Raw genomic sequence first — 135,841 nt, forward strand, 5'->3', positions numbered from 1 at the left:
TGTCTTCCCAGATGCACAAGGAACTCTCCCGCATGCGTGAGTGGGGACAAGTGATCTCCTATGGCTTAGTGTCTGCTGGGAGCCTGGCTGCATCACTGGGAGAGCTTTCTGTGGGATTTCATTTCTTCTCAGTGGAAATGTTTTCTGACCTTGCTCCAGCTGGCTTTGGCGTCTCGTTGAAATCCAGGCTGCAACACCAGGGCTTTTCTTTCTTTCTGCTTGGTTACTGTATATCAAAGGAAGTGTAAACACTTGGCGCTCCAGAGCCTGAGCAAAGCCATTTTACTGAGGAGTTTGGTTTTTGGACACTCGCTTTCTGGGTTGCCAGACTGAGGGATTTGCTGATGTCTCAGGGCGGCTTCATCCATGGGGGCTTGTGGCAGGGCCAGTTTTGCAAACTCATTACTGAGCCTGTTAATGGGAAATTAATGGAAATCCTCATGATAGCATACACTAAAGCAGGGATTGGCAACCTTTGGCCCGCGGCCCGCCAGGGTAAGCCCCGTGGCGGGCCGGGACGGTTTGTTTACCTGCCGTGTCTGCAGGTTCGGCCGATCGCGGCTCCCACTGGCTGCGGTTCACTGTTCCAGGCCAATGGGGGCTGCGGGAAGCGGCAGCCAGCACATCCCACGACCTGCGCCACTTCCCGCAGCCCCCATTGACCTGGCATGGCGAACCGCAGCCAGTGGGAGCCGTGATCGGTCGAACCTGCAGACGCGGCAGGTACACAAACCGTCCCGGCCCGCCAGGGGGCTTACCCTGGCGGGCCACGGGCCAGAAGTTGCCGATCCCTGCACTAAGGGCTGATTCTGCCCCCTCTGCTCATGGTGAGTAGTGCCATACTCTGCCTAGAGCCAGCAGAATTCAGCCAGGGTGGGTTTGCACAATTACACCCTGTCAAGGTTCCTCCCCCACTCTGAACTCTAGGGTACAGATGTGGGGACCTGTATGAAAAACCTCCTAAGCTTATCTTTACCAGCTTAGGTCAAAACTTCCCCAAGGTACAAAATATTACACCCGTTATCCTTGGACTGGCCGCTACCACCACCAAACTAATACTGGTTACTGGGGAAGAGCTGTTTGGATGCGTCCTTCCCCCCAAAATACTTCCCAAAACCTTGCACCCCACTTCCTGGACAAGGTTTGGTAAAAAGCCTCACCAATTTGCCTAGGTGACTACAGACCCAGACCCTTGGATCTTAAGAACAATGAACAATCCTCCCAACACTTGCACCCCCCCTTTCCTGGGAAATGTTGGATAAAAAGCCTCACCAATTTGCATAGGTGACCACAGACCCAAACCCTTGGATTTGAGAGCAATGAAAAAGCATTCAGTGTTTTACAAGAAGACTTTTAATAAAAAATAGAAGTAAATAGAAATAAAGAAATCCCCCCGTAAAATCAGGATGGTAGATATCTTACAGGGTAATTAGATTCAAAAACATAGAGAACCCCTCTAGGCAAAACCTTAAGTTACAAAGAAGATACACAGACAGAAATAGTTATTTTATTCAGCACAATTCTTTTCTCAGCCATTTAAAGAAATCATAATCTAACACATACCTAGCTAGATTACTTACTAAAAGTTCTAAGACTCCATTCCTGTTCTGTCCCTGGCCAAGACGACTACAGACAGACACAGACCCTTTGTTTCTCTCCCTCCTCCCAGCTTTTGAAAGTATCTTGTCTCCTCATTGGTCATTTTGGTCAGGTGCCAGCGAGGTTACCTTTAGCTTCTTAACCCTTTACAGGTGAGAGGAGCTTTCCCCTGGCCAGGAGGGATTTCAAAGGGGTTTACCCTTCCCTTTATATTTATGACACACCCAAAGAAGGATCTCGTCATGCTTCAGCTGAGTAGTCACATGCACCTAGGGGACAGCATATCTGAAAGGGCACTGCCAGCCTTTTCGGCCCCGTCCCATTATGCAGCTTCATTAAAGGATGACATTGCGGTGATGCTACAGCCAAGGTGGGGGTAGCGACTGCATTCTACCCTGCAATCGCAGGGTGAGAGAGCAGCTGGAATAGACATGTCGCTAGACTATGGGAGTAGTGAAGCCGCGGCAACGTGAGCTGTACAAGCCTGCCAGGAATCCTGGCTAATTACTTGCAGGGCTAGCCTGTGCTGAAGCACATGCTGCCTGCCACAGCTTGGCTGCTCTGCTGCCTGCCACAGCTCGAATAAAGCTAGCTTGGGTGTGACCACTCAAACTGCAGTCGCATGGAGTGATTGTAATGTAGACATACCCTATGCACAGCTGGCTCTGGGTCAAGCTCTTGGAACCAAACTCCCCCATTTGAATTTAGAGCGATCTGGATTATATGTATTGTAGCACCTAAGAGCCCCTGTCGTGCAGCAGGACCCCATTGTGCTAGGTGTTGTACCAACACAAAGCAAAAAAGACAGGCCGTATATCTTGAGCTGATGTATATTTAGTTCATTCTAAATGCCTAGTTTTGGCTGGAAGATTTCCCAGCTGCATGTAACAAACTTGGAGGAGAGGGGGTTGGAATTACGGGTTGTGCACAAAATGTTTTGTCTGTTCCTGGCATTAATTGTTGTCAGTTGAAACCTATTAATCTAGAGGGGGTTATATCTTTGGTACATGCAGCTAGAGATCGCAATGGGCACATGTTATAAACTGGACAAATAAATAAGCTCCCTGCTGATCATCTTCCTATTTTGTCTCAGCATTGATTTTCTCCCACTGAAAATCTAAATGCAGCGTGCCTTCCAGCCTAACAAAAGGTACATTGGATCCCAAAATCACCAGGCCAGCCACTCTGACAGTTTCCACGGTATGCATCCGATGAAGTGAGCTGTAGCTCACGAAAGCTCATGCTCAAATAAATTGGTTAGTCTCTAAGGTGCCACAAGTCCTCCTTTCCTTTTTGCGAATACAGACTAACACGGCTGTTACTCTGAAACCTGTCATAAAGGGACATTGTCACACTACAAATCATGGGTCTGATTTTCATAGGTTGGCCCTACCCAACTTTAGTGGAGCTTGGAGGTGCTCATCACTTCTGAAACAGAGTTAGATATTCTCCTAAATTCCTTTTTTGTGATTGCTGCTACTGACTTTTATTATTCATAATAATGGCACCTGCCACCTTTGCATCCAATCACTTCTGTAAGGGAAGGGCCGGGAGTTCATAGCCAAGGCCTATAGCTCTTACCCTGGTGCTGATCCACACAAAAACACTTGCGCCACTGAGAGGTGATTGATTTCTCTTTGGCCATGAGAGGGCGCTGCCATTCAAAGTCACAAAGCAGATCTGTTACAAACGCAGCTCTCTAGAGAATAGCTTGGGATGCAGGAGGACGAGAGCTCGCAACATTGCTTGCACGGGTATTGATACCACCCCACTCCTGTGAACAGATGGGAGCTGAGGAAGACAGGCGGTAGCCAACACGTAACTTGTATGCAGGATGATATGCCTACCTAACACCTGCAGCCAGTGTATGTTGCACATTGTAGGGAGAATGGTCACTTTGGATAAGCTATTACCAGCAGGAGAGTGAGTTTGTGTGTGTATGTTTGGGGGGGGGGGGAGAGAGAACCTGGATTTGTGCTGGAAATGGCCCACCTTGATTATCATACACATTGTAAAGAGAGGTTTCAGAGTAACAGCCGTGTTAGTCTGTATTCGCAAAAAGAAAAGGAGGACTTGTGGCACCTTAGAGACTGGCCAATTTGTTTGGGCATGGGCTTTCGTGAGCTGCAGCTCACTTCATCCGATGAGGTGAGCAGTGGCTCACGAGGGCTTGTGCTCGGGTGGATTGGTTGGTCTCTAGGGTGCCACAAGTCCTCCTTTTCCTGTAAAGAGAGTGGTCACTTTGGATGGGCTATTACCAGCAGGAGAGTGAGTTTGTGTGGGGAGCTGGCGGGGGTGAGAAAACCTGGATTTATGCTGGAAATGGCCCAACTTGACTATCATACACATTGTAAGGAGAGTGATCACTTTAGATAAGCTATTACCAGCAGGAGAGTGGGGTGGGAGGAGGTAGTGTTTCCTGGTCTCTGTGTATATAGTGTCTTCTGCAGTTTCCACAGTATGCATCCAATGAAGTGAGCTGTAGCTCATGAAAGCTTATGCTCTAATAAATTGGTTAGTCTCTAAGGTGCCACAAGTCCTCCTTTTCTTTTTGTGTGTTGTAACTTCACCTTTGGAACCCAGCACTGGTGTCATGGTTGTGATGAAGTTCTATGTACGAATTGGATTCTAGTGCTAGGATCCAACTCCTCCACGTGTGAGTGTCCCCAGGTGCCCTTAAGGAAGTGGATGTCTCCCATCTTACTGCCGTTTATTATGGATTTTTTGCCATTTTAAAAATCCTGGTGCTCCTACTGTTCGTAAATCCAAGTACTAGACTCTTGCCTAGGGATTTCGCCGTTGATGCGCATCTGTTTAGACTTATCCAATCATTGAGCGCTCTGCTGGGGCTTCCAACAAGGAGACAATACAGACCCAAAACTTACACACTGGCAAACAGTGCTATATAAATGACAAATCCTCAGCTGGTGCCAATCAGCATAACCCCAGCTGGCCTGTCGTTTTTTAAAAAAACAACTTCGCTATAAGTAGCGGATTCCTAGAAACAGGATTTGCATTCCAGTTCAGTTAAACAATGCAGCACTTTCATTCTACACCAGTCTAACCAGTAAAGCAGGGGTTGATGGGGCCCCTCACCCCAAAAAGGAAGGGGTGGGAGTGAGGAACTAGTTGATGTTTTTCTGTAGCCATGTAGCTTTGATGAAAAATGAATTTTTTCACAGAATTTTTTCAGTTTGCCAGTGAATGCTTTTACAGGTTTTGAAAAGCAGGTTTCAAAAATCAGCATGTTTTACAGGTTTGACTTTTATCAACCAAAAAATGTTCAATGTGAAAACAAAAAAGCTGCAATTTTTTTCAGTATTTCCCAGGAAAAAATAATTGGTGTTTTTCAGCTAGCTCTGTCGTTCCTGGTTTTCTGAATGCTCCCAAAGTCTGGGCAAGTTCAGAGCTGGGGTTTTGACCTGGGCCCACCTCTAGTTAGAACGGAGTGTCCCCATGTCCGAGTTCGCTCTAAGCAGCTTCCACTCCACCTCCAGGAGGTTACGTGTCCAAAGGACAGGCCTGGATTGTCTTGCATTTCTGAATATCTCTGAGTCTATGATTCATGCTCATTTGCCCCCTGCTATCCCTTCCCTGGCTCTGTAACAGAGAGCATAACTGAGCCCCCTGGTCTATCGGCGGCAGTTTCATTCCACTTTTTTTTTAAAAATGCCTAACGTTTTTGGCCGTTGGAAAGAAAACCAATTGGAACGGCTTTTCTTTTAAAAAGCAAACTCTGCCCAGTTCCATATAGGGTCTGGCTGACACGCCATAGCCCAGGAATGCTGACTCGAACACAGTGCAGCTGATTCGCCAGCTGACTCCCCTGTGAGCTCTTTCCGCCCACTCCAGTTCCCAGCTGGAGACTGAAAGCAAAACACCCCCAGCCACAGCCCCTGAATATAGACCTGATTCTGTGAAACAAGCCCAAGTGGAGGCATCTCCGCTCCAGTAAGGATCATGACCCTGGGTGTTGATCTTTCTCTCCCTTATTCATGGATTTAGATGGAGTCAATCTTGTTCTGAACTGGTGTCAGTGATTAGAAAATCAGTTCCTCCATCTAGGTGCCTCTGGCTTCCCTGTGGATCCTCTTCCACCTAACGATTAGGTGATCTGGTGGGTCTGACTGGCTGTTCTCAGATGGACAAGAGAAGAACATAAGAGCTGCATTATTGGGTCAGACTAATGGTCTATCTAGCCCAGGTCTATCTGTACCAAACAGAGCAATATTGGAAAGATCCACCTCGTCTTCCCCTCCTATCTTCTGGTAGTCAGAGGTTGAGGTTCAGCCCAAGCATGGGGTTACATCCCTGATTATCTTGGCTCATAGCCATTGATGGACCTGTCTTCCATGAACTTATCTAGTTCTTCTTTGAACCCATTTATACTTTTGGCTAGCACAACATCCCATGGCTATGAGTTCCACAGGTTAATTGTGTGTTGCGTGAAAAAGTATTCCCTCTTGTTTCCCCAGCTCCAGGTTTTGTACAGGTTTTCCTGATACTCAGTCTAAACACCCCACTTTGTTAGTTTCACCCCCATTACAATCCCTAGGTATTGACCCAGCAGTTCCTCCCCACCCTTGGTGGTGGCACCCTTCAAATTAGACTGTTCTCAAGCCCTTCCTTTAGCAGTCACTTAGACAAGCTATTTTATCTTTTAATCTTTCCTCCTACATTGGTCCCTCCAGCCCTGTGCTCATTTTTCTTGCTCTTTTCCAAGCAATGTCCAATTTCTCAGTATCTTTGGCAAAGGAACTGCATCTCCTTAGGTGTTTGGACAGCACCTAACACAGTGGGGACTGCAATCCTGAGTAGGGCTCCTGGGCACTAACACAGCACAGGCAATCCATAGTGACATGGAATAAAACAGGGGCTCAGGTGTGGCCATGTCAGAGCTGATCAGGGAGGGACCATCGTCTGCCTGCTCCAGGATGTGATGCTTGCCAGCGCATAACTGCAAATCCAGGGATCTTTTACTGTATGGCACATCTAGTTCACTGCTATTCAACTACGGTACCTATGTGGGCCTCACTACAATAGTATCTGAGCACCTCACAGTCTCTAATGTAGAACACCTCTGAGAAATAGGGAACTGCTATTTTCCCCATTTAACAGATGTGGAACTGAGGCTCACGGAGACTAAGTGACTTGCCCAGGATCACACAGGAAGTCTGTGGCAGAGAAGAGACTTGAATACAGATCACCCAAATCCTAGGCTAGTTCCCAGGACCACACCTCCTCACAATCTCCCTTTGTTTGGTCTCCCTCAACATCTGTGCTTCCCTAGTTTCTCCTTCCCACTGAGTCAAGGCTTATCACCCTTTTTTCTCCTGTCTGACCAGTGTTCCCGGAGCTCAGTCCTTTGTTACTAAGTTATATATCAGGGGTTAGCCCTTGATCCATTGACTTCAGTGGGCTTTGGATCCGACTCTTAGGATCAGGCTCTGAGCATTGTTTTAGCTATACTGCTGTGATGTAGACATGCACAGTGACAGAAGGGGTTTTTTCATCACAATCCACCCTCTCGAGAGACAGTAGCTAGGCTGACAGAAGAATTCTTCCGTCGACCTAGCTGAGTCTACACTAGGGGCTAGGTCGACCTAACAATGTTGTGTAGGACGTGAAATTTACACTGAGCAGTGTAGCTACATTGACCTAAATTTTAGGTGTAGAACCGGCCTTAGTGAAAGAAGCCTTGAGTTTCTCAGTTGCTTATTCTAAACAACATTGTGTGGGTTTTATGGAGAGAAAAGCACAGGCATTTGCACCAGTTAATCAGGACCTATCTAATAGGGATCTCTGCTTCCGTAGAGCATGTAAGGCCAGGAATCTATTCCCTATGCTGTATTTGGCTGGAGGGGACACTCGGTGCTCTAAGTGTCCAGTTTGAAACAGCGCAGCCCCTTCAAACCAGCTGGAGCAGTCAGTCCTTCATGCTTCTTCTAACTCTCCCAGGACAGAATGGGCCAGATCCTTAGCTGGTGTCAATCAGCATTGTTCCACTGAAGCCAAGGGAGCTATGCTGGCTTACACCAGCTGAGGAGCTGACCCAGCGTGTTTACTGTGTAGGTCTTTGAGATGACATCTTAAAAACAAAGTGTCTGTTTCCAGTTTTTCTAAGCTACTTGCCGTCACCTCTGTCTTCTGTGGCCCTCTCCCATGCATGGCATGACCCCCAGCTCATCTGCAAAACCCTACCTGGTCCACACTTCAGTCCCTCTTAACGATCCACTTTTGCCTTGCCAGGCTATAGTGAACTGAGTTGACTTGTATGTAAATTGTCTATTGTTGATCCCTCTCCCCTTACCTTTGCTTGTCAGTCTGTCCTTAGGCTGTCAGCCCTTTAGACAGAGCCCACCCCTACTCCAGTGTTTGGAAAGTGCCTTGGACTTTGGGGTGCAGCCATCAATAAATAAGAATGGATATTAATGAGTCCAGGATACTCTGCGAAGTGTTCTGCTCTGGAGACCTTGGCCAACTTCTTCTTGTCCTCCAGATTATCCTCTTCCCGCCTGGCTGCTGCTCTCTACCCCAGAAGCAGCTGCATTCCAGTGCTGCTCTGTGTGTGTAACTTGTGAAGCACCTTGAATCCTGGAGTCTGAAAGGTGTTCAAAATGTGCTGCATTATTATTCAATAGGTGTCCCTGTGGATATTAAAAGGGGAGAAGCCTGGGATCAGATGATCGGGATGTGAACAGGAAGTCCGAGGCACCTGTGTGGGTTTAATGCCTCTGAAAATAAAGTCAGAGGGGCCCAGTCCTTACTCAGAGGCTTTAGGCAGGCTGCTCCCATGAATAATGCTCAGCGGGTAAAGGCTGTATGTTTCTAAGACTTCTGGAGTCCGAATAAAGTGGGTTTAGGAGGCAGCATCGCCTAGGGGCTAGCGCGCTGAGCGGCAACTCTGGCGACCTTGCGTCTGTTCCCAGCGCTACCCCTGGCCTGCTGGGGCGAGCCTGGGGAAGTCACCGTCCCGCTCCGTGCCTCAGTTTCCCCCTCTGACAATCGTGACACTGACCTACTAGGTCAGTGAAGGGTGGGGGGTTGGGCAGGGTGGAGGAAGGGGTGGGTTGAATGCCGGAGGGCAGGGAGCCGGGGGCGGAGCTGGGGGGCGGTGAGGAGCCGAGCCCGGCCGGCCGAGAGCCAGCCCCGCGGGCAGGGACGGGTTAAGCGGGCGGGGGCGGTCGGCGCAGGCGCGGGCCCGGCGCTGCCGAAGTTGTCCGGGCTCCGGGCCGGGCGAAGTTTGCGGCGCTGGGCGGAGGCAGCGGCGGGCGGCCGGGCTGCTCCGCTCCGCTCCGCTCCGGCCATGGCCTTCCGCCGGCGGGCCAAGAGCTACCCGCTCTTCAGCCAGGAGTTCCTGATCCACAACCACGCGGACATCGGCTTCTGCCTGGTGCTCTGCGTGCTCATCGCGCTCATGTTCGAGGTGAGAGCGGGGGGCCCCCCTGCACCCCCGGGGACCCCCCTGCACCCCCCCGGGGGCCCCCCTGATTGCTGACCCTGGGGACCCCCCTGCACCTCCCCCACGGGACCCCCTGCCCACTGACCCCGGGGGCCCCCCCTGCCCCCCTGATTGCTGACCCCGGGGGCCCCCTGCACCTCTCCTGGGGGACCCTCCTGCACCACTGACCCCGAGCACTCCCCTGCGCCTCGCCCGTGCCCCCCCGCACCCCTCTCCACTGACCCTGGGGACCCCCCCCGCACCCACCTTGAGAGACTCCTTGTGACCCTTCCCCAGGACTTTGCCCTGTGCACCCTGGGGGTGCTGCCCACTCCACTCTGGGACCCTGCTGTGCCCCTCCCTGCAGATCTGCCCCTTGCCCTCTCAGGATACTGCCTGCTGCACCCCCAAGGAACCCTACTGCACTCCTTTCTTGGGGGACCCCTCTGCAGCCCCCTACCATGGGACACTGTGGCCCTTCCTGGGGGTATTCTCTGTGCCTCTCCAAGGGACCCTGATGCAGTCCCTCCACCCAGGGCATCCTTCCTTGGGACCCCAATGCACTGCACACCCTGGGGGTGGATCCGAATGTAACTCCTTCCCAGGGGATCCTACTCCAGCAGATCCTCTCCTTGTCAGTAGAAGCAAATTCCAACCTCCCACGGTGCACCCCTGGAGAGTGCACCTTTGCAATGCACCCCTTTGACGTGTGGGGGAGAAGATGACCCCCCTGCACCCTGCCTGGGGAGGGAGCCCCAGTGAATCTGCCTTTCGGCACTACCCACATTGCGCCCATCAGGAGGAGCGCAATGCACTAAGCCCCCCAGTCCCACTAACCTCCTTTTCCCAGCCCCTTTGTGGGTTAGTTTCCCTCCCCTACACTGCACTTCCTTCCCCCTTTCGTTCGCCAGGGATCCTTCCCACTCTTCCTGTCCTTTCCCATCCCCATACGCCACCATCCACCCCCGGATAACTTCATTTCTCCTCTTCCATACCCCCAGCTGCTTCTCCACTCTGTCCACACCCACAACTTCGACCTCCCCAGCTTCCAGTCCCCCCAGTACATCCTTCCCCCTCCCCAGTGCCTCCTTCTCCTGCTCCAGTTTGCAGTCTCCCCTTCCCCCCCCCCAGCCCCTCTTAGGCCTGGACCAGTGCCCACCAGGAACAAGATTTCCCCCTGGCCTCTAGCTGCTGCCCTCCTTGAGTCTGGTTGAGTGTAGGTGGGGGTACTGGGGACACTGACTAGCTACTGCCAGGGATGGCCATGCTTGTGTGACCCCTGTCCATGGGGTCCATGAGATAGGCCGGGTAGCATCCTTCAGTCTCTGTGTTTGGGCATGGTGCAGGCGGCGTGTTGACCGTCTTGGGCCCCAACATTGTGGGGTGGAGGAAAAGGCTTTTGGGGTGAGGCTCTCCCTGTGCTAGAGCTCCGGGGATGGGGGACAGCTGGCTCTGGCCGGTGCTTTCCCCAGGGTTTGGGGATGAGCTGCCAGATGGCGTTGGTCTATGCCCCAGAAGTTGGGGGAGTTGATGAGTGAGGGGAAGTTGGGTGTGGCCTGAGTTGAAGTGGAGCAGCTTTAAGGCAGGGGATGTGTTGTGATGAGGTCACAACCTTTTGAGGTTTGGCGGGAACCCCTGCAGTGTGCTGTCATGCTGTGGTTAGCAGGAGAGGTGGCAGGGCCCACAGCCGGGCCACCAGATGCTGCCATCCTGACAGCTCTCTCGCTAAGCAGGGCAGGCTAGGTGAGGTCATTCCTTGGCTGGGAGACCTCTGAGCAGCCCGGAGGTGCTGCTGGGAGTGGGGATGGCAATTCAGTGGAAGGCTAATGCTCAGCCTGATGCAATGCCCCTGTGCTGCTGGATAGCCCCATCTTTCAGGTGCACTGTGGCCGTGGGTTTGGATTGTTGGGCTTTGTCAAAGGGGCGCTATCAGATTTTAAATCTTTTTTTTTTTTAATCCCTTGTCTAGGTTACTTACCACTGATACCTTTGATTACCAAAATCAAAAGAACTTTAAAAATCCAGCCCACTTTTCACCATTTGTGTAGCTTGCTCTGAGTTTCCCGCAGCTGTCGTTACTTCTGTGTTTGTTTATAACCCCTTTTTCGCGCTGGATTCTTATGTGCCAGCACCTGGTTGCAATGGTTGGGGTGCAAACTCTGCAGGGGAATATGCAAACCCAGATCAAACGGAAGATTTTTTTTTAAAGAAATGGAAACATTTCAGTAAATAGGGTTCATTTAAAGAAGAAAAATAGCTTTACCTGCGGAGGGGGAGAGGCAGTGTTGGTGGAGGACGTCTGCCCCTTCCCTTTCCCCGGGAGCAGCTGCCCCTTTCCTTTGCCCATAAGCTAGGGTTGCCATCTCTGAGCTACAAAAAACTGGGACATTCGGGATGATCCTGAGCGCGTTGCACACGACCAGCTGGCCAGTTTTTGGAGCACACTGACCGACGCCCAGGACAGCGATCTCAAACAGGGACAATCCTGGGAGAATCTGGCCAGGTGGCAACCCTACTATTGAGGTACTGGGGGTTAGGTGTCGGTGGGGGCAACTGGCCTACCATTTTCCACCACTTCCTTTTGTTCCCGCCTTCCCCAGCATTGCCCCTTCCCTGGAGGGAGTCGTGATCCTGACCTTAGAGAAATGTCCTTCTGGAGGAGTGCAGTGCCCCCTCCCAGGCCACACTGTCCCCAGTGCCCCTTTCCCCATGCTTGGGGCATCTTCCCCTCCACCAACCCCTGAGCTCGCCAGGAGCCTTGTTCTCCCTCTTTCCAGAGACATCCCACAAGCCAGAGGTGCTCTCCTGCCTCCCTTCAGCCAGCCCCCACCAGAGAGAACCCAATGAAACCTTTCCCCCTGTGGGAGGGGGAGTTATTTATCTGCCCCTCCCCAGTACATTTGATAGAAATGGAGCCCCTGGTAGGGGGAGAGGAGCAGACCCTTGGCCTCTCCCAAGCCTGGCATCAGGGCTCTTCCTCCCTGTCAGTCCATAGCCAGGAGAGCAGGCTCCTTGCAGCCCCAGTGCTTTGCACAGAAATGTCAGGAATGTGGAGCTTTCCCCCCCACCACCACCCCGCCCCTTCCCAGCTTTCTCCTCTCTTTCCTCTCCTCTTTCAGGGGAGGAGACAGGATAGGGAGGGGGCTGAGGATTCCTGCTGAACAACTCAGCCCTTCAGGCTTGCTCCATACGCGGAGTCTGGCCAGCCTGGCACCTCAGGGGCGTGCGTGCTTCTGCGGTCAGCATCTGAACCATGTATGTCTGCTAGGACCGTGTCTCTCCCAGCCCCCCAGCCGAGTGCCACGTTTCAGGGCAAAGGGAGACGAGATGGAAGAGGGGTGGGGGAGAACGCATCAGAGAAGGGGGAAACCCATTTCCTTAATTAAAAAAACAAAACAAAAAAAAAAGACAGTTTTTCCCTCCCTTTCATTGCAATGCACTGAATGAACAAGTAGTTTTCAGTACCTAGAAATCTTAATGTCTTTAAAGGAAACATCTAAATTAGAGCCAGAAAGGCCAGCTGGCTGGGGTATAAATTCCCAAACCGCATGCAAATGCCACAGAGTTGGACACACCGGCTGCAAGTTTCATAGTTGTACTTTGAAAACAAAACAAAACAAGCAGCGACTTTGAGCTGGAGGGGGTTTTGTCTCCCACTAACTCAGCAGGCCGAGGGTTTCCCCTTGGTTGTTGCTGGTGGTCACTTTACCAAACTTTCCTTCTCTAAGGCTGTGTCTACGCTGGCACTTTTGTCCGTATAACTTTGCCAGTGTGGACAGTGCTATGTCTGCGGGAGACCGTCTCCTGACGACATGGCTACTGCTGCTCGTTGGGGGTGGTTTAATTATGTCCACAGGAGAACTCTCCCCCGTCAGCATAGAGAGGCTACACAGGAGATCTTACAGCTGCATCGGTACATCTGTGTCGCTGTAAGCTGTCTAGTGTAGACGTGGCCTTAGCCTCAGGGCTGCGTGCGGAATAAGCTCGTCTGGGCTCTCTTTAGAAAAAGCTGATTGTGTTTTTGCACAGTTGGAAGATGTCGGCTTGACAGTCCTGGAGACAGGACTTGTCTGCATTGGTATTTTCATTAATCTCCCACCGTTGCAGCTGCACTAGTCAGAATCCTGGTGTAAACAGGGCATTGTTACCATCCAGACTTCAGAGGAAAATTGTTAGAAGAACCTAAATGATGCTTTTGAGAGAGAAGGGGGATGAGGTAATATCGGTCGTTGGACCAACTTCTGTTGGTGAGAGAGACAAGCTTTTGCACTACACACAGCTCTTCTCCAGGTCTGGGAAAGGCCCTCTGAGCATCGCAGCTAAATACAAGACGGAGCAGATTGTTTAGCATCAGTGGTTAGTGCACGTTCTGAGGAATCACTGTAGGTGAAGTAGCCCATTAATACATCTTCAGTCATAGGACAAAAAGCGGGGCTAGTGGGCTACAGAGTGTTATAATAAGCCCTAAATCCAGTGTCTCTGTCAGATCCATGATTTTCAGTGGCTAGCAGCGTTATGAATTTAAGCTCCCAGGCTTGTCTTTGGAAAGTGTTGTGCAGGTTTTGTTCAAGGATGCGGCCTGATAGGGCAGCTGTAGCGTGATCGCGCTGTGAAAAGTATTCACCACAGCTGCTGGCGTGTTTGTCTTTTCTCGTTTTCCTGTGTGAATTCATTCAACGTAGGTGCCTTTTGTAATTTTACTCCCTCATCTGGACCTGCACTGAGACAACACAGTAATAAAAACACCCGTGTCCTCTCTTCGGTGGAACTTCAACGGAGGAGAATGTTAGTGTAGGGACAGCCAAGGCAGAGTCAGTATTAGCCTAAATACTGTCCCTGCGAAGGGACAAAAATGTGTTTTGCTTTATTTTTTTTTTTCTTTTTGATGTACAGAGAGAATTTGAAGTGTGGTTTGTGCTGGAAATGCTGGTCTTGTGTCCCCTGCTTTCTCCCCCATCCCCTAGAAGGCTCTGTGGATGTCTGGCAAACTCGTAAGATTAGGACATGTGCCATACCGTGCAAATGAAACCTGCTTAAGTGGGAAGGGAAGAGAGGGTCACAACGCGCCTACTCTCCACCTTCGCCTGTCCCAGCGGCCTCACACCCTCCTGATCTCCTTTCACTTCTTCTCTTCAGCTTCTCCCCTCTTACTGCTGCCTTTCATAGTACAAATATACGGTGGTCCCCACGCCCTTGGGCTATGTCTATGCGTGTAGTATACAGGCACTACTTGTGTATCTACGTGTCGCAATGAAAGGCTCCAGCAACAGGGAGCTGCTGGGGCCTTTTCCCACAGCGGGAAAAGGCTCTGGCAGTGGGGCACGATCCTGAAAAGTAGCCGTGTAGACATGGGAGGCACTGCTTGGGCGTGTAGGTAGATACGCTGGAAGTTCAAACGTATAGGGCATGCTGCTTGCCTAAGCCGTGTCTCGCCCGCTACGCTGCTATTTATAGCCCTTCTAGCTGGGGGTGCAGCATCTGTACTCCACACGCCCCCGGAAGTGTAGACGTACTTTTAGAAAGTCATTTCTTGGCCCCAGCGGCCTCTTACTCTCACGTCCTCACCTTTGTAGCCTTTGCGCCTGAACCCACTGAGTGCGCCATGTACGGGCAGCACCTCGAGTTCCTGTCTTTCATTCTGGATCCCCTGGCTCGCCATGTCCCCCTGCAGCTGCTGTCACAGAGGTTTCTAACGGCCTCTTCCTGGCCAGGGGGTCCTCAGACTTGGTCCATCCTCCTAAACTGCTGCTTTTGGCTGCGTCAGTCATACTCCCCCCTCTTGATGTCTTTTCCTCCCTTGGCTTTTGTTGTGGCTCTGTCCTCTCTTGGTTCTCCTCCGACCGCTGGGTGCTTCTCCCCCCTTTCCACTCTGGTGAGATGCCTCAGGGCTCTGCCCTGGCCTCCCGCTCACTTTACAGCCTCTCCTTGTGAGATCTGATCCATGATCTTTGCTGGAATGACCTCTCTCTCCACTCCTGCCCTGCCTCCCTCACTCCTGCCCTGTGTCTCTGCCTATCTCTGACAATTCCAGCATGTTTTACCATCACTGTGCACTTAGCGTGGCTAAAGCTGAGCTGCTGATCTCTTTCCAAAACGTTCTTTATCCCTCCTCTCCTCCCCCTAGTCTTGATCATCATTGCTTGGACCCACATCCCAGGTATCCCCTTTTACTCCTTGTTTCCTTCCTCACCCCGCGCAGGCATGCTGTTTCCATGTCCTGCCACTTGCTGTTCCACGACACTTCTAAGATCCGCCCTGCGTCTGCTAGAGTTGGAGACTTTGCATGGTGGGTGAATCTTCACCAGGGATGGGTGAATGCAGTCCACAGGGGCTTTGAGCAGCCCGTTAGGCCTTCCTCAGGCTGGTGTGGCCTGTGGTGGAGATCAGAGAGCATCATCTGCAGAGCCCTTCTAGAGTGTAGTGGCCAGAGCTCAGATCAAAGCGGAGAGTCTCAAGCTCTCTCCTAGGCTGCAGCTCCCTCCTAACGTGGATAGACGCGAGACGCTGCCCTCAGCTGGTGAAAGGTTTGGCACTCCCGCTGACTGGCCATACAGACGTGGAGAGACTGAAGGAAATGGCAGAACCTGTCTCACAATAGACCATTTCCTGTAGGGAAGGATTTCTCTGGGCTCACAGGCACTCTCCCGCAGGCTGTGAATGTGTGACTGTGACTTAACCATTTCCTTCCAAATCTGCAGCTGGCACACTTCTGACCTAGACAGTCGCCATCGTGTGTTTGCGAGGGCCTGTGGCGTTGTCTGCTCACAGGTGGTGAGCTACTATCCAGCCACAGTCCTTGCTGCCCTAAAGCTTGCTGTGTAGCTCTGTGCTGCTTAGGCCTTAGCTGGAGTATTGTGTCCAGTCGTGGGCACCACATTCCAGGAAAGATGTGGACAAATTGAAGAAATGCCAGAGAACAGCAGCAAAAATTATTAAAGGTCTAGAAACTATGACCTATGATGGAAGATTGAAAACATTTAGTATGTTTAGCATGGAGAAGAGAAGACTGGGGGGGGGGTTACATAACAGGTTTCAAGTATGTAAAATGTGGTTACAAGGAGGAGGGAGAAAAATTGTTCTCCTTAACCTCTGAGAATAGGACTTGAAGCAAGGGAGGTTTAGGTTGGACATTAGGGAAAAACTGCCTAACCGTCCGGGTGACTAAGCACTGGAACAAATTGCCAACGGAGGTTGTGGAATCTCCATCATTGGCAGTTTTTAAGAGCAGGTTAGACCAGTGGTTCTCAACCCATTTACCATTGTGGGCCGCATATGCAGCTCTCTGTGTTACGTGGGCCACATCCACACAATATATATATATATATATATATATATATATATATATATACTACCTGTGTGGCCCTGAGGATATCACATGGGCCACTGCTGCGTACTGATTGGGCCACAAGCGGCCCACGCCTCAGGTTGAGAACCACTGGGTTAGACAAACATCTGTCAGGAATGGCCGAGTTAAAACGTCGTCCTGCCTTGAGTGCAGGGGACTGGACTAGATGGCCTCTAGTCTCGCCTTCCAGTCCTACACTACTATGATTCTGTGAACATGGTGGCTAGTACAAGTCTGAACAGCTGTACAGCATTTCACACCCAAAGTACTGTGAGTATCAACTTCTTAGGGCCTGACCCTGCAACCCCTCTTCATACACACAGCTTCTATTGACTTCAGTGGGAAATCCCTGTGCAGAGAGCGCTTTGTAACCAAGGCCTTGCCTTGGCCAGTCAGACTTGTGCCCTTTGTAGCCTGGTATCCTGTCATGGGCAGTGGGCAGTTGCCAAATGGCGAAGAAGGACAGTGCAGCGGTTAGAGCCCTAGCCCTAGGAGTCGGGAGACCTGAGTTCAAGTCAACGAGGTTTGTGTAACTCACTTAGCCTCTCTGTGCCTCTCATCCCCATTTTAGGTGTGAACCAAAGCACTTTCCCACCTCAAAGCGGTGTCGTGAGGATAAACACATTAAAGATTGAGGCACTCTGTGACAGGAGCCTTGTAAGTCCATGACTAGGTAGATGCCTTTGAAAGTGGCCTGGACACAGTGCTATACAATGTACTGTGGGTAGAGCCTTCCCAAATTCGCAGTCCACTTTGGTAAATTTCGTGTCATAGCATTTTAAAAATCTTGAATTTCATGGTTTCAGATATTTAAATCTTAAATTTCAGTGTTGTCACAAAGCATGAATATGTATTTAAAAATATAACCGCGTCAAGCCCTTAAGTCAGCATTTCTAAAACTGGGGGTCCCGACCCAAAAGGGGGCTCCGAGGCCATTGTGGCAGGGCTGCGGTATGGCCACCTTTACTTCTGCGGTACCTTCCGAGCTGGGCGGGCAGAGAGTGGCGGCTGCTGGCCGGGTGCCCAGCTCGGAAGGCAGAGCTGACCCAGCGGTGGTATAGAAGTAAGAATGCCATGGTGTGGTATTGCCACCCTTACTTCTGCGCTGTAGCCTGCAGCGATGTGGCCTTCTGAGGGGGGCGCCTGGCTAGCAGCTGCCACTTTCTGGCCGCCCAGTTGTGAAGGCGGCGCAGAAGTATGGGTTGGCAAGTATGAGTTGCCATATGGGCGGCGCAGAAGTATGGGTTGCCTGCCCCCCCTCCCAAAATCCGTATTACGTGGGAGAGACCAGTTTCATGGTCTGTGTCATGTTTTTCATGGCTGTGAATTCAGTAGGACCCTAACTATAGGGAACAGTCTTGTGTTGGCAGTGAGATGGCGCGTGTGATCTACTATAGGCTTCTCCATCTGTAGCTTCTAGGATGAAGGCTGATGTGATGAAAATATTTTTTTTGGATTGAACCCAGTTTCAGTCCCCTCTTAATTCAAGTTGGATCTGGTTCCTCTCCAGATCGATTGTGTGAAAGGTGTAGTTGGTGTGAGAGTGAGAAAGCAGTGCTGGATTTTCTACAGCTCCTGGCCTCTTTGGCAAGCAGTCTAAATAAGTTTCTACTCCTGACCTGTCCAGGGTCAGTGCAGGAAGCTACAGGATGGACCACGCTTTGAAAAGACATGCTTGCTCATTCTAAAAGTAAATCTAAGTGATGGCAAAGAATCACTTCCACTATTTTACTGATTAAAATTACCCCATATTTAAATTAAAATAAGTTCTTTTCACCCAAGCCCCAAATTGCTTTTACTTCACTGGCATATTTTAAACCATGTTCTAGCAACAAATGAAACTTGAAAAGGATTTGTAATGCCAGCGCTATGACATGGATGATGGCACCACCAGTTGCCCTTACCTAGCTGGTCAAGCTTTGACTAGGTTAACCTTAATACAAAATGCTTACGCAGTGTTTTTCATCCCTCAATCAACAAAGCACTTTACTAAGGAGGTCAGTATCATTATCCACATTTTACAGAAGGGGAAACTGAGGCACCGGAGATGATGTGACTTGCCCAAGGTCACCCAGCAGGCCAGTGGCAGAGCTGGGAATCAAACCCCAATCTCCCAAGTCCCAGTCCAGGGCCCTCTCTTCTGGCTTGCAGAGCTGTAGACATTTATGGTAATAAAATCTTGCTGACTCGTGTTAAATTCCTATTTGTCTCAAACAGTTCAGATAAGCTTGTTGCTAAAGCACACTTGTGACATGCAGCAATGCTCCTTTGTATAACGTGAACTCACTAAACTTGGAAACTTCCCCCCCTCCCCGTGCCTTGAAAGTAGGTGGTTTTAGTTAGTCAAAACCAAAAGCACATCTGGATTCTAGAGTCACCACACAGCTTGGTGGGAGGAAAAATTAATCTATTTTAGCTGGAGCCAATGAAGCTCAAGTTGTGATGCTTTCTCCTGTATTCTTGTTCCAAACAAGGATGGGAACATTCACTGCCATCATAGTCCTGAATCATGGTCTTCCAAATATGACCCTGCCAAAGGGAGGAGGCTCACAAATGAGCTCCTGTTTCCAGACTAATACTAAATATACTCTGTCCTATTATAGCACCCTTCACGAAAAGCTCTTAAAACACAGTACGAGCAGTAACGAACGAAGCCTCACAATAGCCCTTTGTGGTAGGGTAATGTCATCTGTGTCTGATGGACAGGGAAACCGGAGAACCCAGAGGTGAAGTGACCTGGCCAAGATTGCAGAGTTTGTGGCGGAGCTGGGATTAGAACCTAGATCTCCTAGTGCGGTGGGAATAAATAAAAGGGAAATGCATGGTAGACGAACTGTTGTATGTTAAAATAGACAGGTATATTTGGACAGTGTGTTGTGAATCAGATGCTAAAAAAAACCCCTCCTTTTTATCCTTGAGCCTCAGAGTCAAATTTGGGAGTCCAATTTACGTGCAGGTCCTATTCTGATGCATCTGGAATGTACTTTGGATTAACAGGTTTTTATTTGTGTTTCAATGGGCACTCGAGCCCTCAGAGCACAACAGTAGGAAGCAACGTATATTTTTTTAATTGTTTGACAAACCTGTAATATGAACAGAAATATTTTAAGGAGGCTGTGGAATCTCTGTCATTGGAGGTGTTTAAGAATGGGTTAGACAAACACCGGTCACAGACGGTCTAGACCAGTGGTCTCCAAAGTGGGGTGCACGCACTGCACGGGGTGCGCCAGAGGATCCCAGGGGGTGCCCTGCAGGAGGAGCACTCCGCCGGTTTTTTTTTATTCGGCGGCAGCTCGGCATGCCTGTGGCAGGTCTTCCCGTCTTCTTTCTTCTGCGGCACCGTGCAGGTTCGCGATCCAAAAACTTTGGAGACCACTGGTCTAGACAATACTTAGTCCTGTTTCAGTGCAGGGGACTGGACTAGATGACATCTGAAGGTTCCCTTACAGTCTTACATTTCAATGATTTATTTCTAATGACACTTCCCGGGCAGGGCGGGGCCAGGTTTATGCATTTAAAGGTGCTGTAAACCAAACCCAATAGCCTCCTTGTAGCTGCGGACAAGCCCTGGGCACACCTGAAAGTGAAACTAACCAGGATTTGACTAGAAACGTTTGTCAGTTTCACTTTTGATTTTGCTGCATGACCTGCAAAATGCCAACAGCTTGAACAATGAAGTAAATGGGGTCAGGATGTTAAGATGTCCATTTAAGACCTATTAGAGGGACCTGGTTTTCTGAGGGGGAGGGGATGCCCTTTAATAGGTCTGTTTGGGATGCTATCACCAGCAGGAGAGTGAATTTGTGTGGGGGGGTGGAGGGTGAGAAAACCTGGATTTGTGCTGGAAATGGCCCACCTGATGATCACTTTAGATAAGCTATTACCAGCAGGACAGTGGGGTGGGAGGAGGTATTTTTTCATATTCTCTGTGTATAAATAAAGTCTGCTGCAGTTTCCACGGCATGCATCTGATGAAGTGAGCTGTAGCTCACGAAAGCTCATGCTCAAATAAATTGGTTAGTCTCTAAGGTGCCACAAGTACTCCTCTTCTTTTTGCGAATACAGACTAACACGGCTGTTACTCTGAAACCTGTCTAAAAATCTTGACATTTTAAAATTCCAGCTTTAATAATCCAAGGTACATCAGTAACGGGGCCATGAATTATTGGTACATGGTGATGCATGTGCTCTAGGTTCTCTTCTAAAGGGGGGAAAGGGCACCCCAGCATTTATATGGGATAAGCAGCTCCCACACTAAGAATTATTTTGACTTCATTCACTCTCCAGTTATAAGTAAATAGGTGGGCTGTGGAGTGTGATTATGCGTCTTCAAATACTTCTCATAATAATTGAGTTGTGTTCCTTTGATTTTTGGTCCCCGCTATCCCATTCACTTTCCTGTGGCAAGCTGAGTGGCTCCCAATGTCATGCTACAGGGCTAAAAGTAGCAGTGTAGACGTTCCCGCTCAGGCTCTTAGATCCACCCACTCGCTAGGTTTCCATGCCTCAGCTCCAGTCTGAGCGGGAACATTATACTGCTATTTTTAGCCCCGTAGCACAAGCCCCATGAGTCTGAGTGTGTAGACCTAGGTTCTGAGGCTTACTGCTGCAGGCCTTTTTTGCAGTGTAGACATACTGAGTGGCTGTTGGATGTCAGCCTAGTGCCAGGATTGGGGTTTTAATGTCACCAGTTTAGGCTGTTATTGGATCAGGTGTCAGTATCGTATTCAGTGGAGCAGATTCCCTTCTGAGTGATGGGGAGATTAAAACCCATCTGGCTGGTAGCTGGAGTAGGGCAGAGGGCTGTAATTTGCACAGCATTCGGGAAGCTTAGTTTTGGCTAATGCCGTCCCTGACCCTTGCAAACAGTTCTGTGCAAACAGTAGCTCCTCTCCCACCCGCTTGCTCATTACTCATTCCCCTAATCTGACTGTTCTCCACGTCACCAGCTGGCATTGCACTCGATGGATTCCAAACTCCAGCTGGTGCCAGCGTGTTTACTTACGCAGGCAGCAGGAGAGCCTGGCAAACGGCCCATGGCCAAGTTGCTGCACAGCTTTGCAAAGAGAGCGCAAGGTAAAGGCATCTTGGAGATGAGACACCGGTTTATGTTCTCGCCCATAGTGCCTGTGAGGGAGGTGGGGCTGAGCTGCTGTTCCTGTACTAAAGGGAAGGTGGCTTGGCGTCTCTTTCTCAAGAAGAACGGGAGTACTTGTGGCACCTCTAAGATGCCAGAAGTACTCCTGTTCTTTTTGCGGATACAGACTAACACGGCTGCTACTCTGAAACCTATTTCTCAAGATGGTCCCAGGCTGAGGGTGGTGGTAACGGTTTAAGATCCTGGAGGCCAACCAGCTATGGTGGTCGGTGCTGCACGGACATACAGCACATGACAGACGCTGTCCTAAAGAGCTGACCACCAACGGGGGAGGTTTCCAAAGGAGTGTAAGCGACTTGGGGTACGTCCACACGGCAGCCAGGAGTGTCCTTTCCAGCTCAGGTAGATATGCTTGTGCTAGCTTTCGTCAGGCTGGTGCACTCCAAATAGTAGTGTGGCCAATGGCTCCATGGGCAGTGACACGGGGTAGCTGCCTGAGTACACGCCCTGTCGGGGAGGGGGGTGCAGCTCGCTTGTCCCATCACCCATGTAGCTGCAGCACCACTGCTATTTTTGGCTCATTTTATCTGGATCAAAGCTAGTGTGTGTACGTCTACCCAGGCCAGAAGGGACAGCCCCCCTGACTGCAGTGTCAGTGTACCCTTAAGAGCACAAGTTCCTGGGAGGGCTGTAACTTCCCCAAGTCCCTGGGGCTGAGGCTCCTAAATGACTTAGGGTGGTTTGATGAGCCCATTCCAAACCCTGTTGATATTCAGTGAGATGTACGTATCTCACTCCCTTAGTCTCTGAAAGTCTCAGTCTACAAGATGAGACATAACCGGTAAATGAGACAAGCAGGCTGAGGTGAGGGACTCTGGGTATAACACAAATCCTGGGATGTGCCTAGTTCTTGGCCAGCTGTGAGCTGTGGTTGCAACTTGCCACCTGCAGTCTGAACTTTCCCGCTCTGGTGCAGTCTTCCTCTTTGGATCCACCGGTACCTCCCAAGTGACTTACAAAGGGTTCTGGTTCTTTCTTTAATACTTCAAGAACTTAGAAAAAGTTGTCACCGGGGTCTCCAGGTTTTGCATGCCCGTCTTTGGACCAAATAGTTTTACAGTTGCTGTTTCTATTTTATAGATAGATCTTTTATTGGACACTAAATGCAGTTCATCCTAATGCTTTGCAAACACCAGTGCTTGCCATGCCCCTGTGAGTTTGGGAAGTCTTATCGCCATTTTACTGATGGGGGAAACTGGGGCACGGAGCAGTTATGTGACTTGCCCAGAGGCACAAAGCCAGGGCTAGAGCTCCTGAGTTCTTGTTTCACTGTCCTGTGTGTGAGCCAATAGATCGTGCCCCTCTGTCTGCACAATACCCTGGATTATGTTAAACAGCATATGGCCGTACGTTGGGTGTTTTAAATACTTGTTGCCAGTCCTGCTCCAAATGAAGTTATCCAGCCGCATCAGATCATACACAGTGGGTCTCCTGCTTTGAGCAGGGGGTTGGACTAGATGACCTCCTGAGGTCCCTTCCAACCCTGATATTCTATGATTCTATAAAATACTGGGATGACCTCACTGTGATGGGGAAACACTGGTATGACTGAGCAGAATTTGACACTCTAATTTACATGTGGCCAGCAAGGACATTACAGGTGTCCTGTTAAATGCCCCTCTTACCTGCCAATGGTGCATGTAGCCTGTCCACACAGCCATGTATTCATCTTGCTGGAGTCCTGATGGTCCCTCTGCTTGTTTGTTACGTGCATCTTGTTTCAGTTTAAATTGCAAGCACTTTGGGATCTGAGTGTGTTTGCACAACCCCCAAAATGATGGGGCTCTAATCTCAGGGCTTCTCTAAGCTTAAGATGCTACAGTGAGGCAGCTTCTCTAGTGTTTCAGTGTAGACGCTAGCTATGCTGACAGGAGGGGTTCTTCCATCGACGCTGGTAATCCACCTCCCTGAGAGGTGGTAGCTAGGTCAATGGAGGAATCTTTCTGCCGACCTAGCGCTGTCTACCTAGGACATAGGTTGGCTTAACGCTGCTGCTCAGGGGTGTGGATTATTCACACCACTGACCAACATAGTTAAACCGAGCTAACTTTGTGGTGTAGACTAGGTCTCAGTCTTTAGATCAAGACTGGATTCTAGAGAGAAATGCCCTAGTTCAGCCACACCATTTGGGGCTCTGGGCAGGAATCAGTGGGTGAAATTATGATGGCCTGTGTTCTGCAGGATGTCAGTCAAGATCAGGGATCGGCAACCTTTGGCACGTGGCCCACCAGGGAAAGCCGCTGGCAGGCAGGGACAGTTTGTTTACCTGCAGCGTCTTCAGGTTCGGCCAATCACAGCTCCCACTGGCCATGGTTCATCGTCCCAGGCCAATGGGGGCTGCAGGAAGGGCGGCCAGCACATCCCTTGGCCTGTGCCGCTTCCCGCAGCCCCCACTGGCCTGGAACGGCGAACCGTGCCCAGTGGGAGCTGCGATTGGCCGAACCTGCAGGTGCTGCAGGTAAACAAACGGGCCCGGCCCACAAGCAGATTTCCCTGGCGGGCCATGTGCCAAAGGTTGCCAGTCCCTTGTCTAGATGATCCGAGTGGGTTCTTCTGGCCTTAAAATTTTATCTGCCCTGAGAGGGCAAAGCTAATCTTGCCAACTAGGTTAAACAGTGGTTCCAATTGTCTTATTCTAGTGACTTCATTGTTATTAATCTGGGCGCTTCCGGGTGAGTGAGAGCAGAGTTTAGTTTTCATTCGTAACCACATCTGGAATGGTTTGAAGCCTTCGTGTGAAGTTAGTGCCAGTGGTGGTATCAGAATGAAAGCCCCAGAGGCTTCGGTCCTCTGTGCGTAGAGCAAGTACAGTAAAAGCAGCAGCAACGCAAGCTTCCTCCCCACTTGGGAGCAAGAAGCAGTACTCAGGGTAGGAACTTTGACCCTGCTAGTGTCCTCGAGGCAACACACTAAAGAAAACCTGAGTAACCCGGTGAATTGCTGTAGAAACACTGTGTGCCTCGACTTGGAATCTCCAGGCAGTCCGCTTTGCTGGACTTGCATAGCGGATACAGTCACCAGTGGGTGAAACTCACTAGGCCTACGAATCTCTGATCACGTGGTGCTCCTGGGTTTCTCCTTAGAGGGACAAGGAAGACACGGGTGTTATCGGTTGTAGCTGACACGGTATGGGAATAATTTCACACTTATAGAAATTCTGATTTAGCGTGAAGGAAAATTTCACAGTCCCCCTCATATCAGCCTCTTTAAAAGCTGCCCTTGTGCTTTGGTTCCACCTCACATGCAGACAGGAATGGGGGCAGGAGGTGGGATTGGGAAGAGAATCAGCTTCCAGATGCAGAGAATGAAAATAATTTGGTCCAAGTTCCATGACTAGACCTGCCGTAGTGTTAGACAGAAGGACCAGCAACAACACTTCTGTCACAAATCTCATGAGCCCTCAGGCCTGCAAAGCTGTTGCTGTATAGCCCAGGGAGGCTGGGATTATCAGTTCCCCACTGGCCAACCACATCTGTTTCCAAACCTGGCTGGTCATGAGACTTCAGATATTTAAAACTGAATCATGCTAATGACTAATTTGCTTTTGATTCCTTTCTGCTTCAGTTCAGACATAGATTTGAGTAGTTGCTATCTTGATTTGCCAAAGCTAGTAGAAAACAGTGTTTTGTGCCATCTGAAAGCTTGGAACCCCGCTTTGAAATAGCAGATATCATTAACTTTAGCCATTCATGAGATTGTCTACTAAAATCACATTGGAATTGACCAGAGCTTTGGGAGTAGAATGCTAAGGATGTTGTGGTATTAAGGTATGAAATCTTGCAACCAGCATGCCTGGAAGTCCTTTGGTGGGCAGTACAAGTGCTTTAGGACCAGAAAACTTTACAAAGCCCTGGTCCAGCGAATGGAAAGAAATACTTTTGTTCTTTGCTGTGTGTCCCTATTATGTAGCACAAGGTCTCTGAGCTATTCACTAAGGATTTGGATCACAGGTGGGCTGGAATGCAGGAAACCTGAATTCTGTTCCCCACTCTGCCACTGACTCACTGTCTGACCATGGGCAAGTACCTCAGTTCCCCATCTGTAAAACGGAAATGGTACAGGGCTCCTCTTTATAAATCTGAGACATACAGATTATAGTTCTGTGTATGGCATAAGATTACTAGCTGTCATTGCCTAGTTATCATGTAGGGCTTTTTAGAATACAACTAAAATGCAGCTACCTCTGGGGTGGAGGGTGGTTGCTGGGTAAACAATTGTCATGCTCACTAGTTGTGTGGGACAGAAGGGAATGTTTGGCCAAGACCGTGGGCACATCCCTTTCTTGTGTTCAGTGCTCTGAGACCTTTAATATCCCCACAGAGTCTTTGTTTTTTAAGGCCTTATCTGAAAGACACTGAGACAGATAGTTGCAGTGTTTCATAGATTGTGGTCTTCTAAATGGCAGTTGCTAACCTTTACTAAATGCAGCTTCTGTCTATTTGTGTTGAAGCTCACAGTGCACTAAGTCTGTCTTTTCTAAAGATCTGCACTTCCCTGCGTGGTATGGAATCTAGACGGCTCATGGGGGTGGGTGAAGAGAAATCCTGTGTTGCCACTTGCTTGGAAACATTAACGTGCCCAATGTTGCAGGTTTTAATTCTCTGATTTCAATACAGATGATTCAGCTTGTTATTACCAAGTCAAGTGTTGGCTGCTAACACTGCACTCTGCGATGAAGGGGGTCCTTGCAAACAGTGAATTCCACCTCCCCAGCAAGGTAGGGTAAATACTCCAATTTGGTAGCTGAGGAAACTGATACACAGATTAAGTGACTTGCCCAAATTTACTTTGTCAGTAGCAAAGTTTTGACAATAGAAACCAGGAGTCCTCATTCCTCATGTCCTACTTTTACTAGTCATAATAATAGCTAATAATACCTAGCTCTTATACGGTGCTCTTCATTAATAGATCCCAACTTGACTTACAAAGCAGGTCAGTATGATTATCCCCATTTTACAGATGGGGAAACTGAGGCACGGGCATGTTACTAGGCCAAAGTCACCCAGCAAGCCAGTGGCAGAGCTCCTTGGTATCCTGAGTCCCAGTTCTTTGCTCCATCAACTAGACAATACTGCCTTTACATTAAATGGCATCAGTGCTAGCTGATATTTATCATCTGAATTCTCTCATCACCTTTGTGTGTGTGTCTGTAATAACAATATATTTTACATTGTAAAAATTACTCTAAATATTTAATTACCTTCGTTGAGAAGGTTCCTGGCCTAGTGGATAGAGGGGAAGCTGTAGATATGATATATCTTGATTACAGTAACCCCTTTGACACATGACATTCTCATAAGCAAACTAGGGAAATGTAGTCTAGATGAAATTACCATAAATTGAGTATAAGTTTGGTTGAAAAACTATTCAAAGAGTAGGTTTCAGAGTAACAGCCGTGTTAGTCTGTATTCGCAAAAAGAAAAGGAGGACTTGTGGCACCTTAGAGACTAACCAATTTATTTGAGCATGAGCTTTCGTGAGCTACAGCTCACTTCATCGGATGCATACCGTGGAAACTGCAGCAGACTTTATATATACACAGAGAATATGAAACAATACCTCCTCCCACCCCACTGTCCTGCTGGTAATAGCTTATCTAAAGTGATCATCAGGTGGGCCATTTCCAGCACAAATCCAGGTTTTCTCACCCTCCACCCCCCCACACAAAGGCCCACCTGATGATCACTTTAGATAAGCTATTACCAGCAGGACAGTGGGGTGGGAGGAGGTATTGTTTCATATTCTCTGTGTATATATAAAGTCTGCTGCAGTTTCCACGGTATGCATCCGATGAAGTGAGCTGTAGCTCACGAAAGCTCATGCTCAAATAAATTGGTTAGTCTCTAAGGTGCCACAAGTACTCCTTTTCTTTTTACTCAAAGAGTAGTTATCAATGGTTCCCTGTCAAACTGGGAGGACATATCTAGTGGGGTCCTTCCAGGATCTGTCGTGGGTCTGCTACTATTCAGTATTAATGGCTTGGCGAATAGAGTGGAGAATAAGCTCACAAAATTTATGGATGACACCAAACTCGGAGGGGTTGCAAACACTTTGGAGGACAGGGTTAGAATGCAAAACATTGGATTCTTGATTCAGTCTTGATACATTGGAGAATTGGTCTGAAATCAGCAAGATGACATTCGGTCAAGATAAGTGCAATGTACTTCCCTTACGAAGGAAAAATCAAATGCATAGCCACAAAACAGGAAATAACTGGCTAGGTGGTAGTACTACTGAAAACGACCTGGGGGTTGTAATTAGGCTTGGCAGAGAACAATTTTTATTTATTTTTAAAATAAATTTGGTGGATAATATTGATGCTTATTTTTAAGCATTTTTTCTATTATTGATTTAAATTTTCACAGTTGCAGGGAATTATTGGGGGGTGTCAGATAATCATTTAATGACAATAGACATTAAGATTCAAAAAGTAAAAACCTTATAACCACTAAAACACAAACTGTCAGCATCATGTGTCAAAATACGGAAAGTAGATATCCTTAAATCAAGCTCTAATACAGTCTCAAACAGCATTTTTCTTACTCTGCCTTTATGTAAATTTCTGTTCTCATTGAAAGAAGTATTTTCCCATCTGTTTATGTAGTAAAATCAACATTTACTGAAACTTACTGGTAAAAATCCAACCCTTCCAAGCACCGGTATAGTGGATCACAAATTGAATGAATCAACAATGTGATGCAGTTGAGAAAAAGACTGATATTAACAGGGGTTTCATATGTAAGACATGGGACGTAATTGTCCCTTTCCACTTGGTACTGTGTCAAGTTCTGGGCACCACACTTTAGGGAATATGTAGACAAATTAGAGAGAGTCTAGAGGAGATCAACAAAAATGATAAAAAGGTTTAGAAAACCTCACCTATGAGGAAAGGTTAAACAAACTGGGCATGTTTAGTCTTGAGAAAAAAAAGTCCTGGGTGGGACCTGATAACAATCTTCAAATCTGTTAAGGGCTGTTCTCAAGAGGACAGTGATCAGTTGTTCTCCATGTCCCCCAAGGGTTGGACAAGAAGTAATGGGCTTAATCTGCAACAAGAGAGATTTAGGTTAGATATTAGGGAAAACTTTCTAACTCTAAGGATACTGAAGTATGGAATAGGCTTCCAAGAGAGGTTGTGGAATCGCCATCTTTGGAGGTTTTTAAGGACAGGTTAATCTTGTCCGGGATGGTCTAGGTCAGTGGTTCTAAAACTTTTCTTTTTGTGGATCACTTGAAAATTGCTGAGGGTTTCGACACGATCTTTCCAAATGTTTGTAGCTAACAATTGTAAAGCGCTTTGGATAAAAGCACTATAAAAAAAATTAACGCTTTTTTGTCCTACAATTAAAAGCACATAACTGCTATTTTAATATCAGTAGTCTTACCTTTCTAATGTGATGGATGTGCCCTCTCTCCCCTGCCGTGGCAACCCCCAAGCTGCGACTGGGAAGGAGGGGGTCTCTCTCCTGCCACAGCAGCCATGGAGCAGAGGCTGGGAAGAAGGGCCGTCTCTCCCTGGCAGCCGCAGCCCTGGAGCTGGGGAAAGTCGCCTCTTTCTCTGGCCGCCGCAGCTCTGCGTGTCCCAAATTCCCCCCACCCTCTCTTCTCACCCCACTGCCCCTCCCACCTACCCCCATTCCTCCCAAGGCCACCACCTCACCTTACATGTGCGTCTTCTCCAGAGTTCAGGCACTTAATTAGTGGAGCGGTGCCTGGGCGGACTCCACTAATTAGGTGGGTGGCCCTTCATTCTCTCACATGTGGCTGCCCAGGTGTGCACCTTAGAGCAGGAGCAGGCAAACTTTTTGGCTTGAGGGCCACATCGGGTTTCTGAAATTGTACAGAGGGCCAGTTAGGGGAGGCTGGGCCTCCCCAAACAGCCAGGCTGCCGGGCAGGGGGAACAGCAGAGGAGGGGCCAGGGGCTAGCCTCCCAGTCCAGGAGCTCAGGGGCTGGGCAGGAGGGTCCTGCGGGCCGGATGTGGCCCGTGGACTGTAGTTTGCCCACCTCTGCCTTAGAGGGAATTATCCGCAGACCACAATTTGAGAACCTCTGGTCTAGGTATACTTTGTCCTGCCTCAGTGCAAGGGACAGGTACAGTCCAGTATGGCCTCTTCAGGTCCTTTCCAGCCCTACATTTCTATGATTCTATATATAAAGTAGCCTCCCCAGAGACCACACAAATGCTCCCACACACTTGTATTTCCCTTCTTCTAAGCAACTTTGTGCTGTCGTTTTCTCTTGTTTGTTCTTAATTTAGGAATGCCTATATTGGATCAGACCCAGTCTGTCTAGGTCTGTATTCTGTCTCAGACAGTGTCCAGTACTAGGTGATTCAAAGAAAGGTAAAATAAACTGTGATTATGAGCTAGCCTGCCTCCCAAGGAAAATTTCTTCCTGACCTCTGTTAGTCATAGCTCAAAGTGTGAGGTTTTATATCCCTTTATATCCTCTTGGAAGAAAATGTAAAATCATCACTAATAAAATTTGCAGATGCTGCAGAAATTGAGGCTGTGGTATAGGATGAGGCTAGATCACTTGGTAACCTCGGTGCAAGCAAATAATGTCCATTGTAATACAGCAAAATATACCCCTACGAGCAAAGAATGTAGGCCATGCTTACGGGATGGGGACTCTGTCCTGGGAGGCAGTGACTCTGAGAGAGACTTGAGAGTCATGGTGGATAATCGGCTGAACATGAGCTCCCAGTGCAACACAGTAGCCCAAAGGGCTAATGTGATCAGGAGATGCGTAAACAGGTGAATCTTCAGTAGGAGAGGAGAAGTTATTTTACTCTGTATTTGGCACTGGTGGAACAGCTGCTGGAATATTGTGTCCAGTTCTGGTAGCCACAAGTCAAGAAGACCGCAGAATAAGGATGTTGATAAAATGGAGAGGGTTCAGAGAAGAGCCATGAGAATGATTAAAGGTTTAGAAAACATGTCTTATAATGACAGACTCAAGGAGCTCAATCTATTTAGTTTAACAAAGAGAAGGATTAGGCGTGACTTGATCACAGTCTATAAATACCTACATGGAGAACAAATATTTGACAATGGGCTCTTCAAGCTAGCAAAGAAAGGTACAACTCAGTCCAGTGGCTGGGTGTTGAAGCTAGATAAATTGAGACTGAAAAGATGTAAATTTTTGACAGTGAAAGGAATTAACCATTGGAACATCTTACCAAGGGTCATGGTGGATTCTCCATCACTGGCGATTTTTAAAAGGTTGTAAGCTCTTTGGGGTATGGTATTTATTTATCTGTATGGTATTTATGGTCATGCAGGGACTGGACTAGATGACCTCTCAAGGTCCCTTCCAGTTCCATGATTCTGTGCCTATCTATGGTATTATAATCATGTGTGTGGTTTGCAGTAACACTTTGTTACTCTTACCCTTTTATGTGCAGTGCATCCGATGAAGTGAGCTGTAGCTCATGAAAGCTTATGCTCAAATAAATTTGTTGGGCTCTAAGGTGCCACAAGTCCTCCTTTTCTTTTTGCTGATACAGACTAACACGGCTGCTACTCTGAAACCTGTCATTCTTCTCATTAGTAGCTCAGTCACCCAAGACTGAAATTCCTGCCTTAACCGCTCAGTGCCTCAGTTTCCCTACCTCCACAGAGGTGATGTGCAGCTTGAGTCTCTGAAGTAGTTAGAAACTCTCAGATGGAAGCTGGTAAATCAAGTGTATACTTCTAATCAAATCCACCTTCGAATGAGGCCTGTTGAATTGCCATGATCGCTGCCCAGGCAGCCTGCTTCCACCCCATTGCAGGCTTTACTGTCATCCATGCAATGCATGGAAGGCACAAAGCTCTTGAAGTGCTCAGTGTTGCTGTTAATTGGCTGGCCCTGGAGTCAGGATAGAGCCTGGGGTGTCAGCTCTGTCTCTGTCTTAGGTGCTGTTATTCTAGAGCTTGGGAATCGTTTGATTTAATGCTGCCTGCTCCCAGGCATGCCCACCTTTGGGGCTCAGTTGAGCGTTGGTGGCCCACGCTTGGCTATGGGAGCGTGCACTTCAGGACCTGCTCCCTTCCAACTCGCTCAGCGTCAGGTTTCTGGTATTGTTTCTGGCTCTGTTTCCTGGGGCACGACACAGGGAGTCCTGTCTCGCTCCGCGTCGCAGCTGCACCTCCCGCTTGGTCTGTCGTCCACTTGGACCCTGCTAGCCAGGGGGCAGATGGATCCATTTTGTGACCAAACGCCAATGAAAACGCAGCCTTGGCTTTTGGTTCCAGATGGCTTGGTTGCCTTGTTCCCGACCTTTCCCCAGCCCAGCAGCTGTCCTTCTGCGTCTGCCTCAGCAGCGTGGGCTGGAGTCCCAGAGAGCATGTCAGCGATCAGATCTCCTGCTCCTGCAATGAGGAACTGGAAACTAATACTTGCCTACTTCTCCTTCCTGCCCTTCCCCCCCCCCCCCCGGACTTCACACTCACCTCTACTGCCATGCTAACCCCTCCCCACCTGAGCTCCCAGTGCAAACCTCCTCTCTTCTGGTTCTGGGCCCAAGGATCAGATTGAGACCCAGTAGCAGCATGAAGTTCAGACCCAGGGATGTGGCTTCCCAATCCCAGCCTTCCAAAGTTCTGGCCTTTCTCCCCGCACTGGGCAGCCTTTGCTCATCCCCAGCCTCAGCAGCCTCCTGAACCCCAGAAGGCTCTTAGAGTAGCCAGCTCGCCAAGGACTGAACACACACTGGATTTCGAGGAGTAAAGAGACCATGCACAGATGCTGGATGGACACTTGGGCTTACCATGCACAATACAGACTCGTGATTTTGAAATTTTGAAAAATCGTAGCCCTAGTATCCTTGAGGTTTTGTGAGCAGGATAGAATTAACCCTGAGATGCTTTCCAGGCCCTCAGCCCAAACCACGGATTTTACAGGATGTATCTAGAGATGTGTGCCATCTGCAACAGCTTCAATTTGATTCCCAAAGCTGCTTTTCCTCCCCACCCAAGGAGTCTTAACAAGCATCTGCCACTCTCCTCCATGGTTCTGACCTGGCTAATCCCTGTGTCTGTCACCAGTGGGAGGGATTACTGTAAAGAACTGCTGGCTAAATGTGTTTACAACCTACAGTGCTTTGCACCCATCACAGGGCTGAGGTTATTCTGGGGAGCCGGGGCATTCGTTTGTGAGCCAAAGCCAGTTAATGTACTATGCTGATGTCCCTGCCTGGGACGCTAGGAGCCGCTTAAAACCAAATAGTTTTCAAAGTCAAACACTATAATGCTTTAGCCCTCTGTGGTTCCTCTCCTTTTTAAGAGCAAGAGGCTGGGTGAGTGAGGGCCTGTCCCTCAGCCTAATGTATTGCTCAGCCCTTTGGGGGATTTGTCACACTATGACTAGAAATCCTGGCTCTGCCTTACAAGGCTATATGTAAAGCATCCTTAGATTGAACTGATCTTGCGTGATCACAACGTGCAAGGATGGATGGAGCATGCCTCATCCTGAGGGACTTGGGAGCACTTCACAAACAGACAGACTGGGCACATCCGGGCTCAGGGCGTCATTCCGTCCTGATCACTAGTCATCACAACCTGTCTGTAAGTCTGTCCCCTCCCTGCGCTTTCCTATGGAGTGCTTTGTTTCTTGGTCAGGCTGTTGGCATGGCTGCTCCGTGGTTAAGTTTAAATCCAGTCTAACTTCCCTCCATGATATGACATTATGACTAGAACGTGGTCCTCTCTACCCCTTTGCTGTTTCCCTTTTAAGCTTCGTCTTTTGCAGCAAGGTGAAGGCCCCAAAGAAACAGCTGATGCTGCCTGTTTACCCCCAGAAGTGGTGCAGCGGGGCAGCATAATCTCCTCTCCCCAGGCTGCCCTGCTGGTCTGCTTCAACCCTGATTTTAAGGGATCTGCTCTAGGCGGTGAGCTGCGATGATTAACAGGGGAGCTAATAGTGGTAACGGACTTCACCTGCAAACTGGATTGGACTGAAAGTATCAGCCTTACCCAAGACACCAGCAAATTGTAGTCTCGACCCACCTAGTCTCATAAATCAGTTTAGACTGTTGGCTGAACAATGAGCAGAGGATCTGGACTTAACCAGCATGCACTGCAGTGCGATTGGGGATGGGACATGTGACCCAGGGGGAAAGACGTTGCGGACAAGACTGGACTTTGTGTCCTGCACAGAGTTCCTTGTGATTGGTTGCTGAACAGTCGGCTTTGTGGAGCAAAGGCAGCTGGCTTGGAAGAGGCAGAGGGATACAAACAGACGTAGCTGGCTCTAAACAGGGAACCCTTTGCCATGAGCCATGCAGAGCTGGGATTTCAGTGGGGGACGGTTCCTGCAGGGTGGATTGTTCTGGCTGGGATATGGGTGGTGGTGGGAATCTGTACCTGGTTCATTGAAAATACTATGATTCACTTTAACCAGGTGTGTGGGTTTTTTTGTCTTTAACAGGCGACAGCCAAGACTGCCTTCCTGTTCATCTTACCTCAGTATAACATTAGCGTGCCTACAGCAGGTAAGAGCATCCACACCAAAGCAGCAGCCCTGCATACAAATCCTCCACAGGATCTCAGCAGACTGTGCCACTCACCCTCATTGCTAAGCATCCCCAGCTGGATGGGTCTCACATTCCACAGCGTACATGACACGGGGGATTTTCTCATAGTAGAAAGCTACTTTAAAAAAAACTATGCTAGCAGTCAGGGAATAGCTCAGTTACTGTTTATCTGGGCTGTTAATCCTCATGCGTCAGGGCATAAACTTCCCACTAGCTGGGGTCAGGAAGAAAATTTCCTTAATGACACATAGTTATTGTAATGCTTCTTCCATCCCTCTCCCACAAAACCACTTGGCCAAACCAATCGGAGCACTTCACAGCGTAATCCTCCCAAATTGTCTTAACGTTCAGACAAAAAATAATATGCACAGGGTGTGTTTTTTGTCTGCTAAGGAGCATTTGGTTGAGACACTGTGTTGGACTGCATGGGCTATTGGCAATTCCTCCAGCTTTAAATTCTTGATGTAGTTAGTTGTTGGGAGGAAAGAAAAAGAAAGGGAACAAGATCACTGAAAACCAGGATTGTGTAAATGAAGTCAGATGTGGGTGCCCCAGTAAAATCAATGCAGCACGCTCGACCATGCTCTGTTCAGACATACAGTAAATGCCAGTCCTTTTCGCCAAAGAGCTTGCAGTTTGTATTCATCCTAGCCGCTGGAGATGGAAAAGATCTGTTAGGCTGTCTTGCTTGTCTCTTACACAGAGCTGTCCTACAGTATCTCTTCCAGTGTTCTGTCCAGTCTCGCTTTCATTGTCCTAAGTAATGACCCATCTGCTATGTTCTCTGGGAGACTAGGTTTAAGCGTTCGCTATATGTAGCTTGGTTAAGTGATGCCTGAGGGGATGAGTGTGTGGTGCGTGGCAATCTGCAGATATTTAAAGTGTGTAAATGCCAAGGAAGGAAAGGAGTCATTGGAATTAAGGGCTGGTCTGCACTGGAATGTTACGTCTGCATAGCTATCACTCTGGGGGCGGGGAGAATTTGAAAAACTCACCCTTCTAAGAGATTAAGTTAATTTAATCTAACACCCGTGTAGACAGCACTAGATCAGAGGAAGAGTTCTTCTACCAGTCTAGCTACCACCTCTCCAGGAGGTGGATTAACTAGAGCGATGGGCAAATCCCTCCCTGTCACTGTAGTTGGTGTCTACACTGAAGTGTTACAGCTGTGTTGCTGTAGCATTTGGAGTGAAGACATAGCCTAATAGTGTGGGGTACAACTAGGGCTAATGAGATGAAAGGGGAACGTTTCTGATCATAACATTAATGTTTAGGCTAGAAGGGACCACTCTGATCATCTAGTTTGACCCGTATAGCACAGGCCAGAGAATTCCACCCAGTGAATACTGCAGTGGAGTGAATTTTATGAACCTATGAAATAATCTCGCAAGGGAAGTGGTGGAAGCCCTGACATTTGGAACATGTTAAAACAGGACAAACCATTGGGTATAATAGGGAACAGCCCAGCACTGGCAACAGGGAGATGGAGTAGCTAGCCTAACAGGGACCCTTCCATTTCTGACCCAATTGTTCTGTAGTGCAGTAGAGTGCACTTGTAGGAAACTTCTGTTGCTAGCTTCAATTTTTCTTGGCTCAGCTTCACCTCCATCTCGAGGTGAATACACTGTCACACTAGCTGCTCATAAATCCAACATACCCTAATTAATTTACTCAGAGGTACCTTCTCCTGCAGTTAGCAAAAGAACAATTACAGGTAGAAAGGTCTGTGAAATACTTTAAAGAAAGGAGATGGGATGGTCCAACTATAGTGTCAAGTAATGAAACTGCTAAAAACCTCACAAACCCTGCAACATTTATTATAGGAACGTAGGAATTGCCAGACTGGTTCAGACCCAAGCTCCATGGAGCCCAGTATCCTGTCTCTGGCAGTGGCCAGCACCAGATTCCTCAGAGGAAGGTGTAAGAACCATGCAATGGGTAGATGTGGATTATTCCAGTTCACACACAGGCTTTGTCCCTGTCTCTGTGGGCTAATATCCTTTACAAAATGTTCGTTGTCTTTAATTAGAACTCTGGATATTCTTGTTATAAAGATAAATGTCAAGCACTTTGAGTCTTGCGAAGTTCTTGGCCTCAACGGTTTCCTGTGGCAATGAGTTCCACAGCTTAAGTTTTACATGAACTAAAAACTGTTGTTGTTTTTGAAATTGTCACCTTTCAGTTTCATTGCATGTCCCCTGATTCTTGTGTTATGAGGCAGGGAGAGTAGATGCTCCCAATCTACCTTCTTTAGACCAGTAATTATTTTATCTTTTTTATCACCTTACAGATGAATAAGTGATCAATCCCTTCCTAGGAGAGTTTTTCAAGGCTCTTGATCATTCTCATAACTCTTCTCTCAGCCCCCTTTAGTTCTTCGGTACTTATTTTAATAACTTTAAATGAGATCAGATACCATAAGTAGCTGGGATTATACATACTCCATATTTAAAATGTGACTCACGCTGTCTGGAGTTTGAGTAACAGCCATGTTAGTCTGTATTCACAAAAAGAAAAGAAGTACTTGTGGCACCTTAGAGACTAACCAATTTATTTGAGCATAAGCTTTCGTGAGCTACAGCTCACTTCATCGGATGCATACTGTGGAAAGTGTAGAAGATCTTTTTATATACACACAAAGCATGAAAAAATACCTCCTCCCACCCCACTCTCCTGCTGGTAATAGCTTATCTAAAGTGATCACTCTCCTTACAATGTGTATGATAATCAAGGTGGGCCATTTCCAGCACAAATCCAGGGTTTAACAAGAACGTCTGAGGAGGGGGGGGGTAGGAAAAAACAAGGGGAAATAGGTTACCTTGCATATTAACTTAGCCACTCCCAGTCTCTATTCAAGCCTAAGTTAATTGTATCCAATTTGCAAATGAATTCCAATTCAACAGTTGCTCGCTGGAGTCTGGATTTGAAGTTTTTTTGTTGTAATATAGCAACTTTCATGTCTGTAATCGCGTGACCAGAGAGATTGAAGTGTTCTCCGATTGGTTTATGAACGTTATAATTCTTGACATCTGATTTGTGTCCATTTATTCTTTTACGTAGAGACTGTCCAATTTGACCAATGTACATGGCAGAGGGGCATTGCTGGCACATGATGGCATATATCACATTGGTGGATGTGCAGGTGAACGAGCCTCTGATAGTGTGGCTGATGTTATTAGGCCCTGTGATGGTGTCCCCTGAACAGATATGTGGGCACAGTTGGCAACGGGCTTTGTTGCAAGGATAGGTTCCTGGGTTAGTGGTTCTGTTGTGTGGTATGTGGTTGCTGGTATTTGCTTCAGGTTGGGGGGCTGTCTGTAGGCAAGGACTGGCCTGTCTCCCAAGATTTGTGAGAGTGTTGGGTCATCCTTCAGGATAGGTTGTAGATCCTTAATAATGCGTTGGAGGGGTTTTAGTTGGGGGCTGAAGGTGACGGCTAGTGGCGTTCTGTTATTTTCTTTGTTAGGCCTGTCCTGTAGTAGGTGACTTCTGGGAACTCTTCCGGCTCTATCAATCCGTTTCTTCACTTCCGCAGGTGGGTATTATAGTTGTAAGAATGCTTGATAGAGCTCTTGTCGGTGTTTGTCTCTGTCTGAGGGGTTGGAGCAAATGCAGTTGTATCGCAGAGCTTGGCTGTAGATTGTAGAGTCTGGAGTAGCTCACAACTGTGAGTGCCAATCTGTGAGTGCCAGACAGGTCAGACTGTCAGAAAACAGGGTAGACACCCCAAACTGGTGGTATATTCTATAATTAGATTTTTACCAAGCCAGTAACAATTGTGAACTTCTGGATCACTATATTAGCCTTACCATGGCATCTCAAGCAGTTCCCTTAGGGTCTCCAGCCAATTTTGCCACTCAAACAAACTGGACTTTGTGTGATAATGGTCCCTTATACCAAATATCACTTCACATTATGTTACTCCCAACCTCAAAGGGTCAGTCACTTACCCCAGTCTGTATCTCACACCAAAGATCACTCTGGTAGCCAATTTTTCTAGTAAAGTAACTAAAGCTTTTTTTTAGCTAAGAAAGGCAATGAGAGTTACTTAGAGGTTAAAACAGGTAAAATACATTAACAGGTGAGTCAAAGTTTGTAAGTCCAAATGATAGCGGAGATGTAGTGATCTGCGCGTTTTCCATACCTCTCTCAGGATTACCCAAAATAACTTTGGGGATCTCTGTCTTGCTTCTGGAGTGCTCCCCTGTGAGTGTCCAAACAACCCAGAGCTACAGGCTCAATCCCTAGATCCATCTTTACAGCTGCTTTCTGTGGAAAGCAATCTGGCAAGTGTTTTCATCACAGCATGGGCTCTCTCTTTGTGGACTAAATACAAACTGAGCTTGTGACTTTCCATTGTCAAACACAACGAACCCGTGCTTTGATGTTAGCAGTCTTTTACATTTCCAAGGCTTCAATCTTGTGTGATGGTTAAACCTAACGTAAACACAATGTGATAGCCAGAAACAATCCTTCATTAGTTTTCATGAAGTTTACACATCCAGTACATTCACATTTTAACTAGTGCACACTTTAATCTAGGATTACCTAATTACCAGGTATACATAGTGTAAAGTGATAGTAGACGACAGGTTATAGGTAAGTGAAGACAATAATATTAACAGTTCTTTGATATTCACCCACAAGTGAACTAGTCCATGGCTTTGATCTGAGCTGGCCTGTCAGTGTCAAAGTGACCTTGTCCACTTTTATTAGGCCTCAAACACCAAATATGGCTTATTTAAAATGAGTCCTGCCTGTTTAAAAGATTAGGCCCCACTGTTTAAAAGTACTTAAGCGTTGCAGTTCTCAGCATCACAATGCCTATCTGGTTTAGGAGCCTAAATCTTATTTTCAGAAGGGATTTAGGCACTTGAGTCTAATCACATCAACTGCTTTCAAAATACCCATAGGTGCATATCTGCATCTTTAGGCACCTAAATCCCTTTGGAAAATTTCCCCTAAATGTTCATTAAAGATACACAGATTAAAGCTGACAGTACAAACTATTTTAGAACATAAAAACCTAAGAATGCCCATAATGGGTCAGACCAATGGTCCATCTAGCCCAGTATCCTGTCTTCCGACAGTGGCCAGTGCCAGGTGCTTCAAAAGGAAAGAAAAAAACAGGACAATTATCAACTGATCCAGTCCTGTCATCCAGTCCCAGTATCTGGCAGTCAGAGGCTTAGGGACACCAAGAGCCATGGGGTTCCATCCAGTGATGGGCTGCCAAAATCTTAACAACCAGTTCACTATAAAAAGTTCTGATTTAAGGGATGTGCCCCAGTATGTATTTTTTGTACCAACAGGGTTGCCATACGTCCGGACGGCGATTTAAGAACCAAAAAGCCTGACCTGTCCGGGAAAATACGGATGTGTGTTAACCCTGCCTAAAGTTCTTTTTTACAAAGATGATCCTGAACTAGAAACGAGCTCTGTTTCACATGTGTGGGTCCTCACCACTCCCTGGGCGTGTGCCCAGGCTTGGCATCCACCTTATTTAAAAAAAAACACTTCATCTCTGGGTGCCTTTAAAACCCAACCCCGGCCCCCCGCTTCGGCGTCGGAAAACAATGCCCTTTTGGCCTAGCCCCAACAGCTGCAGTGATGATATTCGTCTCTCTCTCTCCCCAGACGGCGAGCTAGTTCACTACCGTTACGGGCTAAAGGACTTGATCACCATCCTCTTCTATGTCTTCATAGCAATCATCCTGCATATGGTGTTGCAGGACTACGTCCTGGATGTAAGTTCTGCTTCTGTTCTGAGGTAAAATTCCTGGAGGGCCTCTTGTTAAAGAGCCCGCAGGCCTCTATGTTGACTCTTAGTGGCCACAGCTGGCCTCTGCATGCTGGCTGGCCTTTCTGTGCTGGTTGGTTTGATCGGGCCGGGGGGTCTCTCTAGCCTGACATGGTGGCAGGTGAGCTCTCACTTCAGGGGCAGGCGGGAGTGACTGGTGTTTGGGAGTGAGGAAGGTGAATTGCCGGCATTGTGGCTTATGCCCTCTTATTATTTTTCCTCTAGAAAATCAACAGGCGGCTCCATCTCTCCAAGGTCAAACACAGCAAGTTCAACGAATCGGGGCAGCTGGTGGCTTTCCATCTCACCTCCATGATCTGGTGCTTGTATGTAGTGGTCACGGTAAGCTATGGCAGAGGGCCCAGCCGAGACTCTGCATGGTCCATTTCAGGTTTCCCTTTACAGAGATTGGGCCTAGACTGAGGGAGTCTGCAGCAGATTCCTGCTTACATGGGTCCTTTAGCATTGCCTCTGCTGGGTGTTTTCTGTGCGTGTTGGTTTGAGGCAGTTCTTGCCCATGCTCTCATCGGTAGGAATCCCTCCAAAGTTACTTACTGTGAGGGGTGAGGGAGTCTCGAGCGAGCAGACGACTGGACTCCAGAGCAGCATGTACAGTGGGGCTCCGTGTACTGCTTGGCGAGCTGGACTGAGTCTCTGTCAGAGTTAGGGGATTGCATGGCAGACAGAAAATTCGGTGTCCCTTTCACTGAGCTAAAAACAGGGGTTTGAATGAGCTCAGTTTGAGAGTGAACCATGCAGTCAGCATGGCAGCCACTGTGCTGTTCGTTTTAATATTACATTTAATTGATTTGAAGCTATCTCCAGACTTCAAGTTGTCAATATGACACCGACTCTGTATTGACAAGGCGTAATAATGATAATAAATACCTGTCTTTTATAGAGCACTTTTTATGACTAGCTCACAAAGCGCACAATGAAGCCGCATTGTAGAAGTTGTCATAGGGAGCACGGGAGGATCTTGGCACCTTGGGGAGGGGAAGAAGACAGTTTGGAACCAGCCCATGGAATGAGCACATTAGCTGGGTGTTTCTGCAAAAACTGTCAGCAGTGAGACATCAGTGCAGCAATTTAAACGGTCATTTCAGGATTCAGACTCTCCACACACACAGACAGACACACACACACACACACACACACACACACACACACAACAATTAACCCCTCTAAGCTGTTGTTTCAGGCTGCTGGCAGACTCAGGCAGACGTCACCATGTTAGTTTACACTTGGTTCGTGTTTTCAGGGTTTTCTTTGCAAGCGTGAAGGATACAAACAGAGGGTAAAATTCTGGTCCCACTAAATCTGGGGGAAGTTTTGCCGCTGACTATAATGGCACCAGGGTTTCATCTGTCCTATGTTGTGGGGAAAGATTCTGGAGCACATTTCTCTGACAAGGGGAGGATTCTTAGGCAAAACTCCTGACCATGGAATTGCATTGTATCCTAGGCTTTGCTTTACAATCCCTTGGCAGCCTGCTCTCTCCCTCTCTCTGGGAAGCCTGTTGTTCTGGCTTTCTGCTATGTGAGGCCCCTTTATTCAAGACGAGAAAGCTGGAAATGTTCAACCAATGGTGCCATCTGATCGACTGGAGTCAACACACAGTACTATATAGTCCACAAAGCTGCTGCAAGGAGGAGCTGCGGGTGGGGCTGGCTGTGTGCATTTTAGCAAGAGCAGATCTCTTAACCCAGGTTACCAAAGCCCTTGGAATGAGCAGAGAGAAGGGGATAAACTCTGCTAAACACAGTTAAGGTCTCTGAACTCCAAGTGTCTTACTGCCAATTGCTCTTCCGCTCACATTCTGATTCCAAGCTGGGGGAGCAGCGTAGCATAAAAGCCTAGAGATGCCAGGAGACTTTAATATGCATGAAAATGTAAACTGACTTTCCATTGGATTTGGGGGCAGGGGGGCTAGATAGGGCAGAGGCATTGTGCAAACATTCTGTAAAATGTGGGTTTAAAGCATGAGCCAGTGTCCCCCATTCCCCCCAAAATCCCAACCGAAACCTACGTAATTTCAGCTTTAATGTCACAGAACATAAATGCAGTAGACAAAAGTCAGGCAATGCAAAAGTTAAGGATCCTCCTGGCAAGGCTAACTCAGCCATTTGTGTGTGGAGGGGAGGTGTTTTTGGATTGCTCTTAAATACGTGGATTAATACATGTCCCATACAAAAGGCTTCATCCAAAGAACAGAAAGGGTGCTAGCAGTTACTAAAGAGTTACCACTTAACCAGCTGTATTAAGCCTCTCATATCCCCCAGTGTCAGGAATGCCCCAGTATGTGGTATCCAGCCAGTGCTGGATAGTAACTGACTATCACTGTCGCAAATTACATGTGACTCCAGTAAATAACCCTAAACTCCATCTACAGCATCTGCCCTAGCACCCATGTCCTTCCCAGCAGGCTGGCAGCTGCATGCTGCCTCAGGCCCCAACTCCTCCTCCAGCACAGCTGGCTCCACCCTAGTTTTACCCCTCCAGATGTACCTCACCTCCACAGTGGTGGGCCCCAGCCTGAGGGAGGTGGGTATCAGGAGCCTGCAGGCAGGGAGTCGGGGGGAGGGAGAGAGATTTATTTAAAAAAAAAAAAAAAGGATCAAGACTGCTTGTAAGACTGGCCTCCTGCCAGTACTCAGTTCTCCTTAGCTGTGACCAAGGAACTGGCTGGTCTCCACTGTGTTAAGAATTAGCCAGGGTGTTAAGGGTTAATGTTCTTGTGGCTCACTATCTCTGGGGAGGGACGGGGACACTTTAAATAAAAAAAAACAAAAAAAAACGGGTTCACTCTCATTTTGTTTCTGGCCCAGCCTGGTGTAATGGGCTCCTGGCCAGGCCCAGGGCTCCCTGTGACTCTTTAGTTTCCAGTTAATTAAAACCACCGAGTAAATGTTCCTTTGGAAGCTTCACCTGGCCCTGCCAACCCCTCCCAACCTGCACTGCCTCGCAAGCCAGTCACGAAGCATCCCTCTTTTGCAGCCTGTATTACTTTAAAGTACGTTCATTCCCGAGACGCCCGTGGCTGGTGGATGCTCCTGTGAACGATATGGGGCGTGGCCCATTGAAACAGGTGGCAAAGCTACCGTTGGCTTCAATTGGCTTTGCACCCGCCCTGTGGTGCCTGTTCTCTCATTGCTGGCGGTGGGCACCCTGTCTCTCGTTAGTGCAGCGTTAACCCTTTGGAGGCTGCCCATCTAGATACCTATTTCTGCTCCCCCTCCCTCCCACCAGGAAAGCCTGGTGTCCGGAGGGTTAAAAAGACTTGTCCATCCTTCAACATCTCTTATGCCCTTCGTGTGGGCTGCTCGTGCCCCTTGAGAGCAAATTAGCAGCATCACTCTTGTTTGAGTACTTCACGGCTACAGTCTCCTCCCCCACCACCACCATCCTGCTTCAGATATTTCCACTAGCCAGGGGTTGCAGAACTGGTAGGCAGGGGGGCTAGAGCCCCTGCAATGGAAATATTGTGGGGGCGCTGTCCCTGCATCAGCTTGCACATGCCCAGGTGCAGGGGGCGGGGAGGTTGCAGCGGCGAGAGCTGAACCCAGAGGGGCTAGAGTGGCTGCGTCAGGGCCTGGGACCGGGCCAGGGAGCAGGACCAGCAGAGCTGAAATGGAAGCCCCTGGACTGTCCTTCCAAGCCTGGAGCTGGCTGCCCACTCCCACCCCTGGCCAAGTCTCAGTACCTCCCCTTACTCCTCCTTCTATTCCTCTGTCCCCCTCCCCCAATTGCAGGGAGCTTCCGCCCTCCTGCCTCTAACTGGGGGCCACAGCCTCCTCTGTAAACATCCCAAGTTGCTGCTGTGCCAGGGAGCCCCGAGGGCGTGCCAGCTGACTGAAAGAGGCTTCTGAGCTTTCTAACTCTGTGTGCTCTGTCCCCCAGCCTGGCTGCAGCTCGGTATCCATGGTGGTTTTTCAGAGAAGACGCTGTAAATGAGGGTGAATCGTCCAAGCTGGCCCTGGCTGCGGGTTTTGCCTCCAGATCCCAACTTCCCCCCAACTTCAATTTGACACCATGTGAAATTACGTCTGACAAAGCCAAGATCTGTTGGCCTTCAGGGTGCCTCTGTTCTCCCGCGCTTTCCTTAAGGGAAGGGGGAGTTGATGGGAGGAGACTTCCCTTTGGTTTGGGAGCGTGGGCTTCTCTACATGGTGAGAAAGCCCAGAATAGTTAGTGTGCACCCCAGCCACTCCGCACTAACTCCCTGTGTGGACACTCTTACTCTGCACTAACAGAGCCTTGGTGCACATCAGCTTAATACACTTCCAGAGTGCCCAGTCAGTGTGTCCACATGAGGATCTAGCACAAGGTAGCTATTGTGCTGTAAAATCACACCGTGGCTTAGCGCGCGCTAGCTGCTCCGTGCAGACAAGCCCTGCATGTGGGCTTGCATGTGTTGAATATTGATCCGCTTGTATCTCACAATTCCAAAGCAGCCTGCAGTGTTGAAGACAAAAGTCCAGTAAACCGAAGTAAATATGTCCATGCAAAGACACTGCATTAAAAGAGCACTTACGTTTGCAGAGCAAAGCACTAAAAATAAATCTGGGAATGTCCAAGTTCAGGTTTCCTGCACAACCATTATTATTTATTTGTATCATCCTAGCACCTCGGAGCCCCAGTCCAGGACCAGGAGTCAGGACCCCATTGTGCTAGGCACCGTGCAAACATAGAATGAAAAGAGGGTCCCTGCCCCAAAGAGCTTACAGTCTAAGACAAGTGACTGCAGGTTGATACAGGCCGGCAGGGGAGCATAAGGGAACACTGAGACATAACTTGAACTTCACCCCTTTGGGCTTATGGGTTTTAATTACAGGATCGCATCCTGTTACCTCTGCTGGACCCAGGGCTCGTTCAGCGTGCTGGCTGGCTGGTACACACTGTTGTAAGCCTTTTATAGCTTGGTGGAATCAAAATGCATTTTCACTGGACCCCTAAAAGGCAAATGGGACCGTCTCCATCCTTGAACTATTAGGTTTCTGCCCTTTCCCACTGACAGATTAGCTGGGGGAAGGCTGCAGCAGCTTTATAACAAAAAACATTCCCTGCATTCAAAAATGGCTGAAGAAGTTTTGCCCAATTTTTATTTCAGTTCCCCTTCAGATACAGAGGAGACCTGGAGAGGTGCAGCCCTGTTACGTGAAAGTTGGACAAAATTATCATCAGCCGTAAGAGGCCTATTAGAATGTCAGTGTTTTGGCAACCTTAATGCTGGCCTTACCTAACGTGCTTCAGCTTGTAATAATTGCAGCTGCTCTGAAAGGATCCAGCCTCCAGGCCCCTTTTCTCAGTTTCTCATTACTGACATGGCATTTAGTTTGCGCAGTTGGAATTGGTACTGATGTGGGTAACCCCAGAACCGACACGTGCTGATGATTTCCTTTGCTTAGAACTTGCCTCTCCTCTTCTCTTTCAGGAAGGATACTTGTCAAATCCGAGGAGCTGGTGGGAAAACTACCCTCATGTTTTTCTCCCGTAAGCGCTCTGTTCTTCAGCTGACCGCTTCCTTCCTCTTTTTAGGTTAATGTCAGGACGTGGCATGGGAGTCAGTGCCATGTGACTAGGCAGCATTTACCTTGCTGTGTATTTTCAAAGCACTGTACAAAGGATCCCACAGCCCCTTCCCATGCTGGGTTTGCCAGTAAACCCTGATTTCTACAAAGGTCTTAAGGGACATTTGAAATCTTAATACAAATTCAGGAGGTGGCGGGGTGGCGGGAGGCATTGTGTGATCGGGCACTTCAGAGCATGTCTCCCCTTGTAGCCTGGGACTCGAGTCCTGAATTCGGTTCCGAGCTCCCAGTGACTTTGGGCAAGTCACTTAACCTCTCTGTGCCTCAGTTTCCCATCTGTAAAATGAGGGATGATAATTCTCCCCTCCTTGCAGGGATGCTGTAATGGTGAACTTGGGAAGGTTTGTGAGGCTGGGGGATATATAAGTACCCAGACAGAAAGAGGGAGCTCCAGTCAGTGTATAGCCAATGTTTGGGAACCATGGGTTCAGAAATTCAGGAGTGATCTGTCCCCTTATTAGGATGCTAATGGGGGCAGAGAAGTTGGGACTTGCCCAACTAATCAGCGGCAGAGCTGGGGTTAGAAGTTAGGAGGTTCCTGGCTCCCACTCCCATGCTAAATCCCCAGGAGGAGCTCAGTGGGGTTAGGCGCTGGAAGCAGGAATCCCTGGGTGGAATTTGCTGGCCTGTGTTACGCAGGAGGTCAGCCTAGGCGGTGACCACAGTTCTCCTCCTGGCCTTGAAATCTGTGACTCTAGATCATTCTGGCCCAGGAATCCTGGATCCCATGAATGATTAAACTTATATTTGGCCCCTCCTTCCCATGTGCGCACTCCCCTGAATGCTAGTGGGTAACTGGATCCTAGTGTAGGTGCAAAACAGTAGGGAGAGGAGTGCTCTGTGGTGCCCCGTGCAGCGCAAATGGAATTCTAGCACCCGCATGCCAAATCCGGAATGAGTCTGAGTCTGCCAGGCCTCCCAGCAAACACACAATGTTGCATTTTGGTTGCTGTCAAATTCTCCTTCTCTCTTTTCCCTCCCATTCCTTGGGTGCCGTATCTATTAGCTCTTGAAAAGCAGTAACCCCTTGACGACTTTGTCTAAGGCCCTAGGCCAGTACCTCTTTCCCAGTCCTCAAATAAGAGATTAAAAAACTAGCCCAAACCTGACCTTCATCCCCCAGACTGTTTGGGAATGGCTGCTCCCTGCAGGCTCTCTGGCTTTCCCGAGGCTTCCTCTTTCCAGGAAAAGTCCACAGGGGACAGACCTCCTGCTGAGTTAATGGGTGTAGTAGATCAGGCAGTCTTCCCCCCCTTGGCTGGGACTGGGGTAGCTGGTTTGATTTCCAGGGGTCAGATCAGGGCATGTGCTTTCTGCTCAGAGGAATTCTCCCCGCAACTCTCAAAGGGGTGATGCCCCATCCCAGTCCATAGTATGGGGAATATTTACACACATGGAACTTCCAGTCTGGAGCTGGGTTTGCCTGCCAATCTTTCACCTGTCCTGTCCTTGCATTTCAGGTTCCAGGTGAAGTTTTTCTACCTTTGCCAGCTGGCCTACTGGCTGCATGCCCTGCCTGAGCTATACTTCCAGAAGGTGCGCAAGGTGAGTGCTGGACAGGCCGCGCTGCAGGCTTTGCAAAGGCTGCCTCATCTGGTGGAACCACTGGCCAGTGGATTTGCAGTAGCTTTAAGAAGCAAAATGCCAGACTGCATACATGGAACTTGGGGAGAAGTGCAAGGCTGGGGAAGGCACAGCTGCTGCATGTTCCCCTTACACTGAGAGCGAGCTTGGAAGCTGCTTTCTCTCAGCTTGCATAGGTGCCCTGGCCACCATGTTGCCTTTACACTTGGCCAATTAGGTGGAATATTCATGGCCACAGGATGATGTTGCATGTACCACCAGGAGCGCTCCACAAATCTTGGCGGAGCAGGGAAAGCCCTAGACTTACCTCCGTGCTTCGCTGCTCCATTGCGTGTGCTCATTCAGATTTCCAAGTGAGGAAGGTTGAACTTACTGTTAAATCTTTGTTCCTTTGCCAGGAGGAGATTCCTCGTCACCTGCGGTACATCACCCTGTACCTGATGCATATAGCTGGAGCATACCTCTTAAAGTGAGTGCAGTGGAGTTCGCTTTATGGGGCCTGCGAAGAATGATGGGAAAATCCTGGTTTCCGGAGGGCGGGTGCTCAGTACTTGCTGAGGGGTGGGCAGCCAAAATCGCTAGTCCCTGTGAAAATCTTGGCCGACGCATTGAGACTTGAGTAAAGGGGGCGGGGGTGATTTAAAAACCAACAATAAATGCAACAAATGATTAGCCTGTGGAACTCCCAGCTACAGTATGTTACTGAAGCCAACAGTTTCCAAATAGGACAATAGCTACTTTTAGGAAAGAAGATATTGTCTAGTCACATCAGCTAGGATGGATGACATGCCGGCACCTAATACTTTCAGAGCATCGTACAACGCAAACCTCTGCGAGTGCTTCTCAGTCTCAGGCTGGAAGATGTGATCCCCTTTTTGGTGTCAGGAAAATTTTCTCCCGGGGTTGTTATTGCAGTTAGAACAAATACGTTCTAAAGACTTTCATACGCCATCCGGTGAAGCACGCAGCCTATGTGAGAGGCAGCAGGGTCCAGTGACTAGTGCACTGGACTACAATACAAGAGACCTTGGCTTCTGTTCCCGGCTCTGCTCGGTGATAGTGGGCTCTGTGCCTTGGTTTCCCCTTAAACCATGTCAAGTCTATTTCGATTGTAACCTGTCTGGGGCAGGCATGTGTATGTCCAAGGCCCAGCACAACGGGGTTTTGATTTTGATTTGAAGCACATAGTCCGCAGAACAAACATGAAGTAGGAGTAATAAGGTAGGTGGCTGACTGGAGCTCAGGTCTGTTCCAATATGGCAATGCCTGTGTCTTCTCTCTCTAGCCTAACCCGCCTGGGGCTTGTCCTCTTGCTGCTGCAGTACTTCGCTGAATTCCTCTTCCACATGGCCCGTCTATTCTACTTCACAGATGAGAACAACGAGAAGCTGTAAGTACACCGAGCTGAGAGGAGCGATTCGCCCCTTGCCGGCCAGAACTGTCATGCAATGGAGTCTAGGGGGAAGTCTGTCTTCCTTCTCCAGAACGGATCTGCAAGAGAGCTCCCACCTTGGGGGTGGGGAGAGGGGTCACGGGTGCTGCAGTTCCTGACTAGCCTGTTGGCAGTGGGCAGGAAGATCTCCACAGCACAAGTACAAAGAGGGCACTCGAGGCCGGATTAACTCCCAGGCTTGATTCAGTAAGCATAAGAACCCCTGATCAGTGCAGCCTGTGAAGGGCCTGAGACCTTGTGTAGTCATGTACGGCGGTGCAAAGTTGGAGAGGTGGTGTGGTCTAGTGGATAGAGCACTGGCCTGGGAATCAGGAGACCTGGGTTCTATTCCTAGCTCTGCTGCTGGCCTTCAGTGAGATATTGGGCCAGTCTCATCTTCTCTCTGTGCTTCTGTTTACCCTCCCACCCTTTGTCTTGTTTGTTTAAACTCGTCAAAACTATCCCTCGCTAGGTGTATGCGCAGAGCTAGCGCAGCAGGCTGCTTTCCTAACACAAAGCCTAATGGATATAAACAGATACTGGAATGGTGGTGACGTTCTATGCTCCTGTTGCAGTGGGCTGCATGACCACACACAACAAAGGGCATAAGAGAATTGGACCTGAAATCCCTTCGGGCCTGAAATTCACTAGTGCCAACTGTGCACAAATGTGCCAGGAGACTCTCTGCGCATGCACAAAGTGGTGTGCTCTGGAGTGGAAGGTTGACAGCCCTGGAGACTTAAATCCTGTTCAGCACAGGCCCCAGCCAACCTGCCTCCCACGTGACTCGGCAGGGCCATCTCACGCGTGGCCTGTTCCGGCAACGGCACCCTTGCTGAGGCTGCAGGAAGGGGGCCAGCTGTGACAGTTGCATAGCACTCCTAGGCTGAAATAACCCCTCCTCCCCCAAAGTTCAACCCTGTTAAAAGTGGGTCCCCATGAACAACATGCTGCTCCTGGGCATGTTGAGGCAGTTTCCTGGCCTGAATGTCTGCGTCTCGCGACTCCTGCTGCCCTTCCAGGTAGGCTGGCTGTGCGCCCCCACTGCGGATGGAGGCTCATCCCAGTGACGCTCCTGTTGGAATTCACACAGGTTTAATGCCTGGGCAGTGGTGTTCGTGGTCACCCGGCTCTTCACCCTCACCCTTTCCGTGCTGGTTGTTGGCTTCGGGCTGGCTCGGGTGGAGAACCAGGCGTTCGACCCAGAGAAAGGAAACTTCAACACTCTGCTTTCCAGGTAAGACGTGGCCATGTGCTGCTCCATCGGCTTCCTTCCCGTAGGCTGAAATGGTCTGCCGGATTGCTTAACGCATGCTCATGTAGTCAGGAAGGGGACTGATGAAAGCAGTAGTGATGCCCGTGTTCAGGTTCTCTACCCATCCACTCCCACTCGGCTCCCAAGGGCCGGACCTGCAAAGTCAGAGGGGTCTGAAAATCCAACTGTCTTCTGCTTGGAACTTCTCCCGTACCGAGGGCTCTAGATGCAGCATAGTGCTAGGCGCGCAAGCTGGGTGCTAGGCTGTCTTGAGGCTCAGCAAAATTGTCTGTGAACTGTAGTGTGAAGGAAAGAAAAATCCTTGTTTGCTCAGTAAAGAGACCAGATACGAAGAGAGCCTCCAAGCAGATCTGTCATGTAAGGAGGTGCACTTAGTACAATCCCTTTTCTAGCCATAACTGCAATTTAAGGGACCTGGTCAACATAAATCATACTTCTGTCTGGCTGTGTCCTCCCTCCTGTTGTCAGAGGAGCCTAGGGACGTGGCAGGCGTGATTGTACCTAAGCAAAAACTGGCAGCGGGACTCAGGGCAGGGCTGGTACCTGGAACAACTATTCCCTCCCCTCAGGTGGTCCTCACAGAACTGGTCTGTGGCTCTGGAGAGCACCAGTCTCTGTAGATCGCTGTGGTCTTTGGGTATGAAGGCCATTTACTAGCTGGCTTGGTTGGGTTTGGAAGTGGCTCCATGGCCCCTGGCTTCGGTCTCTCTGCTCCATTCTCAGCCTGCCTCTTCTCTGCCCCCTCCCACCCCCCAGGATGGGCGTGCTGTCCCTGGTGTGCCTCTCCCAGGCCTGGATGATGTGGCACTTCATCCACTTCCAGCTGCGGCGCTGGCGGGAGTACTGGAATGAGCAGAGCGCCAGGCAGAGAGCTGCCACCCTCACCAAACAGCAGTCCAAGCCCGTCAAGAGGGAGTCGGGTAAGTGCCAAGGCCGGGTGCTGAGAGCAGGGCCGTGTGTGGCTGAGCTGGGGGCAAGATGTAAGGGCCCAGGATGCTGTCGGGTCCCTTCCTCTGCTGCAGAAGGATCAGCAATGGCCAGGAGCCATCCGGGCCCCAGCTCTGTCCTAGGGTTGCCAACTTTCTGTTTGCAGAAAACCGAACACCTTTGCCCCGCCCCGTGAGGCTCCGCCCCTGCCCTGCCCCTTCTCCAAAGCCCCACCCCCATTTACTCCATCCCCCCTTCCTCTGTCACTCGCTCTCCCCCACCCTCCCTCACTCATTTTCACTGGGCTGAGGCAGAGGGTTGGGCTGCGGTGGAGCTGAGGGCTCCGGCTGGGGCTATGGACTCCGGGGTGCGGCCAGAAATGAGGGGTTTGAAGTGCAGGAGGGGGCTCAGGGCTGGGGCAGAGGTTGGGGCTCAGGAGAGGGTTTGACGTGCAGGTTCTGAGCGGCGCTTACCTCAGGTGGCTTCCGGGAAGCGGCCAGCATGCCCCTCCAGCTCCTCGGCACAGGGCAGGGTTGGCCACAGGGGCTCAGTGTGCCGCCCCCACCTGCAGGTGCCATTGGCCATGGTTCCCAGCCAATGGGAGCTGCGGAGCTGGTGCTTGGGGAGGGCGTAGCGCGTTTAGCCCCCGTGGCTGCCCTTGAGCCTAGGGGCTGCAGGAACCTGGCCGCCACTTCTGGGAGCTGTGCGGAACCAGGACAGGCACGGAATCATAGACTTTAGACTTTAAGGTCAGAAGGGACCATTATGATCGTCTAGTCTGACCTCCTGCACAACGCAGGCCACAGAATCTCACTCACCCACTCCTGTAACAAATCCCTAACCTATCTCTGAGCTAATAAAGTCCTCAAATCATGGTTTAAAGACTTCAAGGTACAGAGAATCCTCCAGTAAGTGACCTGTGTCCCACGCTGCAGAGGAAGGTGAAAAACCCCCAGGGCCTCTTCCAATCTGCCCTGAAGGAAAATTCTTTCCCGACCCCAAATATAGCAGTCAGCTAAACCCTGAGCATGTGGCCAAGACTCACTTGCCAGACACCCAAGAATGAATTCTCTGTAGTAACTCAGATTCCACCCCATCTAACATCCCATCACAGGCCATAGGGCATATTTATCGCTAATAGTCAAAGATCAATTAATTGCCAGAATTAGGCTATCCCATCATACCATCCCCTCCATAAACTTATCAAGCTTAGTCTTGAAGTCAGATATGTCTTTTGCCCCCACTGCTCCCCTTGGAAGGCTGTTCCAGAACTTCACTCCTTTGATGGTTAGAAACCTTCATCTAATTTCAAGTCTAAACTTCTTGATGGCCAGTTTATATCCATTTGTTCTTGCGTCCAAGAGCCTGTCTTAGTCCCGCTGCGCTACCAACTGGACTTTTAACAGCCCGCTCAGCAGCCACCAGGGTCCCTTTTTGACCAGGCGTTCCAGTTGAAAACCGGATGCCTGGCGACCCTACTCTGTCCCCTCCAGCAGCGTAGTGCCCCGAAGGCGGTGCTGGGGCTTTGCTCAGGAGCGACAGTGTTCCATGAAGCAACCCGAGCCCGTGGATCTGGTGGGACCAGGACACAAGGGGGAAGGGCTGCAGGGTGCTGACGTCCCTCTGCAATTCTGCATGAGCCCAAGCGGAGGAAGCTGAGATGACAGTTCTTACCCTTAAGCCAGCACTAAGCCCACTCACCCCCTTGAAGCCAATGAGGCCCCAGTCGAGTGTCCCTAACTCGCTGCGCTCCCCTGTCCCCAGGTTACCATGAAAACGGAGTGGTGAAAGCCGAGAACGGAACCTCCCCACGCACCAAGAAGCTCAAGTCTCCATAGAGCTGAAGGCTCGTCTGCTGGGGAGGAGGGCGAGAGACCAGGACTAAGCACCAGCCCCTCCCTCGGCCTCCCAGGTGCTGAATGGCTTGGAAACCTCTCAATCTTCCCAAGGTCTCTCCCTCTCCCCCCCTCCCCAAACCATTTGCAATAAAACCAAAAAACCTTGCTCCGTTGCACGGCCTGCAGGAGCCAGAACCAAACCTCCCATCCTCTCCTTCCGCTCAGTTCTATAGTCAATCAGCGTGCAATTTTCTCCCCTCCCCGCCCCCTTCTTGAGTGTTTTTTCTTCCTGTTGTGTTTTTGTTACAAATGCACCATGGGATGGTTCCAAGCAAACCACCCCTTTTCTAAAGCAGGTTCTTCCCCTGCCCTTTTGGCATTCCCCTACATCCTGGGCTCGGAGGGGCAGGCGGGTGCTTGAAGGTGCCCTGTGACCATGCGGATAGAGGTTTGGGGAGCTGGGGAAGCCATGCCCTGTGTGCAGACCACCTCTTGGCATCGGGGTGGCGTCCTTGCGGGGGGGTGCCACTGCTCGAGTTCTTGGGTGAACTGCAGAGCAGCCTTGCATCCAGCACGCCCAGCGGAATTGCAGAGGCGGGCCAGGTCTGGCTTGGGCCTGTTGCATTAGGGCACAGGGTGGTGACCTCAGACATGCTTTGCATCGTACTGGAGCTCCAGCATGTGGGATCCCTAGCAGTCTGCGGCAGGACATGAGCTCTTAGGCCGGTTCTGCCCACCTCCCTCCCTCTTCTGGGTGCGGTGATTCGGCTCTGCCTCTGCCCTGCAATTCCTAGTGCCTTGCTTGGGATGATGTCACCCAAGGAGTCGCTCAGGCCAAACTCAGTTGAAGATATGTAAGCCCTGGAGGTGAGGGCTCCACCAGCCCTGGTCCCACACCTCGCTTCTCCTTACCTCACCCAAGTGCTGGCTTAATCCTGTGGCATTGTGGTCACGTAGCACTCGCTGCGTGCCAGAGAGCAGACTCCCTGCCACTCAGAGTTTATCTGTAACAGGGCCTTTCACCTCATGCCTCACCACTGCCCTTGCCATCCCAGACCAGCTATGGCCTCTCCCTTCCGGCTGCAGCTGCCAGCTTCTGTCTTTCTGCTTCACAGGCCTCGCATCCCCTGAGGGGTTTGGTTAATCTGGGATCCAGCCCATGCATCCCTTCCTGGGCTGGGTGGGAATAGCAGAGAGCAGCCTGTGGGAGTGCCTCTCGCCCGATCCATGCCACCCTCCTCCCCGGCTGGTGGATGGAATTGTCTCAAATCTACCTCAGAGGCCGCCTCTTTCATACAACCACTCTCCCTCGACCCCTCGTTGGCTGCGTATGTTGGGAGGAGATGTGGGGGAATTGTTCGAGCACTCATTGATTCTGTCCACTGCCCAGGAACAGCATCCCGTGCCCTCTTCCGGGTGGCTGGAGCTGTCCCACTTGCAGGGCTCTTCCAGTGCCATGTGCTGGTCAAGACGGCCAGGCTGCCAGGCAGCAGAGGGTATTTCTCTCTGTGGAAGGTCCCCGTAAGCCAGACTTTGCAGTGGGCATGTTGCAATGCATTGAGGTGACTTGGCGCTTCACTGGGGTGGGAGCTTCCCTCTCGGCAAAGCTGGCTCAGCTGCACTTGCTGCGGCTGCCTGGAGGGGTAGCATTTCCCTTTGGCTGAGCAGGGAGAGGGTGTCGCTGCTCCCAAAGGGGCAGCAGGAGAGGCAGGCAGGGAGTAGCAGGGATGAAGTGTCATGGAATCACTTCTCATGCAGATCGGGATCAGGGTTCTTCCTTCCTAGCTGGGGTGAGTGACACGGGCCAGAATAAACCATACTGGATGTTCCTGGCTTGTTTCATGCTCCTCCCTGTGGCCTTCCTTACTGGAGGCGATTGTAATTCATGCTCTCCGGCCTTTTGTTTTTTGGGGTGGTGAGAGGAACTGGCTGCCCATGCTGCTTTCACAGATGTTGAGTCCTCTCCATGCCTGTTCTGGCTCCTGCACTGGAAGCCCCTGCCTGTGCTGGGGAGAGAATACCTGGGAGCCTGAATGTAGCTGGTCAGATTCCATTCCTTCCCCCCATCCCCCTAGGAGCTTTGAATGTCAAAGGAGGGCCACTAGCTGGCATCTCCCAGGGATCTTCCTCCTGCTCCCCCAATATCTTGGAGCAGAGCACCAGGGAATACCTTGTGACTGTCCCTCCTTAGCCCTGGCTGGACAGATGCATAGCAAAGCCAGCACTTGGGTGAAGGAGCAGCGGGACCAGGCGGGAAAGGCCAGTGAGAGAGCGAGAGCTGGGACACAAGCTCTTGGCCCCTGGGCCTAGCACAGTTCACCCTTCCATCCCTCTCCCCTTTCCCGTCCGCTCCCAGCCAGGAGGGGATCGCTGAGCCCTGCAGGGAGTGACTGCTCCCCAAATCTCTCTAGAGCCGGAGCTGGCCTTGCTCCTCTGACATCAGCGACTTAACTGCAGACGAGGAGCTGAGACTCCCGGTTAAAAGGTGGCTAGTTGTCAGATCCAAATAAACCAGGCTGCTGAATGATTTCCCCCCACCCCGCCCTGTTCCAGGCAGCCTTTCCTCTGGCACAAGCCTGCAAGGCCATGAAGTAGCTCATTGTTCTCTATATACCAAGTGCCTTACATTGCGGTATAGTCTGTACTCTCTTGCCTATGCGCTGCCTCAATAACTCCGTGCCCTCAGGCTCTGTGTACCTGTATGATGCGTGTTCCATATTTAGAGTCACTGGGGAAAGGGACCGTTCCCGCTGGAAGTCGCCCCTCGTTTTCTGTGCCTTTTCGGTTTGTGGGATAGTTCCTTTCTCCATGGCTAAAATCCCCTCCCCTTTTTCTGCCTAGATCGGTCGGCCTCTGCAGTGACGCCCACGGGCTGCCATTTCGCAGGCATCGCTGGGGTCATTTGTGGCTGGAGGGGCTCCCATCCCATCCCTCCCAATGCAGACGCTCTTGCTCCTCTCTGCTCCTGTGCACATACTGTCCCTGGCTCTGCAGTCGCTGGTGCAGCTCTCCTTGCGTTTCCTAGCAAACCAAAACTTCCTCTCTATCCTGGAGAACCATCTCCTCGTAGAGATGGATTATTTTCTTTTCCAGTCTCTAGGGTTAACTCTTTCATCGACCCATCCACATACAAAGGTGCAGAGAGCATGGGGAAGGGGAGACCCGCTTCTCGAATGGGTCCCCTTCTTGGGCCCCATCCCACAAAGTGCTGCGTATCTTCTGCAACGGTTTGAGTGTCCCCATCTGCTAGAAGGCTGAGGGCACTCGGGATCATGCAGAATTGGGCCCTGGGTCCCAGATTCAGTGTTATAGCACCGCTGGTTGTGCAATAACCCGCCTGGAGCGTGGTCACTCCAGTAGTGCCTGCATCCGTCACCAAACCCTGGGAGGGGAGGGCCCCTGAGATGAGGTCAAGTTGTGATAATTGCGTGGAGCACAGAACGCCTCCTAACCTGGGCTGTGGCAAAGTCTCTTAAGAACCAGCAGTTCTTCTCCCTCTCTCCTTGTCCCAGATGGATCTTAGAGGGGTGGATGTCGGGGAGAATGTAGCATTTTGCAGATCAATATCTTTTTAAAAGTTTGTTAAATGAATCTTCCTTGCTCAACAGGGCATTAAAGTTTGTATTTTTGTAGGATGATTTTTTCCTACCTATCATGCACAGGTGTAGCAAATAAGGGAAGGGTTTCTCCCTGGTTTTTATATTAAGTGGAGGATGGTCTTTCTTCAGAACTAGACATGAAATCTGTAGAGGGGTGGTCTTCATTCCAGTGGACTGGAGTTACAGCTACATCTGACTATGGAGTCCAGTCAATGGAAGCTGACTTCTGTCTACAGTAGATAGCGTCTACAGCTGTCTGATCATGCAGTATAGCAGTTCCTTTTTGTGACCTTTGAGTGCATAACATGTGGCTCGAGTTGGCAGTCTTTATATTGACGCTGTCATCTGGGTCACTCATCTCCTTATGTCATGTGTACTTCTTGCCAGAGGGAGGGATGGACACAAGACACAAAGTTTGGGTGGGTGCTCGTATCTGTCTTTTTAACCTGTTTAATTCTCTGGACCAAACTTCAACAAAGAAACTCAAGGAAAATTCTGTTCTTCCATATTTATGCTTTAGTGCAAACATTCTCTTCCTTTGTTATGTATTTTAATTTGTTTTGGTTTGGGGGGGTTGATTTTTTGGATAACCTCTTCAACTCCCCATCACCACCATATGTTTTTATTCTTCCCCTGACATTTAAAAAATAACCAATTTTGTACGGAATTTTTTTCATTAAATGGCTTTTGTGAACAAACTCTCAACAAAGATATTTTCTGAAATAATAAAAGGCATAGAATCATCAAGTGGTGCTTAACACTGGTGTGTGTGTTTCCTCAATTTGCGAATACCTCGTCGCTATGACTAGCTATTCTAGTGTTCCCAAAGCATGACAGGATGGACCCACCAGGTATGGCAGAGAGAGGTGCAATCTGCTCCATTTGGTGTTTGATCTATCTTTGTCATAGACAACACATCTGAAGGTGGCTGGCTCTTTCCATGGCTTGGACCTGTTCCATGGTTTGGGTGCAGGCAGCGTATAGGGGAAGTGATTCCTACCCAATGTGCTAAGAACGCAAGTGGATTCTGAAGGCAATTCTGTGGCTCGATGCAGTGGCCTGTGCTAAAGGCTACTGACCTCCATGGAAAGACTCAGTGATTACGACAGGCTGGGGATCGGGCTGCAGCTCTGAACCTACTGGTGAGGAGGCCTGGAAGCAGGTTCTTGAAGCTGAGGAGCAGCAGAGTGGTGGCCTTATCGATGCTCTGAATAAGGAACGGCACGGATAGCCCCAGAAGGCGAGAGCCTAACCTAGAGGATGGGAGCTGGTGTGTGGCTGTGTGTTGAGATTCTCGAGTATCTGTGAGGAAACGGGAACCACCCCACACACACACACCCCAAAAAGGGACGGATAAAATAAGCATTTTGCTCAGAAAGTGTGCCTAATGGTGGAGACCTGCATGGTCTCTGTCCTAGTTGCTCCTGAGGTGCACCTGGGCATCCCACTGGCACAGTTGGCTGGCTGACCTAGAGCACAATGGGGGTGGGTGGGTCTGTGGCAGCTTTCTTCATGTAAGGGCGAGCGACCAGACTTTTTAAACAAGGTGAGAGTGCTATAGACTCACCCTGACCATCTGTCTCTCTTCACTGTAGGGAAACACAGCACTATCCAGGCAATAGCCAACACTTCCTCATGGGACCAGCATTTCTAGTAGGGCAACTAAATTGAGAGAATATCCAGAGTGTGTGTGTGGGGAGCAGGGGGGATATGTATCCAAATCCATTCTCCGTGACGTGGGGCACGTTATTTAATCAGCTCTAAATCTGTTCCCCCGTGTGTTAAAATGGGGATAACAATACCTCCTTTCAGATACTGTAGCACCTCGCACAATGGGGTCCTGCTCCATGGCTGGGGCCTTTAGGCCCTTCTGCAGCAAAATAATAAATTAAAAGGGTACCCAGTTGTGTTTTGCTTAGTTAGTCCTCCGCGGGCGGTCTGTATGAAAGGCCTGGAGCTCTCAGTCCATCCAGTCCACCCCGTCCCAGTCCACCCCATCAGAGCCCAGGAAGAGACAACCTGGAACGATGTGGAGTTATTTCTTTAATACAAATGAAGCTTTTTCTACAGGCTCTGCTTACAGGCCCCGCATTTGGGACATTGAGCTACGTGAGGCAGGAAGGAAAGTGGGGCAGAGATGAGGTGAGCTGGTGCCAAAGGGATGAGCAGCGCTAAATGTAGCGATGGGGGGGGGGAGTCTAAAGGTACAACATTTGAATATGTGTCATTTCAGCTGGGACAATCTTGGCTGGTTTGTGTCTCACCTTCTGGGGGCAGCTCAGCAGGAGAAAGCTCTGATGAAGTCATGGTAATTGATCTTGTTCTCCCCATGCGAACACAGGCTGATCAGCTGGAAAAGAAACGGCAGCATGAGGAGAGCAGAGAAGTACAGTCACATTTCTCTAAAGGGTAACTCCAGTGAGCAGCTCCTGTGGGACAGGACAAAGGGCCCCGTTCTTCCCTATAGGGGAGCAACCCACCTACAGGAGAGGAAAACTTTCCCTTATAATAGCCCCATTCACTCAGGAGTAACCTGCCCCATGAAGTTTCAACCCAGCGTCCTCCTCATTCTAGCAGGAAGAAGCCAAATGTTCCCCGCCCTTTGCCTACAGACTTCAGGGGATCCACAAGAACTGAGAGGGACCCACATGGGTGCCCCTTGCTCTGTTGTCCAGACACACCAGGTCCCACTGACAGCTCCTACGAAACTGTTTCCCTGTGGCAGCAGCTCCCAGCCACTGCCTAAAGGCAGCAGAGGGAACTGGCGTCAGCTATATTACCATCCCTGGGAGCTTTCACGGGGGGGGAAGTAGAGTTTTTAATGGTGTCTTCTCTTCAACACCTTGGGATTATCATAATTCCTTTGAAAGATTTACTCACCCTTCATCACCTCGTTTGCACGGTCACTTGTGTGATGGATGCATATTTGGTTAATTATTTCTGTTTTGGAGGTAAGAATTAGCTGCTGCTGCTCGGTGCCTATTTTTAGCCTGTGGCTCTGGTATTTAGACTAGGGATCTAGGCACTTTATGTATTACACAGCTAGACTGGAGGGGCGGTCCTGGGGCTAAGGCCCTGGCTTGGGATTCAAAGCTGGGTTTAATTCCTGGCCTTGGCCGGGGTGACCTGGGGCATGTTAGTTAATCTGCTCTGAATCTCAGTTCCCCCATGTGTTAAAATGGGGATAACAATCCCTCCTTTCTCCCATTATATCAGGTATGGTAGGAAGAGTCTCCTGCAGAATCTAATGCAGCAGGGCCCTGATGATGAAATAACCTTGTTGCCTTTGTAATACCAAAAAAACAAGTCTTGCTCAAATGCATTGTTTTAAATCGGCTTGATCCCTTGGCTACCATCCAGTCTAATTTTCGCTAATTTTATTAAGAAAATGGGGGACATAGTCCCCAGGTTTTATACATTTCTTCAGATGGAGAAGTTTTCTGCACTTACAACTCTAACAGTTTATACTGAGGAAACCCAAGTTACCATTCGTGTTCAACTATGTTTGGTTTCTTCTCTCACACACGTCGTTCTCGGTCCTGTTTCCTACAAGGCAGACTGTGATCTCTGCTGGCTTCTGCTCATGGCCCCATAGCTGTATTGCCATTGACCCTTATTAGCTAAGCCCATAAGGTTATCCAGCCTTAGCGAAAGCCTGAGGTGGAATGGTGGAGATGCCATGCAGGCTTGGGCTTACTGTACCTTCTCGGCAATTCAGCTGGGATGTGGTACGCAAAGGCAATTGGTGATCAGAAGCTGCCCTGCAGGAAGCATGACTGTGGTGCCCACGACAACATAACCGTGGAGGAAGGCTAGTTACTTGGCTACCAGTGCTATCTTGGGGCCTACATGGAATTGGATTCCCACCTCCATCCCCCGGCTTCTGTTTAACCCACACAGGGGTGAAGTGGTTTTCACCTCAGGGTTTGAAGGAATTTCTCCCACCTCTTGCTAGTCCCACTGCCAGACTGTATGTGTGGGTCTCCTCTGCCTCTGGGGCCCTGAGCAGGAATGCTCCAGGAGGAGGGGGGATAGCACACAGTCTAGTTCATGGCATTGCCCGGGGATGGGGCACTGCCAGCAATGGGGCTTGGCTGCCTTCTGGAAATGGACAGGGCAGCTCCTTTGGAAGAGCTGAGGCAAGCGAGAGAGGACAGTGCTGTGTGCAATATTACGTGGCTCCCAGGTCAACGTTTCAGCTAAAAGCCAAACTCCGCACATGCTAACCATGCTGCCTCCTGACCTTGTTAACTAGAGCATCGCTGACCGGCAGGTTGAATCGGTTGCAGAGGGCAAAGAACTCTGCCTTCTCGAGGAATCCGGAGCCGTCCTTGTCGTGGTGAAGGAACGCCTCCCGCATGCTGCTGTTACTTAAGTAGTTATGGTACTTCAGCTGCTCTTGAACCTGCTTCACTAGCTCCTCCAGTTCCTGCCTGCCTGTCCCTGTGGCTAATTGGCTGTGGAGGAAGGAAAGGAGGAAATGACTGCATGCAGAAGTCACGCTTGACACAGCTGAGCTAAGTCCTTCTCTCATGTGTTCCATCAACTAAAATCTATAGGGGCCAGTCATGTTCCTGGGTTGGCCAGCTGTTCTTCCTGAATATATACAGGCAATCCTTGGACTTACGACACAACTGGTTCCTGAATATCTCATCTTAAGTCGAAAACATCGTAACTTGAATTTCCCATAGGAATGATGCTGGATCGAGCATTGTAAAGTCAAAACAGATGTCATAGTCGAAACACAATGACAATTTATAAACGTAAGGGCCGTTCATCGTAACTCCAATGTTGTAAAGTCAAGGACTGCCTGTAGTAGGCTTCTAAAGACACACTCCTTTGAAGAACAAGGCCATCTGCTTGGTGGACAGGACATTGGGCTGGAAGGCAGGGGCCAAAAAGCCTCTGCCCCTTCCCCCTTTGCCTCTGTTTCTCTTCACTCCTTTTGTCTGTCTGGTCTATTTTGTGTAAGCTCTTTGGAGCAGGGACTGTCTCCTTCTGTGTGGTCATACAGAACCAAGTGGCCCCATTCTCAGCTGGAGCCTCTATGTACTGCCATAAAAATCAGTAGCTGGAGCCCACAACAGCTCGGTGTGGCGATGGATGCCCTCACCCCAGGGAGAGGGGAGGGGAGGTCATATAAAATAAGGCTGAACAAAGCACTAGACAATAGGGTAGGGTCCCGTCCTTCACAGGCCAAGGAATGGCCCAAATGACCTACTAGCAATGGTAAGAGAACCGTCAGGTACGCTTCTCGTAGCCAGAGTGCGACGAGAGGCGGGTGCTGGTACTGTGAGCAGCCACTCTTACCGAGCGCCGCCATCCTCCACAGAAGAAGGATGACTTAACTGCTCCGAAGCAGGGCTGAAGAGAAATCTTTGCTCCAGGCCTCAGGGTGGCGCCAATGCTCTCTAAGGAAGATTTCAGGCTCGTGGGCTGTGGTAGTTCTTATATAAGCAGCCTTAGTGGTACCCTGCATACACTGAATTCCTTCTCTCTGTGCCCAAGGAGGGGTTCCCAGAGCGGAACAATCAGCTGATCAGTCATTAGCCAGCAGTGGCCAGAGTAAGAGGCTAGACATGGTACCATTGGTTAATGATGGTCTATGTAAGATTGCACTAGAATGCACAGCACTAGGGCAGCTACTGCAAATAAATACTAGCCAGTTGACCAGCTAAAAGCTGAATGACTTATTAAGCCCAGCTCTCGCTGCCTCTCACGTGCTCGCCATTGAAACCTACCTCTCAGCTGCCTGCGCTGCCCTTCGGCGAGGGGCAAAGTGATCCCGCAGAGACTGCAGCGTTGCTGCAGGGAAACTCTCGACGTTGCTTTCCATGTAATTCAAGACGTACTCGTCAGCATCGTTGATGATAAACCTGTGGCCAAATACTGGGCAAGCAACAGCAAACCAAGTGTTACTTCCGTGTGTGGGTGAGTCAGGTTACTGACACAGGAGAAGACAAGATTCCCGCCCTGAGGAACTTGCAATGTCAGAGCCAAATCAGAGCAGTTCACACAGTTTTTTATTGTCTTGGTGTAGGAAAAGATCTCTATGAATTCCATGGGCGTTTTGCCTATGTCAGGAGCCACTGAGTAAAGGCTTCAGGATTGGGCCCAGAGGAATTACACATTTAACACTGTCTACTTTCTAACATGCTTTAGGATCAGGGTTATTTTCCTCCATGGATGAACTGATGGCCCAGGCTCCAGGATTTCATCTGGCCCAGGGCTCCAGCATTAACCCTTAGAATGCTGGCATACCTCAGAACACCAACTGCACAAATGCTACGGAAAATATAGTGCTCTCTCTCTATGTATGGTAGAGACCAGATCACCAGCTAAATGAATGGAACTACACCATTTTCCACCACCTGCTGCATTTTACACTTGATCCAGAGCTAACAGTTTGTAGGTGGAGGATGTTGTGTGCAATATCTGTGCAAAAAGGAAGAGTTTGTCTACACTTACTGGGAGATGGAAGCATGGCGATCGATGCATCAGCAGTCGATTTAGCGGGTCTAGTGAAGACCCGCTAAATCGACCGCAGATCGCTCTCCCCGTCGACTCCTGTACTCCACCTGAACGAGAAGCACAAGAGGAGTCAACAGGAGAGCGCCTCCCGTCGACATCACGTAGTGTGGACCCCGTAGAAAGCAGATCTAAGTATGTCGACTTCAGCTATGTTATTCATGTAGCTGAAGTTGTGTAACTTAGATCTATCCCCCCGTAGTGCATCAGAAAACTCATTTAAAACAATGAGCCTGCTCTAAAGAACAGATGCTCTAACGGCTCCATCGAGTTCCAGATCTACCTTCAACTGTGGCACCAATGGTGAGGTCCGCTGGCTCGTAGTAAACGGGGTTATCTGTAGTGGAGCCTGGCTTGGGGACTTTAGTCTTTCCTAAGTATTTGCCTCCAATGATGCCTGAATTGCAGACAGGCGGCTCATAGATGCCGATCATGTCAGTGGAGAGGAAATACGAGAGAATGAACCGGCGCTTTCTCTCCTCGGGGTTTGGCGATTCCTAGAGAAGGGAAGGACCAGAGTGGGTTGTGTGGTCAGGAAACACATATTTGGACATTCAGGGTTAGCTGCTTTCCTTGGATACTCACAGATTACTCCTATACCCCCCCAAGCAGCCAAGGACTGAACCTAGAGCTTTCTTTTTTACACCTGTCTAAACACCTACAGCACTTGGTTCGAGCCCCTGCCTGAAGAAGGCAAGAGGAGTAACCAGCCTGCTGCACTGTAATAAAACCACAGACTATGTTCAACATCGGGATATCAGTGGCTCATTGGACTACTCCCAGCCCAAACTATTGCTCAGCATGCCTAACCATGGCAGAATCTGGTCCAGAACCACCAAATTCACTCATTACATCCACGTCTACAGCACTCCAGGAGCAAGGCATATCTTGTATGAAGTGATTCATCCCACAAAGAATGATTAGCTGTAGAATTAAAGTCTCTATCTCCGTGAGGTCTGGGCCCATTCCAGCTCCTAACCACAAGACGAAACCCTCTGAGTACTCCACTGGGTTTATGTGCTTAGATTAAAATTAGCTTTGATCTGAGCACTAAATTATGGCCTTCGGGAACAAATACAGCCAACGCGAGAGAACAGCCACAGCACGCCCCTTAGAATGTGGGAGGGGCAGACATCAGCTGACCCAAGGGTAGCATGGGAACAACCACTACATCGCAGAGGCCATGCACATGGCAGCCTCAAAGCTGCTGCTGTGTGAAGAACACAGCTCTCAGCTGGGCTCCCTCGCCAGCTTCCCAGCCTGCAAACCGCCCGACAGTCCTGATGTAATGAACCACAGCTGGCTTCTAAAGCTGGGATTAGCCCCGGGGAGGAGGGGCAGCGTGCACAGGTGCTGGCAGGTGTTACTGGAAGAAGATGATGTAACGGGGCATGGACATGGGGGCGAGGATGGATGACAGTCAGGTTCAAGCGGCATTGATCCAACACCCACTGAAGTTAAGGGGAGTCTTTCCACTGACTTCAATGGGGGTGTGATGCAGGACCATGTAATATTGTCTGGTCCTGCTTTTATTCTGCCTTACTATATTACTGCTTGTCTTAAAGGCCATACTGGAACATGTGACCATCCTCAAACAGAGGGCTGTTCGCTGGTGGCTGCTGAAGACCTTTCTTGTAGTGTTAGCTCCCCCCACTGCTATCTTTTGTTAACTGAGAACACACCAGTCCTCCAACCCTTCTGATTTGGAGGGTGTAACCAGGTAGCGCTTACTCATGTACCAAGCTCTCACCAGTGCAACCTGATAGCGCAGCACCTTGTGGTCATTCTCTAGCATCTTAATAAAGTTTTTCCTGGGGGGATGCGGCAGTAGAGAGAAGCAGTTCTGCAGGGAGTCTTCGAGAAAGCCGTAACCGTTGTAGGGAGGAATGATCTGCACACACGAAAGACAGGAGGCACATGTGGTTACAACTAACAAAAAGACAGTGGTCAGGAAGCGGCTCCGGGCAACCATTCTCTGCAGCGCGAATTGTGCCAGTTCTGAATACCTTCCCCGCGGGCAGTGCTGTTTTCCCCAAAGCTGAACCATGAGTGCTGTTTTCCCCAAAGCCTGGACTGTACATGTAAATCAGCAGGCCTCCCATGACTTCGGTTACAGCAGCTGACCCTGTGTCTTACATACTCTGAAAAGAGGCTCTGGAAGAACAAGTCTGAGTTTAAGGCCAGAGGGACCAGCAGGTCATCCAGTCTGACCCATCTCCACTCAACCCCCGCAGCCACCCACTCCCCAAGCCAACAACCAGCATTAGATCAAAGTATACCAGCCCACAATGGGACAGGCAGAGAGGTGCACCAATCCCCGGAAGCCCCTGCCTTGTCAGGAAAGTGAGGGCATTGCAGGGTTTCAGGTTTATTGTCTTGACTTCAAATCAAATGTGCTCCAGCCAAAATATGTTTGTTTTTCTAGTTCCAAAGCCTGCAAATTCAGCCTCAAGCTCGAGGCTAAAGCTGGGTTCTTTCCTTTCCAAATATCAGGTCCAGGAGTTTTGCAGGCCTGGGGATACCCATGCAACCCTATAATCTTCAAGGGGGTTCACAGCTGTAACTGATTGAAGCCAACTAATCCATTCTGTTGACAATACAGATCCTGTGACTTAAGCTCCTAAATCACTTAGGCCTAATGGGAGTTAGTCTCCTAACTATCTTTGAGGATCTGGGCATTAGCCATCTTGGCAAATGTTACCTATAATCACATTTCAGAGCACAACTGCTCTGTAATATGGCAGCCACCCCGAGAGCAGAGAACATGGCCAAACTGACTCACCAACTCAACTTGAACACCCCGCAGTTTGGAGGTAACCAAGCTACGCAGATGTTTCCTACATGAGCTGTGACGTTAAGCCTTTCCCCGCTCCTGGAATGGCATCCCAATGAAAGTACTAGCCTCTCTGGAACTGCCATAGTGGAACAGATCAGTGGTCCATCTACTCCTATATCCTCTCCCCATGACTGGCCAGAACTGGACATTCCAGAGAAAGACATAGGCCCCTTCTGCAATAATGTACCTACTTGTGTGCAAGTCTACAGTGTACAGGGGCTGCAAATGTCTCCTTACTTCAGCTACTCACCCAACCCTCTGAAGCCAGAGGGGTGATAGCCCCTGTACTTTTTAACCGTATGTACTCTCCTTGGCCAAAAGCCTGAGCTGTTTGTTCAGTTTTCATGGAGTCTTTAGTCAAGAAGTTAGTAGGACTCCACTCCCATAGAAATGTAGGGCTGGAAGGGACCTCGAGTCCAAACCCCAGCAGCAAGGCAGGACCAAGGAAACATAGACCTCCCTGACAGGCATTTATCCAACCTGTTCCGAAAAACCTCCAGCGATGGGGACACACGAATAATTCCTGCTCTGAGTCAGGGCTGCAGAATTTGGCTCTGAATAGGGACCTGTGGCAACTTATTCATATCAATATCTAATGAGGTTTATTGGTTTTTAAATCTCAGTACTCAAAGCAAATTCCACAAGTCCACTCATCACTGTGGAAAAGGCACCAGGCGCGTTCCAGAGCATTAGAGGATGTATTTTGCTTTCCAGCTGCCATGTCATTCAGCAGTGGAATTAACCTTAGAAGTAGAGAGTTTTCCAGTACTTCACTGCTATATAGGTTAAGACTCACAGCCCTACTGCCCTGGCTGACACACACTAGACTTTCCCTCTGGCATCCCCTTAATCTGACTCTCTTGAGCAACATCACAACATTAGGAGAAAGTATTTCTAAAAGGCTTACAATAACGGCACTTAGGAGTCCGAAGGGTCTTTGCCTTGTACAGACTGTTGGGTTTCTCCCCCCCACCCCGCCCTGTGAATTTTCTCCCAGGACCTGTGGCACTTCCTCTGGTGGCTTCTTCTTTACATCCACTGGCTGGAAGTCAGTGATGCCAAACTTCTCGTAATAGAACTGTCTTGTGAACTCATCACAGTCGTAGATGAAGAAGCTGCGCCCCAGGAGGGTGACGGGCTTGCCAACAGCGAAATCTTTGGCAGTGTACCACTCCAGCACCTCCTGATTGGAGATCTCCAGCACGCAGCGGGGGAAGGTTTCTGGGGAAGATCAGGGGTAGAAAAGGCAGCTCAGTGAGCTAGATGTCGTCTTTATTACTGCATACAAAGCAAGAGATGAGAAAAGCCTGTCTGTATGTGAAAGGTATAAACAGCTTCAGGGGGCCGGTGGTGGAATGCCTGAGATGTCGCACTTGCTTTGGCAAAGTGGCAGCAAAAGGTTAAATGTTTTAAAACCAACAGAGATTGTTTCTGTTGGAAAGAAATTGTAAACTCAAGAAAGGTTCCTGGGATTAATTACATAGACGGTATATTTATAATATGAGACACGCATGCCCTGCGTGCATCCACCCATCTATGCTCATGCACACACACAATTCCTGCTAACAGAAAACAGGTAAAACCCCAAGCACAGACTCTTACTCATCTTGTCCACAAAGCTTTTGGGCAAGTGCTGGCGTCTGATCAGCACTGGGAAAGGGTCTCTGCCATCGTTGCGCTCATGGAGTTCCCGAACCTCCACCGTGTCGTCCGCCAGGTAGTAATGGATGATGAAAGGCCGGTTCTCGCCAAACATGTTCTCGGTGTCGTCCCATATGGCGTAGAAGCGAAGGACCTGCAGGTGTTGGAGAGCAAAGCAAGGCCCATGAACCCAACATGACACTAAAACATGCCCTGTCTGGATTAGGCCAGTGCAATTTGCGGGCTGTGTATGCAGAAGGATCCTGCCCTGAGCACAGGGGTGCCAGTCTGCCTGTGTTAAGCACTGGTGAGACTGGCCTTGAAATCCTGCACTCATTTCTGGGCTCTGGTCAGCAAGTCATTGAGGGAGGCAGTTCAGAGAAGAGAAGCAGAAATGGTTCAGCAGCAGGAGGTTTTGACTAAGAGAACCAAACAGAACTAGCTAGGCCAGGCAGCAGCTGAGGGGAGAGAAGACCCAACCACAAATATCTGAAACACTACGGAGGGACAGAAATTATTCAGGTAGTTCAGAAGAAATTTCATCAAAGGAAATATTGGGGAAAATGCCCTAGCACTGAGATGTATCAGTCCCCAAGGGCAGCACTGGGACATTGATATCTAGGCTCGACAAAGTACTAGAGAATAAAAAATGCCCTAGCACTGAGATGTATCAGTCCCCAAGGGCAGCGCTGGGACATTGATAACTAGGCTGGACAAAGTATTAGGGAATAACAATCTAGTACTGGTACAATGAGGTGGACTAGCTGATCCAACAGGGCTCGAACTGCGACCACTTCATAACAGAACTTCCTTCCACCCCAGATCACAGGGAGACACAGGTGGCAGGCATCTTGCTCTCAACCATCAGGCTGCCTAAACGCCATAGCTACTCTCAGGTGGGGCTGTGGTTTATTTGCCCCAGAGGTCAAAATAATCACACAGCGATGGATGTTTGCAATGCTCCATCATTACCCACTGAGGTAGCAGCTAGCTGCAGAGCTGGGTTATAATGTGCCTTTCATGACAGATGTGAAATCAGGAGTCTTCAGATGCCAAACAGTAACTGCCCCTGATGCACTCAGGCAAGTGGCTGGTTACCCTACCTGGACATAAGGCTGGAGCAAGAAAGAGAGAGAGGAGGATCTAGAGTGCAACAAAGCCCATTGCCAACTGTGTCCACATATCTATTCAGGGGACACCATCATAGGGCCTAATCACATCAGCCACACTATCAGAGGCTCGTTCACCTGCACATCTACCAATGTGATATATGCCATCATGTGCCAGCAATGCCCCTCTGCCATGTACATTGGCCAAACTGGACAGTCTCTGCATAAAAGAATCAATGGACACAAATCAGACATCAAGAATTATAACATTCAAAAACCAGTCGGAGAACGCTTCAATCTCTCTGGTCACTCGATTACAGACCTAAAAGTGGCAATTCTTCAACTAAAAAACAGACACACACAGAGAACAACCTAACCCAAGGAAAGGCACCTATGCCCCACTCACCTGCTTGTCAAAGGTCAGAAACTGTTTGAGCTGGTCGAAGTTCGATGGTGTGACGTACATGCGCATGGGCATCTTCCGGAGCTCCGTGTACGGGTCGAAAATCATTTTCTCAGGAGGGTTCAGCTCAATTCCTTGGCTCTCCAGAAATACCTGGGGAAGTGTCTGGGCCATTAATGCTGCGATGGGTTCTAAAGGTCAGGAGGCAAGGAAAGCTCTGGGCTGGGTTTGGGAGGGAATCAGCAAGAGCCTGTAAGCTCACTGTTAGCAGTTGCACCTAGAGGCCCCAATCCCATTATGCTAGGTGCTGCACAATAATCATAGACTTATCGACTTTAAGGTCAGAAGGGATCATTGTGATCATATCATCATAATTAATAAAGGTTTTTAACTGTCAGTTGCCTCTTTGTTTCCACGGACCTTTCAGACCTCTCTGTAAGCCAGATCTTGAAGTCCTGCCTCAGGTTAGACTCGGGCAAACCTCCCATTGGCTCCACTGCTGGGAGTTTTGCCGGAGTAAAGACTGAAGAAGGACTTCAGGTCTTGTCCCTTTATGTTTCTATTACAAATCAAGAGGGCATGGCTCTCTTTTTTGGTTTAATTTGCGATGCCCCTGGAAGGCGCCAGCTCTGGAAAGCAGAGCCCTATTTCTATACTCAGGGCACTCATCTGAGAGAGCCACTGAAGCCAGTGGGACTGCTCGCCTGCCTACGTCACCAAGATTTGGCCCAGAAAACATGCAGCTTGGGAAGCAGCAGCACAAGCTTCCCCATCAGGGAACTGACCCCTGAGCTGGAGAGATCACCACAAGGCCTTAGAAGGAAGGGTCAGGCTGCATGGCTTAGTAGTTCTGGCCCTGAGGATGCCAATTTATGCTAAATATAGTTGCAGGTTTGAAATGGGAACTGGACGGCATCATCAACTCATTTCATATAAGCCACGAAACGACTCTAGAGTAACTTCAGGGACTGGATCTACAGCTGGGGTAAACAGGCATAACCCCACAGACTTCAATGGTCATTCAGTTCCAGTTTGCACCAGCTCTATAAAAGAGATCAGTCTACATAACGGGTTCTCAATGTGTTGGCAGAACCCTGCGGGGTGGGAGTGTCAGAAATGGGTGTCAGGGGGTCATGAGTGATCACCTCACCTGCCCCATGGTTTTATGTGGAGTGGGGCCCCAGTATGGAAGAGGCTGAGAATCCCTGATCTGACTTTTGTGTGCTGGGATTAGTGGGCTGGGAACAGAGCAGGGATTCTAGTGAGCTTTGCCCATCGCTAACTCCTAGGATTCTCTTAGTCGGCTAGTTCCCTGCATCCCTGATGCACCTGTGTGAATGGGTCACAGTCGACTATGCGGAAAGTCTTGCCATAGATGGTGATGTTCATGCCCCGATTCAGGTCTTTCCAGTGGTAATGGTCCCCGCGATCATTCTTGGGAATCCGCTGGCGTTTGATGAGCTTGCCCTGAGGAATACCAGAGTTCTCCACGATGGGCTCCATGACGGACATGCTGTCGTCCTCCAAGTAGTAATAAATACCCACTTGGCGGATCCGGAAATGCTCTTCTGTGGATATGGGAACATCTTCCTGGAAATAGGCATCAAACTTTAACACCTGTAATGTGGGGAAGGACCCCGGAAGGAGAGAAGGAACTCACATTAGTGACGGCATTAATCAAAGATCTTGTTAACGTTTGCCATCTGCTTTGACAACATGGGTCACTGGGATTAGTATTTATCATGCCATCGAGGGCCCCAGAGTCTGACCACAGACTGCCTGCAAGAGCCTCAGGGGAGCTCTCATTGCTGGTGGTTTTTCTAGAGCCCAATACTTTGTAAATTTTTCCTTGTCTGAGGCACCCAGGGACCGAGTGTAAGTGGCTCGAATAAACATAGCTCCTGCCCCCACGAAGGATCTCCAAGCCCTTTACAGCCAGGGGCCGCGGCTGGCACATTGCTGAGCTCTCCAGTTCCCATTGGCGTAGCTTACTGACATACACGAGCTTCTTTAATATGCTCATCCCCTCAGAGTCAGTGTGGCTGCCGAGCTCCCAATAGGGGAAGCCATTCTCTCGTTCTCTGGCTCCACTACTGATGAGGTTTCCTGTGCTCTACTGGATTTGAGAATCTGCCTCACTCTCCTGCAGTTGCATTTGCCCTGCAGGCTGACAGCAAGAGCCAGCCTGTGCGTGGGGAGGTGGTGGCGAGGGAGGGTCAGGGCACAAGGTGACTGCCCTGGCTTGAGACTCCAGGCTGCAAGGGGTGTAGAGTAGCTAGGGCCATGGACCTGTCTGCCTCTCCACACCAGCCCACAGAGCTGCCCAGGCATGCTATGGGGAGCAGATGGTGTCACCCTAAAAGCTGGCACAGCCTACACATTCCCCGTTGCGCTCTCCGAGCTCAGAGAGGGATTGCAACTTGCTGGGGCATGATCCCTCCCAAGCTGTGCAAGGGGTGGTGCTGCAAGTTCCTTAAGGACAGTCTGGCCCGAAGCAGATACGCTGACGACGACTAATGCGGGAAGTCTATATGGGGCAGTACAGGCTTTAGGACGCTGTGGTGATGAGCACGGTATAAACTCCCAGATGACAGCTCGACAAACAGGAGATGCCCCCTTTGCATGGGACCTTTAGGTGCCCGGCTCTGTTGCAGTTCCAGCATAATTTTGCAAGGAGAACATGAGAGGGTGGGACTTACCAGGGGATGGTTGTAAAGTGAAGCATCTAGAGTTCATCCGAGTTCTCTTTTAAACTACTGGATATGTCCTTGCGTAGCTCGAGGGGAATGCTTTATAATGTTTACTTACTGTAATCCTCTTCGCAAGCAAAGAAAGCCTCTTTCAATCCAGACATCAGTTGTCTATGACTAAGGACTACGGCAGCTGGAAAATACATTCTATACTGTCTGTGTCCCCACACCCTGGCGTTCTCAGCTCACAGCCCTGGGTTTGGCTAGCAATGCTCCTGAACTAAGGCTTTCTGTACCTTTTTGTCGAAAGCCACATGTGCTGGAATGAAGTCGGAAGGTGGGGCCTGCTTGGCTTGCCCGTAGGTCAGCGTGGGTCTCTTGTTGGACAGTTCATCTAATTCAGCCTGGGACAGCTGGTTCACGTAGAGTCGCTCCCTGCCTATCCCCATCGTCGGTAGCCGCGAACAGGCAAAGCCATTCCTATAGCCCAGTGTCTGGGAGCGATGGAAAGCCGATTTCTAAGGAAAGCAATTCAACCATTAAATACAATCTGGCACCAGCTAGATCTTGATATACGAAGCAAATTCTTTCACCAAAAAAACAGCTCAAGGTGTCAAATATCCTGAAAAACGGCAGTGCATTTTATTGTAATTTCTTGCAACAATTATTAATTTAACCTTTCCTGGTCCCACTTAGCCAAAGGAGGTTGCAGAGAGAACAGGTGTTTTGGGGAGCTGGCACTGGATTGGAAATCAGGAGATCAGTGTCGATAGATCCTCCTGCTCCAAAAGCTCATGCCAATCTAAAGGAGAATCTCAATTTGTTCTTAGCAGGATAGAGCCTCTGACACACTGTTGAGCCATTCTCATTCCATGCTATAGAAGGAGGTGGGAACCAGCACATTACAATGCATGGAAAGAAAATGCTTTCCACGCCCCGAATTTGCAACCAGTTCAGCCTTGAGCACGTGAACAAACAGCCCAATGGTTAAGACTCTAATCCTATTTATAATCCCAAGGCACCAATGGCATTCCAAGTACTTGCCCGTTTTTCCTTAAACCCAAATACAGCGGCCTCGGCCAGTGCTGCTCAGGACAGAGCAGCAGTGAAGCAAGCTGTTTTTTTAAGGGAAGTTAATAGCCAGTTGCACAAATATTATACTTGCCACAGAATAACGATTTCCTGGTGATAAATAAATGCCAGGGCGAAGCAGAGGTGGTTGTGGGAAAGACAGCTGAGACAAAACCAAGATGCTTATCTATGAAAGCAGGGGCCAGCAATCCTGTGACAGAGTAAACTGCAGTGTATTTGGGCCCAATCCTGCAGCACTTAAAGGCATATAGGCAAGCGCCTAGGCGCCAACTGGAATTTTCAAAAGTGCTTATCTACGTCTTTAGACCCCTAGGTGCCTTTCCAGATTGGGCCCATAAGGACTCCCAGTGATATTAACAGGACCAATCAAGTGAGTCTGGCTTCCAGTTCAGGACTCTCCTACCAAATGACTGACGTGAATGTAAAGAGACAGCCCCAAATGTAAGCTATTGCATCTGGTCTCAGCTACGCCAGCATGTATCTGAAGGAACACCATTGACTTCAATGCAGTTCCTCTGTTTGCTGGTTCGGAGCCCATTCTCCCCCTCAATGAACACACCAACCACCTTTCGCCTTCCTCGTGCAGATTGCTGACACCAGCTCCGCATTTTTGAGCAACCCTTTAATAATAGCCCGACTAGCCAACTCTTGCTCATGGCGGATGGTTTTGCTAGAAGATACGCTCCAGTTCAAACAAATTAATTCAGCAAAGTTCTCTGGCCTGTGCTATAGAGGAGGGTAAGCTAATGACCACAATGGGCCCTTCTGGCCTTCGACTCTAGACGTCAATGTGAATTACACCAGTTGTCCTGCTAATGTCAATGGAACTACTCACATGAGTATGGCAAGCGGGATTTCTACAGGCCAGAGGAAAGAAACATTTGGACAAGGAACTAGATTTGAGGTTCAAACTTTCAAGGGGCTATAACCAATGGTGAGAAAAAACATTTAAATGGTGACGAGCTGGGACAAAGCCCTTTTGATAGGTGTGGGGGCAAGGAGGGACAGCTCTTCACTTCTCACTGGCTTGTCTGGCTGATTGTGTGCTTCAGAATGCAACTGGCCAACAACCAGTGTTAGAATATAATTGGAAGAGTATCTGGGGAACACGACAGCCCATTGGGGGACATTGGGTTCCCAGGAGGGTACAGACCTATCAGGCCCCATGGGGCACAGAGGTACCTAGCCTGGGGATATCAGATTCTCATGGGGGTCCCATCCCTATTAAGGAGGGTGTGAGGTCCATGGGGGGCTGATGAGACATGGGACCACTGGTTCCAAGAGTATTGGGTACCAGATCTGAGGGAGGGGATTGGGTCTCAGGGTCAGGGGTATCAGTCCACGGGTATCAGATCCTAGGGGGGATTGGGTCCAAGGGCTGGGGGATGAGGGGAGGTATCCGCTCGCAGAGAATTTGTGTCCCGGAGGGGTAGGGGTGGAATTGGATCCCAGGGTTGGGGGTATCAGCCAGGGTATCAGGTCTCGGGTGGGAAGTATCGGGTCCCAGGGGCTATCGGTTTGGGAAGGGATCCAGTCCCAGGCTTAGGAGGGGGAGGGAATTGGCAGAGGGATTGGGTCCTAAGTGGTATCTGGTCGGGGGGAAGGATTGGATCCTGATGGGATGGGGCAGGGGATTGGGTCCCAGGGAATCGGTTGGGGGAGAGTATCGGGAGTCAGGAGAATCGGGTTCTGGTGGGGGCTTGGTCTGTGGAGGGGAAGGGAGATCAGAATCGGGTCCGGGAGGGGGGATCGGGTCCCGGTGGGGGCTCAGGTGGGGGAGAAGGAGGATGGAGGCCCGGGGGGGCTCTGTCCGGGGGGTGGGGGGCCGGGAATCGGGTCCCAGGCAGGCTCGGTCCGGGGGGAGGGGAATCGGGTCCCAGGTAGGGGCTCGGTCGGGGGGGAAATCAGGTCGGAGGGGGGTTCAGGTCTCGGGGGCGGCTCTTTTCGGGGCGGGGGGAAATCGGGTCTGGGGGAGGATCGGGTCCCGGTGGGGGCTCAGGTGGGGGGGGGGGAAGGAGGATCAGGGCCCGGGGGACTCTGTCCGGCGGGTGGGGATGGGAATCGGGTCCCGGGGGGAATCAGGTCGGGGGGAGAATAGGGTCCGGGGGGGCTCTTTTCGGGGGGGAGGGGAATCGGGGCGGAGGGGGGATTGGGTCCTGGGGGGCTCTGCCCGGTGGGAGCGGGAGGGGGGTTCGGGTTTGGGGGAGGATCAGGTCCCGGGGGGCTCTGCCCGGTGGGGGCGGGAGGGGGGTTTGGGTTTGGGGGAGGATCAGGTCCCGAGGGGCTCTGCCCGGTGGGGGCGGAGGGGAATCGGGTCCCGGGGGGCTCTGCCCGGTGGGGGCGGGAGGGGGGATCGGGTCTGGGGGAGGATCGGGTCCCGAGGGGCTCTGCCCGGTGGGGGCGGAGGGGAATCGGGTCCCGGGGGGCTCTGCCCGGTGGGAACGGGAGGGGGGATCGGGTCTGGGGGAGGATCGGGTCCCGGGGGGCTCTGCCCGGTGGGGGCGGGAGGGGGGATCGGGTCTGGGGGAGGATCGGGTCCCGGGGGGCTCTGCCCGGTGGGAGCGGGAGGGGGGATCGGGTCCCGGGGGAGGATCGGGTCCCGGGGGGCTCTGCCCGGTGGGGGCGGAGGGGAATCGGGTCCCGGGGGGCTCTGCCCGGTGGGGGCGGGAGGGGGGATCGGGTCTGGGGGAGGATCGGGTCCCGGGGGGCTCTGCCCGGTGGGGGCGGGAGGGGGGATCGGGTCTGGGGGAGGATCGGGTCCCGGGGGGCTCTGCCCGGTGGGGGCGGGAGGGGGGTTCGGGTTTGGGGGAGGATCGGGTCCCGAGGGGCTCTGCCCGGTGGGGGCGGAGGGGAATCGGGTCCCGGGGGGCTCTGCCCGGTGGGGGCGGGAGGGGGGATCGGGTCTGGGGGAGGATCGGGTCCCGGGGGGCTCTGCCCGGTGGGGGCGGGAGGGGGGATCGGGTCTGGGGGAGGATCGGGTCCCGGGGGGCTCTGCCCGGTGGGGGCGGAGGGGAATCGGGTCCCGGGGGGCTCTGCCCGGTGGGGGCGGGAGGGGGGATCGGGTCTGGGGGAGGATCGGGTCCCGGGGGGCTCTGCCCGGTGGGGGCGGAGGGGAATCGGGTCCCGGGGGGCTCTGCCCGGTGGGGGCGGGAGGGGGGATCGGGTCTGGGGGAGGATCGGGTCCCGGGGGGCTCTGCCCGGTGGGGGCGGGAGGGGGGATCGGGTCTGGGGGAGGATCGGGTCCCGGGGGGCTCTGCCCGGTGGGGGCGGGAGGGGGGATCGGGTCTGGGGGAGGATCGGGTCCCGAGGGGCTCTGCCCGGTGGGGGCGGGAGGGGGGATCGGGTCTGGGGGAGGATCGGGTCCCGAGGGGCTCTGCCCGGTGGGGGCGGAGGGGAATCGGGTCCCGGGGGGCTCTGCCCGGTGGGGGCGGGAGGGGGGATCGGGTTTGGGGGAGGATCGGGTCCCGGGGGGCTCTGCCCGGTGGGGGCGGGAGGGGGGATCGGGTCCCGGGGGCTTTGCCGGGCTCGCGGGCCCGGCTCTCCTCACCGTGGGGTCGCTGAAGGCGCTGCCCGGCAGCAGGGGCAGCCCCTGCACGGGATGGGCGCTCATGGCCAGCGGGCGCCCGGCGCGGCGGCTCCGGTCCCAAGCCCACCCCGGCGCCAGGCAACGCCGTCACCCCTGGCAACCGTAAACATTCCAGAGAGCGCATGCTCGCCAGGAGCGCCGGCGGCGAGGGATGCGCCGCCTCTGGGCATGCGCGATGGGGGTGCAGCCGGCTCCTGCCGCGGGAGTCGGGGGCTCGTGCGAGCGTTTCCCGCGGGGGAGGGGCTTTGCCCAGAGAGCGCTGCCAAGCCCCCCCCCCGGGGAGCCCCCCCCCACCCCGCCCGCCGTGACAGGGTGCGGCGCTGCCAGCACAGGAATGGGCAGGGACTCGCCGCACCAAGCCCCTGCCCCTGCCAGGGCCCCTTCCACCTGCTGGGCTGGGGGTCCCTGCCCCCCTGCCAGGGCCCCTTCCACCTGCTGGGCTGGGGGTCCCCTGCCCCCCTGCCAGGGCCCCTTCCACCTGCTGGGCTGGGGGTCCCTGCCCCCCTGCCAGGGCCCCTTCCACCTGCTGGGCTGGGAGCCCCCTGCCAGGGCCCCTTCCACCTGCTGGGCTGGGGGTCCCTGCCCCCCTGCCAGGGCCCCTTCCACCTGCTGGGCTGGGGGTCCCCTGCCCCCCTGCCAGGGCCCCTTCCACCTGCTGGGCTGGGGGTCCCTGCCCCCCTGCCAGGGCCCCTTCCACCTGCTGGGCTGGGGGTCCCTGCCCCCACGCTAGGGCCCCTTCCACCTGCTGGGCTGGGGGTCCCCTGCCCCCCTGCCAGGGCCCCTTCCACCTGCTGGGCTGGGGGTCCCTGCCCCCACGCTAGGGCCCCTTCCACCTGCTGGGCTGGGGGTCCCGTGCCCCTTCCACCTGCTGGGCTGGCGGGGGGTCACACACCCTGGGCCGGCCAGCCCTCTGCCCCACTGGGAGTGTGCACCAGGTCCCCGCCACCTGCCAAGCTGTGGGGGAGGTCATGCTACCCAGGAGTAAGCGGAGTCAGGAGCGGGGGATAGTTCCACTGTTATGAGGCACTTTCCTGGCTTATACACAACCCCGGTGAAATGGGCTAGTAAAAGGATCTGAGTCCTCGCTGCCACTTCCTTTACCCAGAGGCCTGCCTGACCTCGAGGACTCCCACTCTCCTGTGTGGTCCTCGTAACCCCGACAAGCCTGGGCCCAGGATTCTTGAGGGACTGAACCCCCAACCTTGTTGTGGTCACTTAGGGCAGGGGCTAGGGTGTCCCCACTCCTGGGTGCTCTCTCCGCTCTGGACGCTTCCCTGGCTCACTGATCATTACATATAGTTCAAGCAAATACAATTTATTAAACAGCAACCAATTTTTTGAAAAATGGGAAAGGTTAAAGGAAAACACATCGCCCCGCTCTGTGGCATGAGGATATCACACCCAGCCATCTCTGGAACATAAGGGCAGTTCATAGTTTGTTCCTCAGATGTGCCAGGCCTCCCTTCCAGGCCCTGGCTGTGCTGCAAGGATACTGTGGGGTCGGACACTTGCTCTCGGGGTGGCCACGCACCTTCAGGCTCTAGGTGGGAGAGTCCTTCTTCCCAGCTTTCCCCTCCCTTCCCCCCCGTCGCGGTTATGATCCCCTCCAGGTTTGGCCTGCAAGGCCTCTTGGCTGGGGGTGTCTCCATCTGCGGGGCCCACTGCCCAGGGTCCTCCCTCGTTTTCCCCCCACTGCTCACTGCACCTGGTGCCAGACTGGTCCAGCCCCATCACTGCTGCTGCTCCACCCCCGGTGCAGCTCCCTGGCTGCTCCTCTGGCCCCTCTAGATCTGTTTGCTGAAGCTCTGCTCCCAGCACAGCTGTCTGGGCTGCTTCTCTGGCCCCTCTGGCTCTGGCTGGTGTGGCTCTACTCCCAGCACAGATCTGCTCCCTAGGCTGCTTCTCTGGACCCTCTGGCTTTGGCTGGTGAGGCTCTGTTCCCCAGGTGAGTCCAGGTTCCTGCTCTCTCCTTAGCTCGGCACAACCCTGGCCCATGCAGGCAGCTCTAGCCCACGCAGGACGGGACCCCTGGCCTCCTCACTCCCTCATTAGCCTGCCCACCCTGTCAATCAGGCTGATCTGGAGCGTTGGCCTCTCCGCATTGTCCCTGGTTTCCCATCGACCCTTCCCCTTACTTTTGGTACGGGGAGTTGTCCAACCAAACACCACCCCGCACTAAGTTTTAGTAAGGGGGCAACAGTCCCCTTACACAGGCAGCATTGCAGCCACACACTGTGGGCTGGCCAGCGCCTCTGTCCTGTTGACACCCTACCCATCCCTCCCAAACCAGGACCCAGTGCTGCCAACTCTCATGACTTTGTCTTGAGTCTCATGATAATTATTGGTTTCAGAGTAACAGCCGTGTTAGTCTGTATTCGCAAAAAGAAAAGGAGGACTTGTGGCACCTTAGAGACTAACCAATTTATTAGAGCATAAGCTTTCGTGAGCTACAGCTCACTTCTTCACTGAAGAAGTGAGCTGTAGCTCACGAAAGCTTATGCTCTAATAAATTGGTTAGTCTCTAAGGTGCCACAAGTCCTCCTTTTCTTTTTATGATAATTATTGTTTTCCTTAAAGTCCCCACTCCTAGAGTCAAGTGGACAGGTGATGATTTCAGCCTTCATTCTTAAAGAAAAGGCATATTTTTAGCCTGTGTGGCTGCAGAGACAGTTTCAAAATGTGGGCCCAGTGCACCCTAAAGGCTCAGAAAGCAAATCAAAACACCAAATCTAATATTTTTACATAATCTTATGATTTTTAGTGAGCCTGACTCATGATTAGGGCCCCACCAAATCCACAGCCATGAAAAATGCATCACGGACCGTGAAATCTGGACTCCCACACTTCGAAATCTGGTCTTTTGTGTGCTTTTACCCTGTACTATACAGATTTCATGGGGGACACCAGCGTTTCTCAAATTGGGGCTCCTGACCCAAAAGGGAGTTACAAGGTTATTTTAGGAGGGGGGTGTCACAGTACTGCCATCCTTACTTCTGCACTGCTGCCTTCAGAGCTGGGTGGCCAGAGAGCGGCGGCTGCTGGCCAGGCGCCCAGCTCTGAAGGCAGCACCCTGCCAGCAGCAGCGCAGAACTAAGGGTGGCAATACCAGACCATGCTACCCTGAAAGCAGCGCCACGGCCAGCAACTGTGCAGAAGAAAGAGTAGCAGTACCGCAACACCCCACACCCCCCACACACACACACACACAACTCCTTTTTGGGTCAGGATCCCTACAATTACAAAACCGTGAAATATCAGATTTAAATAGCTGAAATCATGAAATTTACAATTTTTAAAATCCTCTGACCATGAAATTGACCAAAATAGACCCTGAATTTGATGGCTGCATTGGAGGGCCCTACTCATGATTTTTGAACATTTGGGGCTGGCCATACTGAGGGCCATTCCAGAACCTCCCCCCCATTTCACACACTCTCTTCATCCCCAAACAGCATCTATGCAGGAGTGGCCAGCTCTTAAACAGAGACAGCTGTGGCGTGGGTAGGGCCAAGGGGGTACATCCAGGAGGGGTTTGTTATCTAGGGTAACAGCCTTCCATGTCCCATACACACACAAAGTGAGGGGTCAGGCTGGCTTGGGGCCTCCTCTGGAGGGGCAGGGGTTGGTGGGGAAAGCCCCTCCAGAGGGCTGGAAAGCCCCTCCAGAGGGTGAGGGTGGGGAGGGCCAAGTGACAACATGCAACCGTTCTGCCTGGCAAGGTTCTGGGAAGTGCACAAGCCCACAGCCTGCCTGTCATCCGTGTCACCATAGCAGTCAGCTAATGGCTCCTGCAGGTGGCTAGGCTGCAAAGGGTTAGAAAACCCAGACAAAATATAACAGGGACACTAGGACAGGACTGGGACATTCCTGTTTTTCAAGGACACAAGGTCACCTTAATGGTCCGCCCGCAAAACCTGAGAAGGCCCACGCCATTGCTCTAATAGTGCAAATAACTAATAAAATGCAGAGACACTTAGAAATGCTTCTTACTGAGCTGCACTTCATGTATCTTTATCTACTGCCTAGTGTCCTTCTCGCTGTAAAACCCACCCTGGCCTGTGTTACAGCAAAAGATCAAACACTGTGACGGAAAGGAAGGATTTTCTGCTATGTATGATTTTGTACCATAAATAAAACATTCAGGGGGGAGGGGAATGGCAGGTTGACTTTTAAAAAACAATCTGGCTCCTGTATCTTTCATGCCATTGTCCCTTAATTCCTTGGAAGGTCGGTGGCCCTGAACTGTGCACCATCGTTTTTTTCACAACATCAAGGCGGCAGCAGGAGCTATCTGTCTGTCCATCTTCCTCAAATATTTCAAAGGCACCTATCACCGTGATATTTAGGCCTGGGACAATTAAAGGTAGCATTAAATGGGCACAAAAGGGCTCTGGTCTCTCCTCCTTTCACCATTACCATGTGCCCCCCACTCCTTCCCCCTCGTCCTTTATTCTCCTCCTCCAACTGCTCTTCTCTCGCCTGAGACATCTTTCTTTTCTGAGAACACTCAGATCCTCCTGCTTTCAAATCACAGGGTCTACCTGAGCCACAGGAGAATCACCATTCACCTTTAGCACTACAGACTCTATGACACACCACTGAGCAGTTCCAATTGCCATTCTACAGCAGTAATATGGATACACACTGACCACTTCATTGAGATATTCAGGAGCACATTGTCAGCCACAGGAACAATGGGTTTGCTGCATTATCTTGTACACAGCTGTTGTTTATGTTGCAAGTATACATCATAATATGCCACTGGGTAAGTGACTGCTGGACCACTGTGACTTAACATTTCCTAAACCGGGCCTGGTTCTGTTCCTATTACAGACAAAACTCTCATTGGCTTCAAAGGGAGCTGGGATCAGACTCTGGTGAATTTTAACTGTGAGCTTTACATTTTACCCTGAGGTTTGTTCCCTTCCTCTGCACATAATTTTTATCTTCTTTAAAAAGATGCAGTAACAAGGGAGTGGAGAGACCTTCAAAGAAGATGGTTGTGAAGAAAGCACTCCTCCATCCCCAAATCCTTGAAGCAACAGACAACGGAGGTGTGGATCAGTCAGCAAAGGGAATTATTTTCCTGCTGCCTTTCTTTATCAGAAAACTACAACAAAGGCCACGCTGTAGCGTGCGAGCGGGCAGTGGGACGCGGAGTTCTGCAAATGGAGATCGGGCAGGGAGAGACACAACCCTGGCCCTCGAGTGGGAGAGAGAGAAGAAACCAGCCGTGGTGAGATAAAAAAGGGGGCGGATGAGCTTGGAAAGTAAAATGATAGATTCAAGGCCAACTGGTGCTGAAAGAGAGGAGATTAAAGAGAGGCACAACCAGCCGCTGGGCCTAAGCTATCACGCTAATGTACTTATCCCCATGTGAGCACCTCACAATCTCAAATGGATTTATCCTCACCATACCCCTGGGAGGCAGGGTAATGCTATTATCCCATTGTACAGATGGGGAAGTGAGACACAAAGGCCCAGATTCTCAAGTCAAGATCTAGACTCCTACCTCCATTCATGTCAATGAAAATTAGGAGCCCAAATACCTTTGAGGAGCTGGGCGTAAATGCCTTTCCCCCGGCCATATAGGAAAGCTGCCGCAGAGCTGGAACCTGTGCTCACCTGGTGGTGAGTCAGTTAATCCCTTCTTGCCCCATGCTCCCAAAACATTCCTATCAGGTATTCTGGGAGGAGTGGGACGGTTCAGAAAAACCATTTAATGACTGCAGTAAAGCACAAAAGAGGAAAAATGGTCCTGTGGGTAAGGCACCGGCTTGGGACTCCGGACAGCTGGAGTCAGTTCCTGCCTCTACCCTTTGTGTCCTCAATCAATCTTCCTGTGCCTCAGTACTGTATCTGTAAAATGGGGATAGTAATGCCTCCTTTGTCTCTCTCGTCTATTCAGATTTTAAGCTTTTTGGAGCAGGGACTTAGAATGTGTTTGTACAGCGCCTAACACCCTGGGACACAGATCCTGATTGGAGTCGCTAGCTCGTCCAGTCACACAGCTACTGAGTAACACTACAAAGAGGTCAGACCTGGTGAACATTCAAGCCACAAAAGGAGTGAGTAGGCTTCCCACATGAGCTACTTCACTATGTTCCATTGGCTGGTGCTGCATGGGGTTAATTTAACAGCAGCCACCCTGTGATGTACCATGACCTTGTTTCCCCTTCTGTGAGCAAATCCCTACTAGCTGATAGCCAGGTAATGGGAAGGAGTGATTTTTAGTGCTTTCTTATTTCCATCTAGGGGCATTTTCTATTAGAGTGATAGAAAGTCTGTCTTATCCAACCTCAGCCAGAACAAAGCAAAGAGCTGTGAGGTCCTGGACATTGGAGATGGCTACACTGTTTAAGACCACAAGGAAGGGCTTTGGAGTTGTAAGCTTCAGGTTTAAAACACTTATGGCCTGATTTTCAGAGGCAATGAACATCCACAACTTTCACTGAAGTCAATGGGAGCTCCAGGCAGTGATGGACATTGGTCCAGCTGGGACACAGGGAATGAAATTTTCTCCTTTAACGGGCTAGTTGGCTGTGGAAAGAATAAAATGAAGCCAGCATAATTTAAACCCATTTCCCAACCCCTGGCCTAGTTAATGCATGTTAACAAGAAGCTTCAGGAATAAGACCAGATAACACTTTTGAGTCACGGCGGATGCTCATTACTGCAGTATCTGGGTGCCCCAGGTGAAAAGTTATGCATTCAATAAAATCTTCCCCACTCCTATTAATAATGCCAGAAGATATTAAAAAAAACCCAAACTTTAAACCTCACTGTAATTTTCCCCCTTGATGTTGTTTCACTCTTTGCACTTCACTCAGTTTGGGCTGGGTTAGTCAAGTCCACTTTTTTTCTATTTACAGTCAGTTTCAGGTTTTCATGCAGCTGTTTCTAATATCACTGAGATGTATAAATAAAAAACAATCTCTCCTCTCTGCATCCCAAAAATCCCTATCATCGATTTTTTTTAAATCCTTTATTCTGTTTTGTAAATTTCCCATCCCCTCAATTTTGTATTTTTCAAACATTTAAGATTTGAGCCTAAACTGCCCATTTAAAAGCTTGACTTTGTAACTTCCATGACGGATAACACTTTAAAGAAAGGAATCCCCTGCACTGGAATACATCTGTTAAATAAGAAGTATCCACACTGCACGGAGTTGATACCGACTCAAATTCAATCTTTTTTTTCCCCCTTAGATCATTTGGAAGTTGTTGTTTTTTCTGTTTAAATAGTTTCCTCTTTATTGTAGGATCTGGGGGGAGGGCAGTTATGCAGATACTGCATTCGTGGCATGAAGAAGCATGCTTTCTGCTGCTGAGGGTGAGGAAATCTTGCCATCTGGTGGAAGGATATGCAAACACAGTGCAGTAGCCAGTGGGCGCAAACAGACTCACATGTTGTTATATATGAAGGGCCAAAAAAAATAAAAAAACTCTGTAGTAGAAGGAGGAAATATTCCCATCTCAGATTCCTGGAGACAACCTGTATAAGTCAAACTTTCCTCCCAGGGTTTACGAGCTCGCTGGAAAACAGTGTGTAGTTGTAGGTGACCAGATGGCTATAGCCAGGAGGAACAATGATCAGGAGTTCTGACCTTAACTCAGCAAAGCACTTAAGCATGTATTTAATTTTAAGCATGTGATTAGTCCCATTGACCGTCAAGAGCACTACTCTCCCGTGCTTAACTTTAAGCACACACTTAAGTGCTTTGCTGAATCAGGCCCTGCATTCATAGCTCTGCCACTGATACATTGTCACAATCTCTCCAGCTAGTCACAGTTAACCACTTTGTGCTTCATCTGTACAAGGGAGATAATACCTACCTGTTGTGAGGTGTGAAAAGTGCTTTGAGATCTACAGATGAAAGACAAGTAAAGCACATTCATTATTATTATTTATTGTCATCAACTTTTTAAGGCCAAACTTTCTGCTGAACAACTTACAGCCATGACCATCACATTCCCCCTCCTGTTGGTGGAGTTACAGATTTTACGTTGCACCCCTTCGTCTTGCTTTTATAGATTTTATTACTGAGGCTTTTGAACAGCTGTCAATACAATACAAAGTTTTCAGTGGTCTCAACAATACAAAGTTGGGGGACAAATGAGGGAGGGTTTGTGCATAATACTTACACCTCTCCCACACTCCCAAAGAAAAAAATGCAAAACTCACTACTCCTGTTCAGTAGGAAGCGATGCTTTTAAAACCCAGCCAGCAGGAGACGTAAATACCAAGGCACATGTGTAGCCTGAAGCATGCACCCCAGTTCTGCTACATGAAGCACTCAAAGTAAATTCATGGTTAAAGACCCCCTCTGCCTTCACCCTCAATACCAAGACATCTCTCTTGGTAAAAAATCAACCAGTAAGTGTAATCATGAGGCTACAGATGGCAAAGCTGCTGCTTCTAACCTGCACATTCCCAATGAGCAAGTCCGACGAGTGAGCAGCATAATACACACTGGATCAGATCCTCAGCTGGTGTTAATCAGCACAGTTCCAATGGGAAACACTGATCCACACCTGTTAAAGACTTGGCCCTTGGTCTCCATCTGAGGGTCATGTCCCACAAGGAGGTTTGTGACCCTGTTTCCCGTAGCCAACCTACCGAGGTTGATGTACTCAACCTCTTGCGACCAGGTCATCATCAGATGCCACTGCTGGCTGAGCTTCTCGTGGGAGGCCCCAGATCTGGCGCAAAGGACTCTAGGAGCAGGAGGAAGACCAGCTGCAAATGGCCGTGCGGGAGCTGTGGAAGGAGTAACAGGCTGACAGCCGAACATGACGGCATTTACGTTCTCTTAGGACCAACCCTCAGTGAAGTCAAAGGCAAGACTCTCGATGACTTCATTGGGTTTAGAGTAGCACTGTCAGCGACCTGCAGCCAGCCCAGGAGTGCATACACAAAGGTCCACATGAGCAATCGCCAGCCAGCTGTGTAAGGCACAAGTACGAGACGACTTGGGAAGAGGGAGGGTTTGTGGTCTGGTCTGAGAACAGACAAGACTGGCTCACTCACTGGGAGAAGGACGGCAGGGATGGCACTAACTCCAGTGCTGATGAAGCACCCTGTGTCCTTAGGACGTTATCTGAAAAGCAGCGTTGGTCAGTACTTCCCTGCAAAGTCAGCTCCATCATTCCCCGAGGAGGTCAGTTACTGGTCACATTTGCAGGGGTGAGCGGGGGTAACTGCTCAGACTGAGAGTTAACATGGGAACACCAAAAAAAACAACCCAGGAGGAAAAAATTAGTTGATTTGTGACACCAGTAGGTGGCGATATAGTGTCACAGAAAGCACCAGGCTTAATCCTTCCATTAAGAGCGATACACATTCTTGTCCCCTGTGCTTTGCAAACACTTGCGCTGAGATGGCATGGGTTAGTGTATCCTCCTCTGTTGGGACACAGCCTAGTTCACATCCTTTGGAGGAGCTACGCTTGGTCCACACACAGATTTTGTACCAGCATAACAAAGTATTTAGGTTAGGGATGTGATTTTCCCCCCCGCTATAGTTATACTGGTACAACTTCTAGTGTAGATGCAGTTATATTGTACAAAGGTGCTTTATACCAGAATACGTTATTCCCATTCCTACACGGAAACACATTCACACCACTATAATTGCATCCACACTAGAGGGTTTGTACTGTTTTAACCCAATGCAGTTACAGTGGTTCAACTTTAGTGTGTAAATAAGGCGAAAGAAGAAAATCTGCTCTGACGGACTCTTCCCCAAAACTGACAAGAGCAATTTTACAATTACGCAGGCCCCTGAGCAGCTCTCTCATATAAACCTCTTTTTATCGCTACCAACCTGGGCTGAATTTGAATCAGGAATGCAGAGTTCACAGCCTCTGTATCCTATTAGCAATCCCTTGAGCCAATCCCCTCCCTGCCACCTCCATAAATGTATTTAACTTGTCATTAAGGCCAGTAGTTTCAGATTAGGTTGCCCAGATGTAGGCACTTATCCACAGAGAGGCACCTAAATTAGTGGCTTGGTTTTAGTCCAGGCATCCACAGCTGCCATTGTCTACTCCTTCTCTCCACCAGCGAACCATTTCCCTCCCTGGCTCACCTTCACCCGGCAAAAGGGTTTGCTAACATCAAAGCAGAGCCCTTCTGGCAGTTGTAACACACACAAAAGAGAGGTTTCAGAGAAAATCCCCCAAACCAGACCGAACACTAAAGCTCAAGCTTATAGTGACTGAGTTTCGGTCACATCTCTCAGCCCCACCTCCAAGGCCAGTTTCAACTCACTCAAGTAATCCAGTTTCATTTGGATTTGATGGGCCAGATCCTCTGCTGGAGTAAATCAGTGTAGCTCCACTGAAGTCAATAGGGATTTACACCTGGTGACGATCAGACCGTTCGGGTGTGGAGATATTGCACAGGGCACATGGGTAGTGCAGTGGTATAGTCAACCACAAGGGAACTGGGATTTAACACTGGGAGAGGACAGAATGGACAAGACAAGAACTGCTTACAAGTTAGGCCCGTGAGGACTGTACCTAGGCAGAGCCTCCTCGACGGCTGATGTAAGTGCCACTGACTTCAGTGCAGTCACTCCAATTCACACCAGCTGGGGATCTGGCTCATAGCCTCCAGTCACCTACTTCCCACTCAGGTAGACAGAAGGGACTTATCCAATTGGCGAATTCGTTCTAAGCAACCCAAACCTTTGTAATTCATTTGGGATGGTAGAAGGGAATGACCCACAACCATCAGCATGAAATATTTAACTGTCTCCTACCCTCATTTCCATATTACAGGAGGGCTACACTACAGTGTCAGGGTTACACACTGCCCTAGATCCATATGCAAGGCTTCTGCTGACAGCTCGCTCTCGCAGCAGAAGGCAAAGGCCTATTACACCAGCCAGTCCATTCCTCTGCCAGGGTGGGATTGTTCCTTATGGTACGTCCACACCACTGGCATCAGTCAGAGTCGAACATTCAATAGAAATCTGCAGTTCAAATGGAAGAAGAATTTTGCTCTGAATACAATAGACATTGGGGGACATCAGGCAGGATCATCGAAGGGAGAATGAGGGTACAGTTTGCTTCTTCCCCCCTTCCCCCTCCACTGTTTTTTCTCCAATTATTAAGTTTTAATCTCTAATGTTATTTCGCTTTGATGAAAGGTGGCAGACTCACAACCTTGAAGACCTCTGTTTACCCTCATAAGTACAACACAGGCTACAGCAAGTTCCAGCTTCCCCAAAATGCCCATTAAAGAGCACTTCTCCTGGCCAGAAGGGGACTGTCCCTACAGTGAAGGGTCTTTGTTCTCTTTACTCCACCAGTAACTCAACTACGAGCATAAACGCGTTTGATGCAGGCCACCAAACAGTCACTGGCATCACTACCGACCCAGCCTGGATTCAACAACAGAGGAGGAGGGATAGCTCAGAGGTTTGAGCATTGGCCTGCTAAACCCAGGGTTGTGAGTTCACTCCTTGAGGGGGCCATTTAAGGATCTGGGGCAAAAATTGGGGATTGGTCCTGCTTTGAGCAGGGGGTTGGACTAGATGACCTCCTGAGGTCTGATCCAACCCTGATAGTCTATGATTCTAAAGATCTACTAGGGAAAGGCTCCATATCCCATTACCAGCCCCTGAGACAGTCCACCTCATTGTTTTAAATTTTTATGAGCAGCCCTGGTACTGGATTTCTATAAACACCCATGCTAAAATCTCTCAGTGACAGAAGAGAGAATTTCGCTCACATCACCACTGGGTCAGGTGTCTCCTAGAAGAAAACCTGGGTCAGAGTCAAATAGTGAAGCAGAGATGGGCCCGAGGCACAAAGTTCTGATCTGGTCTGGAACATCCCCAAAGTCTGGGGATCGATGAATCTAGAGTTTTGGTCCAGACCCATCTCTACAACAAAGATTTGGCAAAGTCATCCTAAGAACCTGGTACAATTTATTTCAGGAGAGCAGAGTTGAGAGAACATGAGTCACTAGAATCTAACTTGGAGATATATAAAGGGCTTGTGCAGCTGTAAGCTATATATCACTGTGCCACCCAGACCTCCACAGCTACACCCTGAAAATTTAGACTCATATGGCCCAATCCTGCTGCTGCTGAAATTTTGCTATTGACTTAAATGGGAGCAGGATCAAGCCCACATATAGCAGAGATGGAAAAGACCTAGTAGGTCATCTTGTCCATGCCCCCTGCCAGTACAGGACTGATCCACACTGCTCAGTCTCCTGTGCTTTGTAAAGTCTTAAATGACTCTAGCCATGTGCTTTCCCCTAGGAGACTGCTCTCCAGTCTAATGTCCCTTAGGAAGGTTTTCCTGATATTCAATGTAGTATTCCCTGCAGATTTACTAGCATGGAACAAACTAGAAACCTCTGCCTAATCCAAGCATCCTTGGTTAAGTGCCCCAATCTGGCTTAAAAAACACCCCTGCATTGCAAGAGGCAGCCACTCAAGTAAAAACGCTTTAGACGGAAGGGCTCTTGTACAGCGACTCCAGCCTGCGACCCATCCCTCAGTTATAAATTAGAAAAACCTGTTATGCAAACAAACCAATTTGTTATGTCTCTATAAATTATCCTCCGCTGGTTTCCACCAAATCGGCACCAGCCAGTCAGGGTCTAACTAGTCTTCGCAATGGACTCTCAGGAGTCTCTTTTAGCCAGCCCCGCTTTGATCCTGCACTGCAGGAAGTGAGCAGTGATGGAGCTACAGGCCACCAGGCCGAAGAAAGAGACGCAGGACAGGTAGATGGAGAGGGGTCCATGCCTACTCAGGAAAATCTCCTGCCTGATCTTGTAATCCAGGAAGATGGCCTCCAGCTGCGAGAGCGTGCAAAGGGCCAAGAACATGTGGAAGATCTGATGGGCGTGGCCAATTATATCACAGGAGCCCGGGAAATACTTCTCGGGGACCGGACAGGAGAAGAAATAAGCACTGATTAGAAAGAACAGTATCTGGAAGGTGTGATACCAGGCAGCCTGCTCCTCGCAGCCCCCCAGGTGGCACATGACCACACGGTGTGCAACAGGGCTGATGTCCAAGACGAACGCCAGCCCTGCTGGGATCACCTGACACATCTTCCTCATGAGGGGATAGGGTCGTCGGTACCGGTACTTGGCGTAGCAGCAGCCAGCACAAGAGAGCCAGCCGCAGAAGGCAGCCGCGGGAAGGAAGAAGAGCCAGAACTTGTCGTACCAGGCTTGGTCCGAGCTGTAGTAGAAATGGGCCAGGGCGCTGCCGTATTGGTAGACACTGACCCCGACGTAGTCCATGAAGTAGAAGGTGTAGTGAGACAGCTCCGACTTGGATTGCAGTAGGTGGGCCAAGAGGCTGCAGGTGAGGTAGGTGAGGGAGGACAGCACAAAGATGAACAAAGGCAAGGATGAGACGTCCAAGGACAGCTCCTCTGCTTCTGCAAAGGCCTTGAACCTCAGCAACACAGCCAAGGCCGCCAGCAGGTGAGTCCAGACGTTGACCACCTCGTTGTGCTTCTGGAACAGGCTGAAGAAGTAATAGCGCCACTCCTGGCCGGTAGGGCGGTACCCCGTCTGGATGTATGGCTCCCGGAAGAGCTGGGGCACATCGGATTCTTCGACGGTGCAGGGCATCTTGGGGAAGCCTTCCTCCAGGAGTTTGGGGAGGCGGCGGAGCTGCTGCCCGCTGACGGACAAGGTGCTGATACGCTCGAGGATGGCCGTCATCATGCTCCCCACGGCAGAAGGGAGTCTGCAGACGGGTAAAGCCAATCCCTCGCCCTGCAGTTAGGAGAGAAATGGGAACAGTGAACAGCAGGATAAAGCTGGAATGGAACCAGGGAACATGAGGCAGGGTTACAGAGGCAGCCAATGAGGCGCAGCAGCCTCTAGTGGCCAGTGCTGAGAGCAGCAGCGCTCTCCCCGTCCCCAGGCCAAGCTGCTCAGGGCAGAGGGGTGCTCTGGGTGGGGTTGGATCTGGGAGGGTTTGCCCTAATTATGGGGAGAGTCACTGCACAACAGCAAGCAAGGGCCCGCACTGTGCTTTGAGCTTGCAAAGTGCTACGGATTTCCCCCGTGGGCGCTGCGATACCACGAAGCACAGCCCGAAAGGTGAACAGAGCTTGAGTTCCCAACGCCGGGAGGTCCCAATCTTAGCGGGGGGCCTCTAGCGGTGTGTCTACACAGCTCACTAAGCCTGGGGCTGTGGAAGCCTGCATTCACAGACCGTCTGACTCAGCTCTGTGGCTTGACCTGCCTCCACACTGCAAAATGACAGGGCTTGGACCCAAGTCACAGCGGGACTCGGGCTCTGAGCCGTCCCTTAGCAGGATCTGGGTTTGGAGTGCTTGCTGACAGAGTCAGACTGATTTGGGTGTGGACCGAAGGAGGGGGTGGGCTCAAAATTGAGTCAGAGCCCGGGCTTAGTGCGCAGCAGCTGCTGTAATAATAAGTTAGCAATGCAGGCTGAGCCACTTAACTTCTGAACCAAATGCACACCTCCTCCTGGATGGGGAGCACTGGGCTCCGCCGGAGGGGCCAGACCCCTCTCCACTACTGAGCAAGCTGCTGTTTCAGTTGACATTCCAGCCTTCTCCCTTCACTGGCAGCAGTTAAGCAGCTGCAGGCCAAGGGAAGCTCTGTACCAAGGAGCCGCCAAAGAGATGTTGTTTTCAAGAGAGGTGATCTGATGCAGGGAGTGCTTAGCCTTGCCAATCCCGTCTCCTCTTTCTAGGACCTGCCTTGAAACACAGCCATGTGGCTCCCATTGTTATAAGATCCAGTCAGTCAGGCTTGGGGAGACATGTACTTGGACTTGCAGAAAGCCTATGATAAGGTCCCTCATCAAAAGCCTTTAAGCTAACTAAGCAGTCAGGGATGAGAGGGAAGGTCCTCTCATGGGTCACTAACTGGTTAAAAGATAGGAAATAAAGGATACGAATAAATGGTCAGTTTTCACAATGGAGAGAGATAAATAGCAGAGTTCTTCCAAGGATCTGTAAAGATAGTTAAATCCAAAGCTGACTGCAAAGAGTTACAAAGGGATCTCACAAAACTGGGTGACTAGAGAATAGGGATGTAAATATCGTTTAAAAAGTTAACCTTTTAAACTATTAAAAACTATTTTGCATAAACGGTTAACTGATTAAAGGGCCGGCAGGTTGGCGCAGCTGGGGCCGGGGCCATTTTGGCTGGGGCAGGCACAGCTGGGGCTGCTCTGGCCGGTGCAGGGACATTGGGGCCGGCTGGCACAGGGTCGGGCCCAGAGGTTAACAGTTAAGGCGCGTTAGCCGGTAAGACTGATGCTTACTGATTAACCATTTAACATTTTACATCCCTACTGGGGAACAAAATGGCAGATCAGATTCAATGTTGATAAGTGCAAGTAATTCACATTAGAAAACATAATCCCAACTGTACATATAAATTAGCTAATACCACTCAAAAAAGATCTTGGAGTCACTGTGGCTAGTTCTCTGAAAACATCCATTCAATGTGCAACAGCAGTCAAAAAAGCAAACAGAATGTTGGGAATCATTAGGAAAGGGATAGATAATAAGACAGAAAATATCATATTGCCACTATCTAAATCCATAGTACACCTACATCTTGAATACTGTGTGCAGTTTTTGCCTCCCCATCTCAATAAGATATATTAGAATTGGAAAAAGTACAGAGAAGGGCAAGAAAAATGTTTACATATGAACAACTTCCATATTAAAAAGAGTGGAACTGTTCACCTTAGAAAATAGATGAGTAAGGGGGGATATGAGAGAGGTCTGTAAAATCATGAGTGGTGTGGAAAAAGTGAACAGGGAAGTGTTATTTATTCCATCACAAAACAAAAGAACCAAAGGTCACCCAATGAAATGAATAGGCAGCAAGTTTAAAACAAACATAAGGAAGTATTTCTTCACACAACGCACAGTGAACCTGTGGAACTCCTTGCCAGGGGATGTTGTGAAGGCCAAAAGTATAACTGGTTCAAAAAAGAACTAGATAAGTTCATGGAGGATAGGTCCATCAATGGCTATTAGCCAAAAAGGTCAGGGACACAACCCCATGGTCTGGGTGTCCCTAAACCTCTGACTGCCAGAAGCTGGACAAGAGGGGATTGATCACTCGATAATTGCCCTGTTCTGTTAATTTCCTCTGAAGCATCTGGCATTCACTACTGCCACAAGATAGGCTACTGGGCTAGATGAACCATTGGTCTGACCCAGTATGGCCGTTCTTATGTTCTTACATATAACCTGACCCTCACAAGCCCCAGTGGGCTGGCCTTCCTGGCCCCTAGAAACAGCCACCGCTCCGAGGCACTGGGGTGGTGTGTGGTTGTGAGAGGGTCAGAGCTCCCCCATCATTCGCAAGGCCTGGGAACTCCAGACACATTTCTGCAGCAGATGGAAACCTGCAGCATGAAATCGTGGGGTCTGCAGCAACCCAAGCAGTACCATCCCCCACCACGGAGGGCTGCACAGGTAGCAACCTCCCAAGGGGTGGTGGAACAGGCCCACTCCTCCTGCAAGGTGGGCAGCAGCACAGCGGACTTCCCTAAAATGCAAGGCCGCCTGAGGCTCCCTGGGAGGTGATGCAGCTCCACACAATTCCCATTGCAGAGCCGCACCTAGAAGGCACAGTCTTAGCCCTCAGCCTTTTCCCTGCGGTCTGGAGGAGGAGGGCTATACGGCCTGGGAAAATCTCCCTGTGAAAACCCGCAACGCCACTTTCCTTAGAACTCCCCTTTGCGGCAATGCCTATGATGCCCTCAGCTATGGCCAGGCAGCTGACATGCTCTGACCGCTCTCTGGTATACTCAGAATGATCTTACTAAGTGCATTGCCATAAATGCTGTGCAAACCCATAACAGAGAGACGGTCCTTGCCCACAAAGAGCTTACAATCAGCTCTCCGGTAACAACGAGATGATTTTCCCATCGGTTTGTTGTGTCCACCGCTCATCCCCCATTTTATTCTTAGGCTCTAAGGGCATGTCTACATTACAACAAAGGACCTGTAGCGTGGCTGCGACCGGTCCAGATCAGATGACTCGAGCTCGCAGGGCTCAGACTGTGGGGCTAAAAACGGCAGTGCAGCCATTTGGGCTTCAGGCTCGGGCTGGAGGTTGGGCTCTGACGCCCTCCTGCCTTGCGGGATCTCAGAGACCAGGCTGCAGCCCCAGCCCCGATCTCTACCCTGCAATTTTTAGCCCCAGAGCCTGAGCCCAAGTTTATTGACCCAGGCTCTGAGCCACAGGGTTTTTATTACAGTGTAGACAGCCCCTAAGCTCTCTGGGGCAGGGACCATCTCTTTGCTATAGGTCTGTACAGTGTCTAGCGCAGGGACATCCTCATTCCTAAATGGGGGCCTCAAGGAACACATGCATTGCCAGACTGGATCAGACCCATGGTTCTACTAATCCACTCTCCTGTCTCTGACAGTGGTCAGCACCAGATGCCTCAAAGGAAGGTGTAAAAACCCCACAGTAGGCAGATGTAGGGTAACCTGTCCCCATGAAGGTCTCATCTTAATCCCTTAGAACTTGGCTGAAACCCTGAAGCCTAAGGGCTAATTTCCTTTCCAAAACTCTTTTAGTTTAGCATTTATTATTAAAACTCTGGGTACCACTGTTGCCTGTAGACACTAATGTAATACAAACAATAATGACAAGCTATGGACCCAATCCTGCAAACACCTATCTATGCTTGTACTTTATGCATCTGAGTACTTCCACTGACCTCATTATAGAATTCCTGTTCCTCAGATATGTAAAGAGAAACGTGTGCATCTATGTCTGCAGGGTCAGTGCCTATCTCTTGACATGCACTGAACAACCACCGTCGTGGAGACGGTTCATATGTAAGTAAACACAGAGGAGAGTTTGGTTTGGGGGCATGAATTATTTCAGGGGTGGGCAAACTATGGCCCAGGGACTGCAACCAGCCCTTCAGACCGAGGAGCAGGGTCTGGGGTTTGCCCCACTTTGGCGCTCCAGTTGGGGAGCAGAGTTGGGGGCTTGCCCTGCTCCACGTGGCTCCTGGAAGCAGCACCATGTCCCCCTCTGGCTCCTACACGTAGAGGCAGCCAAAGGCTCCACATGCCGCCCCCATCCCAAGTGCCACCCCCGCAGCTCCCATTGGCTGGGAACCACAGCCAATGGGAGCTGCAGAGGTGGTGCCTGCGGATGGGGCAGCGTCCTGCTTCTGGGAGTTGCTTGAGGTAAGCGCCGCCTGGAGCCTGCACCCCTGACCTCCTCCCACGCCCCAACCCCCTGCCCCAGCCCTGATCCCCCTCCTGCTATCTGAACCCCTTGGTCCCAGCCCAGAGCATCCTCCTGCACCCCAAACCTTCATCCCCAGCCGCACCCCAGAGCCTGCACCCCCAGCTGAAGCCCTTGCCCTCCCCCCACCCCCGCACTCCTACCCCCTGCCCCAGCCTAGACCACCTTCCTGCACACTGAACTTCTCATTTCTGGACCCACCACAGAGCCCACACCCCCAGCTGGAGCCCTTCCACACCCCAACCCCCAATTTCATTAACATTCATGGCCCCACATACAATTTCCATACCCAGATGTGGCCCTCGGGCCAAAAAGTTTGCCCACCCCTGAACGATTTCCTCCTTCCTCTGAAGCAACAGACACTGGCTATTGCCCGAGATGGGATATAGGGCTTGGTGGACCCACTGTATGATCTGGTATGGAAAGGCATGTTAACTAATGGCTCCACAGATCCTCCCAAAGCTACATCACTCAAATACAAAGGGAGAGAAGGCCGGGAGATGGCAACCACCACAGGAGGAGATTCACATTTGAAGCCAACGCCCCTGAACTAAGAAGTCCTAGAAGAGCCAGAAATGAAGGTTCTGAGCCTGATTTTGCAGTGACCCGGCATTCCCCACTTCCTCCAACAACGCAATCAGTCCGTAAACAGAGATTTGGGTGGAACTTCCTGCTTTCAGCAGGCACTGTTAAGATTGCAAAAGAGTTTCTGGCAGAGCACCCGGTTCTTTTGCTTTCTGAAAACAACACCTCGTGGGGCTGTCATTTCCCGTCTTTGGCAATGGGGGAACTTGTCTGGGGGAACTTGTCTGCTGAGTCTGACTCAGTCCCCATCGGTCACTTCAGGAGGGGAAATTTACAAAGTTCTTTTGGTTTTAAACAGGGCACTGGCAAAAAAACAACAACCCTGAAGTGTGAAAGCCCTTTCAGACAGTGTCCTCAGTAAGGGCTGTGGCCTTGGCACAGTACTGAAAGAATTGGTTTAGGACGGCTCAGAAGGGTTCACATGGGAGAGTCCTTCTGTAAACTGAAGCCACGACAACTGTGTTGTGCAGTGCTCCTGTCGTCACCCGCTGTTGCGCCGGTTCTCCTGTGAACATTGTGGCCCAGATCCCGGCCTGTGGCAGAGCAGCATTTGGTGCAGCTCAGGAAGGGCAGCGCAAAAGGGTTTTAAGCCACATTTGGGTCCCATTCCCCCTCCCTGTCCCCCAATCCTGGAGTTATGTGAGTGCTGGGCCATTCCCTGCCAGAAGAAGGAGCAGCTTCAGGACTGCTCCGTTTTACGCTGGCTGCCCATGCTGCTGTCCTGGCAGCCGCAGATCGTCATGGCATAAGGATGCACCAGCCACAGCCCTTTTTCTCCAGCCATGCCCCCTGTGTCAGCCGCCAGGAAGGGCCAGTTCAGTGGCTGCCACCGGAGGATCCCCCTGCAGAATGAAAACCCTCCAGTAGCTCCGTCTACCAGAAGGGCACAAAGAAGCTCTAATAGACTGGAGGATCTAGCTCTCTCTATTCAGCTCCCTTCCCTATTTAGCTTTAACCTTCCCTCCTATCCCCAAGGATGATTGACCCGAGCTCAGCTGCATCAGGGAAGGTGCAGAGATTGGAGCCAGACCTGTGCTTCTCTCCCACAGGAAGCTGCAGCACCCGGCTAGCACTACCTGGCACGGAGCTATCATGGCTAGCAAACAGCGAGGAGAAGCAAAGCATCATGGGGAAGGAGGGGCCAGAGGCTAGCGGGGGAGTGGGTTTACAATGCTAAGCAGAACTCACTCAGAGTATTTTGTCTCCTGGTGCCTTGGATACACATAAAGGGCCTGATCCTAGAAGCTGCTGGGCACCCACAATTCCCACTGACGTTCAGCTCAGCACCTGCCAGGATCTGGTCCAGTCGCCTCACATTAGGTCCTGCAAAACTCCCACTACAGCAAGGCTGTCTCGGGCCCCGGGTTGAGGGAGAGTGCAAAGAAGCTGCCTCTCCTTGCACGGCGGTCACGAGCCTGACACTCCCTCCTGTGCAGGGGCAGCAAAAGGCCTAGGCACCACTTAAGCCTCCGAAATAGAGCTTGACGTGGGAGTTAAGGATGCCTCAGCCTCGCGCTGGCCCTCCACACGGGGGGCGGGGGGGAGTTTCACCACGGCAGTGCTGGGACTGTACAAGACTAACTATGAGGGTGGTGAAACTATGAAAACTTTCACTAGGAGGGTGGTGAAACACTGGAATGCGTTACCTAGGGAGGTGGTAGAATCTCCTTCCTTAGAGGTTTTTAAGGTCAGACTTGACAAAGCCCTGGCTGGGATGATTTAACTGGGAATTGGTCCTGCTTCGAGCAGGGGGTTGGACTAGATGACCTTCTGGGGTCCCTTCCAACCCTGAGATTCTATGATTCTATGATTCTAACTCCTGCAGTAGCCCTTGCCCCTCCAATGGGCAAGGGCTACCGCAGGGCCTTGCTGCCCTCATTGGGCCACCCAGCACATCAGACCACGCACTGCAGTGAGTGTGTGCTGCACCTCAAGGCCAAAGCAGCAATCACCTTCCCACTTGCCTCCTTCAAGAGTAATCCCTCCCACAGGTCACACTGGGGTGTGCAGCTCTGCGCGGACCCCAAAGCGGGGCTGTGCGGTAAGGGCACAATAAAGCCTGTAATATCACAAATGTGGCGGAGGTTTTCTGCGTGGGATTTATGGGATATCGGCTGCTCCCGGCATAGTGTGTCATTGGTTCCTTGTACTCCCCGTTTAGGGCTACTCCAATACAAATAATAATAAAAATAACGCTCTGGAAGGAAAACACGTCCACACATCTCAGAGAGCAGATGGTCTCTATTGTAATGTAGAGATCCCATTGTCTGGTGTCTCCAGCTGACAATCGAACAGTCCATGGGGTTTGCATTACGCTGACCCTGTGCTGGACTGGGCACACCAGCTGGTTATGCAGCCTGACCTTGCACTCCCCACTGGGCTCCCAGTCCCTGACCTGCTACATCCCTTTTTAATTATTATTGAGCTTTGATGCTGAAAACTCAGTTGAAGCATTTCAGCCTCCCTCAATGCCCTCCATTCCCACACGCAGGGAGCAGCCAAACACGCTCCTCCCCGCACCACCGCCTCAGGGCTCAGATGACTCTGAATTATAGCAAGGTGAGGGCCGGTCAAGCCCCAGATTGGATTTCCATCCCACTGGCACTCTCCAAGATCACAATCCAGCATCGATTGTCCCCACCAAGGTCCAGGGGCGAGGGTCACCTGCTGGGAATGTCCTGCACCAGGCCCCTGATGTTTAAACCCGGGCACTGGGTGCTCGAGCACATCAGCTGGCCTTTGTGGTCATGGGGAGAGAGGCAGGCACAGCACACAGATCACTGAGGGCCAAGCCGCACGGAGAGGAAGTTGTGTAGCAACTTCCTGCGACAGCTGGAGCTTCCATGTGCAGGCACTTGGTACTCACCTTTCAGCGTATCATCTGCCTCTCTTCTGTGGAATCATTGCTTGGGGGATGCCCACTAGCCCATCCCAAGGGAGATGGTGTGTAACCAAAGCACCATGCGAACCCTTCCCCATCTCCCCTTTAAGCAAACAGCAGCCAGGAATTCAGCCCTACCACGGAAAAACTGGGTGGTAATCGCCAGGCTGCCGGTGAGCACAGGTCATACCAGAACAGGGAGGATGGAATGGGTATCGCTGGCTTGAGTGACAAGACCTAAGGCCCTTGTTAACCCTTTGGAGCCTGCAGACCCGGCTCTACACAAAACAAACCTGTTTATCTGAAGGTCTTGGGGCCCAAACCTCCTGGGTGGCCCCGGAGTGATCACTGCAGCTGCTTTCACTGGTGTCAGAGGATGGCACTGGGGCTTTGGTTGGAGTTTAAGTTAACCAAAGCTCACCTGAACGCTGTGGCATTGACATAAGAGGATCCAGACTGTGGCTAGCACGTAGCTGATCGGTTACTACGCTGGTGGGCGCAATGTACAAATCTAGCTAGGCAGATGGATTAGACAGACACAGGTGTGATGGCCCTTCTCCTGCAAACAGGGCACTAATACACCGCCAAAGCAACATGATTGTGTGGTCCTGAAGCCTGGTTCAGCCTATGCAGGGCTCCTTGCCCATTCTGCTCAAAGGCTGGGGGAGACCGTGCAGAGGGGTTGAGAGCAGATCAGGCCGTGCTGGTACTATACAACCCTGGCTCCCTGGTAACACCTGTTAGAGCCCCTTGGCACTGCAAGTCACAGAGGACATTCAGAGAGGTCTCTGCACCTTTTGGTAGTAACCAGCCAGCCAGCGTCTGTACTAGACTAGTACTGGCTACAATTAGTACGGTGTGTGTCAAAGTGTAGGCCATCCAGAATCTACATAGGGCCTGCTTTTCAAAAGTGCTGAGCTCTCAAGCTCCCATTGGCTTCAAGTGTACCTGCAAACACTTAGCTAATGATAGACAGAGACTGACACTCCAAGCAATCATGTAGCTAACGGTCTGGAAAGCGCTAATGTTTAAAGGGATAGACCCCGGCTAGACATTTTAACAATAATATCCTGATATTAAAAAAAAAAAAATCACAAGAAACACACTTGAAACCTGGATAAACAACCCTAAGTTAAGAATCTCCTACATGGCTTATTTTAAACAGAGCCCATGACGCTAGTGAGCAGGAACCAGTTGGCAATTTCCAGCAGTCATGTGGTGAACAAAGCAACAAGCAATTAATGTTACAGAGAAAAGAAATCCACGGTCAGCACTGCCTGTTTCCCTTTCACAGAGCTTCTATTCTCTCCCTTTCGCGGGGGTATAGCCTCAGCTGAAAGCTGCATTCATTTGTAGGGCATCTATTTCAGAATCTGTCCTCACCCCGCTCTCTGGAGGATTCAATTATTTTGGCTGTTCCCAAACAACAGCAACCAAGTGTCATTTGTTTGGGATCTGAGAAAAGGGAAAGACTGAGGGGACCACAGCCAAGTTGTGTCATTACAAGCCCAGTAAAAATGTGCAAATTCAAGGAGAATGATTCTTTTTCCTTTTATTAATGCCACAAAACAGGTTTAAAAGAGTTAGCAAACCCAAACCATTTCCAGACCTTTACTTTTGGTCTAAGTCTAGTGGAGAGGTTTGAATGAGGAAAATCTGATGCTATGTGACAATTCTCTATTTCCCCATCACTTTGGCCTCAGAACTGAGAGACAGAGATTGTACTGATCTGATATGTTTACTTGCAGTATGTTATCCAGTCAGTCACTAGATGTCTTTGTGTGATACCTGGTAAAGAAGAGTGACAAAGCTGGAACTGTAGCTGCATAGAAGTCTGTTTGTTTCTGCACTTGGGGATGTTTTCTTTAATAAATGTCTCTTGTTTAAGAAAGACCGTGATTCTCTATAACGTGACAATAGCAATGGTGAATGATCTCCTCCTAGCAACCGTCCAGGTCATTACTATTACCATTTATGCAGTGCTAAAAGCACGCTTGCCACTTATGGCAAGGTTCCAGTGCCATGGGCTACAAGGTTTCGTTGACTTGCCTGCAGGCTTTTGGGAGGACGGATGGGGTGGCCCTTCAGCAAAATCATTAGAGATTGTTGACATTTTTTGAAGTACAAAGTTTTTTTAGTTAAAAAAGGGCCATTTTTAAAAATCAAAATATTTTTGCAAAAACTATCGATGTTAGCTAAATTGTTTGCAAAAATTTTTGAAGCATTTTTCTTGGGCATCTTTATCAAACATCATTATGGAAACTTTTCATTTACAAAACAAGGTTTTTTGGCAAATGTAAAGTTTTGGTAACAATTTCAATTCACAAATATGTTGCCAAAAGTTTGTTAAAAATGCAAAGTGGGCCCATTTTGAAGCCTACACACAAAACAACTTAGGAATTTGTCATAAAAGTTTTCTCCCTGACTAGCTCCAGAATTCCTTCTCCTCAAAGAAACTCTGCCTTCCGTCTTGTCATCCCTCCTGTTCAATGTGTATGTAAAGCCACTAAGGGGGACGGCAAATCATTTTGGGGCACAGATTTATTAGCTGACACTCAGCTCTATGTCTCCTTTGAATTAAAGCTAGGTTCTGCTGGCTCATTACCTTCCCACTACCCGGCTGAGACTGGGAGCTGAGAGGAAGTGATCAAACCTGCACAAGATATGCCTAGTGCTTGGTGGCAGTGTGTAGAAGAATGGGCAGGCCAGTAGTTGAAGGGTTATGTTTACCAGTCGTCGTGATGGCTAATGGCCTCCCTCCCTGTTGGAGCCATGGCTGCCCAGATAGCAGTGGGGGCCACTGCTTCCTTTCATTTCTACTATCTGTAGCAGGCCAGAAGTTGTGACTATTCCTCTCTACTGTGGGCCACACAACAGCCACACACATGGCTGTCATTTCCAGGCTCAATAAGCATAATGTTCTTGAATTGAGATGAACCTGATAGTTCCCCTAGGACATGAGCGGATGCTGAACGCAGCTGCTTAATGGCTGAATGAGGCAGGTCACAAGGGGTATGTCGACACTGCAATGTAAACCCATGCTTGAGCCCAAGCTCAAGGCTCAACCCCCTTATGTCCACACTGCAATTGAGTTTACCTAGTCCTGAGACCCTGCAGGGCTGGAGGGTCCGAGCTCAAGTCAAGCTGGGAAACAGGGTCCGATCCCTACTGCTTTGCAGTGTAGCCACAGCCGTGCTTGACTCAGGTCCCAGGAGTCATCTGCAAGTATCCCACAATTCCATGGGACAACTTCCTTAGTCCTTTCTATCCCAACAATCTGCAATCCACTCTATTGAAAACGGAAGCCACCACCCATTGGCAAAGGTCAACGGCTCAGGTCGGAGTTAACCCATTCTCTTCTGACCACCGATCTGCAAGCACACTATCAGAGAGCCTCATGAATTTGCAAAGGAGAGCAAACTTGTAACGTGTAGGGAAGGCAGTTAAGTTTCCCCACAGTGCACCATGGTCTAGAGCGGCAACACGGGAGGGAGGAACACTATGGTCTCTGGGATATGGTTACTTTGACTCAGGTCTTCCAGTGCAGACGCCAGAGCCCAAGGTTTGAGCAAAAACTTAACTAAGGGTTTAAATGCAATGTAGATGCTCAAGCCCAGGGTTCCCTAACACAGGCTAGCTGACTCCAGTCCCACTAACCCTGGGCTTACACTGCAGTGTAGACATTCCCTAGGAGCACATAGCTCTGGTGACTGAATCTCTGCTCTGGCTTCCGGTTGCAGTTCAAGGTGCTGGCTGTCTTTGGCTTCTCTGTGACAGTTATCAGAAAGAAACTGCTCCTTCTCAGCAGTGAAAACCAGTTGGGGGAGACTTGCTGTCAGTTCCTTGGGCTAGACACTCCCAGACAATGGGGGGGCTTTCTCAAGTGAGGAGCCCTCCTGCATCTCACCTGAAAGGCACCCACTAGGAACTAGACTGAGAGCACCACCTCCCATCACCTCCCACCAAAAAGCCACCAGATGATCATGTCTTTGGGTAGCTACTGAGCTGAGTTTGAAAGGATGTAGTGAGAGATGCACTCACAGTGGACTTGATCCAGAGTCCACTGAACCAGGAGTCTTTCCACTCACTGCTCTGCATTTCTGCTCAGGCCCATTGCCCATTTGCACTCCCCAGTCAAATCACCTTAGAACAAACTCACTCCTCTACAATCGTAGAAGTAACTTGGTCTAGAAGCAAATAGCAGAGGAGAAAAAAAATGGAACTTACTTTGAAATGAGCATCCTAGCACGACTGTAAATATTTCCCAGCCCCAACCTGTGTGACCACTGGGAATTACTACTGCCCTTGGCTGCGAAACTGAGAGAACATAACATACTTGTTGTTAGTAGCTCCCTGCACTCTCAGTCTTCACTTCCTTTTCCTGTGGTACGTAAACCTGCCATCTTCACATTTCCTGCCAACTGCTACAGCTTGAAGATGGCAAGCGCTGTGCATTCAGATAACTAAAGGACAGATTCTGATCTCAGCTACGCTTGTGCAATTCCAGACTTCACTTGAATAAGTCTGGATTTACACTCACGTAGCAGAGCTCAGAATCAGTTTCTGTGCTTGCACTGTCCACGTAGTAACATATAAGAGGGCAGATTCAATGAATTTACACCAGGGATGAATTTCACCCAAGGTCTAATAGGTAGCAGTAAAGGATCCAGTGATTTTTTGATCATCTAGGCTCCAGTTGTCAGACATGCTGAGCACCCACACCTCTAACAGACAGGAACTGCTGTAAAATCAGATCCCAGGCGTCTCACGCTGGGCATCCAAAAATCAAAGCACCAACATTAGAGGACACAACTGGGAATATGTTTCTTAACTGCTCCGTGTCTCGGTTTGTGAATCTATAAAATGGGGCTAATAATACCTACCGGCTTTACTGGTACATCCTTGTGTTTGCGCTTTGAAATCCTTGGACAGAAGGTGCTCATCGTGCTGTTACTACATCATATATTAAATAGGTATGTTTTATTTCTACACAAAGGGGCAATCTGGGACCCACTGAAGTCAGTGGGAGTTTTGCCATTGATTTCAATGGGGCCAGGATTTCACCCAAACGCCATCTGATTTCTATCAGTCAAAGGATACATTCAAAGCACTCACCCAAGTGGGGGACTGAATGGGTCAGGACATTAGAATTGGACTGTGGAACCTTTTCCTTCTAGGTCACACCTTCAAACCCAGACTAGGCAGAAACCAAAAGCTATTCCTACCTGCTAGTTACTTAGTGCTCCATAGTGAGTTGGTGGCTCCAATCTGGTTTCCACTAGCTGGCAACCACCTCGACTGCTGGGTCTCTCAGATGAGAAGGGAAGGACGTAAATAGGCACATTTCATAAGCCCTAAAACTCACTTGGGCCAAAATGCTCTAATGTGGGGGCTGCTGGGCACCTATATTAAAGTAGTTAAGTTTCCAGAGTTTGCTGGCCCCACAAATCCTATCAAAGTCAACAAGGTGCTCAGGCTGCTTTTACTTAGGGTCCTAAATGATGGATTTAGGCACCTACGTTGGAACATTTTGGCCTGGCAGTTTCAAAAGAAAAGGTATTTTAACTAGGGGCAAAGTTCCTCAAATCTGACTTTCTAATCTCTCTGGCTAGAGCATCTGTAGCACAAACAATAAGCCTGAGGTGTGTGGAACTGGGATGGGCACTACAGAATCTTATGGCAACTCCCACGTCCTTTGCATCTGCTTAGATTTGCTGCTTAGGAGGCCTGGCTGCTGTTCTGTGTTCAGCCCCTGGGCTGTGAACTCAAAGAGTACATAGGGCACGAGGTGGAAGTGTCTAAACCCTGAAACCATAGCTCAGTGAGACAGAACAATACAGGGAGAAGATTGCAAAGGGCAGAGCTGCAGGGGAGAAGGCTCTTGCACCAACAGCGATGAGAGTGTGTGAAGTGAGGAGGTGGTGGAGGGCGCAGGAAGTGATGGAAAGAGAGAAGGTGCAAGAGAAAAGACGGGAGCAAGTCTGTGGAGGGTTACAAAAAAAGAAAATGGGTCTAATTCCACCTTCAGACATACACACGTACAGCTCCAAAGGGAGCTGAATACAGGGAGCTGAAGGCAGGATTTGTCCCCATATGTATTAATCCGAGAATTGGCATCTCGCAATTTACAGAGATTAGCCATCAAAAATGACAAGAGCTGGCATCACCATTTAAATCCTAAGAGAGTCACCGGAATGCCAGGTCTCGCTGTTTTCTGGCCTGGAGGCAGGCTCAGGTGTGCTGAGCCATAGTACTTCTCAACACTGCATGGTCTGTCAGTTGTGTTGTCTCCAGCCAGTGAGAGAGTTGTGAATCTTGTACAATGAACAGAGCACGAGGGCCTTGGATGAGGGCGAGTTATGACAAAAATATGCCAGGGCATCGCCAGACAAAACATCAATGATCCTGGAGATCCAAGACAGGGAAAGGCAGTTTGCAAAGTCCAGCCAAGATGAGATGTGCCGGAGCAGAGGGTCTCAAACTGTGGTCCGCGGTCCATCAGTGGTCTGCGAGCTCCATTCAGGTGGTCTGTGGATAGTTCCCTCTAAGGTGTGTACCTGGGCAGCCGCACATGAGAGAATGAAGGGCCACCCACCTAATTAGTGGAGCCCGTGCAGGCACAGCTCCACTAATTAGGTGCTTGGACCCTGGAGAAGACCCAAGGCCTTGGGAGGAATGGGGGTAGGTGGGAGGGGCAGTGGGGTGAGAAGAGAGGGTGGGGGGAATTTGGGACGTGCAGGGCTGTGGCGGCCAGAGAAAAAGGCGACTTTCCTCAGCTCCAGGGCTGCAGCTGCCAGGGAGAGATGGCCTTTCTTCCCAGCCTCTGCCTTGTGATGGGGGAGAGATCCCCCCTCCTTCCCAGCCCCACCTCGGGAGCTGCTGCAGCAGGGGAGAAGGGCACATCCACAGAATTAGAAAGGTAAGGTACTGATATTAAAATATGAGTTGTGTGTTTTTATTTGTACAACAAAAAAACTTTTAATTATTATTAAGGGTTTTTTTTATATAGCGCTTTTATCCAAAGTGTGTTACAATAGTTAGCTAATGGTACAAACAACATCTGGAAAGATCATTAAGTGGTCTGCCGAGACCCTCAGCAATTTTCAAGTGGTCCGTGAAAAGAAAGGTTGAGAACCACTGTGCTGGAGAATTCTTCATGGGTTTTTTTTTGGTGCCTGGGGGACAAGAGCAGATAAGTAGATTGAACTCACTTGTAGCTGTGAGCCAGGAACTGAGGTCTAGCCCTGGCTGCTGACTCTGCCCTCTGTGCCCTGGGGAAAGTCACTATGTCACACAGTTTTAACCCTGGATACCTTAAGTTAGGCATCTAAATACGTGGCCTGACTTGCAGAGGCACAGAGTTCCCAGAGCAACTCCTAACTTGCTCAGTATCTCTGAAATGCAGGCTATGGATTTAGGTGTCTCACTTTAGGCATCTCAAATTGAAAATTTTGGCCAGAATCTTTCTGTCGCAAGATGCTATCACTCATATGTACAGTAGGGGGCGCAGTCCTAACCAAATTCCAAATAAAGTCACTGTCTGCCTTCCCAAATTGCAGTTTCTTTGGATATAGGATCCTTCTTCACCTCTGTCAAGGTTCCTCCCCCACTCTGAACTCTAGGGTACAGATGTGGGGACCTGCATGAAAAACCTCCTAAGCTTATCTTTACCAGCTTAGGTCAAAACTTCCCCAAGGTACAAAATATTACACCCGTTATCCTTGGACTGGCCGCTACCACCACCAAACTAATACTGGTTACTGGGAAAGAGCTGTTTGGACGCGTCCTTCCCCCCAAAATACTTCCCAAAACCTTGCACCCCACTTCCTGGACAAGGTTTGGTAAAAAGCCTCACCAATTTGCCTAGGTGACTACAGACCCAGACCCTTGGATCTTAAGAACAATGAACAATCCTCCCAACACTTGCACCCCCCCTTTCCTGGGAAATGTTGGATAAAAAGCCTCACCAATTTGCATAGGTGACCACAGACCCAAACCCTTGGATCTGAGAACAATGAAAAAGCATTCAGTTTTTTACAAGAAGACTTTTAATAAAAAATAGAAGTAAATAGAAATAAAGAAATCCCCCCTGTAAAATCAGGATGGTAGATACCTTACAGGGTAATTAGATTCAAAGCATAGAGAACCCCTCTAGGCAAAACCTTAAGTTACAAAAAAGATACACAGACAGAAATAGTTATTCTATTCAGCACAATTCTTTTCTCAGCCATTTAAAGAAATCATAATCTAACACATACCTAGCTAGATTACTTACTAAAAGTTCTAAGACTCCATTCCTGTTCTGTCCCTGGCAAGAGCAGCATACAGACAGACACAGACCCTTTGTTTCTCTCCCTCCTCCCAGCTTTTGAAAGTATCTTGTCTCCTCATTGGTCATTTTGGTCAGGTGCCAGCGAGGTTACCTTTAGCTTCTTAACCCTTTACAGGTGAGAGGAGCTTTCCCCTGGCCAGGAGGGATTTCAAAGGGGTTTACCCTTCCCTTTATATTTATGACAACCTCCTGTCCCAAATCATTGTGCAGTGTTACTACGTACTCCAGAGGTGGCTGCATTTCAGCGCCGATGCACATGTATAGCCTGCAAAGTAGTTTGTAAGAGGTCATCACCACCGCCCTTAGCCCCTGGACAATGCCATGCACCTTCAGCATCTGCCAGGGGTTGGGCTGGGCATACTGTGGAAATGAAGTAGGCCAAGGTCAGCTATGGATATACATTACACCGGGTGGGAGCAAAATTAGAGCACAGGCTCAGCATCATTAACAGTTGCTATGGTGGAGCTGAATCACGGGAATCGGTAACTACGAGCGTGAAAAGTCACAGAGATGCTTCAGAGCAACCACAGCTAGGAACTACCCTCCTGGACCTGGGAGTTAGAAGAACATTTTAGAAGGCAGTTCCCGACTCTTTGGATACCCTCCATCTGTCCATTTCCTCACTGTAGCCTGAAGGCCTGTTGAGCAGGTAACCCTTTTCCTGAATCAGTACAGGACCAATACCCACGTATGGGGTAGAGGGTGCTATGCTCCTGGGGGGGTATAGGTTTGCTATTGTAGATGCAGAATCAGGAATCAGTACAGCAAACCCTTCCTCACACAGGTAGATCAACTGACTTTGTGGAGATGACTCATGTGAGCAAGGCCCACTCACACAAGTTTGACAAATCAGGCCCTTAGAGAGGTCATTTGATGAGAGCTAAGAAAGTGCTCTTAGATCTGCTACCCAGACCAGTGGGGGGTTACAAGTGTCCTGCACTGCATGAACTGTGCTCCCAACAGCATGACATTTAAATTCTGAGTGGGATTTTTGTGATCAGGTGACCATCTGCAGCATGCCAAACAAACAAAATAAACCTGTGAGCCCATTGTGAAAAGCAACAGGGCAGTTGCCAAGAAGATCTCCCACAGCACGTCCTGCTGGACTGATTTAATTTTGCTATAAACATGTCGTCACCACAAATGCACAGAAAAACTTTTAAGGCTATGAATTCTGGTGCCACAGTCGTTAGAAAAAAATTTACACAAATTATTAGCCGGAATTAAAGATTAATTTTTAATTAAAGATTACGTGATGTGATGAAACCTCCAGGAATATGTCCAACCAAAATTGGCAGCCCAAGCAGTGCGAGGTTCTCAGTCCTACCCTAATTGCCTAGAGCTGTGGATCTTTTCCACATCAGGTCTCATTTACATACTAGTACCTCCATCCCCCACTCTCCTCCAATCTAGCAAGGAGCCCTTTCCCATTTAGCAATATGAAAAGGACAAAGTGATGACAACCCCTTGACACCTGTTTGCGACACCCCCCCTCCCCCAGAGTCACAGCCACAGGCGAAGAAGCCCTGGCTTAGAAACTCTTCAAGGAAACTTGTAACTCTTGGAGAATTTATTGAGCAATTATGAATACTATAATTCAAGGGCTAGTAAAGGTTGCAGGGAGAGGGTTCCTGACACAGCTATAGCTAAACCTTGTAAATTATTCAGAAACATCAAGCTGTGCACGAACATAGCTGCTTGTGCAACCACATGATCTCACATTTTAGTCTCTAAGGTGCCACAAGTACTCCTTTTCTTTTTATGATCTCATTGTTACCCTCATCCTCCCTCATCTTCTCCCCTCTGTTATTTGTTCAGTTCACTTGCTGCACAATGTTGCAATCAGACTGTAAACTCTTTGAGACAGGGTCCATTTATCTGTGCCTGCCCAGCACCTAACACAAAGGGGCCCTGATCCCGATCAAAGCCATTGGGCACAGTTTCAGTGGAAATATTAAATAATAATAAATGATGCACAGGGTATTTTTAGAGTCTGAACATTCTTGCAACCATATGGCAAGGGTGGGAAACACCCTTAGCAGCAAACAGGAGTAAATAAAGAATGTTTTTGTGGTTTGGCTTGATTTTTCTCTGTGTTTCTAGGAATTGTTAGACAACATCTGGATAAATTCACACTGTCCCTTAATGATAAAGCAGGCGTACAACCTGTTTATATAATCCACTGTTATGTTTCTCTCCCATATACAAAGAGGTAACCATATACTTTCAGCCTGAATGATTTTTTTTTATATTCGATTTAGGGAAACAATCAAACAAGAAGGAACTGGAGTGATGTCTCCATGGGAAGGCACAGCACGTGTGCCATGTCTGTAACATGATTCACTGAACAGCAGCTGCCCTCTAGGCAGGCAGCCTTGTTAGAAATGGAGAGGGGAGTACACAGAAAACAAGCAGTACTAGCTACAGAGCTACCAACACCACATTTACCTGGTATTGTGTTTTTTTATAATTGTACAGTACTGGTAAGCGGCCTTTTTTACAAACCCAGCAACCATGTTGTCATGACTAATGATACTTTGTGTGCCTAGAGCTCTTTTTCAGCAAAGTACTTCACAAAGGTGGGTGAGGGTTACTGCCTCCATTTACAGATGGGGAAACTAAGGCACGGAGAGGTTAAGTGAGCTGCCCAAGTTACTTTATGAGATGGTGGCAGAGACAGGAATAGAGCTTAAGTCTCCTGCTGACTATCCATTAGATCAGCATTACAAATCACAGCTGTGGGCCTTTGAGAAGCGGAGAGTGCAGGAGGGTGTGTCAGAGGGCCATGTAACTCAAATACATGTTAAATCTTAATCAGTCAAGGTAGAAGACGTGCAAGCTGTGGCTCTCAAACTGTGGTTTGTTTTCACTGCAGAGTTCATTCAAGTTTTCTACCCTCAAGTTACTTCTCTTGAGTGAGCCTAACTAAAGTGGTCTCTGGAACCCTCTCTGGACAAAACATACTCAATGCCAGGTGGCAGAAGGAAGTGGTCTGCAGAATGAAATCAATGATGAACCACTCATAAAATCAGAGAAATCAAAGATGGCAGAGACCTTTTAGTTCACGTATCAGGTACACTACAGCATGTTTGTATACTACATGCAACTGAGTATATGTGTGTAAAAATTAATACACAAGGGGCTGAGATTTCACCTTCAGTCCCACTGGAGTGAGCCCCAAAGGAATCATAGAATCATAGAATATCAGGGTTGGAAGGGACCTCAGGAGGTCATCTAGTCCAACCCCCTGCTCAAAGCAGGACCAATCCCCAATTAAATCATCCCAGCCAGGGCTTTGTCAAGCCTGACCTTAAAAACTTCTAAGGAAGGAGATTCTACCACCTCCCTAGGTAACGCATTCCAGTGTTTCACCACCCTCCGAGTGAAAAAGTTTTTCCTAATATCCAATCTAAACCTCCCCCACTGCAACTTGAGACCATTACTCCTTGTCCTGTCCTCTTCTACCACTGAGAATAGTCTAGAACCATCCTCTCTGGAAACACCTCTCAGGTAGTTGAAAGCAGCTATCAAATCCCCCCTCATTCTTCTCTTCTGCAGACTAAACAATCCCAGTTCCCTCAGTCTCTCCTCATAAGTCATGTGTTCCAGACCCCTAATCATTCTTGTTGCCCTTCGCTGGACTCTCTCCAATTTATCCACATCCTTCTTGTAGTGTGGGGCCCAAAACTGGACACAGTACTCCAGATGAGGCCTCACCAATGTCGAATAGAGGGGGACGATCACGTCCCTCGATCTGCTCGCTATGCCCCTACTTATACATCCCAAAATGCCATTGGCCTTCTTGGCAACAAGGGCACACTGCTGACTCATATCCAGCTTCTCGTCCACTGTCACCCCTAGGTCCTTTTCCGCAGAACTGCTGCCTAGCCATTCGGTCCCCAGTCTGTAGCTGTGCATTGGGTTCTTCCGTCCTAAGTGCAGGACCCTGCACTTATCCTTATTGAACCTCATCAGATTTCTTTTGGCCCAATCCTCCAATTTGTCTAGGTCCCTCTGTATCCTATCCCTGCCCTCCAGCGTATCTACCACTCCTCCCAGTTTAGTATCATCCGCAAATTTGCTGAGAGTGCAATCCACACCATCCTCCAGATCATTTATGAAGATAGTTATGAAGGAGTTACTGTTCTCAGTCACACAGGAGTCAAGTGTGACCAAGAACAGAATTTGGCCATGAGATTTTAAGCAGTGCTTAAGATAATGGGAAGGGCAGAGGACACAGGCCCAGGGGAAAAAATTGAGCCAAGTTGCTGATAGACCCCTCTACACCCACTTTCAAACCACTGTTAAGTCCTGGTTACAGAAGTTTAAATTATAAAGTATAAAGGCAGAGAAAGTGGCCAAAGGAAAAAGCAAATTTGGGCTCACTTTCCCTTAAGTGCAGGGTTCTTGTTTTTCAAATACTAGTAGAATATACAAGCAACAAAGGACCTGATCCAAAAGTCACTGGAATCAATAGCAAGACTCACATTGTTCGACTTCAGTGAGCTTTGAATCAGGCCCACAGCTAATATACACCTTGCAACTGTATGTGATGTAAAACAACACAACCCAGAAAAGACACAAACAAAACAGTGCATCCTGAGAAAAGCAGATCAGAAATATGCCCAGCTGATGTACTAATAGTGGGCCAAATCCTCAGGTCCTTACTCAGTTGTTAACCAAAAGTTTTGCTTGAGCAAGGGCCCGCTGGTTTTGGCCCAGGGATCTGAAAGCCTCCCAGGCTTATGCCCTAAAAACTGGGCGGCCATCCTTCCTTTCATACCACCAGGATCGACCCCATGTGGAACGTAGTACAGGCAGAGCTATCTCTGTGGTTGGGCAAAAGGTGCCCAGCTGCTGAGATGTCCATCTCTGGGACGCACCAAGGTACCAATCTATCCTTTGGGAGTGCAGGGGGTGTTCAATCTAGGCACTCAGCTGTGTGGGAGGGAGCACAATGCTATCTATCTATGCTGGTGTAGACCCGGTGCTCATAGCTGGGCGCTAATTGAGAGGGGGCAGACAGTGGTGTTGTCGGTGTGCCACTCTGAGTGTGCCCATCTCTGGGGGGGGACACACAATGGCTGCCCATCTATCTCTCTGCAGGCGGTGCCCACCTCAGGGGTGCAAATGGGGGGTACCATCTATTTCTGTGGGGGAGGTGCTCATTTCAGGGGGATGCATGGGGGGTGCCCATCTATTTCTGTACGGGGGGTGTCCATATCAGGGGGACAAATGGAGGGTGCCATCTATTTCTGTGTGGGGTTGCTCATCTCGGGGGGGGCACACAGGGGGTGCCATCTATTTCTGTCCGGGGGTGCCCATCTCGAGGGAGGAATGCATGGGGGGTACCCATTCATTTCTGTGCAGGGGTGCTCATCGGGGGGTGCCATCATTTTCGGGGGGGTACCCATCTCTGGGGGGTCTCACGGGGGTGCCCATCTATTTCTGTGCAGGGGATGCCCGCTCGGGGGGCCCACGGAGCCCCCCGGACTGGGAGGCGCTGCTGCCCGCGCCCCGCGTCCCCAGCCCGCGGTCGGGGTCGCTGCAGACTCACCGGGCCTCCAGCAGCGGCAGCTCCCCGCGATCCTGGAGCGCGGCAGCGGCAGCCACGGACCTGGGGTGCCCGGGATGGAGCCGCCGGCCGGGGCTGTCCGCAGGCGGGCGGGGCCGGGGCTGACGGGGAGCCCTGCCCCGCGCATGGCCCTGCCCACGGCGGCCGCCCGCCCGGCGGCTTCGCTCGGCAGCTGGTACACGCCGACCCCCAACTCCAACCTCACTGCCCGGTCCATACTGAACCCCCCCAACCCCCCAGTGACCCCCCACCGCCCGGTACACGCCGACCCCCAACTCCAACCTCACTGCCCGGTCCATACTGAACCCCCCCAACCCCCCAGTGACCCCCCCACCGCCCAATACACGCCGACCCCCAACTCCAACCTCACTGCCCGGTCCATACTGAACCCCCCCAACCCCCCAGTGACCCCCCCACCGCCCGGTACACGCCGACCCCCAACTCCAACCTCACTGCCCGGTCCATACTGAACCCCCCCAACCCCCCAGTGACCCCCCCACCGCCCGGTACACGCCGACCCCCAACTCCAACCTCACTGCCCGGTCCATACTGAACCCCCCCAACCCCCCAGTGACCCCCCCACCGCCCGGTACACGCCGACCCCCAACTCCAACCTCACTGCCCGGTCCATACTGAACCCCCCCTACCCCCCAGTGACCCCCCCACCGCCCGGTACACGCCGACCCCCAACTCCAACCTCACTGCCCGGTCCATACTGAACCCCCCCTACCCCCCAGTGACCCCCCCACCGCCCGGTACACGCCGACCCCCAACTCCAACCTCACTGCCCGGTCCATACTGAACCCCCCCTACCCCCCAGTGACCCCCCCACCGCCCGGTACACGCCGATCCCCATCTCCAACCTCACTGCCCGGTCCATACTGAACCCCCCAACCCCCCAGTGACCCCCCACCGCCCGGTACACTCCGACCCCCAACTCCAACCTCACTGCCCGGTCCATACTGAACCCCCCCAACCCCCCAGTGACCCCCCACCGCCCGATACACGCCGACCCCCAACTCCAACCTCACTGCCCGGTCCATACTGAACCCCCCAACCCCCCAGTGACCCCCCACCGCCCGGTACACGCCGACCCCCAACTCCAACCTCACTGCCCGGTCCATACTGAACTCCCCCAACCCCCCAGTGACCCCCCACCGCCCCGTGGACGCCGACCCCCAACTCCAACCTCACTGCCTGATCCATACTGAACCCCCCAACCCCCCAGTGACCCCCCCACCGCCCGGTACACGCCGACCCCCAACTCCAACCTCACTGCCCGGTCCATACTGAACCCCCCCAACCCCCCAGTGACCCCCCCACCGCCCGGTACACGCCGACCCCCAACTCCAACCTCACTGCCCGGTCCATACTGAACCCCCCCAACCCCCCAGTGACCCCCCCACCGCCCGGTACACGCCGACCCCCAACTCCAACCTCACTGCCCGGTCCATACTGAACCCCCCCAACCCCCCAGTGACCCCCCCACCGCCCGGTACACGCCGACCCCCAACTCCAACCTCACTGCCCGGTCCATACTGAACCCCCCCAACCCCCCAGTGACCCCCCCACCGCCCGGTACACGCCGACCCCCAACTCCAACCTCACTGCCCGGTCCATACTGAACCCCCCCAACCCCCCAGTGACCCCCCCACCGCCCGGTACACGCCGACCCCCAACTCCAACCTCACTGCCCGGTCCATACTGAACCCCCCCAACCCCCCAGTGACCCCCCACCGCCCGGTACACGCCGACCCCCAACTCCAACCTCACTGCCCGGTCCATACTGAACCCCCCCAACCCCCCAGTGACCCCCCACCGCCCGGTACACGCCGACCCCCAACTCCAACCTCACTGCCCGGTCCATACTGAACCCCCCCAACCCCCCAGTGACCCCCCCACCGCCCAATACACGCCGACCCCCAACTCCAACCTCACTGCCCGGTCCATACTGAACCCCCCCAACCCCCCAGTGACCCCCCCACCGCCCGGTACACGCCGACCCCCAACTCCAACCTCACTGCCCGGTCCATACTGAACCCCCCCAACCCCCCAGTGACCCCCCCACCGCCCGGTACACGCCGACCCCCAACTCCAACCTCACTGCCCGGTCCATACTGAACCCCCCCAACCCCCCAGTGACCCCCCCACCGCCCGGTACACGCCGACCCCCAACTCCAACCTCACTGCCCGGTCCATACTGAACCCCCCCTACCCCCCAGTGACCCCCCCACCGCCCGGTACACGCCGACCCCCAACTCCAACCTCACTGCCCGGTCCATACTGAACCCCCCCTACCCCCCAGTGACCCCCCCACCGCCCGGTACACGCCGATCCCCATCTCCAACCTCACTGCCCGGTCCATACTGAACCCCCCAACCCCCCAGTGACCCCCCACCGCCCGGTACACTCCGACCCCCAACTCCAACCTCACTGCCCGGTCCATACTGAACCCCCCCAACCCCCCAGTGACCCCCCACCGCCCGATACACGCCGACCCCCAACTCCAACCTCACTGCCCGGTCCATACTGAACCCCCCAACCCCCCAGTGACCCCCCACCGCCCGGTACACGCCGACCCCCAACTCCAACCTCACTGCCCGGTCCATACTGAACTCCCCCAACCCCCCAGTGACCCCCCACCGCCCCGTGGACGCCGACCCCCAACTCCAACCTCACTGCCTGATCCATACTGAACCCCCCCTACTCCCCACTGACCCCCCACCGCCTGATACATGCCAACCCCCAACTCCAACCTCACTGCCCGGTCCATACTGAACCCCTCCTACCCCCCAGTGACCCCCCCACTGCCCGGTACACGCCGACCCCCAACTCCAACCTCACTGCCCGGTCCATACTGAACCCCCCCAACCCCCCAGTAACCCCCCACCGCCCGGTACATGCCGACCCCCAACTCCAACCTCACTGCCCGGTCCATACTGAACCCCCCCAACCCCCCAGTGACCCCCCACCGCCCGGTACATGCCGACCCCCAACTCCAACCTCACTGCCCGGTCCATACTGAACCCCCCCAACCCCCCAGTGACCCCCCACCGCCCGGTACACGCCGACCCCCAACTCCAACCTCACTGCCCGATCCATACTGAACCCCCCGTACCCCCCAGTAACCCCCCCACCGCCCGGTACACGCCGACCCCCAACTCCAACCTCACTGCCCGGTCCATACTGAACCCCCCCAACCCCCCAGTGACCCTCCCACCGCCCGGTACACGCCGACCCCCAACTCCAACCTCAGTGCCCGGTCCATACTGAACCCTTCAACCCCCCAGTGACCCCCCACCGCCCTGTACACGCCGACCCCCAACTCCAACCTCACTGCCCAGTCCATACTGAACCCCCCCAACCCCCCAGTGACCCCCCACCGCCCGGTACACGCCGACCCCCAACTCCAACCTCACTGCCCGGTCCATACTGAACCCCCCAACCCCCCAGTGACCCCCCACCGCCCGGTACACGCCGACCCCCAACTCCAACCTCACTGCCCGGTCCATACTGAACCCCCCCAACCCCCCAGTAACCCCCCACCGCCCCGTGGACGCCGACCCCCAACTCCAACCTCACTGCCTGATCCATACAGAACCCCCCCTACTCCCCAGTGACCCCCCCACCGCCTGATACATGCCAACCCCCAACTCCAACCTCACTGCCCGGTCCATACTGAACCCCCCTTACCCCCCAGTGACCCCCCACTGCCCCGGTACACGCCGACCCCCAACTCCAACCTCACTGCCCGGTCCATACTGAACCCCCCTACCGCCCGGTACACGCCAACCCCCAACTCCAACCTCACTGCCCGGTCCATACTGAACCCCCCAACCCCCCAGTGACCCCCCACCGCCCCGTGGACGCTGACCCCCAACTCCAACCTCACTGCCTGATCCATACTGAACCCCCCCTACTCCCCAGTGACCCCCCCACCGCCTGATACATGCCAACCCCCAACTCCAACCTCACTTCCCGGTCCATACTGAACCCCCCCTACACCCCAGTGACCCCCCCACTGCCCGGTACACGCCGACCCCCAACTCCAACCTCACTGCCCGGTCCATACTGAACCCCCCCCAACCCCCCAGTGACCCCCACACCGCCCGGTATACGCCGACCCCCAACTCCAACCTCACTGCCCGGTCCATACTGAACCCCCCTACCGCCCGGTACACGCCGACCCCCAACTCCAACCTCACTGCCCGGTCCATACTGAACCCCCCTACCGCCCGGTACACGCCGACCCCCAACTCCAACCTCACTGCCCGGTCCATACTGAACCCCCCTACCCCCCAGTGACACCCCCCCACCGCCCGGTACACGCCGACCCCCAACTCCAACCTCACTGCCCGGTCCATACTGAACCCCCCTTACCCCCCAGTGACCCCCCACTGCCCCGGTACACACCGACCCCCAACTCCAACCTCACTGCCCGATCCATACTGAACCTCCCCTACCCCCCCAGTGACCCCCTCCTGCCTGGTACATGCCGACCCCCAACTCCAACCTCACTGCCAGATCCATACTGAACCCCCACTACCCCCCCCACCGCCTGGTACACACCGACCCCCAACTCCAACCTCACTACCCGATCCATATTGAACCCCCCGTACCCCCCAGTGACCCCCCCATTGCCCTGTACACGCCAACCCCCAACTCCAACCTCACTGCCCGATCCATACTGAACCCCCAGTGACTCCCCCACCGCCTGGTACACACCGACCCCCAACTCCAACCTCACTGCCCGATCAATACTGAACCCCCACTACCCCCCCCCACCGCCTGGTACACAGTGACACCCCCACACACACACCGCCGGGTACACACCGACCCCCAACTCCAACCTCACTGCCTGATCAATACTGAACCCCCACATTAAGCTCCCAGTGAGTTCCTCACTGCCTGGTACATGACCCCCCCCCACACTGACTCCCCAGGGAGCCCCCTCCCGCCTGGTTCACAATGACCCCCCCCATGAGACCCCTTCCCACCACCAGATATACACTGACCCCCCTCCCCACACACACACACACACACACTGACCCTTTTAATGAGACTACCTCCCACCTGGTACACACAGACCACCCACCCACACACTGATTCCCCTTCCCCACACAGCGAGACCTCCCACTGCCTAGTACACACTGATCTCCTCCCTGTAAAACTTCCCAACTGCCTGGTACACACTGATCATACACACCCCTGAGACCTCCCTCCAATGCTTAGTACACACTGATGCCACACACGCTGACCCTTCCCCACTGCCTGGTACAGACACTGATCCACACACACACACCCTGGTACACACACTGACCCCCACACACTGCCTGGTTGCACACTGACTCCCTCCCCCCTACACCCTGGTCCACACACAGTGATCTCCTCACATCGCCTAGTACACACACAGCCCAATCTCCCCCCCACCCCAGTCTGGTACACACAGCCTGATTCCCCCACACAATGACCCTTTCACAACTCCTGGTACACACACAATGACTTACCCCACACTGCCTGGTACACACACAGCCCAATCCCTTCCACATAGTGACTTCTTCACGCCCACTGATACACACACATGGCCCGGTCTCTCCCTGACACAGTGACCCCTCCACACCCCTTGATACAAACACAGCCTGATCTCCCACACACAAAGTCACCCCTCCACATTCCTTGATACACAGCCCAATCTCCCAAGTACACACAGTGATCTCTCCACACCCCGATACACACACAGCCCAATCTTGCCACCCCACCTCATAGTGACCCTCTCACACTCCCTGCTATACAGGCCCATCTCCCGCATACGCACAGTGACCCCTCCACACCCCTGATGCACACACAGCCTGACCCACCCCCACACACAGTGACCCCTCCACACTCCCTAGTACACACACAGTGACTCCTCCACGTCCCCTGACAGACATTCAACCCAATCCCCCAACATACACAGTGACCCCTCCACACCTCCTGGTACACACACACAGCCTGATCCCCCCACATAGTGACCCCTCCACAAACCCTGATACATGCAGAGCCCGATCCCGCACCACACGCAGTGACCCCCTCCACACCTCTGGTATACACAGCCTTATCCCCGCAACATCGTGACCCCTTCACACCCACTGAAACACACACACAGCCCAGTCTCTGCCCCCACCCACACAGTGCCCCCTGGATACAAACAGCCTGATCTTGCACACACACAGTGTCCCTCAGCACCCCCTGATACACACCCAGCCCAATCTGAAATACATACTAATCTCCCCGCTCATATACAGAAACATATATTGACCCCCCCAACACACACTCACATAAACACACACATTTTGACCCTCCCCCCATACCTTGACACCCAGGACTCACATTCACATACACTCTTTAAAACACACACATACACAGCCCCTGATGCACAGTCACATAAACACACGCAATTTAACAGTCACATTCACGTGCATACACCCACCATGTTACTTAGAGGCGCACACACAAAAATCACATAAAAACCCACATTTTAACACAGACACACATTCACATACACACATTGTCACATGGAGACACACACAGTTTAAGACAGACATACACACACAGTCACATACATGCAGGCACACAATGACCTGGGTGCGCCCACCCCCACTTTAAACTGTGCTTCCTGTAGAATACCACAATATACCCAGGGAGGGGTGGAATCTCCTTCCTTTGAGGTTTTTAAGGTCAGGCTTGACAAAGCCCTGGCTGGGATGATTTAACTGGGAATTGGTCCTGCTTTGAGCAGAGGGTTGGACTAGATGACCTCCTGAGGTCCCTTCCAACCCTGATTTTCTATGAATATAATACTCTATAAACCTTTATCCCTGCTGTCTTCCCTACTTTACTAATCTACATTATTACCTGTTACTGACAAAAATCAGCAAGCCTCAGCTCTAGCCACCAGCAGCAGAAAGCCTATTCACATCCCCTATGCAAAGGTTTGATCTCTTTCAGATGATTGCATTTTCAGTAGTATTTCCAGACCTATGCATTCTGTTCTGGCAATGTATAAAAGAGGTGACATTGAAACACGCCATTTTCTGGAGAGGAAGACCTCACAAGATCCTTGTTATTTTCATCTTCTGAGATGGAATCTGAGTCACACCATGATATTGCAAAATCACCACAGCATTTCTGTGACGGCCCCAAACCATGGTGTTTCTGGCCCGGCCCACAGCTCAGAGTACACGTGTATGAAGCGTTCATATCCTAACGGTAGTTTTATGGGGCACAGAATAGACGGTAAAAAATCAAGCATCTCCTGTGAATTTTGAGGGGGGCTAGATGGCAACCCAGAAAAAAGTCTTGCTCCTCTGGAGCCATTCAGACACTCAGGCTCCAGTCCTGGAGGATGGACGACGGCCCCTGCTTTGGTTTCAGTGGGGCTTCTGCCGGGAGTGACTGTCCCACTGAAATCAGTGTAACCCCAAACAGGTGCTTCGGTCCAAGAAGAAGCTGGAGGATGAGTGCCTACAGCTGTATTGATACCCGGCTTTTCCCACTCACATTTGCCACTGCTGAGGCCTCCAATACAGCTCCACCAGCAGCTGCTGCCATTTTATTCACCACGTCACGGAAACCTGTTCACCCAGATATGCAACATATACATAGTCTGGATCCTGAATAATTTTCTTTGCTCACCATGGACCAAATTCTGTCCTGCTCAACTCCAGGGGCTTTGATGAGAGTGCATGGGAGGGAAGATTCTTTTGTCTTAAAAGGGGAACTGGTTTGCAACGGCTCTGATGTAAATACAGTAGATTAGGAAGTTAACTAGTTTCACAGCTGCTTCTATACTAAACTTTCTGCATCCTCCGCTGAGCTGCTGTTTTGTAATTTCCGACACGGGGAGACAGTTTATTGGATCAGATAACCCTGTTTCTTAGCATGACTGTACTCACACATGACTGGTTTCTTCTCTCTTTAGTGGTTAGAACAGCAGTTCTCAACCAGGGGTCCAAGGCTCCCTGGGGGGGCCACAAGCCGGTTTCAGGGGTCCACCAAGCAGGGCCAGCTTTAGACTCACTGGAGCCCAGGGCAGAAAGCAGAAGCCCCGCTACCCCAAGCCCCAACACCCAGGGGTGAAGCCGAAGCCTGAGCAATTTAGCTTCACGGGGTCCCCTGTGGTGTGGGGCCCCAGACAATTGCCTTGCTTGCTACCCCCTAATTCCGGCCCTGGCTTTTATACAGGGGCACTGGAACAATTTGTATAATGGGGTCGCTGTGAACCATTGAACCAAACTGTAAACCCTGTATATGATAGAAACCATTTCAAGCCAATGGGTGTGGCTGCACCCCCAGCACCCCTAGTTTCAGCACCTATGCTTTTATATGCAGAAAACCAGTTGTTGTGGCACAGGTGGGCCCTGGAGTTTTTATAGCATGGGTGGGGGGGGTCAGAAGAAAAAGGGCAAGAACACCTGGGTTAGAGTATTATCCCATGCTGGAGGGGACTAACCTAATATTCTAAGCACCAGGGGCATGATCCTGAGAGGTGCTCAGTGCCCTCATTGCCCACTGGAGTTGAGTGCTCAGCACTTCACTGAGTCAGGCCCACAGTTGGGAAGGCAAACATTTTTTTGCACCATAGGTTCAAATCCATTCGGCTTCCCAAGGGAGACAATAAACTGAGTTCCACTCAGTGCCCTGTGTGTGTCTTCATAATGAGTTCCTGTTTGATCTCTGGGTGGACAAGCAATGGGGCTATGCCCTGATGCCTTTAACTAACATTTTCCCTCCTGCTCTCTTGTTCAGCGTTCTGTAAGCTGGTCTCCTCCCCAGAAGTGGGCCCATGTACAGTTAATGATCCTTTTTGAGAAGGGAGATGTATTAATCCCAGGTGCTATTTGGTGACGTAAACTGTGCTGAATCCAGCATTTGTCTCCACACTGATGCCACGTCACACACAGGGCCATAGCATGCCCTCAATCCCTGGTTGTAACCCCCATTGACATCAGTGAAATTCCCCATGTGGCTCAAGAGCAGCACAGAGCTTGTAAAGTGTAGGCCTAAAAATGGACCTGAAACAAAATTCAGTACATGTTAACTCCTCATGCTTAAACAACGTGTTCCACCTTGCATTTAGTCGTGACACCTTGAGTACCTTTCTCAGACCTGAAGAAAAGCTCTGTGTAAGCTCAAAAGCTTGTCTCCCTCACCAACAGACGGTGGTCCAATAGAAGATATTACCTCTCCCACCGTGTCTCTCTAATATCCTGGGGCCAATGTGGCCACAACAGCACCGCAAACAGAATTCAGTAGGTGTCTGTATTCTGACTGATAAACTCCCGTGTTTCGGTCGCCTAATTATTCACCCTTCTTACGCCCTCATTCCTGGCTGCTTGCAGGGATCCTGGCCACCCCCAGTCCCACTAGTTCAATGGTACTTCATGTGCATTCGGGTTGGATCACAAACACATCAGCATCTACGAGCCACTTGGGACTGTACAGCCACAGATTGTGCGATCCAAGGAGGTATATCCGTAGGAGGAATAGAAAGAAATTGAGCAGGGGAAACTGAGGCTGAAAATTAGAAAAAAAAAATCCTAAAAACACGATCTATTAGCTTGTTGGGAAAGTGGTGGAACCCCTGCGGCCTGAGTCATTGAGTTGCATGATTGCACAACGCAGACCACAGCATAGGGGCAGAGCTACAGAAGCAATGGTTGTGGACTAGGTAACCTAATTGGTCTTTCCCAGCTCTGATTTCTATGGTTCTATGGTGTTTTATTTATAACATACCTTCTCTTATAACTCTAATTACTGTTATGTATCACTGCCAAGGTGCTAAAATCAAGGCATTTAAAAATACAATGAAATAACCTTTTGCACAAGTTTAATCCCTGTTGTTCCCCCTCCCCACTTCCAGCCTAAATGCATCTTGGTTTGTTTATGAAGGGTTGCTCATGATGCCTAGCACAGTGGGGTCCTGGTCCATGACTAGGGCTCCTGGGCGCTACAGTAATACAAAAAAATTAATAATAATAGTAAGAGCACTGAAGTGTTTGTTCTGGGAGAGCGGAGGAGACATATATAAAGAATTATATGCAAAAATAGGAGGAAGAAAATATGGCCCCATTTTGAGCCTACCAACCTTGCAAACAACCCCCTGAAGGCTTCAGCCCATCTTTCTAAGCACGCATGTGTCTGGCTGGCTGGAAGCTGCCAGCATTCTGTGAATTAACAGTCACATGGCTTTAGCCTGCGAGATACAATTGAGTAAGAACTCAGAGCTGGTAGTGAAGGGGACCAGAGGAACAGATCTCCTCGACTGGTTGTCAGTAATATTATAACCGTGGCAATAATCCTGGCTAAATGGCAATTCATAGCCCATTGAAGTCAATGGAAAGACTTGAAAGAGCCGAAGGCTGGAAATGCCTGCTAGCAGCATGCAGGAGCAAGCAAGATCCTTGTGAGTTTCCCTTCAAGGATGTACAGTCTCTGGATGGAATTTACTTTTCCTTTCCTCGCAGCAGGGAGTCCAGCAGGGTGGCCAGGATGAGCTGGTGCCTATGCTTTATCCGCAGTGCGGGCACCAAAGGGCATATCTCCACAGCCCATAGCAGCGAGCCTCCCAGCCCAGGTTCTGGTTTGGGGGGTTACAGGCTCTGGTTTGGGGGGTTCACGCTAGCGCTCTAAAAATAGCTGTGTAGTCAGCACTTTGAAGGTGCGGTTTGGAAGGTGCAAAATCTATGTAGCTATTTTTAGCAACATAGCACAAGCCTTGTGCACCCAAGTCTGTCAAGCTGGGGTGGGAGGTTCACTGCTGTGGGCTGGGTAGACGGAACTGAAGGGCCAGAAAGGAATAACTGAACAACCCAGTAGTGTGGTTTAGTGGATAGAGCAGAGGACTGGAACTCAGGAGACCTGGCTTCTATTTCTGGCTAGGCTGTGGGCCTTCTGGGTGACTTTAGGTAAATCAGGTCATGTTGTGCCTCAGTTTCCCTATCTGTAAAATGGGCTTAATGTAAAGAGCGTTGAAACCTGATGAAAAACATTGTGTAAGGGTGACGTGTTATTATAGTCTACAACTTCCCAAATGGTAGCGCTTTGCAAATTAAGGAGTATCTGCTTAACTGACAGATTGAGGCCAGAATGAATCTGTAAAAAAAGTACCATAAACAGATCTACGGGAGAACGTAGACTGGGCTTGGCCATCCTGCTAGAGGACCTGATTTGTAAAGCCTATATCAGGTTTGCCCTCTTGTATGGTTTGTGATATAGATTGCTTTTCCGCATTTATCTTAAAACAGGCCTGTGAATAGTCTTTGAGTAACCTTACCACAGCTCACTGCAATGCAGTCCTAATTGCTCTCCTGAGCCGGGGGCAGTCAGTTTGTTTTCATGCTAACTTCTGTTGATGCTGAAAAGTGAGATCTGTGGCAGTGTTTAGTACATTTAATTACCTGATTTCAGCTGAATGTCCCAGGTATGCTAACACAGCTGCCATGCTACTGAGTGCTTGATGATGACCTGCTCTGTTCATTCCCTCTGGGGCACCCGGCACTGGCCACTGTCGGAAGACAGGAGACTGGGCTAAATGGACGCTTGGTCTGACCTAGTAGGGCCATTCTTATGCTCTGGGTACAGCCCCATAGAACACACCAGCTCTGCTACAGGTACATATGGAGAGAGTGCACCCAGAATCCTGCTGAATATGCCAGTTTAAGCTGATAGAAAACCCCTGCTGTGATACTCAATGCTATAGGTATTTTCAAGAAGATCACACCTGCCCTGCCGACATATGTTCTTTAGGTAGAATGCACCTGTCATGATGCCGACTGTTCCAGGCACATCCAAGTAGAACGTATCAGCTACTCTGTCAAACACAATACAAAGATATACCAGGTAATGAATGGTCCAGAGAAGGCAGATCTGGCACTTTTATTCACCTTCCTCGGAAGCAGCTGGTGCTGTCCACTGTTGGAGACAGGATGCTGAATTAGGTGGACCTGATCAACTCCAGTCTGGCAATTCCTATGTTCCTAATTATGTGATATGATAACTCGTAATTCACACAACCATCTCTCAGCACACAGCAGTTGTAACATAAATGGTGTTGCTCTAAGGAGGTGAGACTATCTGAGGCAGGAACTGTCTTTCTTTTTGTGTCTTATTCAGTGGTGAGCACATTGTGACTACTAGACAGCAAATAACTATTGTTACTCTACAATTATTATTATGGCTTAAAGAATTACCCAGCCATGTTTCTGACATTTACTCTTTTTCCAGTGCTGAAAATAGCTCGTGGAAGTGGCCTGGGAAATCCCCCTCCCCCAACAGATTTCCCATGCCCGCTGGGAGCTGATCCTGGAGAGTGCTGTAGCTGAAGCAGGGGGCAGTTTTTGATACGACTTAAAGAAAGTCATGCTTTAAGTACATGCTTTAAGTAAGAAAATCATGCTTTAAACACAGATCAATGATTTTTACTCTTAAAGATAAGCCATTGATTTTGAGAATTAACCAAAAGAAAATAAAAATAGCTGCTTAAAACCTCAGAGGCTCCATATACAGAAGTGAATCCTGGCAGGGGATCCGCCTTCAGTGCATAGAGGTGAAAGGTGACGCATACCTTACGTACACACACTCTGTCATCTATGCTATTGAGAGTTTTGTTGATCCAGCCACTCCTCAGTTTCTGTTTGCCATGGTGGTGACATTTTTTTTTTATTGCTGTTTTATTCATTGTCCCAGACAACCTGGAAATAAAAAAGCAACAATCCCAACACATACACCCCACAGCAACATCTGGATGTAGCATGTCCACCCATGCATTAACAACAGGGTTTGAACCAGAACAGGCCAGGATATAGGATAGCATTGTAGTATGTACCCAAGATCACTGATGCTTCAAAAAACTCCCGCATCCCAATCTGGGTCTATGCTGGTTATGTACTATGTATGTATCTTGTGAACCTTGTGAGAGATACCTGTAATCTCTCATAACTCACGCCTGCCCCAGATGTACAGTACCTTCCTTCTTAACTTGTGTAAATTTGATTTTAAACATTAGCTTTAATAAAAATTTTAAATCTGTGCACTTCCTCAAGCATTTCAATACAGAAATACCGATAGTAGTCTCCTGATGGTGTTTTATTTTCTTCCCAGTCTGTAGAGGAAATAGCTAGAGACTAAGGCTTTGTCGTTCAGGTTCCAGTGTAGACAAAAGGTTTGTTGTTCAGAGGTGTGAATCCCCTGCCTCCCGAACATGAACGACAACAGTTTTACTGATGAAAAGCGCTGGTGTGAACAGCGCTGTCGGCAGGAGAACTCTCCTGCTGACAAAGCTACTGCCGCTCGTTGGGGGTGGAAGCATTTTGTCAGTGGGAGAGCTCTCTCCAGCAGGCAAACAGTGGCTACACTGAGTGTCTTTTAGCAGTATGGCTGTAGCGGCGTGGCTGTATAGGTGCATAGTGTAGACATAGCCTAAGAGGGAGAATGGATGTATTGTGTGTGTGATGCAAATATTGAGGGAAAGCAAAGTCAAAGATGCTTGAACTGGATGTAGGAATCACTGGGTGGAATTCCCTGGCCTGTGTTACATAGGACGTTGGCCTAGTTAGTCATAATGGACTCTTCTGGCTTTAAAATCTATTGAACAAGTTTTGCACAGTCAGATCTGTGATAATTCTTCTCTCTTGCAGGAGCGCGTTCCATAGTCTGAGTCCAGTTCATAGAATCATAGAATATCAGGGTTGGAAGAGACCTCAGGAGGTCATCTAGTCCAACCCCCTGCTCAAAGCAGGACCAATCCCCAATTTTTGCCCCAGATCCCTAAATGTCCCCCTCAAGGATTGAACTCACAAACCTGGGTTTAGCAGGCCAATGCTCAAACCACTGAGCTATCCCTCCCCCCTCCTGCGCTTCCTGCACTCATGAGCCACCCCCAACATCTGTGTACAGTTCTGTTGTGTACGTGGAACATGGCTACCATGAGAAGTTGCTCTGAGTATGGAAGATTCAGCAAAGACAACTGGCAATGAGGATGGGAGTGAACATGACCCAGAGTAGCTCTTTCCTTTTTGTCCAATTGACCTTTACTGTAGATGAAGAGAAGCCAATCAAACAAGAAAGAACACAGGTAAAGACCAAGATAGTGCTTGGTGTGGATGTGTCTCCTTCATAACAGGTTGCATCTGAACCCAGCGCAAAATGGCAGATGTCTCCAGGTCACTGCTATAAATTTAAAGGCACAGCACATAAAAAAAATAATAACAGTTATATGGCTATATACACTGAAGAAATAAACACACAATTAGGACTCAAAGAAGCTGTCCCACCATAGATCAGGATTGAGGCACATTGGATGCAGCTGCATAGGGGAAGCTTCCGCACCTGCTTCCTGCACTGTACCTGTGCTGTGGCTATGCTAATAACTTTGTTCTCCAGGGCTGGCAGGCAAGTACTTTTCAACCTCTCCACTGGCTCCCTTGCCTGTTTTGTTAACTGAAGTCAAATCGGCCAGCACTTTTCAACAGGGTGACATAGACTAATTCAAACCAAAAATGTTAGCAATCCTAGGAACGATGCATCAAATTCTTCTCTTGTTTATGCTAATCCACCTGCGCCCAGGGCTTTGCTTTTCTGTGTGTACAAGGCTTGCCGGATCTCTCTCTGGGAGCATTCTCAGAAGAATGAGGGGGGATTTGATAGCTGCTTTCAACTACCTGAAAGGGGGTTTCAAAGAGAATGGATCTAGACCAGTGTTTCCCAAGCTTGGGATGCCACTTGTTCAGGGAAAGCCCCTGGCGGGCCGGGCGGGTTTGTTTACCTGCCGTGTCAGCAGGTTCAGCCGATCGCAGCTCCCATTGGCCGCAGTTTGCCTCTGCAGGCCATTGGAGGCTGAGGGAAGTGGCGTGGGCCAAGGGATGTACCGTCCGCCACCCAGCCCGCCAGGGGCTTTCCCTGAACAAGCGGCATCCCAAGTTTGGGAAACACTGATCTAAACTGTTTTCAGAGGTAGCAGATGACAGAACAAGGAGTAATGGTCTCAAGTTGCAGTGGGGGAGGTTTAGGTTGGATATTAGGAACAACTTTTTCACTAGGAGGGTGGTGAAGCACTGGAATGCGTTACCTAGGGAGGTGGTGGAATCTTCCTTAGAGGTTTTTAAGTCAGGCTTGACAAAGCCCTGGCTGGGATGATTTAGTTGGGGATTGGTCCTGCTTTGAGCAGGGGGTTGGACTAGATGACCTCCTGAGGTCCCTTCCAACCCTGAGATTCTATGATTCTGTGACTGATTCTATTGCATGTCCAGAGATCATCTGTTTGAAAGCGGCCAGGTTCAGTGCTGTAAGTCAGATTCGCCTGCTGCATGGTGACCATTTGTCCCTTCTGTTCTGCACATACTTGGATGGACACATTTTTATTTCTCCGTGGAAACTCTTGGAGGCCCCTTTTATTGCTCTTTAAGCCTCCAAGTTGATTATTAACAGCTCTAGACTACAAACCACACACCATCAGCTTGTTGCAATACAGGTTCTGCTCACTGGAAGGCCACTGTTTATTTTCACTCAAGAGCTTACATTAGCCACCAAGGGTCAGCACTCCAGGGGTAGCAGCCGACCTGAGTCTGTAGAAACAAAGCCCCTTTTCCATGCTGTCCCAAGGGACGGAACACTTTCCCACAACCATTTTTCCAGGCTTGGCCAGACGCCTCCTTAAAACTCATTTCCGCTTCAATGCCTATGAGAAGTGAAAAAATGAAAACAAAAAGGGAAGGGTTCCTGACCTAACCAAAAAGAAAAGGAGTACTTGTGGCCCCTTAGAGACTAACCAATTTATTTGAGCATAAGCTTTCGTGAGCTACAGCTCACTTCATCGGATGCATCCGATGAAGTGAGCTGTAGCTCACGAAAGCTTATGCTCAAATAAATTGGTTAGTCTCTAAGGGGCCACAAGTACTCCTTTTCTTTTTGCGAATACAGACTAACACGGCTGTTACTCTGAAACCTGACCTAACCAAGTCACTGCTGCATGACCTTATTGCTGCAGCCCCAGTCAACTCCCCTTCTCTTCCCGTCTTCTTTGATCTTGCCCTCACTGGCTGGGTCGTGTCTAACTCCTAGAACACAAGGCCACAGTGGGTCAGACCAATGGTCCATCTAGCCCAGTAGCCTGTCTTCAGACAGTGGCTGGTACCAGGTTCTTCAGAGGGAATAAACAAAACAGGGCAATTTCAAATGATCCATCCCTTACTGTCCTGTCCCACCTTCTGGCAATCAGAGGTTTTGGGACACCCGAAGCATGGGGTTGTGTCCCTGACCAACTTGGCTATTAGCCATTGATGGATCTTGAACATATCTAATTCTTTTTTTAACCCTGTCATAAATATAAAGGGAAGGGTAAACCCCTTTGAAATCTCTCCTGGCCAAGGGAAAGCTCCTCTCACCTGTAAAGGGTTAAGAAGCTCAAGGTAACCTCGCTGGCACCTGACCAAAAGGACCAATGAGGAGACAAGATACTTTCAAAAGCTGGGAGGAGGGAGAGAAACAAAGGGTCTGTGTGTCTGTCTATATTCCGTCTTTGCCGGGGATAGACTAGGAATGGAGTCTTCGAACTTTTAGTAAGTAATCTAGCTAGGTACGTGTTAGATTATGATTTCTTTAAATGGCTGAGAAAAGAACTGTGCTGAATAGAATAACTATTTCTGTCTGTGTATCTTTTTTGTAACTTAAGGTTTTGCCTAGAGGGGTTTTCTATGCTTTGAATCTAATTACCCTATAAGGTATCTACCATCCTGATTTTACAGGGGGGATTTCTTCATTTCTATTTACTTCTATTTTTATTAAAAGTCTTCTTGTAAGAAAACAGAATGCTTTTTCATTGTTCTCAGATCCAAGGGTTTGGGTCTGTGGTCACCTATGCAAATTGGTGAGGCTTTTTATCCAACATTTCCCAGGAAAGGGGGGGTGCAAGTGTTGGGAGGATTGTTCATTGTTCTTAAGATCCAAGGGTCTGGGTCTGTAGTCACCTAGGCAAATTGGTGAGGCTTTTTACCAAACCTTGTCCAGGAAGTGGGGTGCAAGGTTTTGGGAAGTATTTTGGGGGGAAAGACGCGTCCAAACAGCTCTTCCCCAGTAACCAGTATTAGTTTGGTGGTGGTAGCGGCCAATCCAAGGACAAAGGGTGGAATATTTTGTACCTTGGGGAAGTTTTGACCTAAGCTGGTAAAGATAAGCTTAGGAGGTTTTTCATACAGGTCCCCACATCTGTACCCTAGAGTTCAGAGTGGGGGAGGAACCTTGACAAACCCAGTTATACTTTTGTCTGTCACAACATCCCCTCACAACAAGTTCCACAGGATGACTGTGAGCTGTGTGGAGTACTTCTTTATGTTTGTTTTAAACCTGCTGCATATTAATTTCATCAGGTGATCCTTAGTTCTTGTGTTATGTGAAGGGGCAAATAACACTTCCCTATTCACTTTCCCCACACTACTCATGATGTTATACACCTCTACCAAATTCCCTCTTACTTCCTCTTTTCTAAGCTGGAAACTACCAGTCTTTTTAACCTCTCCTCATACAGAAGCTGTTCCAAACTATTAATTTTTGTTGCCCTTCTCTGTACCTTTCCCAATTCTAATATATCTTTTTTGAGACAGGATGACCAGAACTGCATGCAATATTCAAGGTGTAGACATACCACAGATTTATATAATGGCATTATGATATTTTCTCTTATTATCTTTCTCTTTCCTAATGGCTCCTAACATTTTGTTAGCTTTTTTTGACAGCCACTGCACACTGAGCAGATGTGTTCAAAGAACTAGCTATGATGACTCCAAGATCTCTTTCTTGAGTGATAACAGCTAATTTGTACCCCATCATTTTGAATATCTAGTTGCGATTATGTTTTCTAACTTGCATTACTTTGCATTTATCAACATTGAATTTCACCTACCATTTTGTTCCCCAGTCACCCACTTTAGTGACATATCTTTGTAACTCTTTACAGTCGGCTTTGGACTTAACTATCTCGAGTAATTTTTTATCATTTGCAAATTTTGCCACCTGTTTACCCCCTTTTCCAGATATTTTATCATTTATAATCCTATACTGTACATCAAGATCAGCAACCTTTGGCATGCAGCCCATCAGGGAAATCTGCTGATGGGACGGGACGGTTTGTTTATCAGCAGCATCCGCAGCCTCAGCCGATTGCAGCTCCCACTGACCGTGGTTCACCATTCCAGGCCAATGGGGGCTGCGGGAAGTGGTGCGGGCTGAGGGATGTGCTGGCCACTGCTTTCCGCAGCCCCCATTGGCCTGGAACGGTGAACCATGGCCAGTGGGAGCTATGATCAGCAGAACCTGCGGACGCTACAGGTAAACAAACTGTCCTGGCCCACTAGCGGATTTCCCTGATGGGCCACGTGCCAAAGGTTGCCGATCCCTGTTGTAAGTACTTCAGGGCAGGACTACCTGTTTCTTCTGTGCAGTGCCTAGCACACGCTTGGGCATAGCACCAATCATTGTGCTCAGTCAGAAGGCCTGTTTCTGTTCCTACTTCTGACACAGACATTTTGTGCTTTTAGGTGAGCCAATTAATTTCACTGTGGGGCAGATTGTGCTGTTCTTACCATCTCCAACAATGGCCAAAAAGAGCTGAAGGTGCAAGGAACCCTGAAGGAAGTAGTTGTCAAATAACCTGTCCGCATGGAAAATTTCCTCCTGACTCCCAAAATTTAGAGATTGGCCTAAACCCTGAAGCGTAAGGGCTTATCTCCCCACCCAAACTCTTTATTTTTATTATTGACTATAACTCTGGGTTTTCTTGGTATCCATATAAATGTCCATTTTTAAAAATCCTGCTAAGCTCTTAGCCTCAAAACATCATGTGGCAGTGGGTTACACAGGCAAACTGTGCCACTCAGAGGGGGTTTGTGAAGCTTCATTATCCCGTGTAAAGTGCTCTGCGATCTATGGATGATCAATGCTATATAAAGGTAAAGCATTACTAATTATTAATTATTATTATTAGATTGGATAGTAGGTTAGTTTGTATGGTACCATGGTGATCTCTGAACCTGCTCTGGGATCGGAGCACAAAGTAATAGGAGTCAATTCCATTATCCCTGCTCTCTCTGTCTCTTTTCATTCCTAGGGACTGACTTGCTCAAATAAATTATTAATACAACTGCTGCCATGGGGCACTGTCATGAATAACAATGGGCTGCTATTTTTAGCCATCAACCTTGTTATTTTGAGGCTTGGAGCCATAGTCCTTTCTGACTTCTCAGGTGCTCTAGCTGTTGTGTGCTTAGGGTGAGGAAAGATGTTTGTATTTTTCTTAATGTCAGAACAAAATCATAGCCACTAAGGGATTTATAGGTTCCCCTTGCTTCACACCACAACCTTTACGAGGTTCACTGTGACAACAAGGATAGAACTCAGATCCTACTACTCAAAAGCACAGGACCCCACCATTTAAGCCAGAGGAGACTTTCCCTCAGCTAACAGCAGTATAGGGCTTATGATGCTCAATAGAGCAGTTCTGAGTCAACCCACTACGGGGCAGTGGTGCCTAATCAGAATGTATACTAAAAAATCAGTACCCTCCTCTCCCTCACATTGGTGGTAGCAGTTTACACTCTGCACAGATGTAAATAACTTCACATAAGGGCAAAGCAGTGTAGAGCGAAGCCCATAACCTCTCTGATGACATATGTTATAAATACAATACATGATGGCAATTTACGATGAGTCACTACTGTCTTTATTGGTGTTCATGGCTCGTTTTGTAAGCAGATCCACAGGTGCACTGAGAACTGGCTTCTACTGAAACAGATATGCAGTCAGACTCTTCCTGCTCCATCAAACGCTCATATCTTTTCTGTTTATAGTGAAAGAACTTTCCCATCAGTGACCATTTAAGGTAGGATACTCAGTCTATGCTGTCTATTACAGAGAGTGGAGAATACATACCATGCATTACAAAGAGGGGAAAGTTGCTCCAGAACTGATATTTAATGTCATGTCCTGATAACATATATCAACAGCTCCAGATGTCCTCCAGTGATTTGTTATGATAGCTGAATCTGCCCGCCAAATTGCAGATGTATGATTTGTCTGCTCCTGTCCCATTCTAGCCAATGCCTGTCACCTGTGTTTACTGCACACATCAGTTCATTCCAGGGGCTGGGGCTGTTATCTACACATGCATTAGCCAGCATATTCCTGGATATTTCCATCCTGCACCCAGCAAGCTCTTTTCAGGGTCTCCACTATAAAAATATAAGGCTTGATCCTAGTCTCATTCCTGTCGATAGCAAAACGCCTAATAGCTTCGGTGGGATCAGGAGTGGATCCTTAGTCCTTTCTTCTTCTGCTACTGCTGCTTTTCTTCCCCATGGTTACACGGGTGTGCATGGTGCTTTAATGAGAAAATAAAGACATGGGGACAAATCCACAGGTGAACCTGAGCCCTGATTGTTGCACCCCAGCAGGGAGCATAAGTGGCTTTTTACCACCTTTCCATCACCTCTGATTTTGAAGGCTGCCAAGAGCTAATTTTACCCCAAGCACGAATTGGAGCAGCCTCACCCTCAAAGGTGCTCTAACTGGCACCAGCTGGAATGGCCTTCTGGGGCTGTTCTGCTAACCCCAGATCCCTGGAGTGCATTGTGCTTTGGCCATACTTCCTTCTGCCTCCAACATGCTTCCTTGTCAGTGGAGCCAAGGGCAGGTGGTATAGAGTCATCTACAGCTGGGTTTATGCCCTTATCTGAGGGGAATCTCCAGCTTCATTAGGGATGCTTTCTAGCTACTTGACGCCATCGGAAAGACACAAAGGAGCCAGAGCAGGGACCAGAACCTGGTCAATAAGACCTAATTCTCCACTCCCCTGCATGCTGTGTAGCCATTTGCCATGAGTTACCATCCTGACCGGGTAGCATTTTATACCTACTTTGTGGAGTATCAGGTCCAGAGTCACGGCTCCAAACATCTTCCAACCTAGGTTAGACACAGCATGAAATGCTGGAGGGAGACATGACAGAGGGGGAAGCATGGGACATGCAATACGGTTATGTATTTGCGTATTACAAGGGTCATGTTACATTGCACTAGCTTAGAATTTACATTTAGATTTGCCTAGGATGCCAAAGGTTAGCTTGGAGGTGTGTGACATTGGGCCCAAATCCTCCCCTTCAGTTACACAGCCCCATTGAAGTCACTACAACTAAGAGGAGAATTGAGCTCACTCTAAGAGAGCCTGTGGAAAGAGGTACATTTGAAGGACCAGGAGGCTGCTGAGAACATGGGATCAGGCAGGCTATTGCAGGGGGACAGCACAGGAAATAGCGAAATGGTCATGAACAGAAGCAGAATTGGTGGAACTCAGCATCTGAGTGGAGGAATTGCAGGAGAGGCCTGATTCTCCACTCACACCAATTTTACACTAGTGAAGCTGTATTGACTTCAGCTGAGTTATTCCAAGAGTAAAAAAAGAATAGGAGGACTTGTGGCACCTTAGAGACTAACAAATTTATTTGAGCATAAGCTTTCGTGGGCTACAGCCCACTAAATCAGATGCATAGAATGGAACATAGAGTAAGAAGATATATATATACATACAGAGAATATGAAAAGGTGGCTAATTAATTAAGATGAGCTATTATCAGCAGGAGAAAAAAAACACTTTTGTAGTGATAATCAAGATGGCCCATTTAGACAGTTGACAAGAAGGTGTGAGGATACTTAACGTGGGGAAATAGATTCAATATGTGTAATGACCTAGCCACTCCCAGTCTCTATTCAAACCCAAGTTAATGGGTTTGCATATTTTGCATATTAATTCAAGCTCAGCAGTTTCTCTTTGGAGTCTGTTTTTGAAGCTTTTCTGTTGCAAAATTGCCACCTTTAAATCTGTTACTGAGTGGCCAGAGAGGTTGAAGTGTTCTCTTACCGGTTTTTGAATGTTATGATTCCTGATGTCAGATTTGTGTCCATTTATTCTTTTGCGAAGAGACTGTCTGGTTTGGCCAATGTGCATGGCAGAGGGGCATTGCTGGCACATGATGGCATATATCACATGGTAGATGTGCAGGTGAACAAGCCCCTGATGGCGTGGCTAATGTGAGTAGGTCCTATGATGGTGTCACTTGAATAAATATGTGGACAGAGTTGGCATCGGGCTTTGTTGCAAGGATAGGTTCCTGGGTTAGTGCTTTTGTGGAATTCCTCAATGGCTTCTTTTCCATGGGTCCAGACGATGAAGATGTCATCAATGTAGCACAAGTAGAGTAGGGGCGTTAGGGGATGAGAGCTAAGGAAGCGTTGTTCTAAGTCAGCCATAAAAACAAATAAAAATAAATGGACACAAATCTGACATCAGGAATCATAACATTCAAAAACCGGTAGGAGAACACTTCAACCTCTCTGGCCACTCAGTAACAGATTTAAAGGTGGCAATTTTGCAACAGAAAAGCTTCAAAAACAGACTCCAAAGAGAAACTGCTGAGCTTGAATTAATATGCAAAATATGCAAACCCATTAACTTGGGTTTGAATAGAGACTGGGAGTGGCTAGGTCATTACACATATTGAATCTATTTCCCCATGTTAAGTATCCTCACACCTTCTTGTCAACTGTCTAAATGGGCCATCTTGATTATTACTACAAAAGTTTTTTTTCCTCCTGCTGATAATAGCTCTTCTTAATTAATTAGCTTCTTACTCCACCTTTTCATATTCTCCGTATGTATATATATATATCTTCTTACTCTATGCTCCATTCTATGCATCCCGTGAAGCGGGCTGTAGCTCATGAAAGCTTATGCTCAAATAAATTTATTAGTCTCTAAGGTGCCACAAGTACTCCTGTTCTTTTTGCGGATACAGACTAACACAGCTGCTACTCTGATTCCAAGAGGAGAGGAGAGAGGAATTGGACCCAAGAGATGAGAAGCAAGGAAGGGGCAGAGCTGTACAGTTTCAGTTGCGGAACCAGTAAAAAGGACTACAGGAGTGGGGTGATTATACTTGAGGATTGGGTATCATTCTAATTTAGTAACAATAGCTATTTAGCAGATTTCAGATGTCTAGGTGAAACTGATCCTGATACCTAACCCAGTAAAGAGGAAACAAGACACCTACTTGTTATATACTCTCATTTGGACACACAGACAACGGTTAGCTGTGTTCGATCTGAAGCTGCTTCCCCTAATGGGACTAGATAGGAATGAATGAAGATTTTGATGTAGCATTTTACAGAGCTGATAATATCCTGACTGTTAGCGAGACAAGGAGGATGAGCTAATATCTTTTATTGGACCAACTCCTGTGGTGGAAGTTACAAGCTTTCAAGCTAAGTAGACCTCTTCTTCAGGTCTGGGGAAGCAGAGTATCTGTGCTAAATATTGCAAATAACATGTTGCAATATTTGCAGTGTTGTTGTAGCCTTACTGGTCTCATGATATCAGAGAGACAAGCTGAGTGAGTTAACAAGATATTAAAAATAATAAAAGGCATAACTTTACCCACCTTGTCTCTCCACTGTCGTAGATGGGCATTTATTATCATCATAGCTGCCACTACCATTTTGTATTATAGTGGTGCCTAGAAGCCCCAATGAAGTATTGGGGACCCTCTGTGCTCGGTGCAATACACACACAGTGGAAAGATAGTCTTTCTTTCTTTTTTTTTCTTTTGCATCTATTTTTAATTGCAGTGAAACAAGCCTGTTTTTAAAAAAGAGATTCCAATGGGCAGCTTATAAACATAAGTCCGGGAAATTCATTGGGGAAAAACTAGTGGCCTGCTGCTGACAGGTGCTGGGCCTCTGCAATTCCCACTGACATCAGTGCGTAGAATCTCTGAAAATCAGGGCCAAAGTCAGCAGCGTCGCCAACACTTGCTACTTTATTGTGAGCCTTGCTCGTGATAACTCGTGATTTTCTGAAAGCCCTAGCTCCCGGAGTCATGTGAATATGTAAGAATTTCTGTTTCCATTTTAATAATTCGTATGTTTCCATCCCTTGGGGGTTGGGTGGGGTGGAGAAAAGCATGAAAATGTGACCCCCCCAGTTCACACTAAAGGTGAGCAACCTGAAGGAAAATACCACAAACTTTGATTTGTGCTGGAAATGACCCACCTTGATTATCGTGCACATTGTGGGGAGAGTGGTCACTTTGGATAAGCTATTACCAGCAGGAGAGTGAGTTTGTGTGTGTAGTTTTTGAAAAA

General features: G+C 50.0%; 3 protein-coding genes across 9 annotated transcripts; 1 reads left to right on the forward strand and 2 right to left on the reverse strand.

The window, feature by feature from the left end:
- The first annotated feature begins 8,801 nt into the window (after positions 1-8,801).
- TRAM2 (translocation associated membrane protein 2) lies at positions 8,802-56,856 on the forward strand. Of its 4 annotated transcripts, XM_073335693.1 has the most exons (13): positions 8,941-9,025; positions 11,010-11,563; positions 26,160-26,260; positions 33,957-34,020; positions 39,700-39,809; positions 40,088-40,204; positions 45,297-45,355; positions 46,914-46,998; positions 47,436-47,506; positions 48,323-48,427; positions 49,563-49,706; positions 50,502-50,665; positions 52,437-56,856. In XM_073335693.1, exons 3-13 carry the CDS (start codon positions 26,216-26,218, stop codon positions 52,508-52,510), a joined length of 1,038 nt encoding a protein of 345 aa, XP_073191794.1. In that variant the 5' UTR covers positions 8,941-9,025; positions 11,010-11,563; positions 26,160-26,215; the 3' UTR covers positions 52,511-56,856. The 4 variants fall into 4 exon arrangements, with proteins under 4 accessions (XP_073191796.1, XP_073191793.1, XP_073191794.1 ...); XM_073335695.1 differs by lacking the exon at positions 11,010-11,563 and having other exon boundaries at positions 8,802-9,025; XM_073335694.1 differs by lacking the exon at positions 26,160-26,260.
- Positions 56,857-58,144: 1,288 nt separating this feature from the next.
- Positions 58,145-76,080, reverse strand: EFHC1 (EF-hand domain containing 1). Its single transcript, XM_073335696.1, has 11 exons — positions 75,956-76,080; positions 71,613-71,834; positions 69,956-70,243; positions 68,630-68,779; positions 67,076-67,268; positions 66,474-66,694; positions 64,388-64,528; positions 62,921-63,134; positions 61,851-61,998; positions 60,353-60,566; positions 58,145-58,459 (listed from the first exon to the last, which is right to left on the reverse strand). Exons 1-11 carry the CDS (start codon positions 76,016-76,018, stop codon positions 58,388-58,390), a joined length of 1,926 nt encoding a protein of 641 aa, XP_073191797.1. The 5' UTR covers positions 76,019-76,080; the 3' UTR covers positions 58,145-58,387.
- Positions 76,081-83,893: 7,813 nt separating this feature from the next.
- On the reverse strand, positions 83,894-111,695 carry PAQR8 (progestin and adipoQ receptor family member 8). 4 transcript variants are annotated; one of them, XM_073335699.1, is made up of 2 exons: positions 111,605-111,695; positions 83,894-89,752 (listed from the first exon to the last, which is right to left on the reverse strand). In XM_073335699.1, exon 2 carries the CDS (start codon positions 89,699-89,701, stop codon positions 88,640-88,642), a length of 1,062 nt encoding a protein of 353 aa, XP_073191800.1. In that variant the 5' UTR covers positions 89,702-89,752; positions 111,605-111,695; the 3' UTR covers positions 83,894-88,639. The 4 variants fall into 4 exon arrangements, with proteins under 4 accessions (XP_073191800.1, XP_073191798.1, XP_073191801.1 ...); XM_073335697.1 differs by lacking the exon at positions 111,605-111,695 and adding an exon at positions 103,883-103,972; XM_073335700.1 differs by lacking the exon at positions 111,605-111,695 and adding an exon at positions 101,943-102,026.
- Positions 111,696-135,841: the final 24,146 nt, after the last annotated feature.

The sequence above is a fragment of the Lepidochelys kempii genome, chromosome 3 (assembly GCF_965140265.1).
Source record: "Lepidochelys kempii isolate rLepKem1 chromosome 3, rLepKem1.hap2, whole genome shotgun sequence".
Taxonomy (NCBI): domain Eukaryota; kingdom Metazoa; phylum Chordata; order Testudines; family Cheloniidae; genus Lepidochelys; species Lepidochelys kempii.

Bases quoted from the DNA above. Each gene is read 5' to 3' on its own strand.
- TRAM2 (XM_073335692.1), top strand. From the start codon at position 8,906: ATGGCCTTCCGCCGGCGGGCCAAGAGCTACCCGCTCTTCAGCCAGGAG. The intron at 9,026-33,956 runs GTGAGAGCGGGG...TGTCTTTAACAG, and splicing joins TCATCGCGCTCATGTTCGAG to GCGACAGCCAAGACTGCCTT. The intron at 34,021-39,699 runs GTAAGAGCATCC...CTCTCTCCCCAG, and splicing joins CATTAGCGTGCCTACAGCAG to ACGGCGAGCTAGTTCACTAC.
- EFHC1 (XM_073335696.1), bottom strand. From the start codon at position 76,018: ATGAGCGCCCATCCCGTGCAGGGGCTGCCCCTGCTGCCGGGCAGCGCC. The intron at 61,999-62,920 runs GTAGATCTGGAA...TTGCTTGCCCAG, and splicing joins CATTGGTGCCACAGTTGAAG to TATTTGGCCACAGGTTTATC. The intron at 58,460-60,352 runs GTCAGGAGGCAG...TTTCTTTTCCAG, and splicing joins GCGATGCTCTAGTTAACAAG to CTGATCAGCCTGTGTTCGCA.